Consider the following 144,179-nt stretch of genomic DNA (forward strand, 5'->3'; position numbering starts at 1 on the left):
TGAATGTGTCCTGTTTAATACACAGATGAGCTCTTGGCTGTGCTGCATGTTAGCAGCCTGGGGAGTAGAATCTGGGAACAGGCTGCTTTGAAAAGACTAATATCTCCTGAGGTGCTTTGCACACTGTGAGAACCATGTGGCTAGTCACAGAGGTGTCTTGAAGGATGTCTTGGGATTCCTTGGGATATTCTGGCTACTAGCATGTGGGTAAGACTTTTCTGTGCACCTGCCTTTATAGAACAGCTTGTCCCAGGCTTTGAGAGGTGTCCCTCGGGGCATGGCCTGTGAAGTGCTCTGGTGCCAAGCTGTCACTGTCCTTTCGGTACACAGTCTTTTCTCCCAGCATATGGTTTTTGTACTCTCATCAGACATGAGAGGCCCCATAAGGTACATGACTTCCAAATCGGCATGACTGAGACAATCAAACTAGTTGCATCAGGTTGTTTAGAGAATTCTTCATTAACCTCAAGTATCCCTTGGTAATGAATGCTGTGGATAAGAAAGCTTTTGAAGGCAAATAGCAAGCAGAACTTTGAGACTGATGGGCTGTATTTAGAATCAGTGCGTGTGAAGGGAAAACAAGAGCCAGGCTGAAGAGACAAGCAGATGCTTGAGACAGGCATCTGAGAATGCCCACAAAATGCAGAGGTCAAAGGAAGGAACAAGTTCAAGAGCAAGCTCTTGTCCGCTCGTGCTTGCTCCATCACCAATGGGTCTAAGTGTTGTCATACTGGAGTTCATTTTCTGATTTTAACTTTTTTTCTTCCCCTTATTGTGACCCTTATAAGGTGTGGCCATAACCACTCTGTGGATATGGAATGTGATTTCAGCAAATAAAGGTGGGGTCCTATTATTTGAAGTTTGATAAGGCTCAAGTGACCTTGCATGTACTAACATAAAAATTAATGGCATGAGATGCGCCTTTCACTGTCAGAAGTCCCAATACCCTTGCGGATCCTGCCCCAACTAGACAAGGATGTATAGGAGAGCAATTCTAATCCCTTCCAAAAGGGGATTTTAAAAACTTTCTAGGTCTCAGTGGTGTTAGCATACCCTGGCCTGAAAGCTCTGAGTTAGGAAAGCAGCTGCATTTCAGATGTAGATGCAAGCATGTCTGGCCATCCAGCCTGATGGTGCCCATAAAGCTGCTCAGGGTCTGGCTCTAGCAGAGGAAAGCACTGCAGGAGGCATGAGAGATGATTATCCTCATCATGAGAAAATGAGAAATGATCTTACTAATAAAATACATGCATTATATAAATAAAGAGAATTCTTATGCAATTTATTCTCTTCATGGACATGTTTGATTCTGTCATGCAGGGTGTGTGTATGTGCATTCATATTAGGCAGAATAATGGCCTTTCTGAAAAGATATTGGTGGATTATTTTACTCTTGCTGCAGGTGGCATTAAGATGAGAGGCCTTGGCTATTGTGCTGTCAATTTGTTTAATGATTATTAGAGGAGCAGGTGATTTCTATTAAAGGGAAGTGACAGACTGTCCATTAGATATAGATGCATGTTTATTAAATTGGAAGCCTGGAGCAAGCAGCCTGGCTCATTTGCTTCCAAATTCCAGACCAATCTGTTTTATTTTGCACCTGGAAGGTTCAGGGCACAGTAAAAGTGGGAACTATTTACCAAGCAGGGGTAAGAGGACTGTTGCATTCATGCACATATATTCACTTCCAACCCAAATGGAGATTGCAGTGGGAAGGAGGCTGGGAGAATGCAGGCTGTAATACATGTTTCTCAGTTTAATTTCTTAGCCTTCTTACCTAGATAGGCTTGGAAGTAGAGAGAGATGACATCAGGTTTTAATCTTTAAGTGCAAACACTCTGTCTCTTCCATCTGTGTGTATGTGTGTGTGTCTCCACATAATAGAAAGATGGGCGATTTCCTCTAGACCCATTTATCCCAGTGTTCTGGGTCTGCTGGTAGCCAGCTGCTTCAGTGGGAGATGTAAGCTCTCTCCACAGTGAACAATTACAGAAGAATCCACCCAAAGGAGACATTTACTTGTAGTCCCCACCAGCTATTGGTTTATGCTCTGAAGCAGCAGAACTTATCTTTCTCTTTAATCCAGTCTAATGTGACCGTGGATGTTCTCATTACCCAGACAGAAGTTTAATCCTTTCAGGAAATGTCTCCCCAGTTCAATGCCTCTGTTATCCTTCTTTCCTCTCAGTCAAACTGCTGCACTTTAAAAAAATCTTTTTTTTCACAGATCTAATATAATAAGCTTACCACTCCATCCACCCCCATTAGCCAGATCTTCACTGGGATAGCGATTCGGGGTCTGGTGTCTGCAGATCAAAGAGGATGCTGAAAAATTGGAAGGGTTCATAAAAGAGCCGTATAAATGATTCAGAGTCTGGGAAACATCTTTCTAGTGGAAGATATAAGGAGCTTGATCCATTAGGCTATCAAAGAGGAGACTCCATCGCAATGTGCAAGCACAAATACAGGGAAGATGACTTCTTATAATAGATGGCTGTGCTAGCCAGCAGAAAAATATACAGTGAAATTTGGTTGGAAGGTCAGGATTCAGCTTTCATTGGAAGCTGGAGCTAGCACAAGAGTTGGGAAAAAAGTATGTGAGTTTTCAGGGTAAGATAATAGTCATTGGAAGAATTCACCATCAGAGTAACAAATTAGGAAAATCCAGAACATGAGCCTAATTTAGGACATCTGTAATGCTCTCTGAAAAGCATTATTTTATTCTACTGATTAGAGACTAAGTTAAATGATGTGTCACAGTGGGCACTGAACGTTCCTCTTGGAGACAGCAGCTGAGCATCTTGCTGCCATGTTGCAGCAGTATGGCTGCAGAAGGGAAGCAGCTTAAAACACAGGCTTCTATGCCAGAAAATTATGAAATCAGGCTCCTGGTATCCTGCTGAATTCCTCTGGGGCCTTAATTTTTCTCATTCAGTTTTCCTGCCTGTAAATATTGATAGCACTGAGCTATTTCCTGTCAGGAGACAGGTGTGGATGTCCTCACGTTCATAAAGCACTCTGAATATCAGTAATGCTGGTTTTGCACCAGAAATGAGCAGTACGTGATGCCTCTTCATGGATTTCCACTCTGTATTTAATTCACAATATGTTCATCAGCGTAGCCTAAACTACAATTTAGTCAAATTAAAGAAAATAAAACAAAAGTCTGCTCTCCGTTGCGTGCTCCCTTTCCTGCTTTATGTATCTGTCACTGCAAAGACAGGGCAGTGTGCTACTGCATGCTAATAAATCACTTTCTTTTTGCAGCTCTGTACTCCTGCTGGGTGGCTGTGATTTGTGAATGACCTGTTTCTGCTCTGGGGACAGCTGGGCTGAGAAATCAACTGGAGTTAACAGTGAGCTGATTCGATTCCGGTCCTGGCTCAGCCACAACGAATGGGCAAAGGCTGCCATCTTCAGTCAAAACCTCCCTACAGCAGTGGAGGGGAGGAATTCAGAGAGGAGCTTGCACTACGGGAAGATATGAGACAGAGCAGGGACCAGGTGGAAGAAATGTGCTAAGGAAGCACTAGATGTGGAGCAAAAGTTGCACTGACTGGCATCACATCACTTTGTCATCTGGGTGAATTCCTGTCCCCGGGCTACAGTCCTGCAGGTAAACATTTCATTACTGGGTGGGGGAGATATTACTGCTGTCCTTAGTTCACAGGGAGAGTGAATCTTCTTTGCTCCACCCCACCCTCCCACCCCTTCTCCCTTTGGGAACTTACTTAAAATTCTTTCTGTCCTTGGCTCAGGCATTCTGGAGCCTCAGGTGAGCTGACTGCAATGTGGACATAGTAGTCTCCATGAAAACACAAGTAATGACTCTTGTCAGCTGACAGGCTGTCCCTGGGACCACCCTCACCATTCAAAACACCCTACTGGTTCCAATCACTCATAGTCCCCTCTGCTCAGCAAGGGAGGAACGGGGAGGGCAGACATTAAATATTGCTGTATTTAAAGGCTACGATAGCATATTCTTTGCCTCCCGCCAACTATTTGCTGGGCTGTTATTTCCCTATTCTTTTTCTGGGTTTTGGGTTTGTTGTGTTTTTTTTTTTTTTTTTTTCTTGGGCACGTGTTTTTCCCAGTTCAGGCAAAATCACTACTTCCATACTCAGCTGTCGTGATTGCATGAAGAAGAGTCTGATTGCATTATACATCTGCAGTGCTCATAAAAGACTTCAAAACTCTTGACTAGACCTAAAGCTTTTGATGACATTCTCTTTCTATAGAAAAGGGGAAAGATACTGCGTGAACTGGTGGCATCTGATCGCATTGCTACCCCACCAGCTGTGGATGGCACAGCTAGGCCTGCATGGTACAAGACGAACTGTTGCTTTTACTGAGCATTTTCTGGGAGATGGCTTGCTGTGCTGTTCTGCTTTGTTTTTCTCTTCGTCCAAGGCTGCAGTGACGCTGGGAGGCACATTGGTTTTACATACGGGTATGCAAAGGTAGCCTAACTCCAAGGAAATGCTGCCACCTGTGGGCATGAGAGCACACGTATCCCAGCTTGGTTATTTTCATATCATTAGAAACTCTGACTTAGCTTGTTAAAATTCTTCTGATTAAAAAGCTTATTAAAGTAGAAAAAGAAAGAGGGTAGTCCAGTGAAATGAAGACAGCAGTGGAAAGGTCGTGCTGTACTTCACTGACAACTGGGCAATTACAGAGACAAAATACCAGGCTAAGTGCATCTTTGGTCTGACTCATCTGACCAGTCTTATTTTGGTTATTCTGTTCTATTGCTATTGCAGCTCTTATCGCATCTACTCTTTCAGTGCCAGGGCATCTTGCTTGTCTTTGGTTTTGAGCAGTAGAAGGACTCAATCCAAAAGTTGAGTGGAGATGCCCAAGGGAGTACTGCAGCATGTACGTGTTCCAGCTCTTGAAAGGAAGCATGAAATGGGGTCTGAATGGATGAGTCTTGAGTGCTGTGTGTGAGACTTCACAGGTCTTTATTAAGCAGCTTATGTTTATACAGTGACTCTGTATACGGTGAGAGCCAGCTTTATAAACTGAGCTATTCCAGAGAGAAAGTACCTTGGTACTGTCACTAAAAAGATACATTTCTAAATTAGAGCCCCCATTCAAATCCTTCCATTGCAGAGAGAGAGTCCCTCTCAGTATCCCAGTCTGTCAGTCTGACCAGTGCTGACATGATGCACAGCACTGGTACTGAGGTCACTGCAATGTCACAAGAGCAATAAGCATTCTAGAAGGTCAGGACCAAGCAATTAAGGAAGCTGAGAAGGAAGAAGGCAGAACAAAATGATTCCTAATATGGCAGGGAAATGTAACCTCACCTGTGCGCTGTATGTTCAGTTGGCTTTTATTATACCATCTTTGTTTGTTTTCTTGGGAGGCCTGTTTACCATACTGGTTTTCAGGTTGGCTAGGTATGCTTATGGATTCAGCATAGAGAAGATCTGGATGAAAAAGGTAAGGGCAAAATCTTTTTGAAATGGCTCATATTTTGCATGTTGATGTGAGAATGCAAGACTTGCACTTGGTATGGAGGGAATGCTAGCTTAGAAAGTATCTTCTGTTATAGTGCACTGAACATAGCATGTTCAGGGAAGGTTTGGTTTACTTTTATCTTCGAGTTGATTACTTTAACAGGTTAGTGCTTTTTGATGTTACTGTCTTTCCCTTTTTAAGAGGAGGGGACAAGGTATTTTTCACCAATGTAGATATTGCTAGCTGCACAAACATACATACAGAAACCTCAGCACCTACATATGCAGGTAGATAAACACAGGTGCACATGAGCACTATAATGCTTGCCTTTTCAATCCACATCTGCATACAACCTCTGATTCTTAAACACACAAGCTAATATGTGCAAACACATGGTATCTCCTACACGTAGCTATTTAAAGACCAAGGCAGAGTTCATAACAGAAATGAGGAATACACGTACATGATCAAGCTGTCTCTCAAGACTGTAACTCCCCACTCTGTATACTGCAACTATTGGAAAAATTGTCTTAAGTTGTTTTTCAGTATTTTAGAATAGCCTTTTTCACATGGTCTGAACAGACTGGACAAGGATGGGATTAAGTGTGCTGAAAACAAATCCACCACCAAAAGATGTATGATCTTTTGACACTGGTCCTCCCTGTGTGCACTGTGGAATTTTTCAGAAGGTGTTAGTAGCTCCCAAGGATATCACCAGGGTAGTTCATATGACATATCCAGGTCACTTATGTACCTGGTTACAATGTGATTTCCAGCACTGAAGAGCTCTTTCCTTGTGTCGCTTCACGTTGCCTCCAACAACTGTCACAGGCCGTTTCACTTCATCACTTCCAAGGGAGGGCTTGACATTCTCATCAGCTCACCTGGATTGTGTGGGCAGAAAATGAAGGAAACACCTGTGCTGCTGTCAAACTGTAGGCACCTCTGTTTGCTAAAATGTTAAATTAATCTGATTCTCTGCTGTTCTTTTGGCTGCTGAGCAGAGGTGGGGTTTAGTTAAGTGTTAAGTCTTTACAGATTCTGGTGCCTGGCAAACTGAGTGTAAAAGCAGAGAGACCAGCACAGTATCTCAAGTATTACAAGTGGCATTGGTCCCTTTTTTTTTTTCTGGTAGGTGTTTACAGGTTTTCTGTCATCGAATAATCTGTGTTAGTTCTTTGTTACAGTTATTAACAGCTGTATCTGTAAGAAGGACAGAATCTACCTCATAGCAAAAGCTAATCAGAATTAGCTGAAGCTATACAGTAAATCCAAGTCTTACCTGGGGCTGTTACTGGCATACATTAAAAGAGGTAACAGGCCACGTTAAAACAGAACATTGGAACTGAGATATTCCAGGGTATATGCTAGGGAAATGTTTTACATGGTCAAAACTAAGAAAATGAATTCACACCTGGCATAAGATGGGAACGGGTGGGGAGACTAGTAGGGAGGTGTTATTAGCAACAGGCACACTCTTTCTTTCAGACTCAGTTTGAGGCGATCACTTAAGGCAATGAGAATCAATGTTCATTGGTGCAGCCAGTAGAGAAGAAATGAGACTGCATCTGTATATCACAGTATGTGTCTGCACAGCGTGCCCTTGGCGAATTCCAGGAAGGATAAGGCCTTCTGAAGCTTTTAGTAGCTTAGCTGAAGGAAAATATATTCCACCCCCCTATTACTTTCAGTCCCTTTTCAGATTTGGTGGTGGCTGGATGTGTTGGCTTTAGCCATCTTGGGAAACAGTGTCTGGCAAAGCCAAGGTTAACAATCTGTTTGCTTCTCTGTTAGGACAAAGATGTCTGGTGGCCTCACAAAAGAAAACCAAGTTCCATTTACTGGATAAGAGTCTTCTCTACACAGGTAGAAATGATGCTATCAGCCCAAACATCTATGGGATGTGTACTGGTAAGTAGATTGGTTAGCACAGGTTTTCCCTTCTAATGCAGGTGGTGAGTCATATCTGTTCTTATGAGGATATCAAGTGAAAACACAAGTATATGTCAAGCTTTGCAGTTCACATGCTCTAGGTCACACTTTTGCCTAATACAAATGTGTTTGGCCTGGGAAGATGATTTGGAAAGTTCCTAAGCAGAAAAAGTTATATAAAATTACTGAAACTCACCATCTGATGTCTCCCTAGATCTGGCCGTAGGCAGACTGCTGGGTCTGGCTACACAATCTCTATCTTCTGGGTAATTGAATCACTTCTGAGTGATTCAGCCCTGATGGCTTGCTTGGTGGCTTACTCTTTCGATGGGAAATGATTGGTGTAACAGTATTGCTGGTAATAATTTTTGTTATTTTAAATGCGTTTCCAAAGGATTGGGAGTGCTTTCTTTATCCACCAAAAAAGGATATGCCAATGTCATATCTCAATGGAACTAAATCGCCTTTTTTTAATCTGAGCATCCTTTTGTATATTAGATTTTGGTGGCTGCAAGTGGATGAGCAACTAGTCACGTGGGTTTGGTTCCCTGGCCTTTCACAATGACAACCAGGGAACTGGAATTATGTGGTCAGCTGCACCCAGCCCTCAACAGTAGCAAATTAACACAAGTGTTGACTTACACTGGTTGAGATTTTGGTTCATTGTGCATATGCCTAACTAAAATCTCTATCTTGGGATTGCTGCAGAGTGTAGGTAACTCAATTCTGCTCCTTCTGCCTCTCCTGTAAGTCACAGAAAAACAGAAAAAGTGGTGTTTAGATGTGTGCTTGTTTTAGATGGAAGCTGTGTTACTACCAGAGTAAGCATCATAACATCCTCTTTGATTGCCTGTGTTTTCAGGTGATACTGGTGTTTCTTCTGAATATTGGCGCTCTCATCATTTATTTTGTCAATCTTGCTGAGTAAGTAGATTACTGACGTTTATCCAAAAAGCTTGTTTAAACAAACTGTAGAAACAAACTGCCAAGCTGATGTGTTTTCTAAGAGCTGTTTTGTGGCCACAGATATGAGCCAGAGGAGCCTATGGGCACTGATATGTGGCAGGCTCCTTTGAGCTCCATGGGTTGTCAGGTACATATTCCCCCCTTCCTTTAAGATGCCAATACTTTACAGGGATTACGGATGCCAGAAAAGCATAACTTGGGCATAACTGCATGATAGCAGCAGCCTGAGTAGTGCATGGAACTATACAATGCAGGCAGAAAGGAAAAATTGTTTTGTATCTTTGTTACAGCTGTCGAGGTTTCACTGTATGTAGGTTTTTTGTGTGTATACCTTCAACGCTGGATTTTCCAAAGAACTGAGGGACAGATGTCCAAATCCTACAGCTTTTGAAAAGGGTCCGGCACCCATTTTGGTACAGACGTTTTCAAAAGCATTCAAAGCCCGGCTGTTGCTACTGCAATGTTTAGAGAATGCTAGATTTCTAATAAAGCTCACCACCCGCTACCCAAAGCTCTTTTGAAAGTCTGGCCATTTATTTTTGGTATCTAAATGGGAATGGAGCTCTTCTATAAAATCCAGCCTTCAGTAAACAATTTGATGGGAATAAAATAACGAGACTGAATAGGAGGAAAGCACACTGTAGCCTTTACCAGTCTTCACCTGAATACGTATATTTTGTAGAATGTGCTCAGGGCTAAAAAGATATATTAATATGCAAACCCCTTTGATTGATTTAATATGCCAGAGCATCATTCTCAGGTCTTTGCTTGGACTGGTGCACAACACTGGAAAAATAAAATGGAATCATAAAATGAAATAAATAAAATATAAAAGCTGTGGAGCACTCTGAACTAAATTCAATCAGCAGGGGTAAACCTGAGAAGCAGAATTATACATCAAGAGCAATCCAATATTGTGTTTAATCCCAAGACATTATAAATCTGACAAACATCTAGGAATAGCTTCAGAAGGGAAAGAGTTGTTTCTTTAAGGAATAAACAGGCAGTTAATCCTATTTACACAGAGTTTTTTCCATGAATAGCATTAGACCTGTAGGTGAGAGTAGATGTTCACCTGGGCTGACCTATGGGGCTAGTTTACTTTTGTTTCTGCTTTCAAAATATCCCCTGCATGGGTGGAGGAAGAGGTGCCTCAGATGGCTCATAATTGACGTACCTAGCTTGCTGTCAGCCTGGTATAGGCAATATGTCAGCAAGCGAGTGTGAGAACGTGGCCTGTAATCTCTTCAGGCACTGTCAAACATCTGTTGTTGGACCAGGTGGTGCCAGTGGGAAAAACTTATTCCCACAGCTTTCTACTACCAGATTTTACCACTTGCATCAGTCTGCACTGTTAAACTTTGTTTGAACACTCTGTAAGCCTATTTCATGCAAGGTCAGTGAGGTTGGCCTAGAAAATTTAAATTGGTGTTGTAAGCTAACCTGGCAGACTTTGATGGAAACTACTCAGTGCTTCAACTACTCCCTTGGCAGTTAGAAGGCCATGTTCAGAAGGGGTTCAGTGAGAAATAGCTACAGGAGCTCTCTCTTCTGCTGGCTAAGCTGGATACAGAAGAGTATACTGGTCCACAGGAGAAGGGTGAAACCGTTTTCCTGAAGAAGTCAACAGAAGGATTTGCATAAGCACTCTCTAAATGTATGAAACCCAATCTTTCCAGTATATTTGCGTGATAGATAAATAATGTCATATTGCTAATGAAAACCTGCTATTAACAGTCATTTATTCTGCCTAACTCACTGAGGAAGTAGAGATTTAAGTTACACAAAGTTGTGAATACATTTAAATTTTGGTTTAGTGATTATTTCACAGTAAAAAAACAAACCAATTGTCACTTTATAGCTACTCTATTGTTTGTTTTTTGTTTTCTTTTTTTGCCCTTCCCTCCACTGGCTATGATGTCAGTAGAGCAGAGGAATTCAAGATCTCCTTTCCAGACAACATCCTTTATGTAGATACAGGCTTCAATACTTTCTTCCTCCTTTACTTTGGATTGCGGGTAAGGGCACTTTATGGGAAAGTTGAGTTAAAAATGAACTATATTTGGGAGCAGTTTACCTGTGTGGATAGCAGGTGCTCTGTAGTATAATGTTTGATCGTCTTAGCTTAGCTCAGAGCCACTCTGGTTTTTCACCTTTTCTTGTAGTTACTTATTTTCTCCCTTTGGAATCTGGTTATTTCCAGCATTTCTGCAACATTTCCCAGCTCACACGTTAGCCTTATCTGTCTTTCTCCATGTCTTTAAACCACTGAATGAATTAGTCACGTCTCTTCAGCTTCTCTTGAACAAACTGTATAGCTGTGTGCCATCTGTTGTTAAAATGACATTAGTTGCACTGGTGTGAAATACATTTTGATTGTAGCTTTTGCCATTAGAATTTTTGTATAAGTCATTAGAAAGCAGGATATTCCCTGTTATAGATTGATGTAATGAGGATGAGGTCTTGCCTGCCCTTTGGTTTTATAATTCATTGTTACTGATACTGCAGTACAACAGAGAAAGACACCCTAGAAAAAAGATGAGAGGCACATGAGAAAGAGGGAGCGAGAGCATCATTATACCTTTGGGTCCAACCCATTTTGTGTTCTTGGGGCTCCACTGCAAGCCTTTCTGAAACAAAACAGGAATGTTAAGGGGGTGTCCACAGAAGCCAAAACAATAGAGAAGGAAGCAGACTGCAAAAATGGGTCTCCTCAGAGAGCTACGTTCTTGCTCTGAGACCCATGATCACACAGCACTGATGCTTTTTGATGTTATTCATCTTTAGTTTGTGGCAGCAGATGACAAGCTGAGGTTCTGGCTTGAGCTGAATTCTCTTGTGGATTTCTTCACGATCCCTCCAGTTTTTGTTTCCTATTATTTAAAGAGGAATTGGCTTGGTAAGTAAACTTGGAGATCCTGCTTTCCATCCGTGTTGTTCTGCATCTTACAGCAAGACTCCCTTCAAGTTTATTTTGATTTGGGGAGGCTTTGACCATCAGTGTGAAATTGTTCTTTGGGAGCAAAATTATGCCTTGTTGGCAAAAACTCCTTTAATTTTGAGGGGCTTGTAATTTACCCAAGCCTGTCTCCATTCTGTTTATCTGTCTGCCTGGCTTTTAGTATCTCAGTAATCGCTGTACCTGACCAACTGGATGAGGAGTTACCCACCAGGGAAGCAAAGATACTACCCATATTTTTGTGAATGGTTTCCTTGCATGCTCTGGGTTCTATAGTCTAGTGGACCTCTATGTCACTTAAGCCTTCAGGTTACAGCTCAAAGGAACTGCAATTCTTAATTTTTCTCATAATTCAAGGCCTCCTTTGAGGACATAGGTGGAAATCCAGTGACATAAAGGCTGTGAATATTGAGCAATGTTATCCTCTCTTGCCAGGTTTGAGGTAGGATCCACTATAAATATGTGGAAAACAAAGCATGCATATTTAAACATATCTGAATATGTGGAAACATTCCACTTCTAGACAGATTTTTTTCTTCTCCTCTGACTTTCTCACTTTTTTCTGCAGGTTTGCGTTTTTTGAGAGCACTTAGGTTGTTAGAACTTCCACGAATACTACAGTTCCTCAGGATCACAAAGAACAAGTAAGTTAAAGCCTTGCCAAGTACACTTGGAAGCCTAACATTCTCCCTGATGTGTGTATTTTGGCTGACTCAGGTAATAAAGGAAAACACTAGTGTTGCATATTGCATATGGAAAAAAATGACTATCAATCATGTTGCACTGGAAATTGCAAAAAAATTTTATAACCATCAGCTCAGTGAGACTCTGGTGGTGGGGAAATGAGTGGAAATCATAAATGCAAGAAGTCTTAAAGGTTTTAGAGATTGATAATTGTCAAAAATGGGATTATTTGACATGTTGCCTATGATAGAAAGGGATAGATGTAGGAAGATTTTCTTATCCTAAATCCTTCATATGTAATCTTACACTCACTAGAAAAAAGTTTTGTGGAGTGGGTCATGTAGGAAATTTTAACTCTGGCAAAGACTATGTTACATTTTAAATGTCCTGGGATTTTTCCCTTTCTATTTCCAGTTATTCAATCAAGCTCTCCAAGCTCTTTGCTGTATTTATCAGCACCTGGCTCACAGCTGCAGGATTTATTCACCTGGTATGTATAATCAGCTACACATCCTTCCTTGTCACCTTAAATCAGTATTGTCATGTGAGCTTTGGGTATATGTTTTTTTCCTAAGAAATGCAGCATTCTCTTAGGAGAGAACAAATTTGTTGCACCAGGACAAAGCATGACTCAAGCCAGTGTAGTTTACTTGCATATGTTATCAGATGTGGTACCATTGATGCAATATCCCCCTGTACCCCCCCAGTAATGAATCACTTCTGCAATAACTAAAATAGTGCTAATTTTTTAATGAAATAATTGTGAATTGGAGGTGGACTGAAACCAAAACCAATTTAAACTTCTCTCTTTTCTCTTTTCCCACCCCCGGCCAGGTAGAAAACAATGGAGATCCTTGGGTTCAGCCTGCAAATTCCCAGTCCCTCAGCTATTTCAAAAGCATGTACCTAGTAATGATGACTATGTCCACTGTTGGTTATGGTGATGTTGTGGTTCAAACAACGTTGGGTCGAACCTTTGTTATTTTCTTCATTATTGGTGGTTTGGTAAGAAACCTATATTTCTATTCTGAAAGTGGCAGCTGGGGACAGACAGTGAACAGCAGTGTCACCAAAAATTTGATCTTAGCAGGGTTGCAGTAGGGATTAGACATCTATGAGCAAAGAGAGTTTTGACATTAAGTATTTACTGGCATGGCTCTAGAGTAATTTTCTCATCTAAGAGCTAGCAGGGCTTCTAGTATTTCTTTCTGCGGCTGCAAATACTGGCAAGAGCCAAAATACTGGACAAAATTAATCCAAGGTATCAATGGCATAAATCCATTATCGCTACATCATACATTTGTACATCCCTGCCAGTGATTTTAGGAATTTGAAATAAATTTCTCATCGTTGTTCCACATAATTTAAACTCTCACAAATTAATTTATCGTGGTTAGGAGAGACAGAATTGACTCTAAGAAAGATGATTTTTTTTTTTTCCTTGATGTCTTAGGTACTATTTGCAAACTTTATCCCTGAAGTTGTGGAAATTGTTGAAAGCCATAAAAATTACAAATCCTCCTATGAAGTGGTGAGTGGGAAAAAGTAAGTATGGTTGCTATTTGTCTTTGGAAAATAAAAATCAGGTCAGTGACTAGTCTGGGAACCAGCTCAGAAGAAATAAGAAGCTAAATAAAACTTCCTGCAGTAACTTAAATGAAATCCTGAAACTTACTCTTGGTTGATCCTTACCTTAAGACTGTCTGAATAAACCTTGTCAACAGCACTATTCAGCATGGGCTTTATTTTCAAAGGAAGAGAAGCTAGCTGACATGATAGCTGAACTTAGGGACTGAAGAGACCTATTTCATTGATGGCGGTGTGGTTTTTTCAGTGTAGGTGTGGTTTGATTTTGTTGGGAGTCTCGGGGGGTTTTTTGGCCACTGACAGGACTGGGCAGGTACAGCTGTAACCAGGTCTTATAAAGTTCCTTCTATGACTCTCTGGTTTTGGAATGTCTACCATTCACTTCTAGCACTTACAGTTCCTCTTCCTTTCCAAAATAACTCCTGAAGTACATAGTTATGATGGACGAAATTTCCATCAAACCAAAAACACAAACTGTCTTCTGTATTACTGGGATTAATATACTACAAGCAGGTGTGTAGTTTCATACAGCGTCAGCTTTGCAACAGCCATTCTACTTTTTTCAAAGTGACAAATCTTGCTTGATCTCTTCCTGTAGCTATATTGTTGTCTGTGGTAATATAACTCTGGAGAGTGTCACTACATTCCTACGAGACTTTTTGCTTCAGGACAAGAAAAAGGTTTGCACAGAAATCCTTTTTCTGGGAGAGTAAGTATCCTTATTTCTTTGAGATTTCACTTTGATTCCCTGAACACTTAGGGGAAATGTAGGAGATCTGAAAGTAAAGGAAAGCAATGCTGTATAACTAATTAATGGGAGTTAGAAACCAAATTGTAGCAATGAAGCTTTCATGCCGGAATGTTCATGATAAAATGTTTTCTGTTGTGATCAATTTTATAAAAATTGTTTCCCTGTAAATCGTGTAGTAAGCAGCTTTGCCAGATATACCAACTTTAAATCTTGCCAAGTCTGGCTATCAAATAATTGTCAGCTGTCTCAATCTCTTATACATTTTTTTTCATCCTGGGGAGAAAATTTATAACTTCCACTTGGTCATGCTAGCATATGGCAAAGGGAGGAAAGTGAAGCCACTTTTCTGTGCCAAAAATATCAGGCATTTCAACTGTCCTGTCAGATCCCCTTCTTCTGCCTAGCTGAAGCTATTACGCGTGTTTGTGAAAGCAGAAGCTTCAGAGGGAGGTGATTGCTAGGAGCACAAACAGGATTTTACCTTGGAATGCAGTAGAGGTGGGGCAAGAGGTGAGCAGAATATTATAGGCATCCCTTTTGAAATACCATGACATTTTGAGAGAGCTGTTGAATTGAGGATGTATGGAAATGAGGTACAGGAATGGTTCAAAGACAGGAAAAAGTGCTTTAAAGGAAGAGATGTAGAGTTCAGTCTGTTTAGCGTAACAGGAAGAGGATGGGGAGTTTGTCTCAATCAAAGTGTCTAAGTAGCTTCACAACCAGTATAAAAATATTCTTTAATCTGGAAAAGATAGGCATAACAAAAGCTAATAACTAGAGTTCAAAGTCGAGTTCAAACTCAAGTAAGAAGCAAGGCATGCATTTTTGAAAGTGAGAAGTGATTAATAATCACTGAAACAAACTGCTCAGAGAATGGGTGGACTTTCCAATTCCTGTCTTTAAATCAAGATTGGATACCTTTCTACAGGGCATGCTTCATTACTGGGATCAATGTAGGAATATCTTGATATTGTATTGTACAGCTCATGTAGAAGAGAATGTTACAGAAGTTCCTGGATGAGATACAGTTTGCATAAATTGAATAGGAAAATATCACTTGAGTTGGAGAGAAAGTTGAAGTTCAGCAGTTTCATTCGAAAAGAGAATGCAGAATCAAGCCCTAGGAAGTGTCATTTCCTGACTCTTGTGGGGTAACAGTGAGCTGTAAAATTAGAGTTGCATGGATGGCTGTGGAATGATACTCATGAAAAATTAATGACAATAGCAGAAGACAGGAAAAATCCAGGAAACATTTCCATGACTGTTAAGTTTTATAAAAGCTTGTTTTCATTAAAATCTAAACTATGTACTTTAACTGAGCTGCCAAAATCCCTGTAGCTTTTTTAAACAGCAAGTAGTTATGGCAAATAGCTTCTCTGAGAAATGGAGACTTGCAGAGAATGTAATTATGAGAGATTGATGGATTCCCCCCCCCCCCGCCCCGTTGTTGTTTGTATTGAATAGGTCTCTTCCTAGTCTGGAGCTGGAAGCTGTGTTCAAATGCTATTCAGCCTACGCGACTTTCTTTTACGGCTCTGCACTAAAATCTGAAGATCTGAAGAGAGTTGGAGTAAGAACTTCATTTGCCCTTTCTTGTATATAAGCCAACCTTGTGAAAATCTTGTCCCTTATGAAAGGATGCTTGAGCTGCATTTACTCAATTCATGTTGAGACTTACACTTCAAGCAGCTCTGCTTCTTTTAGTGGTACCTTTTGCATACCAACATATCACTCATGGGAACTGAGAATGCAAAAGTCAGGCATAACAGACTTTTCAGGCTATAAATTTTTCAATCACTGAAACAGCAAAAATAAAGGGGAAAGCCAAACTGATCATCTGGTTTTGAAAGAGGAATATTATGGAATGCAGCATTTCTGGAAATTATATTTAAATAATTGGAATAGCCCTTATTTAGCTCATCTTTAGAGTGCACATCATATTTGAGTCTCATTCATAGATGTCCAGAAAAGAAGAGACCTCATGTTTTGAAATACTGAAGACTCATTAAAATATTCCAGTAGAAGCAGAAGGAATGGACCTGGTTAAAGAAAAAAAAAAACCCTAAACCAACACTACCAACAAATAAAAAAACCCCACCACTGGCTTTCACTATAGTGTGGTTTCTATTTGTTAGTATCCTATTTGAAATACAGTGGTAGATCTCCACCTAGTTCCCAGCAGATTATGAAACCTGCACCATAAATGAAACTTTTCGTTGTTGTTGTTGTTAACTTCATTACACAGCCCTAGTACTGATTAGATGACTGAGACAGAGGTCTTCTGACCTGCCCAGACATTGACCCTTGAAGTGCTTCAGGTGGACTTTGCTGGGGAAGAATATAGCAAAGCTGCCTATTTTGTAGCTTCTAGGAAAGTCTTAGCGCTAGAAACTTAAAAATTTCACGTGTTCCAGCACTTTAAAAATAGAAATATGCATTACATACTGTATATTTGACTGGAGCTGCATCACTGTTGAAATGTTCGGGCATGTGTACAACTCCAAGTAATAGGATCGTGATGATCTTACCCAAGTTTTTAACCAAAGATATGTGCCACTAAATCAGATTGCTCTTGGAGATTGTTGTACTTCATATGGGGTTAAATCCTGATTTAACTTTTCTGTCCTGGCATACAGATGGAATCTGCGAACGCTTGTCTCATTCTAGCAGATGTTCATTCTCCACAGCCTTATACTGAAGATACTTCCAACATCATGAGGTAGGATGAGATACTCCAGTGCTTTCATTCTCTATCTGATTGATATTAACAGTGACACAGATAGTGCTGCTGGCAGGGGAACATATTTGTCCTGTCACGTTTTTTTTTTTCTGCCTGGAGAACTCTTAAAGCCAACTGACTGCTTTCTGCTATGATTTTATCAGATGTGTTGAAGGATTGAGACAGGTAGCAGCTGTGCTGCCTTGCAACCCCATACAGAATATAATGTTACTAAATATGGTGTAATTACCTTCTTCAATATCCTGAATATTAGCAGTTGAGGAGTCTGGCTCCTTTACACTGGAGAGTTGCACACTAATGTCTGGTGCAGCTCTGTTGTCAGGTCTGATAATTCTACACATCTTCGTACTGGGCAGACTTGAATTGGGGTCTCCCTTAGTACCGCTGGATTGTGTGAATCTGATGGCATAATTAGCATAAGCCCAAACAGTCCAGAAGTCCAAGTTCCAAATTCGGTTATCTTTATTTTCTATTTGTAGCGCATCTACTGAAGTGGAGATATTAGTTTATGAATGAAATTTACAGGTGGAATTGGTGAAGCAAATACTATTCATTATTGTTGCTTCTCTTAGCTCTAGACTTTTAGTGGGATACAGGTATGATCTTCCCCCTGTGTTCAAGCCACATGCCTTTTTCTTAAGATCTTTTGATGGTGATTGCCTTCCTCTCCAGATAGTGGACTTGGATATGCTTAAAGTGTAGAGGTCCCTGATATGGGCACTGGGTCATATGCTGTTCTTTGTCACTACTCTCCAATTGCTATCTGCCAGCATAAACTAGTCTGACTTGAAAAATGAGAGACCCTAGCCAGAACCGAGCATATTAATCAGAAATTATATCTTTTGTACAGAGTGCTGTCTATCAAGAATCGCTGTCCGAACACAAGAGTAATTTTACAGATAATTCAGTCTCGTAACAAGGTATCACAATTGCCTGTCTGTCATGTGGGTTGTCACGTTGAAATTCTGGCCTTTATGGAATCAAAAAATCTCTGCCTTTTATAAAAACAGGACCTTTATCCTGTGTCTCTTACTCATCCAGTTACAAGCTATCCTAGAATACGTTTTAACATTACTAAAAATAAAGAATAACTTTTTGTTTGTTGTTTTTGTCAAAGTTGTCAGCAAATGCACATTTAATGTTTCAAAAAAAAAAACCCCTAAAAAACCAAACCCACCCAAAGAACCTCAGAAGTCCACTTAGCTATCTGTTAGCATATTCCAGCACAGATTTAAAAAAAAAAAAAAAAATTATGAAGGCAAGAAAGACAAGAATCATCATTTTACAGGAACATTGTGGCCTTGCCTATCTCTATGCTGATGTGTAATCACTTTCCTACTCTGCAACAGGTATACCTGCCGAACATCCCCAACTGGGACTGGAGGACAGGAGACAGCATCATCTGTTTCGCTGAACTGAAGCTAGGCTTCATAGCACAAAGCTGCCTTGTTCCTGGTTTGTCTACTCTCCTAACCAATTTGTTCATTGTGAAAGAGGATACTGAGGTACATCCTTCACTTGTCTAAATAATGTGAATACAGCCCAGTGGGATCTTCTCTGAAAGATGTGCCTGACTTCTGAGTAGAAACTGCAGCCAGGTCTTTTGAAGCTTATCTTGATCGTGCTGGGATTAAGCTTGACGCAGAAGGCAAGAAAGCCTAACAGACTATTTCTAATTTAATACTTGAATTCAGTGCAAGAGGTGAAAAGAGTGCTCTTACAGCATGCTGAAGCAAAAGAACCTAAGGATGCATTTTACAGTAGTGTGCAAGGAGGTGCTAAAGCAAAAGATGGCCCATAGCAAGCCATGCTGCTGCGTTTAGCTGATATGTGGAAACACCTTGTCTATTGCTATAGGTTCAAAAGCAATAATGTGATGCTAGTGCTCCACCGCCTCTGAGAGAACACAGTAAATCAATTTTGGTTACTGCACAGTATGGACCCTGTTTAGCTTCTCTTCATCTGTGCTTGATTCCATTCTGTCTGGCACTCATTATTTGAATCTGTGCTTAAAGCAGTACAGCAGAACCACTCCTGCTTGACACCCCCAAAAATGGGCTGAAAATCAGTCCAATGCACCCTTTCCAGTTAAGAGCATGCTTTTCTTCAGTATCCTTTTAGGCTTATTTATTTCTTTGGTTGGATCTTAAGGGGTAATTTACACAAGAACAGTGACAATTAGAACTCCTGTCATCTCTCTGCGAGGAAGGTGATCAAATTTATCCTCCTTTTATCTGTCTTTCCTCATCAGTACCTGCTACAATGCGAAACTGATAAACTACATATTAACATCATGGTACACAAGTTGCTCAGGTATTTCCAAATCAGCACCAGAAGACTTAATAGAAACATTAAGACAGAACTATTGGGTGTGAAGTTGCCTTAACGAGTCTCAGGTTTGCTAGTCCTGCAGTGGACATGCTTTTGCTATCACCTAGTGGCTATATGTGATACTTCACATTAATTTCCTGCAGGAAAGAACTTGACTGCTATTTCTCTCTTCAGGGACTTTTTGTTCACAAAATTAATTTAGACAAACTAAATAGATATCAGGCGAAATAAATACAGAGTTTATCAATGCAGAAGTTGTATGTGCTTGTTAGTGTTTTTTCATTGACGTGTGCTGTTTCATTCAAGTCCAAATATTTCACAGACATGGCAAAGCTAGCAAAACTGGTATTTTAAGGTTTTTTTTTAAGCATACTATGAAAACTCAGCAAACTTGTTAAATTGAAAAAAGCCTTGTATGTCAAAATCCATTAAATAATTTTTATTTGGAAAGCAACGCTTTTTTTACACATTTTTAGTAGCATATTAAGTTTTATGTGGAAGGCATTCATATGCCAAGAGAATAGCAGATACTGTGACACAATGAGTGGCAGTCTAAAACCTGAAGGAGCTGTAAGCAATAGAATGTTTTGCTGCTTTCGCTACCTAGGTATGAACAACCCTTCCCTAGTTGCACAACTACCAAAGAAAAAAAAATAGTGCTTATAATGGAGTAGATTATCACAGTTCAGCAATAAATTACACCTCTAATAACTGTATTTATGATTGGTAAAACTTAACATGAGACCAGTCCTCATCTGAATAACTAAGGAGGCAGGTTAATCTTATTGCCAAGTAAGGTGTAACTTTCCTCAAATAATGGGCTCCCAGTACTTTGCAGTCATGAAATTTCCCTGTGACTTTATTTGTATGCAGTAATAACACCTGTTCTTTGATGATAATATGAATTGGAAGTGTCTACAAGGGTTGAGACTTTGCCCGGTCTGTTGTTTATTAACTCTGATATTGTCTCTGACAACATAAAGCTGATGTCATTCTACTTCCAGTAACTAAGGGCCTTTCATCTGATATTGTGTGGTGTTAGAGTATTGGCCCAGTGTTAGATGACATATTCTACTTGCCTTGCCTTTCAATAAATACATTATCTTTATGGTTGATTCTTTTAGACAAAGAGAAAATATTTGAAGGAAAAAATGCTTCTGGAAGACAAAGACTACAAAGTAGTGACTTTTCAGCTCTCCAATGATTTTGCAGGCATGACTTTTGTAGAGGTTTGTCGGTATGTGGTACAGATGATGTTGTTTTTTCTGTTATTTCTTTCTAGATGTGTCTTTTCACAGTACAGAGATATTATGACTAACTGTGACTTGCTGTCTTTCCCCAGGTTGTGCTTTGTAAAACTGAACCTTATCCTCTTGGGAATTGAACTCAAATTTGGCAGTCAAGGGGAGAGGTAATTGAGAGACTTCTCTTCTAGTAAGAAGTCAACTAATTCCAAACTAACAATTTCATAAGAACTCAGAAGAAACATGCCCCAGGGTCTGTGCAGGTTTTATACACCTCTTATCTTCCTAATGCACCGTATTTAGGAGACAGGATCAAGATGTTGTTCCTGGTTACTTAAGTGCTGGGGTGAATTTTACTATATACAACAGTCTCTTCTGCCTCCTCTTTTCTCACAGATAATCAGGCGAGAGATGGGAGAAGAAACACCATTCTTACCTTCTATTCCACATGCAAAACAGCATAGGTCTCACTTTGATTTGGGGTGACTCAAGTATATATTTATTTTCATTGGTAAAGGAAATGTCTCCTCATTTTATTTTTTGTTTTAGCCACATGAGTTTACAGAGGCTTCTAAATGCTGCAAAGCATTGTCATAAAGGGATAATTTGTCAATGCTGGCAGCAGAGCTTTTGCTCTCTGAAGCTGATCTGGTCCTGGGCCAGATAACACTCTGTCTGTTCTAATGATGAGATACAAGACGTCCTAATGGGGAAGCTGGAACTAGTTCAGAAAGGGGAATAAATAAGTGCTATAGATCTTTTAAAAGCTTGAGAAATCACCCAGAAAATGCAGACTATTGAGTGCAATTATTTCTCTTTCCACTTTTATAAAGGAAATGGCTGTTTTGACGAAACTGTAGAATAGAAACTCTGAAAACAGAGGGTTGTAGGGAAACACTGCTGTGAGAAATACATTGGGGCTCTCTTCCAGAAGTGTTGAATGAACTCTACACTGAAAGAAGTCAGTATATGTAGTTGCTTAGCACTAATGGAAAACAGGCCACAACTCAATCTATTCTTCCTTGAGTTCATACATTGTCTGGCTGAAAACAGAATTATGAAAAGAGAAAGAAAGAGGGAAGAGGAAGCTGCATGCTCTTTGAGAGATAGAGGCTATATTTTTGCTTTTTTTACACAACAGTTGGCACAGAAGAGATCCCGCTTTTAGAAGAGGTACCTCTAGATGTTGCTACAATATCTGTAGTAATAATTAGTCATTCATATTTTGTTTGTCCTCTGAGCCATGAATCTGGAGGAGCTGAGTACAGGCCTTCTCTTGTGTGGAAGGAACATGTTAACAACCTTGTCATCTTTCCCTATGCCATTCACACTACCAATATTCATTAAAACTGGGTTGAAGCAATAGGAATTTGAACTGAGCTGGTACCTTGAGTGGTCTTTGTAGGGGAAACTGGTGTAAATATAATGATGTTGCAGGGGATTCAACATAGATGTGCTTAAAGCAGCCCGGCAGGGATACTCACCCTGGATGTAGAAGGGGAAACCTTAGAAAATAAGGTTTCCTCCCCTTGTTTTACCTGGTATGTTCAGCATTAGAGCAGATACCTCAAACCCTGCACATCCTTAGTATCTTCAGTTGCACAGAACTTGTATTTTAAGTGTAAGTATTCAGGGTTTTCAGTGACCCCATGGAGAAATGGCCCATCCAGGCTGCAGTAAACTATGATTGATTTTATTACTTTAAACATGTGCAAAAATAATGTTTCCCATGAAGTTTACAATTTAGCAAATTAATTACAAAAAAGCTGCCAAATCCTCAGGAGCCTCAGAGTTGAATAAACTGCAGAAATCCTAACAAAAGCTGATTTGCACAAGTCCATGTTCTTCCACAGCTCCCCCAGGTTTCTGTGAACAGTAAATTCCCTTTATGCCACTGAAAAAGCATGTTAACTTTTTCATGTCTCATGTGTCTCCCAAGTCAGAGAAGCTATAACAAAGAGGATTAATGTAAGATTGTGAGGTGAGAGGAAACTGTTCTGATCATATAGTCTGAATTCTCACAACAGAGGTGAAAAATGTCACCAGATGACAAACTGTGATTAGTCTTTTCATTGTTTCTCAATACAGTGCTATCCTGATCAATCCATCTGCGCAGATAAAGATTCATCGGAATACAATGGGCTTTTTTATTGCTCATTCCCTGGCAGAAGTCAAAAAGTAAGATTCCCTATTACTGTTTTGTTGAAAAAAGGTCTAGAATAGACAAACTTTCAGGAGCGGACGAGTGCATTTATTCTCTCATCAGTTAAACATAATTCAGTTCTGCCTAATTCGCTTCTGTTTTCTAGGGCACAGTTCTATTGTAAAGCCTGTCACAGTGATATACAGGATCCAGAGCAGATTAAAAAATGTCAGTGTAAAAGCAGACTCTGCTCAAAACCTTTCTCAGGTAATTTTTTAAAATCTCTTTCTCATTTTACAAAAAAAGATGGCTGAATGAATATTTGTTAATTGTATTTTTAACTGTTTCTCTAGAAGGATAGGTTGGAATACACAGCCCTTTACTTACCTGATAAAATAGGGAGTTTTCTGATTATACTAGTAAGTCTTATAGATTATGATTATACTTTAAATGCTTCGAATTTATGCTTTCCTTTAGGAGTCAAAGCTTCTTGGCTAAAAAGAGTAGGAAAGAATATACCTTGTTCAAGACTTTCACTCGTTAACAGGTTTATCACAGAATACTGTTCTTTAACTGCAGAGACTGAAGCAAATGTATCTTATTACTATAGCATGTGTATAATTGAAGCAAAAGCTACAGCTGGATAAAAACAGAATTTTGTGTCCAGTTTGTGTACTAGATTCTTGGTCAGGATTCCCTGAGGAAGTGTCTAGATCTTTGTCATCTTGAGAATATAAAACTTTAAACATGAAATCAGATAAATGTTTTTGAAGTTGTACAAGTTGTATAGCAACACTTAAGGTGTTTGCTCTGAGGACTGCAAATCTTAGCTGGATGGAAAGAACAGATTAATCATGGCAACATCTAACCCTAAGCAGAGCAACTTATTTCTTCACCTCAAACTCCGTTTTGAAGATGTGGGGTTTTGTTAGGTGTTAGTTGCCTATGGAAGTAGAGAACAACCTCTCAGATCTATGTGTAGCTACACCAAATTGAAGCTTGCTGCATTTTCATTAAGTGTTTAAGGCCAAAATGCACACCTCTCCTAGGCTTCTGTAAACTTCTCTGCTAGTGTCTCCCCTCCATGGAGATGGTGCTTTGCTTTAAAGAGAAGACAAGGAGCTTTCCATTAAATGTGGATGTACACATGCATGCCTACTTGTATTTCAAACACTTGCAAATCCTCTAAGCAGCAGATGGCAGCCAAGCCCCATTACAAAACATGCCTCTGAACTGCAGATGGTTGAGCTAAAGGCAAAACTCATTCACACTGTGCTCAGCCAGACTGAGTGAACAAGCACAAACATGCTGACACCTGGAGGACACCATGTAGTAATGTCATGTAGAAAGAGAAGCTGGAGCCCATTTTCAGTCCAACACACTTATCAGCATAGATGTAACTAAGGTCCCTGAAAGCCAGCTACCTTCCAGAACAAAGACTTCCATAAACTGCAAAGACATCTTAATAAAAGTCAATGGCAAATGAATAGAAAGACGTTGACACTGTAGGAGCTCTCCACCTGGTTGGTTTTCTTCTTGTTTCCTAGGCAATCTTAGATTTTAAAAGGACAAGATGACATTTCAGTATAAATGTGTATTAATAAAAAGCAGTTGTTTGCAAACCTGCAGTTCTGCACCAGTTATAAGATAGAGTGGTTGCCTGAGGTGGATCAGGAGCTTTGCCAGGCATAAGACACTGCCATTGGTTTCCCCTAGGATTCTGGATGTATCAGAGCAAAACAGAGCTTAATTATAAGCACTTTGGTTCATTCCTCCACTCTCCATATAATGTCGTTTAAGTGGTACATGGTGTTCTGGATTCCTCCAAACTCATTGTGAGGGAAGTAGGGGGAAGGTTAGATGGAAGAGACCCCAACTAGTGTAGATGAGTGTGCCTCCAGTACCTGCAATAGGGAGATTTACCTGGCAAAAAGCAAGTTCATTGTCATGAATCTAAAAACTTAATACAGGAACCTCACAGATTGTGTGCTTTAGTCAAAGGAGCTACTATTGTCATCTTAACAGGAGTGCAAATGGCGTACCAGAGTGCAGTCAGAAGAGAAAACAAAGGCTATTTTTTCCTTTATCATCCAGACTTAATCAAAAGCTGTTACTGGATTATTTTTTTAATCATCAGATATGTATTAAGAGACAAAGGGGCTTCTTGAGACGATGACAGCCTGCCACCCTTTGGGGACCTGGTCAGGCAATAGAAGTAAATGAGAGCTTTTCTCCCTGTTCTGCATCTCTGCAGCACCTCAGAGCTGCCCTAGGCAGTCAGGCCCTGCACAGCTTGTTCACAGTAACCCAGGCAGTCTGTGATAAAGGCTGGGACTGAGCCCATCTCTGTGGAGTTGGCCAAGTATCTTGGTTTAGAAGACTATAAGAGAGCTCTCTCAGATACTTATTTGTGCCTGTGTAAGATACGCTGTTCTGAATTTTCTTTCTCTGACTTGACTTATGATACTTCCATTAAGCTTGACCTAGAGGAGTCAAGTGGCATGTAGCATCCTCAGAGAGTTCTCTCGCTACCCATCCAACTCCCACCTCATTGAACACTGGCCTGTAGAAAGAAGTATCCTGTTAGCAAGGCTAAATGCACCTGCTTTTTGCACACCTGTGTAGCACAATTACAGCTTAAGTTTGACAAATCACCTATTCAGAGAGATGTCCCTTTTTTTGCCAGGGGTATGTTTGGAATTGCTAGCTGTTTCATCTGGGTTGGTATGGTTTCACAATAGTTACAACATCACGAGAAAGTTAAGGGTGTGTGAGAGGGTTCATCTGTCAGTTTGAGATAAAGATAGGTGTGTCTGAGTGTTCCTCCAGTCCAACCTTTCTTTTCCCATCTGTATGCATTGGACATGTTTAGACACATGTGACATGGAGAGCTTTGCTGTGCCTCCTGTCAAATGCTGATGAGGGGAGGAATGCAGATTAGCAACCAAGATATAGACCAGGGGAGCGTGAGGAGTAACATCATGCATCCTGAACTAGCTACATCACTGTGAAAAGCAGGAGGTATAGGTAGGCTCTGGTGCTCTTAAAAAATCTCAGGGGGTGCTGCTGTACATGCTCAAATCACTGCCTGGTGTTATAACGCTGGGCTTAATGGCCCGTGACCTCAGATTACGGCCCAGAAAGGACTAGATCAAATGTCAGAGAAAAGATGTTCCAGCTGTTAAATAGCTACTTTAGGATTTGGGAAACTTGAGCTCACTTTCTTGATCTGCTTCCTCAGATTCAATCTGGTACTTTAGGCCACTTAGCCTTTCTGAATTTTTATTTCCTGATGGGAAATTGAGGAAGTTAAAAATGGTTTGACTTGCAGAGAATAGTGTTGTAAATAATTGCAAGTCACTTATGACAAGTATGAGGACGGTACAAGTACAGAGTATGAACTCTTCCTACCTTCTGGCTTTTTTTTTCTTGTATGGAGGACCATGTTTTCGTGGAGCACTTAGAGCACGCCTTCTCCCCTGCAGGACCAGGATCCTCCTCCTCCTCCACGCTTTTAAGGACAGGCCCAGCCCCAGCACCCCTATACACCTTGGACTTCCCCCTCCCTACAGGACCAGCCCAGAAACCTGCTCACCCCATTCAGGACTAGCCCTGGGATCCCCTCCTTTTCAAATGTAAGCTGTGATTCTCTCTAGTTGAGAGCACGTTTTGTTCTTCCCCATGCAAAATGACAGAATAAAGGTCTTGAAGGTCACAGGAGTGTGTGTTAGCTATGTGTTGAGGGTATGCTTCCTTTATCCATGCCTCCACCTGTAGAAGTGACAAAGCTTTCCTTCACTTTGGGGGAAAAACTCAGCAGTTCTGAGTGAGTTTTAGCTTCTGGATTGCAACACAAGAACCTCACAAAGAAAAGGAGCTCCCTTTGGAATGAAATCATGTGTGAAGTATGTAGTGCTCACCATATTTAAGACTGTTTTATGCATACTAGATGGAATTACTATCTTATAATGCTGTGCTGTATTTCTGAGCAGTTGGTATGAATAACCAAGTACTCAGAGCTCCTTTGTCTAGCATTTCTGAAGCCCCCACAGAATCTTCAAATGCCATGGTAGCCATTTTGCAGACACAATCTAAATGCAACTGAAGGCTATACAAAAGGAACCCAATTCTGTTTCATTGCCTTTGTTTCAGAGAAACTGAAATTCTGTAGAGAATCACATGTTTCAGATGGAGAGCCTGCAAAGTCAAGGTCCCTTGGTGGTCTTCTACCTTGGAGTTTTGTTAATGGGTAAGAAACGTAAAGCTGTGTGTATGCTGAGCAGGCATTTCCTGGACTGACATACTGAGAATTTGTGTGGAAAGTGGGAACAGCAGGGTGCACCTCTTTGCTAACTCTTCTGTTGTTGGTGGTGGTTATGGTTGGTTTATGGCTTCTCCCTATCTTGATTAATTGAAGAGCATAGAAAATGCAACTTATGCATATGTATCCAAATCCTTAGCCTCATACTCTCCTGCAAGCTCAAAGCCTGTGCTGTGAACTCCTGATAGCACTGTGGAAGAACAAGGGGAAGCAGAAGGAAGGGATTGGTACACGTCCTGAAAGTGCTCACTGCCTTCCAGGCAGAAGCCCAATGATACCATCACTGAACAGCTGAGTCATGAGCACATTTTATTTGGCTCCTTCTGAGAGAGCAGAGTGGAGGCAGGAGTGGCTAGGGGTAGGAACATAAATGCCAACACCAAGATTTGCTCTTTGCTCAGATGTTTAATTACAGTGTGACACTGGCAGCAACCTGGAAGACTAGCTAACTCTGGTATACTCTAAAAGAAGTTTGTTCTAAAGGCAAATAGAGATCAAGAGAAATGACACCCTACAGCCTTTCTGTCTAGCATCAGTAATGCATGCTAGAGGAGTACTTCTAGGCCATCTAAATTCTTCCTAGGCAGAGGAATCTGATTTCCCAGCAGGGTTTACAAACTGGTGTCAGAGCATAGTCGTCTTCTGTCTAATGCAAGGTGTGAACTGCAGTATTCTTATCTACAGTGTACTTAGTTTGCCAGTCCAGTTGACTTGCACTGGGACTCCTTGTAACCTGAGCTGCTACATTCAGCATAAGGAAGGGTATCATGGTCTGATACTGAGCTGTCAGTAATAGCAAGCTGTTATGCTCTTCCAAAGCATCCACTAGAGAGGGTGACAGGACATATTGGCAAACAGTGTCATACCAGAATTTGCAGGGAATAAACAGGAACCTAGTAGGGGAAGAGAGATGCACAAACTAGTACTTCTTGCCTTGTTTCTGCTTGTGAGCAATTTGCAGCTGCTGTAGAACTGAAGAGGCTTAATAAATAATGTCTCTCCTCCCTCCCAAACCCTATCTTGTGCTTCACCAGCAAAGGCAACTGTCAGTATGGCAAGGACTCTAAGGTGTCCTCTGGAGAGCTTTGCATCTTAGCAGCTGTCCCCAGCACATACATGGTATTGGGACAATAAAATGTTATGTGGTGCTGCTGTCCTACAACTGATTAGGTCAGCTGTAAATATTGGAACTGCATGGTAAATACATATGTGCATACTACCAGATTGTGCTGACTTGTTAAATATAAATGAAAACATAATTAGATTTATAATGTGTCCCTCCCCCTCCTCATGCCCAATAACATAATTTACCGTGGGGGGAGAAGAACAAGCCCTCACAACCTGCTGAAATATCATTATTAACATGCACATGAAAAGTCAATTATGCCAGAGGGAGGTATTTAAGTGAAGTGAGTTTCCATACTCTGGGATTACACCTTGGGGATTATATATTTCTTATTTATTTATTTTCTCTGAGATCTCTGCTGCTGCTTAGCAGTGAGGAACAAAAATGTTACTAAGAGACATTTTGAAATCCCCTAAAGAAATAGCCAAATATGCAGATAAATAACTGTTCCCATCCCCATCAAGATTCTCCCTCATCACCATACCATAAAGACTCTATAGTCTATCCAGTCAGTGCAGGTATGTTTTCTGGTGTTTAGTTTTAAATGACACCAGGGACTGGTCTTCCAGCACTTCCCTGGGGAGGACATTTTACCATACTGTTGTTATTAGTTGCAGTATTTATTATTTGTATTATAGCGGTGCCTTGAGGCTTCTACTGGGACTGGGATCCTGTTAAGCTGGATGCTGTATATGTGCACGGTAAAAGGCAGTTTCTGCCTTAAAGAGCTCTCAGTCTAAATAGAGCAAAGAGTGGGAAGGCAAAGGAAAGTAGGAAAGGGTAAAATGAGGTATTAAAAGTCAGAGAGGAAACCTTATAATGCAAAATACAGCTCTTTGGGGCTGACTCTTCATAACATTAAAGTTCTCAAATTAATTCCAAATCATTTTTATTATTATTTAAACCAACAATAGAATTGGATCTAATTGCCCATTTTCAGACTAAGGTGAGGTTTTCTACCTGGGGTGTTCTGCTAATAGAAAAGCTAACGCTGACCGTTTGCTTCTAAATCAGCATAGTTAGGACAGTGACCAAGGGGAGCTCCAGGTTCAAATCTCTGCTCCATTTGATTTAGGATGGTTAACTGCAATCTGATCCAGGGAAAGTAGACATTTTAAGGCAAGTCTCACTTCCAGGGTTCTCTGGATATACAATAGGGATTACTTCACTGTGTCCAGCAGGCAGTGCTTTTAAAAATTACTTGGATACTTACCCTCTTGCTCCTTTATGGGGTCCTTTGAAAAGATCTTTGTGTGTTGGGACAAACATTTAGCCAGCTAAATACTTGAATTCCAATTATTTTTTCAAGCAGAAATTTGCATCTGAGATTGAGACAAGATTTGCATGTGGGCTAATCAATGAAAAATGTAATCAAACCATAATTCAGGGAAATTCAATAAAGTATAGTGGGAAAGAATTAGGTGTGGCCTATTATAAGACTCAAAACACATACTTGATTCAGATCTTGCCAATAGTGCTGGTGTCCTAGACTATTTTAATGAAAGATATCTTCTGTTGTATTGCACGTATTAAGTCTTGTACATTTCTTTCTTTCTCTTTTTGTTTCCCCCACTGAAAATAAGCAGATCTTTATATCTAGGGGAAGAACTTAATTAGTGTCATTAAAAAAAAAAAAGTAATCACAAACCAATACCAAAAAACCCAAAGACCTATAAAGCTCATCCAGAAGTGAATACATAAAGACCTGTTAGGATTCCTCGAGCACTTCTGAGCCCCTGCATCGATACACTTGCTTTACTAGTCATGGTTTTTCCACACATTCTTGCCTAAGGCATGACAAATTTAATGGTGTATGTTTTGCTGAATTGTTGACTCTTGTTTTTCATTCCTGCTAAGTTTCTAGTGAGGCATGAAAGAATGTTTGTGAGCAAGGCTCCATGTGTACACAACTCTGCAATGTCTCCTTCCCTTTTGCCCTGGTGTAGAGTCACTTCAGCCAAGCAATGGATTAGTAGAAACTGAATTAGATTAAAAGGGAAACCAGGTTAAAGAACCAAGTTTTAGCTCCCTGTTAATTGTAACTTATCTAGGGCCTGGATAATTGCTTGTAAATACCTGCTGAGTTGCCAAGCCTATGTTAAGGCTTGTCAGTCTTTAATAAATCTTAAAGACTTAAGATCCTACTCTTTGATGCTACCCATCACTTCCCAGTCCAAAGGCAGGGCAAAACAAGGCAGTAATGCTGAGCACTCCAGCTCAGCTAGTCTGGCAGAATGCATCACAATCTCTATAAATGTGTGAGAAGGGCTGTACAAGAGCTCCTGAAAAGGTCATTGGTATTTTTGGAGCGATAAATCATGGAGGGAAAGATTTGCATTTTGGCTGTATAAAATCCAAGGCTGGATTAGAGAGAGCATACTTTGCAGTAGTATTTCTCTCCTGACTTGTTTTATTAGCTTCCTTTAAACATGTTACATTATTGCTTATAGAATTTCATTTACTTGGATTGGCAGCTTGATAAATATGTCTATTGGCGATGATTTGGATTGCTCTGGGCATTAATATTATTAAAACCTGTCACAAGGAAATGTCTGAAAGATGACTTACTGTAAAGATTACAGCATGAAATAAATCATACAATGGTATTTGTTACCGTTTATGGCCTCTTGGAGCCGAGTCAATCCCTTTTTATGTTGCATTATTTTTCAAGTTTTTATAGCCTTACATTATATATCGCTGTCAGAAATGAACAGATGGGGTGTCAAACACGAGCCTTCTGAATAATTCCCACCCTCGGGTTATTTGTATGAAGGACAAGTGTAAAACTGTGTTCTCAAGAAAAAGGAGATAGATAGAGGTGGAGAAAGTGTTGTTACAGTGAGCAAGATCCCTTTTGTCAGCAGGCACATTGTGCTTTTGATCACTACCTGGTATTTACACTACAGGGTGGAGGCTCTGTGGAAAATTTAGCAGTCTGTTGGCATAGCAGAAACCCTCACAAGTTAGACAAGTTCCATGTTCCTTCAGCTTTACTTTTATTGCTAGAATGGGAGAAAGATGTGGAAGGGGTGTTTCAGTGATAGCCAAACCTCAGAGGGTTTGTAGAAACGTGGAAAAGTGTGGATGCCTATAGGTACCTCTCAAACACTTCAGGGGTGGGATTCTAAAAAGACTGCCTCCTGAACTACACAAATGGCATTTCTGGAGTTTGGGATGCATAAGAAAGATGATGAACGGATATTTTGGACACTGGAAGTTTATGAACCCATGTTAGGCAGGGAGCTCCTCTAGGAAGAGGTGACAATATTTTGCATTCCACTTTTTGTTGTGTTGGGAAGTCCCATTTTTCTTGCTGTGTATTTTTGAGGACTACTTGTCAGAGTCAGGGTGACAGGTTGGATGGAGTGATAGTTAAGCTGATAAATACACATGCAGTTAATTAGGTTTATCTGAGTTAAAAAAATTCAAGTGGGAGACATAGTCCATGTGTACTTTCCCCCAGGCTTTCTCTCCTCACATCTCCAACCCCCAGAATCTTGTACAGGTACACAGAATATAAATCAGCATTATTTTTGGAACGTGACTCTTCTTGGTATAAATGGATCTTTAAGCACCCCAATAAATTGTTCTGTTGATGCAGGCTGGCTGAATCTCGCTCATGGAACACTGAGGTCTTATCTTCACTGAAACTTGCACAGCCAACAAGACTGACAAATCATTGTGATGGAGCAGATATTTTAGTGGATTTCTGACACAGAAAACCTAGCTTCCATGGTGTGCAAAATCTGCCAAAACTTGTTTTGTACAGACAGCATTGTCTCTTTGCATGAAAACCAAGTCTGCATACTGGCATTGAAAAAAGGGGTTTCACTTTTTTTTTTTAAACCCCATAATAAGCAAAAGCATACTCTATTTGGGCTTTAAGTCGCTAGAGATGTTACTGGTAACTCTAACAGGACTCTTCCATCGGTGATTTACTTCTTGATTCAATTTTGGTTGAATTTTGTATATAGGCCTCCAGTTTTGTGTGGTTTGTTTTGTTTTTTTTTTCCCTTCTGGAGAGTAAAAATTTCGGAATACTGGAAAGAAAAAGTCTCAGCCCTTGCCCGCCCTTATACATAGAATTTTTTCTTAACTTCAGTTTGTATTCACACTCACTGTATTTGGCCCCTAAACTCCCTGTGATTTTAGCCAGCCGCCATTCCTTATGAATTTAGCCAGCTAATCCAAAGTTTATTCCAGCTTCTTTCTGAAGCTCTCTTCCCTTGTGTTCACATGCCTCTCTTCTCTGAGACTTACCATTATAGATCAGAGAGCCTTATACTTTGCAGCCTCTCCCTGTATTCCTCAGTCTTTTTTTTTTTTTTCCTATATTTCATATGAAAATACACCACCTCTCTCTTCCCCAGGCCCTTGTGCTACATCTATCATCAAGCTTGCATAAGTTCTAGGGATTCACGTTCACCATCCAAAGTACTGTTGTACTGCACATTGTAACTGAAGCTGCACCCACCTGTACATACTAATCCAATTCCATGTTATACAATAGTATAATCACTTAAAGAATTTGCATGACTGATGGTGTGAGTTCTGAGTGCATAAGGATAAGTTTCATAATTAGCTTTCCCTGTGAACTTGTGCAAACCAGTCTATAATTTGGTCAGCTCCTGATTTTTAATGAGGGTGCTGAGAGTGACTGAAGCCTCTGGCAGCATGCATTTCATATTTTAATTACCCACAGTAATTCTGACAATTACACCAATGTTATAAATCACATCATAATGACCCATTAAAAAAAACACCCATATTTAATGATTGGATGGGGATTTAAATTAAACAGATATGCAATGGCTTAACAAGAAGCCAAAGGCTCCATGAAGTTTCAAAGTCTTCCAAATCTTTTCATTGAGCTATGGCTCTGGAAGGCAAAGAAACTTCAGGCAAAGTCCTGATTTCTTCAACCGGGGATTGTTTTTCATGGGAGGAAATCCATTCCTGTGTGCCAGTCTAGAACTGGACTGCTACATGATTTGAGTCTTGGTAGCTAATTGGCCATTCTGGACTCTGTTTTGAGTCTAGGAGAATTTAGGATGTCACTTACTCTTGGCAATGCTGATATGGTAGTCGCAAGCATCCCTGGATGTCATGCGAGCATAATGGCATTGGTTTTTGGCCAGTTAACTTGAGTTTTAGTAGGGATCGCATAGAGGTACAGCTCAACATTTCTGTTCTGGCAGATAGCTTTTGTTATGCTGTCCATGGTTCAATGAAGTGTGAATTTATCTATCTTATATGTGGTGCTTAAAGCCCTTCTTACCATTAACCCTTGTTGAGGAGGGCAATTAACAAGGGATGGTCAACATCACATTGCTTACATAGCATTTTCTCCTCTCGTTATTTCTTGGGTGCTGTCACCATGCGCCACCTCTTACACAGACCTGAAACAACAGGGCTAGGCTAGGTCTGCAGGTAGGTCCTCTAAGGAACAGAGTCTGCACAAAGTTACCACCAATTCAGCTGAAAATAAGGCTGTGCTATTCAGCATAGTCTATTATTCAGCTGGGTCCTGGCTCCCTGGTTTTGGCCCTTAGTGAAAATCACTTCTATTATCTAAGATCTTGAGTAAGCCAAGTTCTGCTCTTTAGATTATTTTGCTATTAATAACGTAACAATAAGTGGGTGGAAGTAGCTGATGGCTCTAAGCCACAAATGATCCCAAATGTTCCCAGTCTCTACTCTCCTGTAAACCTTGACAGATTGGGAGTGCTTAGTAAAATATTGTAACACTCAACACGCATTTACAAGACAGCGATCTGTCCCATGACGGCTTCCAGATGTGTGAGTGTGTGCAATTTCATAATTCAAGAACAGATTCTATTGCCTGCTGCAGATCCCCCATCAGGCTCTTCATAAATGCTGCTTATAATTAAATTAACCCACTAACTAGCCATGCAAATTTTGATAAGCAGTGACCAAAAAAATAAAAACGGGGAACTGTTAAGATGCTCTCAAAAAATGACAAGGTTGTCATCAGAGATTATTTATCATTATGAGAAGATTTGTTTTTTCCCTTCCTGTTTGCCAAATTCTACTTTGTCTCTTTGTACATGACGACTGTTTCAAGGTTTTAATTTAATAATTAGGAGCTGAATTTTGCCATCCTTACTCAAGCTGCCTGCTGTCTTACTCTCTGAGCAGCCTTTCTGGAATCAAAGCAAGCTTCTATTCTGTGTGTGGGTAGCAGGATCAGGCTTTAGTTTTTAAAATACAACCTGCGCCCAGTCCAAGTAGCAGTGGAAGAACAAAAATATGCACATACGCTTGTCCATGTCAAGGAGAAGAAGTTGCATTTTATCTAGCCCTCCTGTGACCTCAGAAAGGGAGAAGGGAGACTTTGGCAAAGATTTCACAAGGGATATTATGCATAATGAGCTGTTGTTTTCTGTCAGAAACGATGCCCGTAGCTGACCCATGAGATCTGCCTGCAGAAGTTGTATCCAGCTCCTCCACAATAACTGTGCTATATTAATTTGCAAAAGTGTTGGAGTTATTACACCTGGTTTGTGTCTATGGCTGAACAGCATGTCCTTATATAGTAAAATGTTAGCTGAGGGAGGTGATTTGGATGGAGGCTGATGCAGAAATGGAGAGCAGATAACAAAAGCAGGAGATGTCTTTTGTTATATGTCACTCTGAGGTTTCTTTAGTGAAGAAGTAGGCCCTAATGCATCTAGATCAATGTTCAGACAGTTCAGTCCAGTTATCCTTACACATTCTGAATTTCTATAGTGCTGCCAACTCTTCAGACTCTGCCACACAGGTATCAGGAGTTCATCTTAAGGCATCATCACCTGGAGTCCTGTTATTAGAGAATCTTGGCTCTGTTTTAAAATACGGTGTCAGACAGCGCCTATTAGACTAGGATTCAGCCTTTCTATTTGTGTGTTGTGTAAGTCCCAATGCTACATGTCTTTCCATGCTGTTTTCTCAGTTCAAGTTAGTTTACCTTTATTGTTCATGTTTACAACTCTAAATAAAGCAGGAGTCCCTAAACTTAGTGGGGGACTGTAAGTATTACTGCAATATAGATGATAACTACAGACTATTTTTATTTTAGTGTATTCTGTACAACCACACTGACTTCACTGGGATTACATGTGCATTGCTTAGGGGCAGATTTGGTTCAGTGGATGTAATTAAGAAAAATATAACTACTCATTTTTAAGATTGGTTTTACTTGTTGCCTGATGTATTTGTTAATTATTGGATGGAATACTCTAAATTGTAATATTTTGCAATGACACGTAATACCTCTGTGTCAATTAATTAAGCCTTGTAGTTCCTTGTGAGGTAGGGAAAGCACTTTGCATTATGATTGGAGTGATATAATCCATGACGATGAATAAGCCAAGTCCAGACAAGCACCGTATTCTCACAGTGTGGGCCTGGGAGTGAGAAAAGGGGCTTTGTAGCAGCCTTCACAGGCGCAGGCAATTTTCATTGTGTGTGTGAAACTCCACTCCTCCCTAAAGGAAAAGGTTAACATATGTGCGGATCTGGGAGCGATTCAAAAAACAATAAGAGGATTCCCAAATGGGATGTGAACCGAACAGCCCACATGCCAAGTGTTAAATCATCCCCAAGGCTGTGGTACAGAGGCAGGGGAAGGACGTCAGGGCATTTGTGCTCGTGGGCTGAGGCTTTCCAGATCCAGCTGCTGGAGCAACCTGCCTGCATCATGCAGGTACCCACGGGTGTTTTCTTTCTGGAGACTTTTGTGCACAGATTTCTCACGTGTGTAGGTTTCCGGGGACCAACGGTGCAACTCTTCCAGGCCTTGCTTGTCCTGAGGTGCTTTGTGAGCATAGGCTTCTACCTCTTTGTCTCTCTCTGGGCAAAATTTAGGACACAGAAATAAGCTCCGATTCCTGCGGATTTGCTGCTATTCTGTACTTAGAGCACAGAAGGCAAACCACATGAGCACAGACCTCGATGCATACACATGACATTAAGACTCATTGTAGCCACATTTTCCCACGACAAGGAGTGGAAGAGCTGATGTCGGAAGACTGCAGGCGAGGGATTCAACAAAGCTTTAGGGCTTTGCAAAGGCATTATGAAGAATTTAAAGATAGCTTGTCAGCGGGAAGTTGTTGGCAGCTAAGAATTTGATAAAAGGACTTCCACTCCCTGCCTTCTAATGCTATAGACAACTGTTACTCACTTATGTTAGTCCTCAAATGAAGTTTGAAGCATCTTGGATGTGTCTGACCATCTTTTAGAGTAGCTAAGAGCTATGTTATCTACTTTGATTCATGCAAACATGAGTGACTGGTTTATATTGGGTCATGGCTGTGGAAACAGGCAAAAAAGAAATGTTTTAACATGTTGTAGCACTCTCAGTTCGACTCTGGTACACTGGACCGAACTGCCATTTTGGATTATATATAAAGTATTGAACTGGGGTTACTTGCAGTATAAAACCAAATTTTTCTCTGAGTTCTGGTGGGCTATTGTTGTAATAGACTTAGTTCATCTGTGGGTTGGGCACAGACTGATTATGCCAGTGGCTTATGCACTTGACACTGTGGAACGGTATTTTCAAGTGTTCAGCCACTGAGACCACATGTTCAGAAATGCCCACAGTCCACAGTACCTAGTGCTTTTGTAAGTCAGCTCCACTTGTACGGTCTTTGGTAACTTGGTCTTGTGCTTTTTTGATATTCTGTTCAGTGCAATGTAAGTGGTAAGGACATCAAATGAGAATGTGATAGAGAAAGAAAGGTAACACAGACATGGCAATGCACAGCTTCACGTGAATGCAACTGTTTTCTTTCCAGACTCATGCAGAGCTGACGCGGATAACTGCGCACCCACAGCACAGTCAATTTGTGACCCAGATAACCTGCTAATGGCTGTAGTGAGTGACTGTAGCTCAATCAGAGACTATTTCTCTCTCTCTCTGTCAGATACTACAGCATGTCAGTTCCAGTGCCCTCATCCTCAAGCTCCTCAGAGTCCAGTGCAGGATGATTTACGAGTCTCTCAGGAAAATCAGATTTCCGTAAGAATCATGTAATTTGCAGAGTATATGGCAGAAGGAACCCTTAACTAAAGAATGGCTTGTTAAATCAGAATATGCTTGGCTTTGGCAAGGTGGATGCCGTTATGATGAAGTGGGTTTCCTGCTGTCTTTTCCTGCTCTCTCCCACTGTAGGGATCCAACAGGTGTTTCCTCCAAGGCATATATGTTTCCCATAATATTAGAATGAGGAGTTGTCATTTCTGACAGGTTGTGTATATAGATGATAGCTTTATTATGATAGAGATATATGCATTGTTTGATTGGTAAATCTGAGTCAAGTAAGGGAGCTTATGAGAAGATAGTCTCTAACTTGCCAAAATACCATTTAATCACTGGCCTAAGGATTCGTTATCTGAGGAGGAGACGTGTGGCTAATAGATGCAATTGCTTGCAGTTAGCACGGGGCTGCGTAGAGACACTGCAGAGATTTAAAGGGGTACACAATCCCCTTTCCGTCCAGTTTTGTACTAGCTTGGTGAATTCAGGAGAGCCAGTTTGAAGCCTCTCTCTGCCCCTTGTCAGAGATGCAAGATGACCTTTAATTTTGCTGAAGGATGGGTAATTCAGAGCTGATTAAAAAAAAAAATGCTTCATGCAACATGCTGTTTGCCTCTGCAACTTCTTGCTGCAAATGCTGCTGAGAGGAAGAACTGTGCAAGCAGCAGAAGAGAGCAACAGGGATAGGTAGTGTGGTGGCTTTGGCTATGCTTTGTGAACTTCTGGAGATCGATGGACTTCAGCTAAAGGGCCTGGACAAAGATTGGAAGCTTCATGGCTTGGTACTGCCAGTCTGTAAGAGGAAACTATGTGCTCCAGAGCCATTTGGCACCTGGAGCACATTGCTTTCTGTTTGCTCTTCCTTTCTTTTTCGCTAGGCTACTTCCAGCTGCCGGTCCCTCTGCTCTTGCCTCCTCTTGAGCAGCAGTAGTGCAGGAGCCAGTGCACACAGATCTGTTTCTACCTCTTTGGTGCCTTTCTTGCCTGAAGGAAAGATTTTTTTTTTTAATTTTTTTTTTTTAAATGCTTTCCTCCGTAAGGCATAGCTTGCACCTTGCTTTGCATTATCTGCTACTTGTCCACTTTAAAGGTTAGATGGTGTTTGAGTTGGATCTGCTGTAGGCAATCCCTTTCTCTCATCCTGCGGTAGCATGGAGGGAACAGAGGTAGGAGGCACTGCAGAGCTGGAAAGGACCGGTCTCCAGATTTGGGATTACAATCAAACCCAGCAAGTCGTAAGCATGTTGCAGAGGAGACTGGACAGCAGCTAGGCAAAAGCTGGTCATTACAGTTTATGTCCATGCCATTAGTAGACCCTTTGTGGCTTTTATATCTTGTGCTGGTTTTAGGATAAGTAAGCATTTATAAAACTTGGAAATATATTAATTTAGAAGAACAAGGTAACCTTTTCTAATATGATTAGTCCCAGGGTTTGTTATTAGTCCCTTAGCTTAAGACCTGGGGAGCTAGCAGAAACTGCAAAGAAGTTCCAGCTTGCTCTTCGAATTCTCATATGGATTGGGAAAGACTCTATTGCTATGCTGTGGTTATTGAAATGACTGTGACTTTTAGATAGTTATCCTGGGTATGGGTGAATTGTATAGCTATGGCATCATGGAGTCTGGCACAAGCTGCAAACCCGCCAGCCCCGTTTGCAAAAAGGGGGCAAATTCTCAGGTTCCTTAATGCTGTGCTAAGAAGAGCTAAACCCAGTACCAGCATAAGTTGGTCTGTACAGGGCACAGCTAGATCCACCTTGCAGGCCTCATAATGAATGACACTTTCCCCTAGCAAAATCCCCCCTCTCCTTTCTGTTAATCTCACCTCACTCAATACTGCATCGACAAGATAAGGACAAATTGGACATGAAAAAGAATGTCAGGACCAAACACTTGTCTGGTCATACAGGTCTACTAAGGCTGATGTGTTCAGTATGTATTGTAATCCTAGGTGGCGAGTTTTGGTTATCATTGTGATTTCAGTTACAGAGTGATTAAATAAACATTGCTCTTGAGCCAACTGTTCAAGGCTCACTCTACCTATAGTAAAACTAGAGAGATGGTGCTGAGCAAATGGTTTACCCAACAGATTCTAGGTCTTTTTCTGTCCATGCCTGGGCCATGAGGAGACATGTGAACAACCCGTTGTTGTTCGACATGACTTCCCGAACAATTGTGTTCTGTAGCAGTCCTTTGAAACAGTTTGATGTTCAGAGCAGCATCTGATTGAATGGCTTTTGTTTCACGTGGTCTTGCTGCTTCTGAACTAACACAATGCTCACAAACACAGCTATGTATCTGAAACTTGCCTCTAAGAATATCCTGCAATATGGGCATAATTTAAAGTCCCCGAAGACAAGGGGAAAATTCCTGCTGACTTCTTTTTCTCTTAATCAAGACCATGTTTATATAAATGTTGCTTCAATGAATGTCCATACTGAAGAACTCCTTATTTAAAATAATCCTAGGGATCAAGTCCAAACAGCTATAAACATCACAACTAATACAATAATTCAAGGCAACGCTTTGCAGTATGTTTTTCCTTATGTTGGTCTCACTCAGCTGACATTGACAAAGGAATTCCTCCACCACACAACCCTTTTCCCCCATACTGTCATGGTTAATATGCGACTCATACATCCTAATTTTTCCTTGCTACTGTGAGACACGAAAGCTATGATGTAGATAAAAAGGGCATCTCAGCAGCAGCTGGAGATGTAATCTCAACTTGAGTAAACTGTAGCTGCCACTGCTGAGAGGTTGTTCTGTAGCTAAGAAGTTCCTCACTCTGTTTTAGGGGTTTTGATGGCCAAGGAGAGGAGAACAGCAAAGTCATCCTAGATTCAACAGGAATGTTCCACTGGTGTGATGCTGTTCCACTGCAGGAGGCTCTTCTGGTAGGTGTGGGGTATTTGCTTTTGGGATCCTCACGTGTCTTCTTCCTTGTTCTCCTAGGAATAACCTGGAGCTTCAGTGCGTTGATCTGGGTGGAGAGCACAGCACTCTCTAGTTTACTGCTGTTTATTTAGCAATGTTATCTTACGCAATTTCTAGCTTTGATTTCATATGCAAAGGTAAGAGACAGACCCTGCCCTGGAAGGGAGAGCCTGAGGGTTTACCATTACCCCCTTTTTCAGGAGTAAGCTGCAGATAAAGTATCTTGACCAGGGTCGCATAGAGACTCTGTTGCAGTGGTGGGAGCTGAAGGCTCATTCCACAGCCATGTTCCCTTGTAATTTAGGTGGTAACCTGGGAACAGAGAAAGATTTCCAAGATAACAAGGGATCAGTAATGCCTTCCAAGTTAATCTAAAGCAGGACAGGCACCCTGTCTCAAGAGAGGATCTCAGCAGATAGACAAAGGAAAGTCTGATTGTAATCTCTTTTATTTGAAAATTTTTTATGTTGTGTTTCCAGGCCCCTGTGTCCGTGACATTATTGATCTGGATATCTTTAAGATATTTTGGTTTATTTATTTAATGTGTCTAATCTGTAAAAGAACAAATCCCATCTAGAAATGGCAGGTTGTGCTCAGAGCTGCCAGAGAGCTGAGAGTAGGCAACCAAATCTTGCAATGAGGTGATCAAAGATTTCATCAAAAATACAGAATGTTCAAGCTGTTCTGCCAGCTGGGAGACTTGTAGCAGGCTGGAATTCATGCTGCTTGAAATGCTGCAGCTTCCTTCCAAGCAAATAAAAGGACCCTATTGCCCAGCAACCTCCAAAATAGGATTAGTCATTACAAATGGGCAAATATCCCAATAGGACTGGAAGCTCAGCTCTGTGAATTGAAGAGTGATGTTTTGAAAAGATCTTGCAGGCGGGCTTACATGAGGAAAAGGCTTACAACGGCTAGTGTGTCCTAACTCCCCATGTGCCACTTCTGTTTTGTACTGTTTTTCTGTAGCTAAGCTAGACTGTGCAAGGGGCTCTTTATGAGGATTAAGAATGTCCACAAAGGAAATTAGTGCATAATAGCTATTGCACTTCATGTTCATGCAGTATCTTCCTTTGCAACCATGTTTCTGGGACAGGCAAGCCCTCATGGGCCTGGGAGTCTAAGATGCATTTTTGGGAGTGAGCTGGGTGCTTGACAAAGTCCCAGACTGTGCTTTGGGTTTTTAAAAGCTATGTTTTTAAAGTTGTTTAGGTGCTTAAAGGTGCAAGTATACTCCCATGGGATTTGTCATAACACTACAGCATTTCATTCTGTTTGGAAACCATGGACAGCTAGATGGATATAGTTTACAGAAATTCCTTCTTGATGTCCGTGCAAAACACAGGGCATCTAGACACAGATCAAAATGCGGTCCTCTGACTTTTACATAAGGTATACATTACTAAATAATTTAAATGATTTTTGGAAATTTTAACCATCACTCTAATATGGCATAGATGTTTGAGAATTAATGTAACTTTTTTTTCCTTGACCTCAGTAATAAAGTAACAAATGCCGAATATGGCCAGCTTCTTGGCCCCAGGTTGGAAGGAAGGCCTAAGTCCTTCCATAGTGTCTTCAGAAGGGCTCACCTGTCCCTGCTGCTCATGCACTACACTGACTGCTCCTGTTCGTCTTGTAATTGTGCATTTCCTCTGCAGATTTCAGCAGTAATAGTTTTTCCAATTGTTCCTATAAAATAAGCTATAAAATAGATTGTGTTTTTAATTGTTTAGCTTCATTCAGCAGACTAATCGTTGGACTTCAGGCATGTTACATTAAATACAGCTAAAGGTTTCATTATTCAATTTAAACTAATCTAATTAGTTAGAGACAATCATTTAATTTGGTTATGATTCTAATCTCTCATCAGGAAACTTCTCCCTGACAAAGTCCCTTGTTTCTCTTTGGAAAAAAGCTGCCCAGCAGTGAATATTGCAGGGATGTACTGATCCCACAGTTCCTGGTTGGTTAATGTGAACGTTAATGCAGTGGCTCTGACAAGCCTGGTTGGCCAACTTGGCCATACTACCTACCAACTGTGAGGCACCACACTAAGCAACACCCACTCCCTGGTACGTTTTCCCAGACTAATTAGCTCATTTGGGAAACATGATCAATTAGCCAGGAGAAAAACACCAGGCTAAAGTCGTTATTAAGCTCCTGGCATTAAACTGGTATTGTTGCCTTGTTCTACATTTTTGATGTTTTATGCCAACATATGTAATTTTTCACTGCTGTAGGATACACTTGGAATCCAAATACTTAAGGGGAGATACTTCTTTTTATATATAGTCTCATTCTACCCATAGATGTTACACAGCTAAGAAATGGTTTAAGTCTTTCTAACTGAAGAGAAAAATCTAAAATAAACCTAGTAGCTGGTTTAGCAGAATTCTGTTTTAAATTTAGAATTGCAAGGACCAAGTAGCACCGAACCTGCACGATCACATTTTGGTCTGCGTCTTTGGCGATGCGAACTCACCGCTGATTGGGCTGCAGGACTTCGTGATGCCCTTAAGAGCTAGTAACTTCATTTACCATGAGTTGAAAGACATTGTTTTTCTCGGGTCCTTGGAATATCTGCAAAGAGAATGGAAAGTTATTCAGAACTTCCCAAAGCTGTGGTTATTCTCAGTAAGAATTTTTGCATATTCTCTTTCCCTCTTCCATTCTTTCTCTAGCTCTCATGCACGTTTATAAATACATTTTAAAACCACTTGATAATAGCACAATTCAGGTTCAAAAAGGACCAAAATTATCTCAGGCTCTAGACTTGAGCTTGAATCCAAGATGTTGAAAAACTTTCCTTTCTTAAATATTTATTTTCTTTTGAGGGAGTCTTGGTACTCTCTGCCTTCTCAGTGCTTCTGCAGGAAACTAATCCTGATGGGTATAGACTTGCAATTTATTGGACACTTCCCTGTTTCCAAAGTTTCTCAAACTTTGGAGATGTTTCCAAAACGCATTTGTGCCAGCTGAGTTTGAAACAAATTTAATGTTCACCTTTCACACCCTTAAAGGTCCTTAATGTTCAACTTTCTCAGATTTTCCCTTATCACTGTTTCTTTGGTTTCATCAGGGTAGTGCTCTCTCCTGTGCAGATCTGAGGGCAGTTAATGTCCAGGATTGTGCTGCATGTGCCATTCTGTCTTCCAACACCACTGCTTCAAGCAATCCTTCCCTGGTGGACACGGAAAGCATCCTAGCTACTCTGAACATCCGATCCATGCAGGGTAAGTTCAGCTTGGCCCTGCTAGGTAAGCATGCTTCCTTTTGCCTGTGAGTGTGCGGATGCGACAAAAATGGAAGCTAAAGGAGGGAAGAATGAAAGGGTCCTTTGTCACTAGTCTGAGCCACAGCCTGTCTCTCCCAAATATAAATATGTAAGTTAAAAGGGCCAGAAGTCTGTTTTAGCATAGCCAACTGTACAGCCTAGTCCAGTGTCTGTAGCTACAGGTACACGAAGGAAAGATTGAAAAGCTAGCATTACTCCAGGAAATATGCCAGTTCCTCCTGCAAATTCTGAGTGAAGCTTCAAGGTTTCCAGTAAAGAGACCACAGCTGGAGGGTAAATGATAACCAGTGTTGGTAACTGCTGTATTATTTGCAAAAGCATGTGTGAGTGGAGGCCCCTTCCATCCTTCAAAAAGACGAAAAACAATACCTTTCCCTTGAGGCTTGATTGGGTGGGTGCTCTGTTCCCACACAAACAGAGCTTGTAGCTCAGAACTGCAAAGGAAGCAAAAACGACTTCAGCTTGGTAGAATATTTATTGTGTCTCTTCCTCCCTTAATTTGGCAAAGGAGCTAAGATTTGTCCTCCTCTTGAGAATGTGGAGTATTAATTAACTGAAGACGGGCTGAGAAATGGATGGCTCTCTTAAGTGTTTTCCCTATACTTTATTATCATTCTAGGCTTTTAAAACAATGGCTGTGCCAAAGAAAAGATTAGAGCAAGGCAGAGACGTTTTTTTTTAATAATAACTAGACAAAATAATATCAATATACAGTGTATACAATCAGAACAGAAGACAAATTATTTATAAGGTATATTTGAGTAAGAGGTAATTGTGACTTGAATAGATTATTTTTATCTAACGTATTGCTACATAAATATAAAGATGTATGGAACTCTTTATTGATTGTATTTAGAGAGGAAGTAAATAGTATATACTTTTATATATATATAATTTATGTATCTCCATCTATAGTGACAGATATAGATACTGTACCTACTGCATCTTTATACCTAGATATGGAAAAGACTCGGAGCAAAAAGGATATTTCATCCTATCAATCACTGTCCTACTCCCCTCCAGCATTTTTTCTTTTATCACTCAAAACTGTAGTACATGGAGTGCAGAACTATGAAATACAATGTGCGCATGGAAAATAGAGATGTGAGCATCTGTTCATCAAAACGTTACGCAGCTGCCTTGCGGAGTTCATACTGACTTGTTTCTCTTTGAGGTGGTAGCTTTTGGCTTGCCTTGTCTCCTTCCAGCAGAAGACCTCAGGGACCTAATGCTGACATAGATGTGATGAGTTGGGTAAGCTGAGGCATGGCTGGTTAGGCAATTTACCAGGCATATCATTGTCAGAGCCATCAGCACCTGCATACTCAAAGTCTTTTTTTTTTTTTTTTTTTTTTTTTGTTTAATCCACAAGCATATATTTTTCCCTCATTTCCCTTGGGAAGATGGGCATGTGATGAGTAGCATCAGAAAAATGGATCTTGCAGATTTAAATCTGTTCAGCATCCTTGCTATCATGAGAGAGAGGATAAAACTTTATTCAATCATACTGGAAAAAACAAAGTTCTGTAGTTACAAGGTCCCTGAGAACAGTATCAAAAGGATTTCTGCTTGTGCAGAAAGAGGCTAGTAGTCAGAACAGTTAGAGCACACACATGCGGGCACAAGGTTATTTGTGTATTACAGCTAACACTGTTTCAGCACATCAGAACCAGATCAAATACATAACACCTTCTTTCAGGTGTGAGCAGAAATCAAGATTGCTTGGTCCTCTGTCAGGAACCTGGGTAAAGTATGGTCTAGACATTAGAGGAATGGAAGTCAGTGCTTCTGGGTTTCTTTTCTGGCTTTGAGAAGGGGCAGGATCATGGTGTCAAAGCTGCTTCTATTTCTGTTACTCCTTTGCTGTGCATCCCTGGCAGCTACTAGAGGCATGCTGTACCTCAGCATAGAGCCCCATAACAGTATTTATTTCCCAGGCTTGTTTAAAGCCAGATAAATTCAAGCTCACCATGTAGCAATACACAAATGCAAATTATTCTTGTTATTACCCATGACTGTGATCAGTTATTTCTGAAAGATTGATTCAAACTAGAGAGGATAGATTCTATCACCATTTACTACAACAGCATTGTCTTACTCTACTTGACAAAATACTGTGTTTCTAAACCCACCCTGGTTTATCCATTTTAGGTATTTCACTTGGCATATTTATAAGGCACCTGTAAGCTCAGACGTTAGTGAATTGTCGCTCCATAAGCTGACTACAATTCCAGTCTAATAAATCTTTGGCTACTCAGTTAAGGCTATTCCTCAGATTTACAGTGTTTTCTGCAGACAGAAAAGCAGTGTTCAGTTACAGGATATCATCATCAATGAATAAAGATATTTGCAAAATAAGGCTAAGACACAAGTTTCGCTTCTTCCTCAAGTCAGCCATTAAATCTGCTAGTGTAAAAATAAGCGCTCTCTCCTTATAGCATCATTAGATGAGTTGCTAAAAAACCCAGCCCATTTTCTTCTTTGCTGCCATAGTTATTTATAATTATAGGACCAAAATCTTAGGTTAGGATTCTCATACCAGAAGCTCCTTTAGATTCAACTGCAGGATTAAGGCTATGTCTTATGTTCTTTAAGGTCTTTGCCTCTGAAGGTCTCCAGACGCATTACAGATGTGTGCTCCTGTAGGATAGTAAATTACTCATAGGTTGTTGCCACCAAGTTTTGGATCAAGGTGCCCAGAGTGGAAACAAAATGTACATGTCCCCACTCCCACTGTTTCAGTCTCTACTCTCCCTCCAGTCCTTGTTATTTTATAGGAATTAATCTCTGAGAAGACACAATTTTTGCTGACAAAATCAGCTCACCTTAGCTGGTCCCAATGGACTGGGTGGCCTCCAGGTGAAATAGTGCATGGGGGTCAGAAAACGAGGAAAATTTGAGGGAAAAGAGAGATACAAGGTGGGAAAGGATGGCTTTTATCAGAATTTAATTTTTTTCTTTGTGGGGAGAAGGAGTGAGAGTAGGGCCACTGGCCTTATATAAGAGCACTGAAGACAAATACAGCTAGAAAAGAACCAACAGTACAGAGAATATCAAGAAATTTTCCAGACTTGGTGGCCGTCAAGTTAGCTAGGAAGCAATAAGAACAACAAATACTAGTAATGTAGCCAGGTTGTGCCCGTGCCGATCAGAACTTGGTATTGGTTCACCTCTGCAGTAGTTAATTAGAGTGTACTGGTGAAATCTGCATATTCCACCACTGTAGTACATGTACCAGTAGGTGCTTTCAGCTGCAGAGCTCCAAAATCAGCAGGTTTAGGAAAATCCTTTCTATTTATAGGAGAAACTTCTAGAAGTTGTGCAGAAAAGGAGATGGGCAGCAGAAACTAATGCATATAGGGGAGACCCAAAAAGTATGGCAGCCCTCTGGGTCATGACCTAATTTTTTGAAGGAGAAGGGTAAAGTTACATTCAAAACTTGGATCCAAGAAGCCTACCCTCAATTAATGTTTGTAGCCAGGAGAGGAAGCAGGTAGGAAAAGGTAGAGGAGTAGTTGGGAGAGCTTTCTAAAGCAAGGTGATTATGCAACTATTATCTGATTTAAAAAGAAAAGACAGAGGCTGATGCTTCTCTTTTGGTAGTTGCCATTGCTGAGGAGACAGCAGATGACTTGTCTGGATATCCAGCTACCCTACCCATCCAAATCCTTTCTTATCCCCAGCTTTGATGCTGTAGACAAAGCAATAGCATTGTGCATCCTAACCATAGTGGAAAGTAGTTATTTGGATGGAAGGCCCAGAGTTCCCTTAACAGTTCAGGTGCTTTGGTAAGCATTGCAGCAGGCATAGTCTCAGTTTGGAGATTGTAACAAAGCCCAAATCAATTGCATTTCCTGTGGTTTTAGATTTTGCTGTGAGCATTTCACACCCAACAAACCCAGGCCTGTTCTGCACATTACCTCTCTCATGGGGCAGAGAATTAGACAGGTCTTAGAGAACCAGACCCACATGGAGGTAAACATTACTTACACTTGCAAGAATGAGCATTTACTAAGGTCAGTCCTGATGCCAAGGACTTCTAGTCTTTCCCATGGAAAAATTTAGGTTTTCCAGTAATGCTGTAATTATCACCCTGTCATGTCACAAAGCAAACAGGTTGGCAAACCTAGGTACCGAACTAAATAATCTGTGGCATAATCTAAACATATAATGGTAATTAAATCTGACAACTTAATAAGATACTGAAATTCAAATGTACAGTAGTAATCTACAATTAAGTAATCTTTTGTAATAGCACCCTGCCAGTTTGTAAAATTTCAGGTAGAGCACTGTGTACTGTTTCATTGCAAAAATATTGACATAAGGAAAAGGTATCCAGGCAATGATCAGACACACATTCAAATCAACCAGTACAGTAGATGGAAGGGTACAATAAAGGCAGTGATTCATTTCAGGCATGCAGTTGCTGCCACTAGCATGCATTCAGAGATGCCTTGCTATACCTGGGAAGGACTTTTGGGGGGATTGTGTTTTGGGGGGGATTGTGACGCCTGACATCTCTAATGAAGTTTTTGGCAGTCCATTGCCTAACCTCAGAGATCGTTGATTAGAGCAACGGTCCATCTAGGACCCCGTTAGGGTGTCTGATCTCCAATGTTCATGTGCTCCTCCAAGCACAGATGATCCGTTATACAGTATCTGAACTGGAAGAAGTTCCATTTCTAGCAAAATCTTTAGTGGAGTTTAGATTCCATCATTTTGACTTTGATACTATCTTGTGCAATAAGTAGTATTATTAATACCTAATTACCCAGATGCTGTCCTAAGTAGCAAAGGAAAAATTTAGACATAATGGTAACGGAGACAAGATTGGATGTGATCAAAACACAGAAAGAAGACTTCAGATTGGGACTGATTCTACTAAATCAGCTAGCTGCTGAGAACTGGGAGGAAATAAGGACACATGCTTCTAGGAACTTCTGGATTTCTCTTAAGTCTTTTTGGTTGCCGGGCTTTAAAAAAATTATGGTATATGCTTTTACCTTCATTCCTACAGCACGTCCCATCTATTTATGTACAGCCTTCTTGAAGGGGAAGGAAAAAACACAACCCCCTCCCTCAAAAGCCCTCTGAGTACAAATTGGCTTAGTGGGGGCTTTGCGCCAAACAACACTGTAACCAGCACTGTTGCTCCACAGAGGGTAATTATATTTTAGTTATGATGTCAATAAGCAGCTCCCAGGAGAGCTTTTCTTTTTTAATCCTTTGAAGCTCTGAGTGAATAAAGTGAGCCTGGGAAAAGCAAACCAAAGCAAGAAGAAACTTTCTAAATATAGGAAACGCTTTGGGATTTTTGCATGACAATGACATTTTAGGCATAAGTAAGAAATTTCCTGCATTTGTCAGTCTGAACCATTGCGCCTTGGTTTCTTTCCTTTTTTTTTTCTTTTTTTTATTCCTTTCTGCTTCTGCTAACTTCCCTTTCTCCTCATGTTGTTATTGACTGTTTCTACAGATGCTGTTTTCAGAGCAAGAGCATTGGGGAATCAATCACAGCCATGTTATAAAAGGATCCCCATCACTACAGAGCTGAGTAAGTTATTCTTTAGGAACAAATTTCACAGAAGCAATATGCATGCTGCATTATTTATTTACCCCAGGCCCTTTTTAGAATTCACAGGCAGAAAGCGACAAGCACTACACGTCCAAGGAACATTAAAAGGTTTGACTTAGATGTTAATTCACTGGCTTTGAAGGAGTCAGGATGGTTTATCAGGAGAATAAATATAACAAAGTGTTACAAAGGTCTCAGTGTGTAGCAAAACTCCGAAGCATCCATTTAGGAGAAAGATAATGTCCTTGGGTTTTTTTCTACTGGACTGGATCTCAGGAGATCTGAGTTCTGGTCACATCACCTGCATTCATCCCACCTATCCTAACATACTTCACTAAGGTAGATAAATCAGAAGCATATTTGCCTGGTTTACCCTTATTTTCAGTGGACAAAGAAGCACCACCAAAGGCAATTCTGCCCGGATGAAATCTAACTTGCCCTTCGGCCATGCTTTCCTCTCTGATGATTTTAAAAAGCACTGAGAGACTGTATGCCCAGTTTTCATCCCACAACAAAATGGGGTGAATCAAGGCCTAATTCTCTCTGTTCCAGCCCTCCCCTTTCTGAAACACTGGTGATGGTTCCCTCCTCCTTTCTGGATTATGGGGGTAGCTTCAGGCTTCCTCATTTGTACAAGTGGCTGTGAAAGAACAGAACCCATTCCAAACAGTCCACAGTCTGCATTGTGCAGTGACTGCTTGGGGTGCAGTACTTGGATGGGTCCGTGCACGTATGAAGGTGGACAGAGTGCAGGCATTTTACTCCAGAGCCCAAACACCTTTGTCCTTATTCCACAAGGCTCAGCCTCTCTAGCCTGTATTCGTAACTGAAGTAACCCATGGAGTTCTTTCATGCTACTCTTGGCTATCTTTGTCTTCATCTTCTGATGGTTACAAACTAGATCTGTTAATTAGGAACATGTGCACCAATTAACTGATTACTAGTAACATAGCAGTCAGTGTCACAGCAGAGTGGTGTGGCTGGGCTGCCAGTCCTGAGGGACATGGATGTTTAGCTCCATTTAAAGTGCTGATGTAAGAACGTACCCATCAAATTAGCACAGCATGTTGCTAGGCATAATGACTGGCCCCTGACTCACTCAGGCTTTTTTTTTCTTTCTTTTTGATGCAATGCTTGTAAATGCTGTGTGGATTCAGCACATGTGGAGTCCTTGCTTTCCAGTCCTCACCAGGTTTGCAGCTGGAACAGGGTTAGTGAGCAGCCTTGGCCTGTAGCAGGCACTAGCAATATTTTATTTATATGAAGCTCTGGTGTACTGCTTAGTCAAAACTTGCACCTGATGAGCTGTGTCACAGAAGCAGTTAAGCACCTCAATGGGCTATTCAGTCCTGTGTGCTCCTTAGACTGAAACACTGAGGAGCTACTGCAAAAAAAAGAAAAAAAAAAAAGGCACAAAATAATAAGATAATGATGATGTCTCCTGAGTAATTTCAGAACTCTTGAATTTCCCAGAGAGATATTTGGATATCTTGTGCTGTGGTTCAGGCTTTTATTTCTGCTGTGTCCAAAAGTCTCAAATGTTTTGAGCTGGCTACTGAGGCCCAGCTCCTCTGAGAAGATATTGTGCAAACTAACATCTTCAGACAGGCATTGCACCCCTGTGATTTCCCTCCAGGATGTAGTGTGTCAGTGGAGGGGAAAACATCTGCAATCCGTTGACATGACTTGGATTTTAGTCATGTCAGATCTTTGACAAAATAATGAATCGAGCCCAGTCCCTTAGCACATGGATGCCTGCCCCTGCTGTAGTCTTGAACAGCATAGAAATATGTTCAGAGTTACAGGGATGGGCTAGGATGCAAAATAAACCCAAGAATTTAAAACCTGGAGCACAAAACAGCTAAACAAAAACAGCTGGAGCTTTCTTGTGATTGAATAAGCTTCCTGTAAGTCCCTCTGTGCTAGACCTTGATCTAGATAAATGCTCACTTTTGTGCCTATCTCTAGAAACAAGCTGAGAGGGGTAATGCTCATGTGCCTTAAGTTGTAAGGGCTTTGCTCATTCCAGGCAATTTCTTATTTCATAGCACACTGAGTGTGGACCAAGGGTCATCTGTATCACTTGGTGTGTCTGACACCAAAGCCAGCAACACGTTACATATTGCTAGTACTGTTGCTGCTCAAAACCTGCCATAAGAGAAGCTAAGACCCTTTGTACCTTCAGTTGAAATCCTATCACTACTGAAATCAGTAGGAGTTTTGCAATTAATCTTGACGGGCGCAGGAAGCAATGTGGTATCTCAGTAGAGCCAGAACTGCCAAGCTTGACTTGCTCCTGCCACAGTTTCTTTGTGACCAGGACGGCATGCCAGAGCCCCCTGAGTCCCAGAGGTGTGCTGTCCTCCAGCACCTACTGAGCTAAGGACATGTAGTCAGGGACAGAGTTGACAGAATTAGCTGAGGGCCTGCACTCTTCTGAAGGGGGCCGGATATGAATTTTGCCTTGAGGAGCAGGAGAGTTGTGTGTTGTCATCATGCTCTGACATGCTGCTGCTGCTTCTCCTTGCCCAATGGTGAGAAGCACAGAAAAATAAGAAATGCTAAACTGGCCACTTTGCATCAGGCTGATGCAAGGCCCATTAAATGGCAAGCTTTGCATGGGGTTTCTGCGGGCCCAGATCCACCAAGCTGAGCACAGTTCCATGTGGTGAGCATCTTCTGGATGTGTGAGTTGGTCAGTGGGCTCAGAGGCATGTTATAAATGGTTATTCCTCAGAAACAATGGATTCTAGAAACCGTTGCTGTAAGGAGACAGAGATCTGGGAGAGAAATAGCAAAGTGATCTGTAAAGAAATAAGAATCTTGCAAATATGTAAAGGAGAAAGAGAATGGTCTGGAGAAATAAAGTGGATCCCTTATTGTGGCTGCGAGGCCATGCTTTTCATACCCAGACTGTGTAAGCTAGTCAGTGGAGTCATACTGATTAATGCCAGATGCAGGGCCAACTCTAAAATCCAGGGTGGGTGAAATATCTGTATTGAGAATAAATGGCTGAAGGATGACACCAACACTGCAAGACAACAGGAGACATTAATAGTATTGTGAATCTGGCTAGTTTTAGTCATCTTTAAAAATGATGCACTCAAATGCTTCCTGACCTAAGGGGACATAATAGAAATCAGTCATTACTCACATAGAGTTAGTTGTGCTCGCTCTCTATTTTTTAATGGGAAGATATGGGTTCTTGATCTCAATTCCTCTCCGTCTCCTGCTGTGCTGCTGTCATTCATCAGCATTCTTACTGGTAGTGCTAGAGTGCCAGGACATACCTAGCGTGTTCAGTAGCACAGCAGGGGCCTTCTGCCTGGGTGTACTTAAACAGTTCCCTGAAAATAGAAAAGAAAGTTAAGGAGGAATCACTTTCAGAGTAGGGAGAATTCTGCAAGACTATCTCAGCCAGCGATAATAAGGTTGAGAAGCTAGTGAAGGTCCCTGTAACAGTAGGACAGCTGTGAAAGGGACTCTGTAACCCCAGTTTAAGCCAATAGAAATAGTAATTGTATTTCTGTTAAGTCAGGAAAATGGGAAGAAATTAGATTATTCCTTTCTTTTTCAAAGCAGGTAAATTAATTTTGATCTGATATCTTTATACTTAGTTTTAGGATTCTGTGTCTTTCGTCTGCCATTGCACAGTCAGCTAGCAGCACTGAATATTTTGTTCCTCTTTTCTTTACTAATGCTGCATGCTGTGGCTAGTGCTGGACACAGAATGGCAAACTGGATTTATTTAGTTAGTTTCTGATTCTAGATGGCTTCTCTCTGTTGCTAAGATGTTTCCTCTTTCTTCCTTGCTTTTCCAATAGAGTCTTCACCAAATGTTCAGTTCATTAGTCAGGCTCCCAGCAGCAATTCTGAGATTCCAGAGCAAGATCAGGTTTTCACCACTGGTGCCCCTGCAGGAGCTATCTTCTCAGATAGCTTCTTGAATTCTCTTTTGTCTATGGTAAGTAGATGTATCATGTCCTGTCATATTTAGGGGCCTCAGTGGGTAACAAAGTGATTACCAGCCAGGGTAAACCCACTTAATCTAGCCTTAACAATGGTCAAGGCCATGTGTGTCAGAGAAAGGCACAAGAAACGTTGCAGAGATTGGTGATGTGATTAATTACACGGTGCCCTGAGAATTATACATGTCTATTCCTATTTAAGCAATTTGCTAATCAGTGGGCCTCTGTGACTCCTTGGGGTAGTGGGTTCCATACACTAAAAGGCAGCTATCAGCTCCAAAAGACCTGTCTCTCAGTATGTGCTATTAGCAGCAACTGCCCCTGCTGTTGATATACACATAGAATTATTTGAAGAAACTTTTGGAGTGTTTTCATACATTCTTCCCATTCCCAGCTCGAAAATATTGACAGGCTACAAGAGGTATTTTAAAGCCAGCCTGGTGTATTTACTTTTTGACACCATGATGTTACAATCAGTCCCTCTAAGAACTGCAGTCACTGAGGCTGAAATTGCATTTGACACCAGCTGGCCCCTTGGTGGAAGCTCCAGCATTGATGTCAAAGGCTGAGAAGATTATGGGGACTCTGAATTCTTACCTCTTCATGTAGACAGGAGTTTTACAAGCCTGGCTGGAGGTGCATTGGTGAGCTAGGGAACAGGGAGCTTGCACTACCACCACTTCACCATAGCAGGCATGGGGATAAATGGAACATTTAACTCTTCTCATCTGTCCATCTAGCATCTAGGCAGAAATTCACTGGAAGTTTGGAAGTAAAATCTATTGAACTCAATGGGAATCTCCCAATGGCTGTTTTCTGAAAAAGTATAAAACAAATTCCACACATACGGGCCACTGCTGAGCCACAAGACCATGTCAGATTTTAGAAGTAGTGCATATTTTGATTCTCTGTAAATTCCTGGCAATGTATTCTTTTAAAAACATTTGCATCACGAGGGTTGGATACATTGCACCAAAACTGCAAGAACGGAGGGAATGTGGTGATCCCACCCTGGTGACATAATCATTTTAAGTTGCTGTCAAAACCGAGTGATACTGTCAGTGGTGACGCACATGTGGGTCACGCTTTGGTGGAGTCAAGCCAGGATTTTGGCAGCGAAACAGCAGTTCAGCTCATAAGCTGGCATTTCCAAAACTGCCTTCTCTTTTTTTCTGAAAGCCCCTTTCTTCTCTTCACCCCAATTTCCCATGCTGCAGTCAAGTTCCACATGCCTTGCTCTGAGCTCATGTCCAAGAGGATAGTGCTTGGGTGGCAGTTTTACAGAAACTGAATAAATACAAAACAAATCTCTCCAAGGGATAAGCAGTCCAAAATAAGTGTGTCAAGTCCAGTTACGCTTTTCTGAGAAGGCTTCAGTGTTAGGGAAAGTATTATATTGCTGCTACTCACTGATATGTCAATCAGCCAGATGGTAATTAATGACTGCTAGTGTCAAGTGTAAAAGTAACTCAAGACATAGCATGACCTGTCTTAAAGGATAAAATTTCACTCAAGCGTAAGATTCCAAGTCTGTCCAGGAACGATCAGCACTCAACTGTGCTTTAAAGTAGAGGGGCACCTTAGGTTGGATTCAGTCATTCCACAAATACAGTGATGACAGAGAAATATGATATTTCTTAGCAATTGCAGTATCAGGGAAAAGATGTGTGAACTGAAGAAAAAAGAGAAGGAAGGGAGCCTTCAGTAGTCCGATATCACCTCCTTTTGCTATCACTGTGAATATCTGTTGAAATTTCTCAAGACACTCAGAGCAGGAGTGCTGTTTTCTTTGAGCTTGAAAGGAGACTGGCAGAAGGACCTGAATGGCAGAATGTGGTCTGTAAAGTGAAATGTTACCCCTTGGAAGCCTGAAGCAGAACTGGCATTTGCTTCAATGTGACTCTTGGGGTCTCAATAGGCAGAAAACAATTCAATGAGCATGATCATTATGGCTCAGGTACTCTAATGAGCCCTGAATTCCCTTCCTGATCCAGCTGTGGGCTCCTAAGCTATGCAGGACCAGTTTTAAAAGCTTAGTAGCAACACGGAGTCAGTGGGACTAGGCAACTGCTTGGTGATGGGAGAAGGTTTCTAGCGTTGCCTTTGTGGGCAGAGGTGTTCCCAGGAAATCTGCTTGTCTGAAGCTGTAACCAAACAACAGCTGGCAAAGACGGTAATATCTCGTGGGCACATTACAGAAATGTTGCTCCTTTAAAGTCAGCTTTAAGATCCATTCTAAATGCAGTGTGTTATTTCCTGAGTACACACACCTCTATAGTTTCCCCGCCTTTCAAATTCCTGCAGTGTAACTCAGCAAAGAAAGTACAGAATGAGGGTGACATGCAAATCCTATTAATTCATCCAAGTATGGAAATGCAATCCTTTTGATGTCAAAAAGTACAGCAATGATATGTTAAAGAGCTCAGCACGCTTCTGTTAAATATGTAAAGTGCAGATTCCCCCGAAGCTGTATCACTCCTGGATAACGCTGGACTATAGCTCCTTGCTTTAAAAGACTGAGAATTACTCTAACAGCATTATACCCATTTGCCCGACAATATGGTCAGATGTTCTTAAGCGGATTTGAGTTCAGTGTGGATTTAGTAACACCATTCCTTCTCTGCAGCTTGTTTAGTTTCTTTACTCAGGCAAATGCAGGTGACAGATTCCACAAAGTGGCTCTATGTAGGAAATGAGCTTTTGAGAAAGGGTGGAAAATAAGTTATTTGATGCACTGCAGGCAGAGGAAACATTTAGATTAAAAAAAATGACTCTAGGCCTTTTTTTGCCTCAGATCTGAATTTGAACCATGGTAACTTTTTTTTCCAAAAAATACTGACAGATAAGTCAGATAAGGGTACAGAGAGAGGTTTTCAAAACAATATGGCAACTACAAGGACAGAGTTTCCTGCTGCACCTGGACCTTATAGGGCTGGGCAGGGCAGTTGCACTCCTCAGCCTGACCTGCAGTGTGCTCCTACTCAGGTGACATCAGAGCTGCTGCCCAGTTTTTCTTACATGCACACGCATGCACACACACACCCACTCCCATTGTGCCTTTGAAAATATCCCGTTCAGACACAGTTCAGTGCATTCTATTATAAGAGCAGAGGTGGGATCTTCTGACTGCTCGTTGAAGCTGAAATGGGCTAAGCAGGTGGTGATCCATAAATATTGTCAGAAAACTTTAAACATAATTAAGGACTACTTTAAGTATACAAAAAACTCCAAAGTGTCTGTCTTGATCACTTTCTCTACGTTTTCACTGGAAAACTTTGTTTTCCTTTCCAAGGCATACTCTTTTGTCTTTGACTTTTCGTTGTCTCTTCCTTTCCAGACATACTACAACCATCACATCTTGGCTCTGCTGCAGACTTTGGTGACAAGTGGGACAAGCCCAGCATTGGGGGAACAGCTGTTGGAAGAGGGCAGCAGACTGCGCAGGAGTCCTGACAACATGATCCACAATGCCTCCCAAGTCAGATGCAAACTAGCGCTCCTGCCGCTGTCCAAGAGGTTGTTAACAGGTGTCATGGTGAGCTACATCACCGAGTGGTGCTTCATGGGCTAGGCTTTCATCCTTGCTGCTAGTACTTTTGGATTGCCATTACCTGAAGTTTAGTTTCATTCAGTTGAATCTTGCTGTGTAGCATGAACCATATTTTGAAGAGGCAAAGACATCAGATAGCCTTATTTTATACTAGATTCTAATCTTATGGGGGACCAGTAATTTTACTTCCTTTCTTTCTTGCCAAATCCTATGATACTAGAAGTAGTAAATAGAGATGATAGTTGGCTAAATAAGTGATTTAGTATCGGGCTGAATTGTCCACTTTGGTTCCTTTGAGATAAGAGTGGTTTTGCTTCTTTTATAGCAGGAGAACTCCTTTGGAGACATTTACTGCAGAGCTTTAGACTTGTTTGGCATACTCTGCTTTGGGCTCTACCGCCTGATGGAAGAGCCCAATCCATACAAGAATAGGCAAGTATACTTTATCTTAAATTGTACCATAAGTCAAAAGATAGTAGTTGTGACTTTGAAGTTAGGCATCTGTATAGGCAACCTGAATTCCTTATTTTTGTCTTGGATTAGACATTCTAGTAGGTAACTAAGGCCATTTGAGGCAAGCTGGTGTGTGGTCTGAACATGGTGCTTACTGGCACTTGTATGAGATTCCCTTACGTTCACTTAAGATGTGATTTATCTTTTACAAGTGAGCCTTCTGCATTAGAGAGCTGCTGGAGCATGAAGTTAGTAATGCTGCTGAGGGCAGGGATTTCAGAGAGTTTGCAGGCAGAGAGAACCTGTTCATCTAACCTGTTCTACTCGCTGATTCTTTCAATTTCAAGATTTCAGTGATTGCTAGAGCTTCAGATCTCCTAGAGACATTTAGTCTTGATTTAAAGATTTTGAGCAATCAAAAAATTTATTGCATCTTTCAGCAGCTGTTCCAGAGACTAATTAGCTTCATTTAAAATATACGTATCCCATTCCCAGGTAAAATTAAACCCTCTGTATATTGTCTCATCATTCCAAAGAATTCTGCACATGCAATCAGTCATTGCAAAAAAACCCTACCGCTTTCTTGCTGTCCCAGACACTCAGTTCAAAGGCCTCACAAAGCAGCCTGAATCTCATGTGCTACTGCTTTTTCAGGTTTGTGATTGCTCGGCCTGCCAGTGATTTGAAGATGCTGCCTACGGATCTGCTGTTCTGTGTTGTTCCATTCAACATTGCAACAACTGATGACCTGTGACGTGGGATGGAAGTCAGTTACCAAGCAAGAAAACAGGTAGTACAGACACCTTCATGCCAGTGTTATGAGAGACTGTGAAACGCCCTGCAAATAAAAAAATTGTACAAGTTAAGACCCCCACATTAAATTGTCTGTGTTCTTATTTCTTAGGGGTGGCAGTTTGACTTTGGCTAAACATTAACATGAGGTTATTACTGAAAACAGTGTTGTTAAGCTTTAACAACAAACACATCAGAGAGTAAAATGCTCTCTCTGCGAGGAAAAGGGCAAAAACTTGAGTTTCTGCTGAGCACTGCACTGAACAGACCCAACAATATACAAACACTCCATTGAGTTTAGAGATTCTCTGCTGAACTTCTCAAAGTTCCGACTCCAGCATGCTAAAATTCAGTTTTCTTGCAGCTAGAACTGAAGATGCTGGATTGATATGCATGAAAAGAAACACAAAACCAAGCAAAAAATCGCCATGAACTTGTACCATAAATCAGGTCCTGCCTGTACCTTATAAAGTCAGCTGAGGGAAGGAGGAGAGTGTTGTTGTTTGGGTTTTTTTTCCCCTCTCTCTCTCTCTTTCTCTTTCCCCTAACACTAATTAGGTTTGAAAGACTGCAGCTTGAGTCCAGATACCACATGCCGAGAAGAAAGGAACCCAAACAGCTGACGCAGAGTTCAGACTAAACTAACTGCAAGCTCCCCAGGGACATCACAAGGTAAACCTGATAGTCTCTGTCATTTACAATCATTATCAGGCAGCTGAGTCTCTGTAATTTTACTAGGGAGCCAATTAACAGATCCCTGAAGCTCAAGAATAAGGTCTTGGTCCTTTTTCTATTTTAGACAGGAAAAGGGGGAAAGTAAGTCTTTGTTTCAAATAGATACTCCAGGAGCTTTCCTGCCCAGGGGAATGGTCAGATCTGGGCTTGCACTTTTCCTCTTGAGGAATAAGATAAAGCACTGAGCTTAAGAGTCAAGCAACTGACTTTAGTACCCAGCTCTGCAACAAGCTGGCTGTGTAACCTTCGGTGAGTTAGTTAACTGTATCCTAATGCTGCTTGCTGCATACAGGGAATATAATAACATACTTGTTAATTTAGATAATGAGAGCTTTGGGGAAAGGACTGTCTCTTGTGATTTGTTTGGCCTTAACATAAATAGGTACTGATTTAGGATGGGACATTTAGGAACTCCGCTCAAAAACATGAGTAGGAAGCAAGACAAAAGCTTGGACCAAAACTTGAGATGCAAACTTATCTGCGCTTGGGGAAGTCTGGAGTTTGGATTCAGGTCTGAGCCGTAATACGTTGGAGTCATCTTTCCTGGAACAAAGTAATCATACATTTTCAATTCAGGACAGATTGCAAGTAGGAATCAGTGAACCAAGCTTAGAGCAAATAAAATACATAGGAAGCATGCTTCCCCTTAGCAGACCTGAACTTGAGCTAAGAGAGTCAGCCGATCTCTTGGTAGGAGTGTTTTGGCCTAAAATCACCCACTGTATATACAAACTTAGATAAGAATTTGTGCATGCGATTCTGTTTACCCTCTGGCAGTTACAGTATCTCAGTTCATTCCCTAGCATGCATTATTTTAAACAGACAAGACAGTTAAAAGGTGGAAGGAAGAGCCTGGGCAGGCTTTGCAGTCCTTTGACTACAACGGATACCTCATACTAAGATTCTGCAAAGCTTTCTATATTGTCATCATCTGAACCTTTTTTATTTTCAGCTGTAATTCAGTCTAAGCAGGGCACAGAGGAAGTAACATCCCTTTTTCTTCCTTATTGTTCTATTGCTTTTAAATAACTACACGTCTGGACCTCTGTGTTCTGATATTAAGCAGGTCTTGTGCAATGTTAAGGCATTGTTATTAAGAAAACTGCAATAAACACCAAAATCTGTTTACTCATAACTTCCCTGAGTGGGTGAGGAACTCGGACTATCTTGCCAGCAAACTTTTCTATCTGCTATCATCTGCTTTTCCTAGAAAATGGAGGCAAGTGTTCAAAGTGCTCCCTTCATGATTGAGATCCAGGACATATTAGTTCCAGCTTTAAGGCACCAAACATTGGATATACTAGTGTGTTACTCCAGAGCTATGCTACTTGGTATAAAACTGCTGGTGTGAGTATCTTTTTTCTTTCCATTAGAAAGAGAGGTTTGCAGCAAGTGCATTTTTTTAAAATGTTCCTTCTCTCCAAGGTGTCTTAGGTGCAGGACTGCTGGTGATGACACATGCTGTGCTTTCCCATCCTTTGTTCGCAGTATCTCTGTGATGGGGGAATATGTCCATCTCCAGTCATACAGCTTTTCCAGTACAGCATATTTCCAGTTGCTTAACCTGCAACTGCTAGAGCCTGTAATTTAGTGGGGTAAGGTGGAGTGGGGAGAGATGACAGGTGAAGGGACCTCTTCCGCTTTGCTTATTCCATCTTTTTGTTTGGTTGCTATATCTGAGCAAGCAGTTCTGCTTCTCATGAAAGAAGGAAGAGGGAGAGAAATCCTAAGACAGGTAAAAGCATTAATGGGTCAAGGCCTCCTTTGCATAATTCTATTATCACCAGGAAGATTCTGCAATAATCATGTTAGGCATGTGCTCTGGAGCATCAAAGTGACTTGTCTTACCTTACTTTTTGATGTTAGACAGGTTTAAATGCTTTGTACAGATGAGGCACCTCAGACAGCTGATCAAGAAAGCCTGTGCTGTTCAAGCAAAGCAAAGGCCTGTTTTGCTTTTTTTTTTTAATGTCAACAATGCCACATTCTTCCAGCAAGGAATAATCTCTGTTGTCACAAACTGTGAAAAGCAAAGGTATAGGAGAGAATCTGTGTGTGGGTGCATGCAAACATGCTTTCTGAAGCTACCACCTTTGAATCTTCAGCAACAGTATCTTCTTGTGTATTGTTTGTGTCGTATGTTTATATGCCTATTGTATAAATAAATTCAGCTCCTGCAGTGAAAACCACAGTGTGGTACCCAAAGCTGTTACAGGATCTCTGCACTGTAGTTCGCTAATCTGCACCCATTCTAAGCTGTAAAGGTCGCCTTAGTGTGTGGGTGGTGATTAATATTAGTAGGTTTTACTTTTCAGCAGTGTTACCAGAGTCTCTGATTGAGTTCTGAAACTTGTGTCAGATACAATCAGAAGTAGTCCCTGACCCTAGTGAGCTTAGGTGGTATATACAAAAAAAGAGTTGTAATGAAAGCAGAGGAGTTGTAGTTTGCTCAAAAGCATATATCAGATTGGTGGAAAAGGTAGAAACAGAACTCAGATCTACTGATTTCTAGGCTAGCAGCTTTCCCACTAAGCCATTTTGCATTTCCGCTCTCAGATCTCAGCTCCTGCGAACATGATCATTTCCTTGCCAGTCTGTCTAGGGATGTAAGTCTCTTCCAGAGGGGGCTCAAATAGTCTTCATGAAACACTACCTGATGAATTATTTTACCATTTGTTATAAGATGGTCAGCCTCTTTACAGAAGCAGACAAGTATCATCACACTTTCAAACAGGAAAGTAAGTTACTTGACCCAGTAGGTCAGCTGTCTTGCAGTTATGTGTCTTGTCAGCTGGGCCACGCTGCTGTTTCAGGCTGGTACGTGACAAATGGAGCCAGAAACCTCTCCAAAGATGCATGCAGGGATATGTAGACTCTGCAGAGGCTCAACCATGCTAAAGCATTTATCGTAACACCTGCATCCACCTGGATCTGAGCACTAATAAGGACATATACACAGAGACAAACACAGGCCTCTGCAAAGAGCACCTGCCCATAAGGAGATGAATATATACATCCAGGCCAGGGTTGTTTTCTCCCTCCTCTTCCTCCTCCTTCCTGTAGTCAGATACAATCCAGCAGAATGAGCAGTGAAGGATGTCACTGCTGTGAGCTGGGCTGGGTTTTGCAGTACAGCGTGCTGCAGGTGGCGACTGACACATAGTCGATGAGATCTGAGGAGAATCCAGACTCTATAAATGTTAGATGAGGCAGGCTGGGCTTTGACAAAAACAAGAGGTGGCTGCAAACACCAAGTGTCATTATTCTCTGAGCAGGGATGGTGAGAGGCCTAGGAACTTCCCATGGAGATTAACTACTTCACAGCAGGATGAGGAGCTGTCTGCTGATGTGAAGGGACATCCTGTTGTCCTGAGAACACTTGGGAGGAAGGATGCATGACAGCAGGAGTAGCTTTTGAGAGCATACACACGGTTTCCTGCAAAGCACGTATCTTGTCTGAAAGATGATTTTACTCTGCTGAGAGAAACTCCAAACTCCTAATGGTTTAAATTAATGCCAGAACAGAAGGAGGTCTCTCTTAGTCATTAATTGGCAGTGGGTTCTCTAGCCTCTTCCTACTGAAGGAAGGGCTCTTTGCTGCTTTCCCATCCATCTACTTCAGCTTACTCTCTTGACCTGCCACCAATGTACCATAAAGCCATAGTCTTATTCCCCACTGGCTCTCTAGTGCCCAGTTATAAAGGGACTAGAGCTGTTTAACTGCTGATTGCTTCTCTACTTGCAGCAGGAGGCCATGCAGAGTGAATTAGGTAAGCTAACTGTATTAAGCAATCTGGAAGTGCATCATTAATGCTTCTGACACTTTTTCTGTAGTACACATATGCCAACTAATAAGCATTAGTGCCTGAAGTTTCTCCGTTTCCCAGAAAACAGATGTAGCTAGAGCTACAGTGAAAGTATAGACACAGCCCACTGGGCTCTCTCTCTCCACAAGTTGAGATGCTTTTCCAAACAAACCCCTCTATTGTGCACATGGGTGTGAGTTGCATGGGGATAATGATTAGAGTTGGCTGATGTTTCTAACTTCTGCTAAAGCTTTAATGGAGAACTTCTGGTTTTGGGGGGGGGTTGGCTTTTTTTTTTTGGTGACACAGCAGGATTTTTGTTTCCAGCTAGAAGGAGGAGCCAGATCAGTCATGTGACTTGGAATTTGGTTCTCTTGTAAGGTTTTCCGCTAAAAAAAAAAATGCAATCCCACTGAGATTCATTCTTTCCCCTTTGGGGCAAAGGGAAAGGAATATTAGTTTTTTGTGAATAGAAATGCATTGGTTTAAGTCTGTCTTCTTTTACAGAAGGTTTCCAGGGTTGAGGTTAAAGGTTTAGTTCTGTTTTCCTCTCATTTTCATTCTTGAATAAGCCCATACCTTAAAGAAAGCTTTAAAGAAAAGAAGTACTGCTGTGACTCGATATTGTGACTCTGGAAAATAGAATCTGAGTAGTAGGCACTTCTTTCTCCCTTTCTCTCATCTTAGTCCTGTTGAATACTCTGCCAGCAGTGGAGAAGCAAATGTACCCAGTTCCTTCACTCTTCTATGAGAGCAAGGATTGGTGCTTGCCAGCAATGAGCCTTTTGTTTCCACCAGTGTGGCTGGTCTTATGTACTTGCTTATCCAGGCAACTACCAGAAAGAAGCAGAAGTCCTAAATGCCAGACTAATGCATCAATCATAATTCCTGAGCTGCCAGCAGCCATGTAACTGCTTAAAGACCTCAACAGCCCTCTGGCACTTAAAGAAAAAAATCATCTAATTAATCACAGGTGAAACAGCTTGGACCTGCTCCAAAAGCCCCTGAATTTACTGCCAAGCTTTGATGCTAATTTTCCTTCTAAGTAACCCCCTAAAGAAATTTACGATTAGGTAATTAAAGTGATGAATAAAGAGATACTTAGAAGAAGGAGGGAGAAGGAGAAGGGGGGGGGGAATCAACCTTGAGTCAAAAGCCTTAAATCTCCTCCCCTCCTCAAAGAGAAATGTTAGTCATTTTTGCACATGTATTGTCTCTGAAAATTGGGTTGGATTCCCACAGGAGGCTTTAGAAATATTCCTTAAATTAATGTTTGCACAACCAAATAAAACACAAAAGAAGGAACTCCTGAACAGATTGTAATGTCAAGATGGTTGAGGCAAAAGAAGGGACTTGTGGCTTCTCTCTGAGAATCACATACTGTACAACTTTTGTCAGAAACTGCTTCATGCCTTTTCCCCCTAGGTACCTGAGGTGCGGGTTTTTTTTTTAAAGGTAATTGGATACATAGGAATGCCATCTAATTAAAAAATGTAGTGATATCTAATTAAGAACTTCAGAGCATCTGAACAACTTTTAAAAATCTGACCATAAGTTCTTAATAGGTCACAAGTCCTGTACAATGCTTTTCAATGTCCTCTTGCATTCTTTCCCGCATTTTTTTCGGCAGCGAAGGAACTAAGTAGCCTTTGATTTGCATTTTTTTCTTCAGCCAAACATACCCCACCAAATTCAATGTAAGGAGTGTGAGTTTAAACACAGGGACATGGGGTGCAAAATTTTGATGGTGCCTAGGTTGTTTCCACAGAAGGTGCAGATGTGACCCCAAAATGGAGAAAAAAATCAGGATCTAGTTTCAGTTCCAGGCTGCTTTTTTTAATTTTAAAAAACAAAAGAAAAGAAACAATCCACAAAACAAGCATGTCACTATCCAGGGGTTTGCAGGGCTTTTTGGCACAGTCTTGGCTAATTCTTTCCTTGTGGCTAAAAGTGAGTCTTAGAATCCAGGAAACTTCCTTACTGGCCCATAAAATGAAAAGTAATGGGGGGTTGTAAGGTTCATTTGTGGTGGTGGGAATATTTTCCCTCCAGGACTACATCTCACTTTGCTTTCTTCTACATTTTGATCCCAGGCCTTGAAGTGGCAGAAAGCTGCCATGCACTCACCTTTGCTCTGTTCTGGGAGTGTGCCCAAGACTCTGCTTCACACTACATGATACACCTGACCTTTCTCTGTTAATAAATGCCTGCTGACCCCATCACATGGCCCCATTCTGCTCTGCCTGGCACTGAGGGAAGAGTTGCTGAATGATTTTTGAGGGAACCAGAGAGGATAAAAAATGAGAAAATGGCAGATTAGATCTGAGGTGACAGAGATGAGAAATAAAAGCCATTAGAGCCCATTTGCAATGTGCCCTCATTGAGTCAAGTTTCAAGGTGTTTTTCCAGATTATTAATAGCCTGACAGCAGTTTTTGTACAGGAATCTGATACAGGAAATAACACTCATGTATACACACTGCAGTGGAGAGGGGAAAGTAGAGTCCCCTCATTTATTTACTTGAAGAGATTTGAAATACAGCAAACCAGCCAGCTGCGTTACAGACAAAATAAACATTCTCCATTATAATCGTGGCATCTTCAGACACACATCTCTATAATAATGCGATGGTATGAAAGGAGCTCTCATCAACCCCTGCAACCAGCCTTTGCTGTCTGTATGGTCTGGGCTGCATTCAGAGTGGCTCTGCTGAAGCCATAGCATTCTTTGGTGTAGAGTGCATTGCTCAAAGTCATTTCAGTCCTTGGTTAACATCTCTGAACCTGGGTCCTGTGGGCCATTTTGGACACTTAAAATCTCCCAGGGATCTAATTTACTCAATGTGGCAGGCTTCTTTTAAAACTTGGTCAAGCACCAATCCTAAACAGATCTTTCCTGTCTCATCCCCCACTTACCTGAATTATCTCAGTCTTCTCAGTGTGACACCCAGTGAATTGAAAGCTAGAAAGAGAGGGAGGGAAGAATAAGAATACTTAGGTGTGTGGGAAATAAAGGTTAAAAAATTCCCAAAGTTATACATTGTAGTTGCATGCTTGTAAAAAAGAAATACCAGGTGGGTAGTGCTTTGAACTTCACAAGGCTTTGTGGGACTGAGTTGTCAAATATGAGTAATTGTAGCTTTCTTCATAAACAAGGGGTGGCACAGAAAATTTGACTGATACAGTTCATAATGCCTACAGGCCAAACAGGCATTCAGCTGAAAGAGAGAAGCTCTTCAACCATCATTAGATGGTGATGTCTGCTTGTCTGTGTTGCTTTCTATTAAACTTCAGGTTTTACTTCCTCATTTCATGCTGCAACCTAACTCTGCTTGTGAGCATTACTGGGCAGAAATAATCAAGTCTTGATCTATATTGCATAACACGTTGTAGAGGTAGCCAAGCTAATTACCAGTGAAACTGGACAACGAACAGTAGAGACTAATTTTACCCATTTTTTTCCTGCTCCTTTCTGAACAGCCTCTAGCATGCAGCATTGTCTGGGAGGATGTGCTACCATGCAAACAAGCAACATTCCCTACAGATAAATAATTTTCTAGTGGTGGTTGCATAGCCTTAACCAAAACAAAAGGAGCCAGTCCCTTCCCTTATTTTCATGGTCTCACAATTTATAATTTAACCATAATTGTAGTTTGCATGCTGGCAGTCTTAGTTCTGGGTGCACTTACAAGCCTCTGCCTAGCAGAAGACAGAAATGAACTTAAAACACTCAGTTGCTTTCTAATGAAGCGATATCCCTGCCAGGAGGTCTTTTCCAGGAGACAGATGAGACAGCCTGAAAAGCCCCTTCTGCATTAAGGGTCGATTACCTCTCAGTAGATCCACGTCACCTAAGATGCAATTGAGCATGTGCAATTACTGCTCAATCTGGTAAACCTAGTGGATGTACAAGTATTTCCAAATTATATATCAATGTGGAAGAAAGCAATGCCTTGACAAAGAGGCAAGGCAGAGAACAACAGTCTCCCACCAGCTCTTGCTTTCATACCCTTACAAGTGCTGTATAACTCATAGGAAGTGTTGAGAAGCATTTGTAATTCCTTGCTCAGCAGTTCTTGACTTTTTGGACTTGACACGTACGCTGCGAGTTGCTTTGGGAGCCAACAAGTTCTATAGCATCTTACTTTCTTGATCCAAATACTGGTGTGAAGTAACTCAGATTCCCTACAATTGCACTTTCAGTTTCCAGTAGCACTAACTCAGCGCTTTATGTTTTCCAGTGAGTTGAGTTAGGGATCAAGCACTTTGCTCTGTAGGTTTCCCTTTGAATAAGCTGTTAAGACCTGGGGTTTTGTCTCTGCAGAGAATTGACACCATGTTGAATCAGTCTGAGGAGTTTTCTGTCAGGGGCTTAACCAATATTATCCTTGTCTTTGCATTTTGTACAGTGTCTTATGCTATTGGCCTCCCCCTTTTTATCCTCGATGCTGCTGCTTATAAATTCAACTTGTCTGAGTTCTCACAGGACACCCAGTGTTACTGCATCTGACCAGCTCATACTGCTGACCATAAACTGCTACCTATGATGTAAAGAATTTGTTTTTCATTATTTAATTAAAAGGTGTCTCTCACCTTTTACTGTAACTAGTTGTTTTTATTTTCAAATGACAATAACATTTCTCTCTGAAAAAAAATGCTTTCCTTCTAAAACATATATAAAAAGTGAACTTTTTCAAATGTTAATTTTTCATGCAATTTTTCAGTAATGTTTTTCATTGACAGTATTCTCCAAACTGTAGTTTCTTAATCAGCTTAAGACTGAAGTGGTAAATGATATTTCAGCCCTGTGAGACAAAACATAATACCAACTCCAGTGTTGAGATCTCCAGCTTGTAAACTACTATCCTTCAGGATGAAAGGTGCCCATATAACAATAAGGCATTATTACACTTCCTTTATTACTTCGTACACGTATAATTTACTGACTGCTAAAAAACCCCTGGTGGAATGCCTCTTTGATGTCATCTGTCTTGCCTAAGTAGTGGTTGCTGCTTGCTTCTTTCCTACCCGACTAGTTGCGATGCTGCCTATGGCAATTTCAGTGGCTAAATTCCTTCCTCCAGTAAAATCTTAACTAGTTGAACTGAATCTTCAAACAGGTCCACGTCTCCCTCAATAAATATCAAAAGGGAAATCCAGCTTAATATAAACAGAGAATAGCAAAATGGTGCTATTTATATGGTTCAATTTCCCTTCAGTTAAACCACTAATGGCACATAGAACTCTCATAATTAAAAGCCACATCTGATAGAACAAAGTCATCTGTGCAAGCAAAGAAAGGGGAAGATGAAAGCGCCACCAATACAAAACAACAGTCCAGCTATAGGTCTGTACATGTCTCTCTTCCCTCTTCTGAGAATCAGCCAGAGCCTGAAGCCTCTTTTGACAAGTAGCTCCTCTGATGACAGATGCTCCCCGCAGCCTCCACAGGCTGCAAACAGATGCATTGTTCTTGCTGTCAACTCCCCATTGAAAGGTGATTCCAGTAAGCAGCAATTGGCCTGATTTGTTAGCATTAGTCAGCAAGTGCATGGATCAGATTTGCTACCAAGGAAAAGGAAAAGCAGGTCTGAGACTGAAAAATCAACGCTCATAATCAAGAGCTTGTCAGGGTGTGAGTCTTGCTCTTTGGGATGTGAGGGACACGTTGCTAGTCTTGACTTCAACTCCTCCACACTTTTGAACAGGACTCATTTTGCCAGAGTGGTTTGGATAAAGTGATCACGTCCCTCTTCAGGATCATCACCCAGACAGCCTGCAGACTTCACTGCTGTGGCAAGACTTGGTGGCTCTAGCAAAAGTCTGATGTGGAAAGGGAATGAATTACTGGAAAAAATTGACCCTTGAGCCAGAGTAGGACTGCTGATCAGAATAGGGTGACGGGTGAGGAGGGGGAGGCTCTGGACTAGAATTTTCATAATTTAGAAAGGAGACAGAAAAGCAGATGTCACAATGATGGTCCTGTTTCAGAAGGATTTTACAGTACTGAGTGGCCAGACAATAAAACGACAGTGAAAATTCAGTGCTAGTAAAGTCACATGGTTAAAAAAAATCCCCAAAATATTTGCTAAAAAGTGCCTCTTAATTCATTAATACCTTGAAGGAGAGAGATGTCAGTGCTATGTGTATAGTTCTGTGAGGGTATCAGCTCTGTGAGAAACTTCTAAAGAAGAAATAGAGAGCATATTGCTCTTTATATCCATAGTATACCTGCATGCGTTTCTGGTCGCTCCCATGAAACTCCTTCCCTGCTCCATTAGACCTACCGTAAAGTAGCTTCGATTATTGTGTTATCTCTTTAGCTGCAGCTGGAACAAGAAAATGGAGAGCCTGCCTACTGCTTCTTAAAGAGCAGTGGGCAGTAGGGAACAAACACCTATCATTTTCCACCCAAGTCGTCCTACCAACTTCAGTACATCTGACTGAGGTCAGTTTGATATAGCAGTGTTTGACTCATGTCCTTGCCACAAACTTTTGCTTGGAAAAATTTAAATAACTAGGTAATTTATGACTCTCTCTCCCCGGCTTTCCTCAGGCAGCTACAGACCCTAAAGAAATTACAGGTTCTCCCTGCCCTGGGCAGCAGGTAGGGAGAAACCCCACTAATATGGTGCTAGCTATAGATTCTGTACTTTGCTTTTTACAGAGCACCAAAATTGCTCACAGTGCAAAAGTGTAGAGCAGATATAAGCCACAGAAATGGAGCAAATGATTAACACCAAGCATGGAGGCTGGAGCTGCAATTGCACCTGATTTTTATTTTGGGGATTTTTTTTCAGTACATCTCAGCACTTTTTCCCCAGCCCTTCCCTTTCTCTCTCCCCCAACACAGCCAGAAGTAGTCCATTAGTGTGAATGATGCGTGTCACTGCATGCTGATCTAGGACAGAGCTCAGGCTGGTTTTCAGAGCAAGTGCCTAGAAGCATTATTATACACCAGCCAAGATTCTCGGTGGTGATTTTAAATGGGTTTTGATTTTAAAGGTACATCTTAAAAGCACCTGGTTTTCTAAAAATGTAAAAGCTACTCAGTTCTCACTATCTGCAAATCAGAAGCTCTCAAATTAGGCACGTAAAAATAGAAGCATCCCATAGTATTAGTCTCTTCTGGAAATATTGTTAACACAGCCTGATTTCCTTCTAGTCTGCCATTTGTGCTTGCTGCTCACTGTGTGAAGCACCCAAGTGTAAATGACTACTGATGGGAGAACCAGGCCCCTAGGATTCGAGCAGGTTGTGTTCACATTACTCTTTGCCTGTGAACTTCACTCACAACCTGCACCGTGTCAGCATTTGGAGGAGGTGCTTTCCGCAGCCCTGCTCTGCCAAGCACCATAGCCTTGACTAGAACTGCTCCTCTCTTGCAGTTCTTGGTCTGGAGACCCGGGGCTGCTATTGCACATTAATCTGAACTCAGTTCCACTCTCTGCGAGTGGCTGCGTTCCCGACTATCCTCCATGTATCTCTGCCCCTGGGCAGTCCTGTTTAAGTTTTCAGATATCCCTGACTGATTCTGCATTGTCATGTCTCTGGTCTTGACCAATTCTCTTAGCCCAGCTCTACTCTGAAGCTTTTAGATGGCTCAGCAAATGACAGGGCTGTTAGATACTCGAGCTGCTTTAGTTGCTCGATTCTTCTCTGAGCCTCATGACCGTCACTTTCATTGCGGAGTTCTTTGCAGGAAGGCTGTTAACAATGTAGACTCTTCAGCTGGTCCATACATGACAAGACTGGAAATATTAAGCGTACTTTTTGCCTGAGCATTCAGTCATTAAAGTCGTCTCTCTAAAGCTTGTAATGGCTACTGGTTGTTACAGGGGGAAGGAAATTTATTTATCTGGGATAAAAGCCTTAGAAATACTAACCTGAGCAAAGTTACAGCTGCTCAGGATCTTTCAGCATTTGCCCCTTTTCCTTTTTATTAATGCAATTCAATAAGTTAAGCCTGAGCAACTGTGTCTGACCCCATGGCTAGAGTAACATCTGTGACTGTACTCTGTCATTTGCAAAATGGAACGCCTGTAATCTCTTGAGCACACTGCTCTGCAGTGACATTTCCAGGACATCCGCACTCCAAAAGGCATGCAGTAGCCTTGGATTAGAGTTTAAAATAGAAACATGTTTGCCTTTGTGTACAGCATGGGATTGCTAAGGAGAAATAGCAATGGGAGCATGTAGTTGGATTGCATGACCCACAGTAGTTGCATGGTTCAGAGGCTTTCATGCCGTGGGACCTGGTCTGCTTTTCACATTACAGTGATACTCTGAGCAATTTATCCAGCTTAGTCAGGGAAAGCTGTTACCTGCTCCTCCTAAGAAACTCTATTCACCTCAGTAGAGACAGCGCTAATTAACACAGGTCTAAATTAGAGCAGAACTGTGGCTAATGCTTTAAAAAACTGGATGAACTAAGGTACTTCCAATATAACATAAAATCAGAAGAATGCTGCGTGGTTCCCACTGAGCAGCCTGTGACGTTGTAGGAAACGTGCTGTCATTTCCCTTGCTGCAGCCTCCAACCTGCTGAACACGTCTGTACCAAGCAGTGGGGGGCAACTGAGGGAAGCCAGTCTGTTTTGGAAGCAGTGTGCCACGTTAGTGTCGCGCCGAGTCGTGTCTCAGCTACGGAGCCTTGCCTTTAAGCTGATATGACAATACACCTCCTGGTTGTTTTGCAGGCTCAGCTGGTAGCAGCTCAGGTCCTTTCTACCCTTCTCTGCAATGCAAAGTAAAAATCATTTAACTTGTGTTTCTAAAGGTGCTTTTCATAACTGTAAGCCTGTTAACTCTGGTTTCCTAACAAACAACAGCTGAAATTCTTTTGTTTGTTTGTTTTAGGTATGGTATTTTATAAACACTCACAGCAAGCTGTTGTTGTTCGTCTGCATGTTAGTGGAGAGTAGCTGCTGCCTTTCACCTTGAGAGAGGCAGAATTTGAGCAAGCAGTAAACTGCCTGGGTAGACCAGGCACAGAGCTCCAGGGTGCGGGAGAGTAGACACAGGGCATCTGTCCAAAAGGCAGCTTGTTTCCTAAAGCCTGCTGATTTTCACCCTGAGCTGGGTGCATAAGCATCGGTTCACGCCTCTGGAAACCTCCTTTGGAGCTGTTGCTCCTCTAACAGTGATTTCGAGGTAGGGATTCTGGAGGTTTCTGTCTGGCACAGGGAAGCGGGACCTGTGAGAGGTGGGTGCACAGCAGGCTTTTTCCTCTGCCCTTCCTCCTTCCCCTCTCCCTCCTCCCTCCTTCCAGCAGCCCAGTGCAACTCACTGGAGCCTGCTGGTGCCCAGCACAGCCTTGTGTACTCTCTCATTCTGTTCTGCAGTGGCAGTTTTCTACTGGTTTGTAGAGAGCATCCAACTGATTTATTGCTCCCAACGTCTCTTAGTTTGTAATAAAGTTTTCAGCAGCTCTGTCGAGCCTGCTCCCCGCCCCCGCGCACGCACACATCCCCGCGCTTGCTTTGTTCTTCTCACACATAATGTCAACTCATAAACCTTTCATCAAGTCAACCAGGTGGAAAAACCCATTACTGAAAGAAGTGTTCATTCAGGTTCGGGGGGTGGGAAATGGAGGGGAAGGCAGAGGAGAAAGTTCCCCAATGGAAAAAAAAAGGGGGAAGAAAAAAAAAAAGGAAAAAAAGCTGTGTGTGCTCTTAGCTGAAAAGCCGGCTTTGCTGCACGCCCCAGGTGCCAGGCCCCGGAGGAGCCTGGCAGATCTGTCATCCCGGTGACAGGAGATGGAAAGCGCTGTGTACATATTCAAAGAGGCAGCGATTTGGGCCTAATACCCACTGATGAAAGGGAGCTTCAACACAGCCAGCCTCTGCCAGCTTGAACAAAACCACTTGTGCTTTTGTATGGCAGAGAGAACCCCCCCTGCAAACACACACACACACACTGGTGGTGGAGGCTTCCCTCCTGCTTCCCCCCCGCCCTGAATCGATGTGTTTAAGCCATATTGGCTGAGGCTCATGTGCTGAAAGACGCTGCTGGCCACACAATGGAGGAGCTGACAGGGGTGTGTCAGCAGGAGACATGCTGTGTGGAGAAGGCGCTGAAAAATGGAAGTGAGGAGGCATGTGTGAAGTGCAGAGATCAGGGAGCAGCCCGGGATCTCATTACGGCAGCGTACAACCAAGGCAGCCCTGGGGATGGTGCGCTCAGAGCCTGGGTGGCTGCGCCAGCAGTGCCCTGGCAGAGAGCTGTTCCTGCTCTCAGGGAGACGCCGGCACCTTGCTGGACGGGCGCCCTTGCGAACGCGACCCTGGAGCGGGAGCAAGGAATGTCTCATGGGCAGGGGTCTCGGGGGATCTGGGCAGAGTGACCCTGGGCAAGGCGCCTTTATGTCTGTGCCTCAGCCTCCAGGTAGGGCAGATGATAACGTTCCTGTCTCCCACTCGCTCTCAGCTACTCAGGATGCAAACTCTGTGGAAGGCACTGTTGCTTGCATAGTTCATCGATCGGCATGGCCAGTAAAATTTTATTAATTTTGGATGGAATTTCAAAAAGGGCTGTAGGTGGAGTTCACTGAAAAATGCAATCTCCTTTATCCCAGCATCTTTCTGTTTCAGGCACACACTTTTGGGTTTGATGATTTCTCTTTACACACAGACTTTGAGAAAGTTCTGCACAAAATTTATTTAAATAAGTTTTTAAGCAATGTAGTCCAGGGTTACTGCTCTGGAGAAGGGACACAAGGGCACTAGGGGATGGAGAAATGATGGGAAGCAACAAAGGAATGCAGGCAGTGACATCTGTCGCTAGTATTTTATAAGTTAAAAATTCAGCATAATCTACTGCCACCCTGTCCGCTATACTGAGTTCCAACAGTAACAGAATTGTCATGATTTCTACATGAATTAATTCAAATCTCTTTTTGCATGATATGGCGTAAGAAAGGGGCCATCTGGTTTATGTTCTAGGTGTCAGAACCACTCATACCAGCACACTTTCATAGTGCAAGATGTAAGTTGACTGCACATATTAATGTCTCCTTACCCTCTGCCTCCCTGAGACCTGATGCTGTTGTCCCATTATGGTGCTGCCATTTATACTGTCAATAGCAATAATAATAATAATGCAATGTTTGGCATGCACATAGTACCTCCAGTTACAACTGTGGCTGAGTGTTACTTACCATTACAAACATTTGTACTGGTTTCTTCACATGTATGCGGCTTAGGGACATTAAGTAGGATCATGCTGTGATTAAGTTAGGAGTGGCCAAGTGCACAGTAAAAGATTGTCCAGCTTCCACAAAATTAGTATCTAACTAGTGACCTAGTTCATATACAGAGGTTATTGGCTTCCCCCAGACTACAGAAATAATCATTAGCAGTGGAGTTGGGAAAAAGAATCGAGGTATGTGGAAACCTGCCCATTCCATTGGAGAATGACAGCTGGCAGTCAGGTGTCTTCTCATTACGGTAAATATTTAAATACTGGCTATCAGACTTAGGAGCCTGTGATGATAACTATAATAGTAACTAGATAATAGTAACTAAATAACTAGATAATAGTAAAAATATAATTAGGATGTCTGTAGGTGATAACATTGTACAGATTTACACCGTGTGATTTTTCAGAGGTGTAAGCAAACCTGAATGTATTAGTCCTCATAACACCCTAAACCAGTGCAGTACTTGCAATTCCTGAGTATCTGCAGGGAAAAAAAAGGATCAAGAAAATGGGTCTGACTTTTTGGGCTGTAAACAAGTGCACCAGATTTCAATTAATTATTACAGCAATATTTTTTTTGTTTGCATTACAGCTTGGTGACAAACTGGTTCACTGTGATTTTTCCAGAAGTTAGTTGAACATCCAAAATCCAAGTAGAATTGCTTTGCTAAGACTAGTCACCAAAGCCACAACTTCTGTTCCCTTTGCTAGATGAAAGAGGCTCAGAAGAGTGGGAAAAAAGTCCTGAAGCAGAAAAGCCTCATCTACTACAGATTAGCTCTGTTTATATTGCAAAGGCTCTGGCTCAAGTGAGGGTTTTTTTGCTTAGAAATATTGTTTTAGCATGAATTTATCTTGAAATGAACTTTGTAGTAAATAGAATTTAAGCATGAGCTTAAATTTAAGGTCTTATTTAAGTGCTTTTCTACTTCACTTGCCAGCTAAGGATCTGGCCTAGCCTCTGAACATCTTTAGGGCAAAGAAACAGATTAATGAGATTAGAACATTTTAAACCACTTTTGTACTTCCCTGGGCTGCATGATCTTTATAATACCTTGTCTCTATAGACTCTATAAAGTGTATTGGCTGGATGCTAATAGGCAGGGATGATGAAAATAAGGCTTGCTTGTGCATCCTTTCAGATTTGGGGAACATATTCAATGGCCTATGGGTATGTTCAGTTTCATACGCCAATGTGCATTTAATCTCTTTGTCTGCTGTATGAAATCCAGCATTTGAGTGCTTAACTCTCCACCTTATGGGCCTAATTTCCTTGCTGAGGTTTGCACTAGATATTTTACAATCAGCTCAGTAAAATGGAAAGTGTGGTCATGGAAGATGGTAAGGGGTAACCTGGGAACAGACAGGCCTTCACCCAGAACATTAAAACTACAGCAGGATCTGAGCTGGTACCTTTTGGCAATGCCTACTAGCATAGCCACACTCACCCCTACAACTATATAGGCAAAAAGCAAATCTATGATATTAAACTTTGCAATTTTTTCTTCCTAATTCAGAAATAAGCCACTTCTACAGTAGTGCAGTCAGAGAATCAGTGGCCTGGTGAGCTCATATTTCACCCTGTGACACTTGGTGGTTTCCATTTACACGGTGATGCAATGTAAAGCGACCCCTTTGAGAGCAGTACAGTGTAATGTGGATTGTCGGCCTTAGGGGGTGAAGAGGCTTGTCAAAGGGAAGTTGAGCAATTGCAACAGACTGGAGTTTCCTGCAGCTGAAGTTCTTCAGCGAACAAAGTTAATCTGTTCCTCAAAGGCTTTATTTGGAGGAAAGTAGCAAGAAGACCAAATCCCACAAAATATCAAAAGCCCTAGGATTTTTCTGTCCAGAGAATTTCATCAAGGCGGGTTTCCCTGAGAGTTTAATTGCATGTTCATCTCTTGCAGCCCCTGGCAGTTCAGGCTCTGAAAAGCCACATGGGAAGAAGTAGGAGAAAAGTTTGGAGTATTCTGAATTCTGCTTGCTGGTTACTCCTCATCACCATCAGCTGGTCCCCCGATGGGTCCTCCCTCAGCCAGGAGGAGAGAGGCAACAGTATGGAGAGCTGGGAGTACATGTAGGTAGATGGGATGTCAAGAGGGGAGGGCAAAAGCAGCAAAACAAAGCAAGTCTTCTTTATAACAATCATATGCATAGAGTAGAGCATATATGTAATGCAGCATTGTCCAAAAATGCAGCCAGAGTAAATGACTATTGTACAGAGCTTACACCTTGTAAGCAGGTCTTGCATGGGGCCAGGACAAACTCAGCAGGGAATGCAAACCTTAGTTACAGCTCAGTTCCCTGCATTGAAATAGTGATTATAATTAAAAATAAACCACCATTGCTTTTAGCTTGATGAAATTACCACTTATATTAAGGGCAGCTTGAGCTGACTCTAAATTATTTTCTGCAGAATGTCACTTTGGGATTTAAAATATTTGATTGGTTAAAGAATATGTTGTGCTGCATTTGGGAAAGAAAAGAGTAAAACATGAATCACACATGGGTGAATGCAAGATGTTCTTATACTCTCGGATGCCTGGAGTCTATAAGAAATGAAATTAGCCCTTCTGAAAAAGGGTTGATTAATCCAAAGATGCTCCCAACTACTCAATTCATCTGCCTTAATCGGATGTGGGAGTCAGTTTTGACTTACTGGCCAAAAGGATGATAAGAAAAAGTATATGCTGCAAAAAACAACTTGGGATTCCTTACTAAAAGGCAATTTGATTCCCTGTTTGTTATTGATGAAGGCATTTAAATACTCATTCAAGAGATGACCTTTGAACAGAGACTTTAGAGAATGTATATAAAGTAGAAGAAAACAAGAAGCAGCACAACTCTACCAAGTAATCTACAAAGCTGAAGCACCTCAGTGACTGAGAAGCAAAGCGATCTGAGGCACAGGAACTGAGAGTCACAATCTTTCCCCCCACCCAAAAGACAGCTCAAGTTGCTCCTAGCTGGTTATACTGAGCCTGAGACTGCTACAAAGATCTCAGTCTTTTCAAATGTGAAAAACAGTCTTCTTACTTTAGGGATTTTATTGCAAGTTTTATACAGTATTGAGTATTTTTTCTAAAAATCTCATCTCCCAAAGACATGAACTTAGACGACAGCCATAGCTTTCATTCTTTTTTGCTTCTTTTACTTTGTTAAAGCTAGGCTCCTATCCAGAGTTATTGGAATTAGAAGTTCAAAACTAAGACTTTTCTTTTCAAAAAAGCATTTTCTGAATTTGCATTCTGCATTGCAGTTATGGTAGCTTAGGGGAAATGAGAGCTTGAACTCATGAATTTTGAAAGCATGGGGTTTACGATGCTGCAGAAAGACTATTTGTTGAGTACAAGGCCTGATCTGGAAATGCATTTAAGACATGCATGACTTTGAGCATATAAATAGTTGCACAGAAGTCAATGGGACATAAATTTATGAATTTGCCTAAGTGCTTTGCTGGATCTTTGCCTAAGGAACCACTTACCATGAGTTTCAATAACAGAATCATAGCCTTGTTAATGAGCAAACCTCTGGACCAAGAGCGTCAGTGAAATGTGAAATCCAGCTTCGTGCTGTATCTATGCTACTCAGCTTGATTTCATCTCTACGTAAACTCACTCTGCTGTGCTTACCTTTATGTCCCTTGCCTTTTCCAGAAAGTGATTTACAAGTTCCATTTTACACTTGTGAGTGCAGCAGGACAGTGCAAGATGTAAAGCAGCATCCACACCAATCTGAGGGTGGTGCAAATCAGAACTCAGTTCTAGAGGGCAGGCACTGGAGCAGCTTTTTTCCTAGAAAAAGGCAGTTCCAGAACTTCATCAGTGAATTGTGGCTTTCACCTTCCACTTTTCTCTTTTAAATTTTTTTTGGCAGCAGAGGAGGCTGACCAGGAAAGAGAAACATGAATGACTAAGACCAGTCAATATTGTCATGTCTCTGCACGCTTCATTAGTGCTGTCAGGCAAGAGAAATGCAGATTTCACCAGGCAAAAGATCATAAATCACTTTGGAAAATGGAAGCTGGGATGGGGATACTGGGAAAGGAAGAGAGGGACAGTTCATACGCTACAGTACCAGGTCGGTGAAGATAGAGCTGTTCAGATGGACCAGCATAAGGCCTGTGCCACCACACAGGGGTGGCCCCACAACTTCATGCAGCCTGTTTATTTCCTGGAATCTCAGATAAGACCATCTATCCCACTTTGGTACGCAGGCCTCGCGATGGCTGTCTGCACAGGACGAGTTGTGTCTGCTAGGGCAGCTAATTACTTTGACTGCCCAGCGCCTCTGGGAATAATCACAGCACCTGTTTTAAACTGCTCTGCTAACTATTATGGTTATTAGCTTAGGCAGCGCAGGTAGCAACTAGAGGCCAGGTCAGGTCTCTACTGAGCGAGGCACAATACAAAACCAGAACAAAAATAGGGTCTCTGCCTTCAGGATATTACAGTGTAAATAAAAACAGGAGTATGGCAATGGGACAGGGCTGTAATACCTTTGATCTGCTCCTGCAGGCAATTTTCACATTGGGGTTTCTTTTAAAGCAGAAAGTAGCAGCACCCCTTGGGAGATCGTGGAACAAACAAGGAGCGCGACGCAGAACGTTAATTTGCTGAGTATGACTTTCAGCTATTCAGCAGATTCGGGTATATTCAATAAATCCGTGTCAGAATTCTTGCACTTAGAAAGAAAAGTGTTGTTAAAACTTAAAGTATTTTTATCTGCTGTTCTGCACAGACATTATTTTCAATCAAATAAGAAATGCTACCAAGTCATAATGAAACTTTCCCAAAATCTCTTTGTGTGACCCAGAACTAGCCACTGCTACTTGCCTGAGAGGACTACACCCTCTAATTTTTCTCTTACGTGTCCACGAGGTGTTTTCTGGACTTCAACTAGTAAAAAGCATTAAAAGGGAAGAAGAGCTGCCTTTACGCTGCGAGTGTGGCAGTCCCTCCATTCCCAGAGGCCCCGGGTGTGTGCTCAGCTGCAGAGCATGGTGGAATGGGAGCTGAGGGCTCAACCAGTGGCTCAACCAGAGTGCATCCCCAGCTGAAGCAGTAGCAGGAATGCTGAGCAGACCCTATAGGGACACATGGCATATACTGAATCAATATGTTAACCTAAGAATGTCAAGAAAGCAAATGCTTGGAAGGTTTAATTTATGGAGATTAGCATGTCAGATGTATTTTGTGGAAACTTTGGGATTGTTTTCCAGAAGTAAACCCCAAAACTTTTCCAGGATTCCCAGATACTTTGTAGGTTAAAGGACCTTCAGTCCTTCCTATTCTCACAGCATCCTCTGCTGTGGTTCACACACAACTGTGTTAACATGAGTCTGGAATATCTCAGCACATAATTATTTATCCTTCAATAAAACAAAGAAAACCATGTCTAAATCTGACTAATATCCCCTCCTCAGCCTGCCAAGTGGGGCCTTGTGTTTTCAGTATTGAAAACCAAGCCTGACTTGCTGCATATTTTGTGTTACCATGGTTTATGTCCAAATGCAAGGATTTAATTTTGTCCGTCATCAAACCATGGTTTCCATATGACACCAATACATTCCTTCCCTCTGCCTGCTGTTCTGACAGACGACAGAATAGAATTAAACATTCCAACTACCACGCTTAAAACACAAGAGCTTATGTTCCTTTGGCTTTGGAGATCAAGGGGCAGATCTTTAGCGGGTATAAATTGTCTTCACTGGAGCTATGAAAATTTACACCATTTACCCCAGCTGAGGTGCAATCTTGGATGTCTTTATTTCACAGTACAAGTCCAAGAAGATAGATACAGTAGAGCTGACAAACAAGATAGATAGACTCTTCTTTTCTTCTGTGCCTAGCTATTATGAGTGATTATTATTGTGTTTCCTTCTGGAGCAGTTACTGACCAGCCCGACTTATGCCTCTGAAAGCCAGTGAAGAGAAACCCCTCCACATATTTCTCCACTAACTGCAGCCTGCCCTACATCCCAGCCAATTTCAATTTAATGGTATCAACATTTTAAAAAAGCCAATCCACAGTCTCTACCATACTGAGACTGGGAGTAGAAAAATGACCAGTTCCTTCTCAAAACACCGGCTGGGGTTTCAGAGGAACCTGAGGAAATTACGCACACCTCTTACTTTGAAATGTAAGCTCTGGATCTTGAAAGAATAGGTTTATTCCACAACTTCACACCCTGAAGGGACAGCTCATTGCCTGGGATTGCTGTGATGTCATCCCTTTAGGGAACTTTCTCAGATTAAGTCAGTGCACAGTCCTAGGCCTTCTTGTGACCTCCATCTCGATCAGAACACCAGTGGTGTGATCCTGGCCTGGTGGGTTTTCAAATGCTCATGAGTAACAGCAGTTCCCTGTCTGTCTATCCATAGTGCTCAGTCAATATGCTGGAAATACGGTGTTACTTCTGAGTGTTGTAATGAGGCCGAGCTGAAAAATCACTGTGGATAAGGAGAGGAGATACACTGTCCTCAGGCAGGAAAAAAGAGTGCAAGAGGATGATAGTAACAGTCCAGCTGGGCCTGCAAGTCAACACCATTCCTGGATTTAGCCAAGAACTCTGGCAGTTTTTGAAGTGCTTGGGATTTTGCCCTGGATCTGTAGTCTCAAGAGTGCTTGTTGTCAAGATTTGCTAGGTGTGGTAGGGTGACTGCTGCTGATGCCAATAGTCTAGGAGAGGGGAAGTGAAACCTGCTGAGACTTGGGAATGAAACAAATTTGTATTAATTAGAAGCAAATGCTGTATGTTGGCTAATGGTTTCCAAAGCAGATGTTTGTCAAAATAGCCAAGAGATGGGTCATCTGAAAGCAAAAGTTATAAATAATAGGAACTATGTTTCTTGTTATTTCATGTTTTCTCAGGTCAAAACCATGTGTCATTCAGTGTTGGAAATACCATAGAGTGAAACATCTTGTGTTGTTATGCTATAGGGAACTATATGCCATCATTTCCGTGTATCTGACCCATAAGCCCAAACCACTGTGCAGTTAGAAACCTGTGCATAGCATTACAGGGGCAGCCACAGCCTGACAAACAGACATTTACAGTAAGGGAACATTTTGCAGGCAGAGACTGATAGCCTCGCTCCACCTATGACCAAATCGCTCTCTTCAACTTTATACCCACACAGATGCATGTGTGTGAATGGCGCTAGCACCTCTGCGAGTCTCCATCCTTCACTGGAGCCAGCACAACAGAGTACAGGCAGTTCTCTCTGTTCGGTCCCAGGATATATCAGAAGGGGATGAAGAAAGAGTTGTGCATCCATCTGTGATCCAAACTTTTTGAATAAGTTCAGTTTTTCCAGGTAAGATTCCTGCTTTTAATTTATGTTGACACCTAAATTTGGGGTGCCTTATTCATGTAATGTCCTTTAATAATTTAACTACGGTCTTCAGATCAGGTAATTCTTCAGTGTTCACTCTGAATGCGGAACAGCAGGTCCTGGGAGGCTCTTCCTATCATCAGGACTGCAGAAACATAAATCCGTGTAGAGCCAAATTCACTGCTGGCATAAATACACATAATCAACAATTTTCAGAAAGATGTACTTGTTGAAGTGAATATGGCCTGCTTATTTCCTCTTGTACCACTATGTATAATATCCCCACACAAACATACTTTGACTGTGTTCTAGTATTTATATACAGCGTGGTATATGCTGTATAAATACCTGTGGGTTCAATTGCCAGCACATAAATCAGCGCAGTTAAACAAAGATACGGATATACACTCCTTGCGATTCTGACTTTATAAATGGGTCAGTATGAGACAGCTCCCCAGCCTGGCACTTCACGTGCAATTACCAGCCTTTTCTACAGGCAGGAGATGGTACAAATGGAAGTGTGGGCTTCTAAATCTTCATACCAGGGTTTCTGCATTCAACAGTCAGCTAGCCTGTGTGTGGATAAATATTAAAAAAAAGACATAAAACTAGACTAACAGTCAAACTTCACTCTCCAGATGAAGTGAAATGCAATTTTTTCCCCAAAACTTTGAACAAGTAAAGATACTTTAGATTTAAAGAATATTGTCCTTTGTTTGTACTTAAATTTGCTTACCAATAGTGTAGTAAGTAAACATTTTTTAAAAGGAAGAAATTAAAAATATGGAGGTATTGTTCATCTTAGGATGTATCCACATGACTGTCTTCATTTGTGTGTAGATACTTATGTGTTTTGTATCTTGGAGATCAGTATGCTAGAACAAAAAGCCTATATTTAAAATTAATTTGTGTAAATACACATGTGCACATAAAGACACCCTGTTATAGACACACATTTAGTCACATATATCTGTGCGTATATAATAATGTTTGTATACACAAACACACAGAAATTATGTACAGAAAATTAAGCATATGTCCGTCTCACCCTGAAATGATGCATCCCTCCAAGGAACATCAAACCTATTTGTGTCAACAAACAGACCTCTCCAGCCCAGGAAGACACTAATATAGATACAGAGTGAAAAATATAAATGTGTATACCTCTAAGGGCAATTACTTATTTATGCATCATTTCTACACCTCTTCCAGTTACTCCCTCCCACTGTAATCTCTGTCCCTCCCAGGCAACACTCCCTAGCCAGAATCCTATGATCTTTGCCCTCTTTTCCTTCAAATTAAATTTCAACTTTTTTCAAATCTCTGGTAGAGTGACAAGCCAGTGCCAGAACTGTCTTTTAATACACAAAAGCATAAATAATGCCATCCATCAGAGCTGTCACTCAGAAAGATAGATTGCTACTTGTCCAGACACTGGAATGACACAAAAGTGAAAGTTAGAAACTGTCTCTTTTCTTTGCTTGCTTTCTTTTTCTTCTTCTTCTCTCTCCCTTTTATTTTTTTATTTGCCGGACTGCTTGATTCTGATTAATGGTGCTGTCAGGGAGGGATTCCGCTTGCCCGGATAATGAGTCAGGAATGTATTCCCTGTCACAAACACAGCAGATGTCAGGGGCAGAAGGGCCCGGGAATGCCAGAAACAATATACAGTTTCTTCCTAGTCCCCTGACAGGCCAATATGCTGCACAAGGTCTAATTTATGTAGACAAAATGCAGGCAAGGGGCTGTAGCAGCAGAGAAACTGTGCTGGGAAGTCTGAACTACAATGCAGCAGGGGAGAGAGCTGAAGGGAGGTAATGAACGCTAGCAGTGGGACTCAATAGCACTGCATCAAATGGCCTTAACAAGAATGGCCCAGGACCACTTTGACTCCATTAAAGTGCACTTTACATCATTATAGAGAGAAATCAAACAGGGCAGAGGGCTTCTGTTTCTTTTAATGGCTCGATTAGGTTATTCACTCATCGGGGTTTGCAGCTGTCATAGTAATGCAGCAACTGCCAGGAGAGGTACAATAGCACTCGTGGCAATGTGGGGCCCACGTCCCCTCTCAAAGTGGAGTGCATTGACTGGTTCTGCAAATTCCCCACGTGTACCCAACGACTAATGCACAGGCAGATTTAGAGGGGATTTGCCAGTCCTAGTGAAAGAATTTCAAAGTGATTTGTCTCGAGATGCCTTCACTTTTGGGGCTGGCCACCTGGAAGCACTGGAAAGGGGCCAGGTCTTTGCTGAAAGCTGAGCACCTGCCTTTTGCTATCTGGGGCCCTGGCTTGGCCTGCCAACAAGAGGAACCCACATTCCCTTCAGAGAATGCTGACCTTCCCTATACTGGAAAGAAACCCATAGCTTTTCAGCTACAAAATGCTGATATCATAAAACTAACTCACATATTGGGAAAATAAATTAGCATTTTGAAGTGCATGCAACTGCACTGGTCTGTTGCACTTTCTGTTCAGCACTCTGGGGCAATTTGGTTTGCCAGCGCTTGTTCAGCACTTGGAGTAATGAGGTCCTGGTCCAGGAGGACTAACACTCAGGGCCCTGTGATGGTGTGTTTCAGCCCCACGAAGCTTCCCTGAAGGTGTTGCCAGGCCGCCTGTACCTATCACAGAATAACTAGTGAAAATATTTACAACAGAAGCATGGCTTAGGGAAATAAAAGAAAAGGGTTTGATTCAAAGTCCTGTGATGTCTGCCAAAGTTTTTGTATTGACATCAGAGTCATGCAGCAAACTCCTAAGCACTTGGGAAACACCCCTTTCTTGAAGATGTCACATCAACTGTCTAGCATCTGCTTAATGAAATCATGTTATACTGCAAAATTTTGAGTGAGAAAAAGACTTTGAAACTGGTTGTGCTGGAGGCAGTTTTTTAAGGCCACGGCTAGCAGCAAGTTTCAGAACCGCATGTGGATTTCCAGCCCTTTGGGATAACAGCCTTTTCTTCTTCCACATTGGGCTGTGGTCTGTGGAAGAGCTTCTTCCCACTCTGATAATAATAATATAATAATAGCTATTACCAGAACAGAGCTAGTCACTTGAAAGGGATCAATTCCTGTTCTGAGGTAAGTGTACTCTTCACCCTAAATCTGCTTCTAGAACTTTTTACTGTGATCAGTCTTTTCAGTCTTAAAAAGCACACCTTAAGGTATATATAAAGTCTCATCATTGAGCATTTAGTCTTAGTCCTAATACAGCCATTTCACTCTCTGTCTTTAACCGAGGTAAAAATAATGAATAAAAATAAAACCACGTAAGGCATTTTGGTGCATTCAAAACACTTTCTGCTGGCTTCAGCACACTTTTAAGTCAAGCCACTTGTATTGCAGTACAGCAGCCGTCCATGAACTCTTCCACAAGAGTCTGCTCCGGCTTTTATCTCCCTGCCTCTTTAACTTAATCTGAACCCTGACCCATGAAGGTCCCAGTAACTCCTTCCTGAGGAGCAGAAGCTCAGCTCTGACATGGTTTTGGCACTGAATGGTGAAGGACCTTGAGGTCATAGGGTCTGCGGGGGTAGGAGGAGAGCGCACATATCCAAAGAGGTAAAAATCAAGAATGACAGACAGATGAAAATAAAGATAAGGTTCTGCTTCCCAGAGTCACCAGAGTAGGCAGGAGCTACTTTGAAGGGGAAAGTGCAGTCAGGATGCTGGGGTTGGCAGATTTCATGCCCAAATTGAATAGGATTAAATGGTTGGTCCTGAGTTTTCCCCAACCCTACCATAAAATCCTGTGCAGTATCATGAAGGCCTGTGTATGCAGCATGTATTTCCTCCTATGTATTACATCTAGGCAGGTTGTTTAAAAGTGGCACTGTTCTACTGAAGTCTATTTACACTGGTCAGGGAGCTGTGCTAGCTGGATCAGGTTTGCCAGACCCATGCTCTGAAGACATGATGATGTTTTTAGTTAGATCGGTGTAAATCCAGCCACTGGGCCATATTTGGTTTCATTTACAGCAGCAGCAGTCCAAAGCAGCTCTACTGCAAACACCAGCCTGTTTGTTCAGCAGCACAGATTAGCGTAACTGTATCAGCCTCAGTGAATTAGGTGGCTGTAGAGCTGTCCCAATGCAGCAACTTCAGCTTTACCAAGGTATGAAGTACATACTCAGTTGCACTCTATTGAAATCAAGCTAGTGACTTCATATTTACCCAAGTGAAGTCTAAGTGAAAGCTCATTTTGGTTTTGTGAGGCTCAGGAGTAGGTAAGAAGGTATCTCTGAATGTGCTCCTGAAACTGCATTTCCTGAAAATGCTTGGAGCCCTTGTCCTCTTGAATCCGGTGGTAAAGTCCATTCGCTCTACCCGCAAATAATGTCCTTCTGATCTCTAAACCGTAAAAGCAATGTGACTAACAAGAAAGGTTGCTTCCCAAGCCGCCTGGCTTAACAGAGCCTTGTCCACAACACTGGTTTAAAAGACATTTCCTCTAAATTGATAAGGTTGTGCTTTTTTTCCCCCTGAAGCTCAACATGTTTTTTATTTAAAATAGCTTTATTCCTGCTCAGAATGTCCCTAATCAGAACCAGCACCTAAAATCCTGAAAATAAAGGAAATAAAATTAAAGATTGGAATTGCTTTGGTTTTATAAGCCTGAGGCCTGGTAAGGCTTGCTTCAGGAGAGGGGAGGGGAGGTAAGGGGCTTGTTTTTGTTAGTTTTGCTTGTATTACACTGATCAAAGCAGCATATTGTTAAGTAAGCACAAGTGTGGATTTAGAAAGTTAGCACATTAAAATAGCTGTGATTGACATCAGATTGCGAGAGTCAGTGCTTGAAGGGAGTGCAGAGCAGGGAGATGGGACAAGTCAGGTCTTCAGGGGTGCCAGGAAGAGCTGAGCAGGGCAGGGTGCAGAGACGGAATGAAGGGGCTTCTTTGATGCTGCAGGTTAGGTATGAAGCAGGACAGGAATGCAGGAAAACACTAAGCAGCAAAGCAAAAGTGAATTTACTTAATGTAGCTGGTGCAAAAGTCTATTCCCAGCAATAGGAATGACCCCTTTGCTTTCATTTCTCTTCTGTACCCTTTGGTGAACCCCCAGTTAGCTGAAACAATGTGAACCTTCACTCTCTCTCCTGCTCTCTTTGTAATTCAAAGAGAGAGCTGGGTCTTGCATCCTGCCGGGGGAAAACAGGCTGGGGCCGAGCTCCTGGCACCTTCTGCACACTATGATCCCTGGGTGTAATGGAAATCCTATGGAAGCAGTTATGACATGGACATTAATAACAATACCAGAAGCACTCCTCAGGCTGAGCTGTGTTATGTATTACCAGTGGTGCTGAGAAGAATGAGCACTGTTTAACAGCACAGCCTTGACTGTGTATTGTTGCATATCCTGTGTTGTGGGGAAGGGAGCATGCACGTGGTGAAAGAGGTAGAGATAAGGCTGTTACAGCATTTATCTTTTTCTGCCTTCCATTGTAATGAAACTGCTCTCATGTGGACCAGAGTCTGCAGTGATGTCTGTGAAAGGGAGTCAGTGACACAGGCAAAGCTATGCCTGTTTGCAGCAGCATCAGTGCAAAGTAACTCCATTAGATTGAGGCCAATGAAAAGCAAGTCCTAACTCAGCTGATGCTGGAGCCAGGAGGGGCTGCAAGGATTCGGGAAGTCATGCTGTAGGATGTGTAATCAGCTGAAGCCTCACAGACCACAAAAGGCTGCTGTACCAAGACTACCTGCTGTACCTGGATGGAGAGCCAGAACACACTGTTGGGAATGGACAACCGCCAGGGCGGTGGTGGCAGTGGGGAAGGTGGACTTCCCAGGCCACCCTCCAGCCTGTTTTGCCCCTCTGTGTGTCAGCATTAGTATGCAGCAGCTGAGCATCGAGTTATTTAAGCTGTCACCTGCTGAACTTTGCAAAAGTTGCAGCCCAAAAGATTTATGCTTATCAGAGCCAGCACGGCGTTTTGTGTAACCTGAGTCCTTGTAGGACCAGGTCAAAACCTGGTCAGTGTTCAGGCATCTCCCTGACTTCCCGTCCCCACAGCCCCACAAGAGGGGATTGGATTTCAAACGCGCTCTGTGTGTCGTCCTTGAAAGACATAATACAAATAAGTGACACCCCAGGACCAGGCGTCTGTATCGGGGGCAAAGGGAAGGGAGAAAAGCACGTCTGATCAAAGATGCCCCCAGCCGCTTCGCTGAGGCATGTCCCTCAGGAGGGAGGCTGAAAAGACCAATTTTCACAGATCTCAGCACCAGGAAATAGGCATTTCATCATGAGTTGAGTCATGGAAAGGAGGATTCGGCCAGGCTGCTGCTGCTAAGGCAGAGACAAATGTAATTTATTACCCTGAGGCCTGCTGAGGCTTGGGGAACTCAGGAGGAACATGCAGCATTAAGGAGGCCTGGCCCCCTAGGAGGCTTTTTGGAGAGTGACTAATTGAGATGGGATATTCTCATCTGTCTGAGCACATTCAGTCCTTTCACACATTTGTATCGTAAAATAAACAGCGTGTAGGTACTGGGAGAATGGGCGGCCTTGTAGTTAAAGTGCTGACCTGAAATTCAGGACACCTGGGTTCACTCACAACTCTTGTAGGTGGCTTATACAATTCACCAAGTCATTTAATCTTTTCCTCTATCAATTCCCCATCTGCAAGAGCTGATGATAGTAGCACAGTGCACCCGGGTGCTAGGAAATACATGTGTTCCTGTATGCATTGTCCTGGTGAGTAGGAGGGAGGCCGGGCAGGGTGCTGCCAGTTATGCCCATGGGCACTCTCATGTCAGCTGGGGCCAGAAGTGGAGTACGATCAGCTCCCTGCTGTCTGCAGTGGACCAGCTTGGAGGCTGCTGCATCAACAGCACTCTTAGTATAGGCACAGATGATCAAGAGGTGACACTACAGGTATTTCATGGCACTAAAAGTCCCTCACAGGGATTTTTCACTGCAGGTCTCTGCTGCTTGTTGAGGTGAGGGTGTGACCCACCCTCCCTCAGCCTTCCCCTGTAGAGGTGGCTCGGCTGATTTCAATCCTGGGTGCACTTGGCTGAATGCCTCAGGTAACTGATAAGTAGTCGGGGTTGGTGTGGGCAGCTGCTGTGACCCAAGGGTGGGATGAAGTGCTGTCCTCTACTATGCCTCAGCTCTTGTGTCTGTGGTAGCTTTCCTGGGGACTCTGCACATTCTTACATGTCATTGTTCAGCCGGGTATGTATTTTGGATGAACAGGGTAATGAGGTTATGCTAAGGGAAGACTATGTGACCTTGCAGGAGTAATTTCACATCTATGTACCATAGTTAAGCCAGCACTATAGTTGAGTCTCCTGTGCCTGCACTGCAGGGGAGGAGGGCTGGGGAGTCATTAATATTTCTGAAATGTATTGAGAATTTTCAGGTGAACAGGGGTCTTTTATAGCTGTGCAAGGTATTGGGTGTTTTTCACGTGTGTGGTGATTAACTGATAGTATTAAATGCTGAAGCCCACCACTTCCCATATGTGCAAGCGTGTGTGTGTGTGTAGCAAGGCCAGGCAAATGACTAATGCAAACCTGAAGAGAGACAGCAGAGCATATTGTAAAGATCAACCCTATTTCAGCTTATGTTCAAATCGGAAATGCCAGAGATTGTTTCATAGTCTTCTGCAATGTTCATTATAAAAGTCCCCAGATGGCAGATGGCTATTAGCTCACTGTGACCTATATAAATGTCAAACGTAAAGCTATTGCCCCAGTGAAAATCTCAAAATAAATAACAACAGGAGGGATGCTGTTCTGCTGCCACCAGGATTTATGGATTATGAATTCATGCTAATTCATCCCAAAGCTGGCAAAGGAATGAATCTTGTCCTTTTGGAGGAATTCACTTAACACCTGCTTGCAGATGAATTCGAGTCCCCCATGCCTGATTCTTCACTGATCTCATCTCAGCTGTGTCCCCCTCCAGTGATACGCAGCTTCCCCGGAGGGACAGCTGGTTCCTGGGAAGAACAGGGTATGGGCGGGGTGGTATTGATTAACATGAGACAATACCAGTGTCACTCACGACTGACAGTGGAGACTCCTTTGTTTGCCAAAATTGTGTAACAACAACTTGAACAGTGATTTCAAATTGTTTTCTTTGCCCTTATTGATCACTGTGGCACCTGTCAATCAGAAAAGGTGTGATTTCTCCCTAGGTTTTTAGGTAGTGGTTGTATGTTTGTAAAAGCCAACTTGTGCTCATAAGCACAGTCCGCTTGCTTACATTGGCTTGTTTGGAGGAGAAAGGGTAGAGGAAGGGGGGCTTTGTTTGCTCAGTTGTTCTGTTATTATGTTCTCATAAATAATCAAAAGATGAATAACACACACCATGAGTAATTGCAGTTTCTGTAGCAAAACTTTCCCTGTCCTACTTGCTACTATCAGAAAAGAGCATGATGGAACAGATGCACTTTGTAGAAAGCCCAGAAAATTAGCTGTTATACCTCACTCCAGTCTCCCTTGCAGCACCCTCCGTCTGCGGTAGCTGTGTCACTGGAGCTGCTCTGAAACAGAGAGGAACAGACCGAGGTCCTGCCGCAGCAGCAGAAAGGGTCAGTTGGATCCCACATGCCCATCTTGAGACTGATGAATACAGGGCACTGACCTGGGCATCTCGGGTGCCTTGAGCAGCTCCCAGTGAACTGGAGTGGTACGTAAACAACTCGGTTGTATAGCAACAACTCATGCAACCCATGAGCTCCGAAGTATGCTTGGGGCCTGTCTATATGGGGAGCCATGAGGAGTAACTAATTGTATGAGATTACAAACAGAAGTTCAAGGCTATTAAACCCCCATGTGGTTGCTCTGCTTCAGAATAACATGTCTGTAGTTTGCTGCAGTTTCATCTAACCACAGAGCTTTGATGTATGCACATTAACTTCATACTTTGCCTTCATTTGTCTCAACTTTCCTCAATGTATCCTGTAGACAAGACCTTTGAAAGGAAAAGAATTGCATTCATGAGTTTCAAGGAATTTGTCCTAAATAGCCATATCAGGGTGATGGGCTAGACAACTTGGCAATCACCATTTAGTATGTTCATTTACATTTATGTTTCTACAGTGTTCAGATGCCTCAGATGGCATCAAGGACACATAGTGTTCAGCAATGAGCAAACACAGAAGCAGGTTGTTTAAAAAAAAAAAAAAATGTGGAATTTGAAAGAGTTGCCTTTTTTTCCCCTCAAAAACAGTTTTCACAAAACAAGTTGTTGCTGCTGTCAAAATTCTTTAAGTTTCACCAACACAAATTATGTTTTGTTTTTTTAATATATTGCTTGGTGAAAAACATAAATAAGCAGATTTTAGAAATATTTCATCTCCATAAAAGGCATTTTTGGTAAACAAATACAAGTGAATATTTTATTAATGTTTTTGATGAACATGTACTGATATCATGCAGTGAATGAATCGGCTTATTAAAAAATTAAGAGGAAAGTAGGAATGTGGGTCGCTTTTATGCATGCAGGAACAACTTCAACTGTATTTTTCTCACAAATATGAGATTTCATTTTTGAACTCTCACAATAATAAACATTTTCAAGAAGCATAAACTTGCTTTCATTTCTTAGCACGCTGATTTATATTGGCTGAAAGCTTGCAGGCCTCTGAAGCTGAGAATCTCTCTTTAAAAATAAACCCCGTGTCACAACTAGAGGACACTGCTGTTCCCTGGTGATATCAAAATTGAGGAATGGGGTATATGTCATATATACAGAGTATATGTTGTATGTGAGGCAACACTGATTAGACTGCTGCAACAGCCTCCAAAAGCCAAGTGAGGCCTTGGAGCACTGTGTAGTACATCCAGGGCTCAAATCTATCGTGTAGTTAATGACCAGAGCTCTAAAAATGTGTATTAAGCATGACATTAAAGTGCCAGTGCTAAGTACTTCACATACTAAGTGCAGCTCTGCCCGATATAAATTAGGAGTAATTAAATCTGTCAAAAAATACAACTGTACAGTAGTTGTGACCAAACTCTGCACTGTAGTTAACATACGTGTGGCCAAAAGGGACGGTCTAATTTATGATGTGGGTTAGTCAGAAGTCAGGACTGGAAATAGCTGTATTTACTGTTCTTATTCTGTAGTACAGCAAGGAACGCAGCCATGCTCAGGGCTTCATTGCCACCATCAGCAGTGGATGGGTTTGCTGGACTTGCAAGGAAAAATACTCTCTGGATATGTTGGTGACAAATGCTATCATTTTTATGGTAATCCTAGTAACTTAATCCTGGTGACTTTTTGCTGCTTTAACCCTCCTGTTCCAAGTTGCCTTGCCTCAGAACAGAGGGTCATGTTACCTTTGGGTATAAAATGAGATTACTCCTCCTAAGTCCATGAAACTATATTTATTTACATGAGCTGACAATCCAGCTTAGCACAGGAGAAAGTTCCAAAGAAGGTAAAATTTCTTACATGCATTTTTATTTTGTAGTGGACTGCAGCTTTGCTGTGAAAAGCACACAGTAAGGTAACATACGGGTCCGCTTCCCGTTTGAGCCATTCCCACTGCTCCACAGCAGGCTCAACAGGCTACCGAAATTGCACTTGAAAATTAATTTCCCACAAAGCTTTTGCCAACAGCTGACAGGTGACAGATTGCTGCATTGGTTGTATATATATTGTTTGTGCCCTAACGTGAAATGGAGGTCTTTGAACAATGCCTTTTTGTTTTTCTTGTCTTTCATTAAGCCTACAATTCCACTGTGACAAAAATTACAGCCACTGGCTAGCACCATGCAAAGACACCAAAGTAATGTTGAGGCCACAACTCCAGAATCAGCGTAATTGTGCCCAAGCTAATCAACTGGGCAAGAAGGGCTGATGAGCTCAGGATCCTCACCATGTATCTATAGCGATCTTGGGATCGAGGCTAGTATCTCTGACTGGCATTGCACAGTAACAGAGCAGCTTACTGGATCATTGCTGGAAAGTGAGATTAGTTATGCTGAAAGGATGGACAGAGAGATTCTGTTCAGTCCTCCTCTTATGTCACACTGAACTTTCACATCAGAAAAAAAATAGGAGAAAGGATAGCAACAATAAGGAACAAACTCCTTATTTTGTGCTTGTGCAGTTTTCACCGCAGTGGTTAGTTTGCTGCCTGGAGGGTCTGTGCTGGCACTGCTGGGACTCAGGAGGCTCCCCAAGGGATGCAGAACTGGTAGGAATAATGGCGGAACGAGGCCTGTTGTTGTGCCAGGCCTGCAGAGAGAGAAAAAGACAGCTTGGCTGAAAGCAGATCTCTTCTCAGAGGCCCAGCTCCAGCTGCCCATGGAAGCCAAGTAAATCTGTGCACGATGATGGTATTTGAGGAATTGCCATAGCAAAAGATGAGGGTGTGCGGTTGAAACACCAGCATCCCTTGTTGTGTTGCAGCACGGCAGGGTTAGAGTTAACGTGACCTAGAAGTAGAAACAAAGAAGGCTTTCCTTTTTCATTCTTTGGCATGCCTCTCTGAGTATTTGCATGACCATAAATTCAGAGCTCTGGAGGATATTTTCAGCCAAAGACTACATGTGCAGGATACCATAATGTAAACTGCATATGTTGTGAGAAGTTGTTAAATGGAACCAGCAGATGATAATGTGCCCAGCGTTGCTGCTAACATCACTTGATTTCCTCCCACCATAGGTAAAATAAGACCTCTTCCCAATCAATTCTAACTTTCTGACAGGCCTGTACATTAAAATAAAGAAAATGTTTTTTGGCTACCAGACCTCCACTAGAGACCCAGGAGCTGGCCCCCATTTCTGAGAGTGGCCCTGGTTCTGAGAAAGCTTAGGCATGTTTAAGCACAAATGGGTTTCACTTGCCGTTTCCTGTTTCTGCACTCTGCCTTGCAGACAATGAGACATGTTGAAAAAGTCTGGCACAGCCCGGTACATCTGCCACCTTTCCCAGTCTCTTTCCCACTGCTTTCCCATTGCAAATAGCTGTTCCCCCTGTCTGTGTGAATTTAGGGATAATGGGAGCTGCAATGTTTCCTCCTTGCTTGAGGATGTGCAGCTGTTAAAGCCACGTGGTGAATACAGCAAACCCATTTTGAGGAACTCTCTCAATCAGCTTCAACAAGAATTGGGACTGAAGTGGACAGAAAACTGGCACCTCTCCCTGTCAAAATATTTGGAGGTGGTTATATATCAGGAAAATAATCTGGATGCTTCTCTTGCAGTGAAATCCTAGTGGAGACTGTTACACACTCTCAGTTAAAATCTGAAGTTGAGGGAAGAGAAAAGGGTTAACTTTTACCATATTGACAATTTTAAATGTATTGTGCTGTTAATATTACCAGGTCCTGTTTTGGGTGTTTGAAAGTCTGATGATGTACCTGAAGTAGGCAAAGATTACTAGGAGATTTTCTTAGGAAGCAACCGTGCAATATGATAACACTCTTGGCAAATACCTTTTGATATAGAGGGAGCAAAAGGCTCCTGCACAGAGGGAAAAACATCTTCAGTATTTCTTCCTGCTATCAGCACCAACACAGAATCTCAACCTGAAAAAAATCAGACTTTCTTTCTGAAAGCCCTTAACCCAAATTTTAGCATTGGCGTGCTTCAGTGTCAATGAAATTCACTTCTGGACAATGATTTCAGAGTTAGCCAGTTATTTCCTTCCTCAACCCTTAGCCAGGAAGTTTGTTTGTTTGTTTTTATGCACATGAATCAAAGGGAGATTGTATATTTATCTAAATAATGTTTATATGTAGAGCTATAACACTAAACAGTAATCAAACATGTATGAAAGAATGCTAAAGCATATGTTTCAGGGTTTGCATTTGTTTATAACTTAAGTGGTCAGGAAGAGATGGCCATGTGGGTTGTGTGATTCTTGCGTTTGCAGAGTTCCTTTTGTTTCTTGAACACCCTGCTATGAAGTTTCTTGAATTCTTTTGCCGAGGCATTTGATGCACGTCACTGTCAAAGGCAGGATATAAGGCCAGATGATGCATGTGATCCACCCTGGAAATTGCTTCCTTTCTCCAATTTAGAAAGGAGCTAATTTTTAAAATTGTTTATAAGTGCAAATTACAAAAATGCATTTTTGTTTTGGAGCTCAGCTGCTGGCACTCTATTTGCCCGTTATTTACTTGACAAGTCTCTTGTCAAATTGAGAATTTTTCCCTGCAAGATTCCGGAGTATTGCAGGCACCTCAAGCAGCACAAGCTGAAGGAAAAAGCTCTGCTTGAGGTGTCTGAGATGTCACCAACTGTTGCTGAGAAAAGACAGAACCCTAAACTCAAGACTAGCAAAGTAAAGCAGACAGAGTATTTGGCTTTCCATGTAGTTTCAGCATGCATTCAGTTTGCCTTGATGTTAATTTTGTTTCATTTCCTTTGCCATTTCTGGCTTTAAAAGTTGATCTATATACTTATTATTTTGTTATCGTTTGTCACAAAAGCTTCTGAATTACTCTTTAATTGGGTCAAATGTTTTCTGGGGAGCTGAAAGAATTTCCAGTCCCAATCGTGGCAAGACAATTGCATCAAATCCCTGGTGTGAGGAATGCTCTTGCTGTGATCTGTATCTGTGCAATTGCAAGAGTTCAGAGTCTAGCCAAGGTGATAAATCAGCAATGCATTTTACACTGGGGGCCTAAAATGTAGCTTTTGCCATTAAAAGAGTTCTTTACCCAGAGGTATGAGGTCTTACTTGGGGGCTGCCATTTGGGATTGAGTAGTACTAGCACTGGGAGCAACTGCATAGCTGCAGAGGCGTCTTAGGGAGTCTGCTCTTCTCTCTGCTGTGTCTGGGGGTTAATGCACCTCTGAAGGAGTGCGGAAAGCTTTGTGCTCTGGCTTAGGGAAAAGTGGAACTGTAGCCTTTGAGGACAGAAAAAGAGAAATATTCAGGTTACTGCTCTGCAGAGTAAAAGGGTCCTCAGCATTACCAGAGATGATATAATCTATGCTGAGTGTAGTGTCCTGAGTGCTTTGTTAGCTCAGAACCTGAGGCCTCCATTAAATAGATGGGACAGATCCTTAATTTATGAACTATAGGAAGTGCAAGGAGAGTGTGCTAGATCTGCTTGTGGCCCCGCTGCCTGCAGAGTTTGGACGCTCTTGGATGCAGGACTGAGGGCCTAAAGAATGCAGTTCTGGAGTTGCAGGTAGGGGGGGAGCATTGTAATTTGTAGAAGTATCTTTATAAGCCTATGGAGCTGACCAAAGAAAATAAGAAAAGAAAAAAATAACTCCAAACCAACACCTTCAGTATACATGGCATGCAATGTAGGAGCACCTTTTGCAGGAAGGTGCAAAAACTTTAGAGAACAGTTATCCTAATAAGGAGAGGATTATTTAAGAGGCTTTTTCTATTAAGTCCTGAAGGGCAGGTATTAAACAGCCTGATGGGTTGCGAGCATGCTCTGTCCTCCTGAAACCAAATTCGTTACCTGATAAAAACTGGAAGGAGGAACTCTTGGAAATGCAGCATGATTTACATCCTGTCCTTTCCCAAGGGAAGTTGGGTGCCTGTTTCTGAGATGACGAGCACCGGGGCTCTCACAGGGTAAGAAATCCTCTTGCTTTCTTTCTTCCTTGCTGGAGTGGGCCCTTTTCATTCCACACTGCCAGTTCCCTGTGATTGAAATTTGAAAGCATGTAGCTGTTAATCTGGGAGTGATTAAAGAGCCTCATTTCTTGGAAGAGTCAGTACTCATCATCTGCCGTGCTGAATGAGCCTCTAACATCCCCTGATCCCATTATATTGTGATTAATTGTGCCAGTTTAAGTCAATAATTCATTTGTTAAAAATAGGCCTGCAAAGTATCATTTGTCTCAGGGGAGATATCAGAATAAAAAAAAAAATTCATTTGATACTTCTCATTAAATTAGTGTTGGGAGTTCTATTGAAGGGTTCTGTTCATGAAACATTTATTGCAGGCTTATTTGATAAGAAGTTGTATTTGTCTAAAATTATGTCTGCTAACAGATGTAACGACCTGCATTTTTCCATTGTTAATGAAAGTATAAAGAGTCTAAATAAGTGCGTGACTGGGGAGAGAAGTCTGTGATGACAATAAGGGAGATTTCAGAACATGTGTTTTACAAAACAGGCAGAAATAATGTCCTCATCTTTCATTACAAAGTGGGGTCCTCTTCTCCCCACTCATCTTCAGTGTGACAGTGCGGTAATGGGAGGTTATGTGCCTGCAATGAAAGATGGATGTGCCCCAAAGTCTCATATGTGTAAATGGTTATAAATGTTGCATTCATATTCATCGAGCCATTAAAAATGTTTCAGCTGTAAACGGTTCTAAAAGGAATATATAGGGAATAGTAGCTAGTCTGCTAATGATAATGGCCATAACTGACAAAGACACATGCTCAATATCTTCATCTCTCTAGTCAGTCATACTTTGTATCACGGTAATATTCCTGGAGATGTGTGGAAGGATGTATAGATTATGAGAGCTCATGAAAGCTGCACAAAACATCCCTTCAGGAGACAGTCTAGGTGGCTAATGGGGTGTGCAGCCTTTGATTGCTAGGTCACTGATTTAAATCCAGGCCAGGTCACTAAGGGCCAAAAATCCTTACTAGCTAATGGATGTTCAGTGGCCTGTGCGACTGAAGCCAAAGGTGGTTTCAATTGCTCTGACCTATCCCTGTCTTCTTTACTAGAACATAAACTGAGCGGTGCAGGGCTCTCTCTTGGTGCCAGAGGAGGCATGCAGAAGGAGGAGAAATGGGTTACGCTTTGTCCTTTAAAGGTGTGCGGCAAATCCCAGCCTGACATGACTGCTGAGGTCCAGGCGCTAAAGCTTGCCAGCACTCTCCCTGGCACAAGGCAGCGCCGTGCTTGTTTCCTGCACTTCTGTGTATTGAAGCAAGATCCAACCCCCGCAACAGTAGGATAATTTTTGTAGAGGCTTGACATCCCTGTAGGAATTTCTTGCAGTGCCCTGAGTGCCGCTGGCCCAGCCACAGCAGCGCATGCTGCCCAGGCACTCCCCACCACAGCCGCGAGAGTTACTGGCCTTTTTGGAGGCTCTGGAAGAAATAAAAGCCTTTGGGGTCACTTGCCTGGCTAGTTGCTAGATTGAGTTGGGGTTACAGTCACGTGCATGGTTCTTTCTCCTTCTCTCCTTTCTCCTTATAATATTTCTTTATATTTGTTAGCTTCCTAGTGATTTATATAAAAGACTCGTCACAATTACTAAGCTCCAACCCCAAGTTCTCATTAATCATCACCTAGAGCACGGAAGGCCTCTATTGGGAAAGGTCTCTGGGGCACATCCCCACGGACAACTGGTTCAGGTGTGTGCCCTGCACTTGCCCTGCCTCTGCTGCAAAGTGCTAGTTCTCACAGAAGCTGTCCGTTACTCCTTCTGGGGCTCAACCACAACATGAATAGTGTCATGCAAAGCAGAGCCTTTTTTGTTTTATGGTGAAAAGTCCTAGTGAGCAGCAGACTCTTACTGTGAAGGTTACAGTGCAACATGGTGTGTTTTAAATACTTTCACTAATTCTATGAGGCCAGCTGAACTTGGCCCATAATTTGTTTCAAGTACTGAAATGAAGGATGGGGAGTATGTGCTAGGGAAGGAGGCACTAGAGAAGACAAGGAAACACTGCACCGCTTAAGGAAATGTGCATGTTAAACTAAAGCTAGGTTTGGAAACCCAATTAAGTCCGATGCCAGGGTCTGTTCCAAAATTTATGCCCCAAAAAAAAAGAAAATCTCTACAAACCGCAAGTCTCTCTTCAAAACTAGGCTCTGTGTTTTTTGCTTGTGTCTTTGAGATATTTTATAGCTCTTGCATCACATTACCTGGTGATCTGCCCATCAGCCGTGCCGCACAGTGTACAATCCTTCCATTGTTTGAAAGCCTTCTGGTTTGACAGCAAGTTCTATTAATGTGATGTGCTTGGCCAAAAATGTGTCACCGCTGAGAAAGGGTGAGTGAAAAGCGCCTTTGATGTCTGAGTGACAAGTTTCATATGTCTGTGTGGGGTAGAGAGAATATGAGCTGGAGCAGCAATCAGCAGGGAGGGGGGAACAGGGATGCTGATAGTCTAACAGCTGTAGGTGCAGGCTCTGCTGTGTTGTTCCGTGCCTGTGGACACTGCGTAGTGCTCTTTGGCAGAAGGATATCTATATTGCCCTATTTCTAACATAATTATGGGTTTACAACCTCGGCCTTTTAATGCACTCATGCTACTTCTGGTGGTGTCCATAGAGAAACAGGATGGATCTTGTTTATGCTTAGCATAGCTCAGCTCAATTAAGTCAATGAAGCTAAATCAAGGACAATTTCTATTCGATGAAGCTGCAAGTAAGTCTCTCTGTAAAAACAGTGCAGGTTTTATCTATCTCTGACAGATGGCTCAAGGAAGGTAGGGGTGTGCTGTCATTTTCTCACACCTTGGCAACATTTTGTGTAGCTTCTTCTGTCAATAAAATCTCATTTGAATTGACCTGAATTGACAGATATCTATTGACTTGAACAAGAGATGGATCCAGTCAATAAGCTCTCATGCCTCAGGGCATACGCCAGTCACTAACTCAGGGAAGGTTAGAAGGAAATATTCCTGATGTGTTGATTATTCCATAAAATTGTCCACTAGGAGGATTTATGGACATTTGGTTGCTCACAAATACAACATACAAGACTGTAGGGACCATTAACCTGTTCTGGTCCAACAGTTCTGAGGTTCTGCAGCTCTGAGTCTCTTTACAAGAAGTGTAGTAGAAAGATTGAGTATTGGTGGTGTTTAAAAGCATGGAAAGAAGAATTATTTTGTTGTTGAATCTTAATCTGGATACCAGAACCTGAGAGATGCTTTCCCTATTTCCCCTATCCTCCTTATAGGATCCTTTATCTGTATTTGCAAACAGCACTCTTACAGTGCTTCTCATGTTTTCTGTTCAGGACATGCAAGCTTTTGTTTCTTTTTAATGGCTAATCTGCTCGTGCTATCTCTGTATCTTCAGCAGCTGGGACTTTGTGCATTAGCTCTAAGGGTAGAACATGGCTGCAGTGGTTTATGTAGTTCATTCTCTTTGTTTTAAGTAAGGATGCATTAATTAAAAACAACAGCAATACTAATACAACGCTTTCATCTTCTTGGCCTTAATAACTTCCTAATTTGGCTAATGAATATCAATCACAATCCTATAGGGTGAATAAGCATTATTATAGCTGGGGAATGACCATGGCACAGAAAGGTTTGATCAGTTCCCAGAAGCAACACTCAAAGCTCCAGTTCAAGGCCAGAAATCCTTTACTTTCATGTTTCTCAGCTTTAAGAGCAAAGCATAACTAGGGGTTTTGTCATGGTAGAAAGGGACTTTGTGGGTTAACTCTTCATGTTAACATGGTCACAAACTAAATAGTATCAAAAATCCAAAGAACCTGTAAGAAGAGTTCCTAGTTTACAGAGTAAACAGGACACTGTCTCCTGTCACATTAGGCATGAAAGAGAAGAAGCGGGTACCTGCTGCAGGACCAGCGAGTTTTCGAAGTTCCCATGCATTGCATGCTAAAGAAATGACCACAAAGGCTAACACTGCAGTTTCACATCAGTGTGGGATTGCTCTGAAATGAAAGCCAGTTGAAAGGGCCCTGGTTCTGATCTACCTACCCTGCTGTAAATCCAGAATTACTCTGGCTATGTCAGCAGAATAACACCGGTATCAAAATAGCATAAAGGGAGAATGGGACTTTTGGAGGTTACAGACTAAAATTTGGGCCTACATTTTGCTGAAGAGCTACTTCCACTTTACTCTGAGGGCTTTAGTAAAACTTGAGCCACATGGTGGGTTTTTGCTGGCTCTCTGTACTAATGGAGAGCAGAGAGTTTTACAGCATGCAGAGCTGCAGAGCCAGATTTCCCCGAAGATCTCAAAGCATTGCATGCCTGTTAGATGCTGTGCTTTGTTAAAGGCTGTCCCGTACTTAACTGGCAGTGAGTTGAGGACTCGTGAAACTCTTGCCAGGACTGTGTATCCTACATGCTTTGAAATCCAGTCCTGTGGCATGTGGGATGGGAAAAAACCCCTTTGTCTTGGTTTTACTGTTATTTTCTGATTCCAAGCTCAAATAGGAGAGGGAAAGGTCACAGTTTTCATTCATCAGCAGTTTATATAAAAGTGTTTGGTTTTTCATTTAAATAACAGGGGAAGGTGTGTCGCAGCTGGGCCAAGAATAAAAGTTGTATGGCTCACAGCAGTGCCACGGCCCCCTACACTAGCACACCAGCAAACCCAGACAAAGCCTGTCCTGGCTTTGCTATTGTCACTGTAGTCATCCCACTTGGAAAGCTTTCACTGGTTGAATTAAAAATAAGAGCTAAGTTTTGTGACTCCTCCTTGTGTTTTGCACCCTGAAGCACCTGAAGTTAGGAGGAAGAAACTGCTTCATTTCAACAGGTAGTGGCTGCAAAACATGCTTGGATTTGTGCTCCCACCTGTGTGCTACGTTTGCTCTCTGGAAGGGTAATTAGGGCTGTTTGGGAGTCCTGCGCTGGCACCTTGGGACTTGAGAATTCAATTGCATGGGAAGAAGTCTTCAGCAGAAAGAACAGGCTTCAGCTGGGGATGTCATTATCAAACTTATGCCTAAAACATCCCTAGGATCTGAAATACGGAAACTCCCCGATCAAACGAGTACCTCAGACTGCCTGCAAACCCATCAGAAAGAGGGCTACGGGTGTGTGAACCAAAGAAGAGGTGGTCTTTCAAAGACTGCACTGAAAGAGGCCCTTGGTGAGAAGTGAAATTTGTCCGGCTGGTCGGCAACCTCTTTTGTGAGCCTTCAGGAAAAGCTGGTTTTGATGATATTTTGTGAATGCTTGTGTGCGAGGTGTGGGGATAACCTCACTCATTCCCCACAGCCATCAGTTAAGAACAACTTTTACTTGCAGTTGTGGGTTGGATTTGAGCGGGTATGCTAGAGGTCAGAAGCTGTCACTGCTATCCCTTTAAGTCATCCTCTGTTCCCAGCCGTAGTGAGGCTGCCTGTCAGCAGGGAGCATAAAACAGATTGTGACACAGGGCAGTGATTTTTTTTAACAATCCTATTATGAAAGACAGAGTGCTCCCATTTCCTTTGCAGCTTTTATCAAGACTTAAATTGCTGCCAAGGGAGAAGGGGGGAAAAAAACCCCTCACTGCTTTTATTTTATTTTTAATTTTTTTAAGAAAAGATTTTGCTTAGTTACTAAATTCCTCCCTAAGTCTCCTCCAAGCAGAGATCCAACAGTATCCCTATTAAATTATATAGAGCGAGTCCAGTCCTTGGCTGTCAGCGGGACCCATCAGTCCTAATTTATCGCCCCAGGAAACACAGTACAATTATGGTAATAAATAATAATAGGATTCAGTACATGACAACATGAATGATGGAGCCTCTCAGAACTCATTTACATTGCTTTGTGTTGCAATCACCCTGCTTCTAATGTAATGCCAAGCAAATGAGCCTTTTTGAATATTGTGCAATCTATTGCAAGTCAACTGGCACAAAACTCACTCAATAAATCATGTTCAAACACATGCCTCTAATGACAGGTAAATCAACAATGAAGTAATTGCATTTAATGTATTGAAATACTGGACAAAAACAGTGACCTCAAAGTGACTTTTTGTAGAAGGTTTGATATAGTTGCAATGGCAAATGGGTCTTTTTTTATCAGGCACTTCTTGCTCAGATGCACATGTGAGAATTAATGGTACTATTTCCTTCGCACACCTTGATTTACTGGCTGCTTTCTATACCAGCCCTACGCCTGATGCTAGCAGCACTGGCTGCTGGGAGTTTGCTGGTGCAACCATTGCGTTGCAGGTCCTGGGGACTAAATCCTGGGCTCGGTTACATACTCTCTGAGGATCAATATACTTGGTAATCAGTGACGCACTTGGCTCTCTGATGCTGCAGAGTGGTGTGACTCCATCAAAGGTGATTCAGCTCTACCAGTGTGTAGTGGTGGGGTTCTGGTCTGTTGCTTTCAATTGACTTTGTTCAGTTTCCCCAGTTTCCGTGTTCCATTTATTTCAATAGAAAAGGAAAAAGACAGGTTGGGCTGTGGAGCAGAGGCTTCTGTGGTACCTCCTATCAGCCCCTCATGGTTTCATATGTGGTGGGGGGTTTTTTTGTTTGTTTTTTTTTTTCCTGGGTGGCTGGAGGATGGAGGAATATGCGTATTCAGGTTCTGCTTAAACCAGAAGATTGCTTTTGCTTTGGTGGCAAGGGCAACATTAGACTTACATTTCTGATCCTTAATGGGATGTTTCAGGAGAGAATTTAGACCTGATTCCCCAATGCCTCGTGTAGACATTTACACCTCTGCAGACCTTGTTGGGACCATTTTCTACCATGCTGCAGAGGGAAACGTGAGGGTATTTCCTGCTTCTTTGCAAGGTTGTTACTGACTGTAAGGGTCATGTCAAAGATCAGTCAGGCTCAAAGGGTATTCTACATGTGCAACTAGAAAGAAGTACTCTGATGAAATAATGTTGTCTCAGAGGGCGTTGCTGCAGAAAAACATCAGTGCTCTAGCAGAGGTGTTTCTATTTTTGCTGCCATTCCCACGCCATGTTGCCTGCTCCCATCCCAGCAGCTGACCTGGCGGGTTGCAACAGATCCTGAACTTCCACACGCTTGGTTCTTCAGCAGCCATCTGTGAACAAGCTGAGGGGCCAGATGGCCAGGCTAGACTACAGGTGACTAGTGTGCAAGGAACAGAGCCCACAGTGTGAAAAGAAGTGGTCTTAGCAAAACAGTTCCTCAATTGTTGTTGCCCCATGAAAACATGGTATCATCAGAGGAAAGTTTTAAGATATCATAGAGTCACAGACTGGTTTGGGTTGGAAGGGACCTTAAAGATCATCGAGTTCCACCCCCCCTGCCATGGGCAGGGACACCTTCCACTAGACCAGGTTGCTCAGAGCCCCATCCAACCTGGCCTTGAGCACTTCCAGGGATGGGGCATCCACAACTTCTCTGGGCAACCTGTTCCAATGCCTCACTGCTCTCATAGTGAAAAATTTCTTCCTTATATCTAATCTAAATCTTACCCTCTTTCAGTTTAAAGCCATTACCCCTTGTCCTATCACTACATGTCCTTGTCAAAAGTCCCTCTCCAGCTTTCCAGTAGGCCCCCTTCAGGTACTGGAAGGCTGCTATAAGGTCTCCCCAGAGCCTTCTCTTCTCCAGGCTGAACAACCCCAGCTCTCTCAGCCTGTCTTCATAGGAGAGGTGCTCCAGCCCTCTGATCATCTTGGTGGCCCTCCTCTGGACTCCCTCCAACAGGTCCAGGTCCTTCTTATGTTGGGGGCCCCAGAGCTGGACACAGTACTGCAGGTAGGGTCTCACGAGAGCGAAATAGAGGGGGAGAATCGCCTCCCTTGACCTGCTGGTCACGCTTCTTTTGGTGCAGCCCAGGATACAGTTGGCTTTCTGGGCTGCAAGTGCACATTGCTGGGTCATGTTGAGCTTCTCATCAACCAACACCCCCAAGTCCTTCTCCTCAGGCCTGCTTTCAATCCATTCTCTGCCCAGCCTGTATTTGTGCTTGGGATTGCCCCGACCCATGTGCGCTTGACCTTATTGAACTTCATGATGTTTGCACAGGCCCACCTCTCAAGCCTGTCAAGGTCCCTCTGGATGGTATCCCTTCCCTCCAGTGTGTTGACTGCACCACACAGCTTGGTGCTGTCAGCAAACTTGCTGAGGGTGCACTCAATCCCACTGCCCATGTCACCGACAAAGATGTTAAACAGTGCTGGTCCCAATACCCCAACCCCTGAGGAACGCCACTCATCACTGGTCTCCACTTGGACATCAAGCTGTTGACCGCAACTCTTTGAGTGTGACCATCCAGCCAATTCCTTATCCACCGAGGGGTCCATCCGTCGAATCCACATCTCTCCAATTTAGAGACAAGGATGTTGTGTGGGACAGTGTCAAATGCTTTGTGCAAGTCCAGGTAGATTATGTCAGTTGCTCTTCTCTTATCCACCAGCGCTGTAATCCTGTCATAGAAGGCCACCAAATTTGTCAGGCATGATTTGCCCTTAGTGAAGCCATGTTGGCTGTCACCAATCACCTGCTTATTTTCCATGTGCCTTAGCATAGTTTCCAGGAGGATCTGCTCCATGATCTTGCTGGGCACAGAGGTGAGACTATCTGGCCTGTAGTTCCTCAGGTTTTCCTTTTTTCATTTTTTAAAAATGGAGGTTATGTTTCCCCTTTCCCAGTCAGTGGGAACTTCGCTGGACTGCCACGACTTCTCAAATATGATGGATAGTGGCTTAGCAACTTCATCCGCCAGTTCCCTCAGGACCCGTGGATGCATCTCATCAGGTCCCACGGACTTGTGCACCTTCAGGTTCTTTAGATGGTCTTGAACCTGATGTTCTCCTACAGTGGGCGGTTATTCATTCTCCCAGTCCCTGCCTTTGCCTTCTGCAACTTGAGCAGTGTGGCTTGAGCACTTGCAGGTGAAGACTGAGGCAAAAAAGTCGTTGAGTACCTCAGCCTTCTCCATATCCCGGGTAACCAGGTCTCCCATTTCCTTCGGGAGAGGGCCCACATTTTCCCTAGTCTTCCTTTTATCACCAACATATTTGAAGGCTAATGAAGCAACGACTTTGCAGATTTTGGCTCTGACTTTATTCCCTTACCCTTCCCTTGCAAGGGAATTTGGCGAGTGTCAAAGGTCTCCTTGGATTCTTCAGGCAATGGAAAGGTTTTATATATCCCCAGGCTTAACTGTCTCTGCTGATAGCTCCCATATGATATAAACTGATTAGCAAAATGTCTAGAGTCAGGACAAAAGAACTATTAACTAAGAAAAAAAGAAAAGAACAAGAATTTTCTGCAATTTTAGAAAATTGTTACCAGTTGTACTTACCATCCAGTTTGTTCCTCAGCAGTGGAATGTCAGGATGCAATCACCCAGTTTTCCTACACACAAGGACTCTAGGATCTCAGTTATAAATACTTCCAGTGTTGATATTATGGTAGTTGTGTGGCGCTTTGTTTTGTTTTTCCTAGCTGTTAGGATGGATTCCTGTCATCCCTAGAAGCATGGCAGGTATTTGGCAACAAGGCTTTCTGCAGCCACAGGTCGTAGCTGAGAGAGGTAAACCTCTCACCCTGGTAGTCTTAAGTCAAAATGGGTATGGTGGTAGTTATTTCATTTGGGGTTTTCTTAGATTGGGCTACAGTCTGGGAATCTGGGCTAAAGTTGTAGTGTAAACTTTTGTAAGTGTTGACCTAATTTTCTTGCTGTTTTTAAGGGCTACCACTGAAAAAACCTGAGCTTTTTAGATGTAGTAGTGTGAATATCAGCCTAGATAAAGCAAGCGGCTGCAGACCGGATCTGGACCTCTGAAGAATGGAGGATCAAGAGTTGGATCCCAGTTTTGGTCCAAGATTTTGCCTAGTATTTTGTAAAACCATATTTTTCTCCAAACTGTTACACTCCGCTACATAGGAGAGTTAGCGCGCACGTGAACGCATCTGTGCCGTTACACGTCTGTTCACACACATGCACACAGCAGCTGAGTAGCGGCATGCAGATCCCGCAGTGTTTACTTGCACAGATAGATTCTCTTTTCCTGCTCTCCCCCTCCCGCTGCCTTCCCCAAGCCCCCCAGTGTGAATTAATGTCAGCAGTTTGGCGGCAGGAAATAGACTCACTCCCCTTGTCATTTTATTACGCAGCTCCCAAGAGCCAATAATCAGGCTCTGGCTGTGAAAAGGCCCCGGCTTAGGCAGCTTGATTAATGACTGGGGGTCACTGCGCACCACCTTTCCCACTGGATCTCTGAAGCACACATACAGCCCAGCTGGAAATGAACAAGAGTCTGAAAGTGAGGCATAAAGAGTCTGAACAATCAGGAACTGAAAACAGCCCCAGCCAAGACAAAAGGGAGGAAATGCTGCTTTTGCAGGCATCCTTCGTCCAAGAGTTGGGTTTTTTGGTTGGGTTATTTTTTTTTCTTCCCTGCAGTGAATTCAGTGGAGTTGCTGCATTAACTGCTCTGGAGATGGGGAAGGGTGCAGCCCGTGAGGATTTGGGAAATTTGGGATTTTGGCATAGGATTTGGGAAATGTGAATGCTCCTTTTCCTTTACTGTCCCTCTACCATCCATCCTGTCTGTACCCGCCTGCTAAAAAGGACTGTGTGCAGCCAGCAAACTGAAATGAAGTCCAGTGTTTATGAAACAGTGGGAAATGGTGAGGACTGAAATGGGAAGTGAAACTTGAAAGGGAATGAATGCTGTGAGCAGTTGTCTCTTCTGCATCTCCAGACTCAGGCCCAGCCCACGCTGCCTTCCCTGGCTCCTGGGAAAGGGCAGGGTGGGAGGCTTGGATCCACACCTTGTTTTCCAGGAGCAGAGAGGCATTGCAGAACCTATTCTTCCTAGGTCCCACTGTCACTTTTGAGAAAGGCTTCCCCCTGCAGTGCTTTCATAGCAGTGGCTGCTTCAAGCCAAGTTTGTCAGGTAGTTAAAGCTCCCCTCCCTGCTTCATGCCAGCACCAGTCAGGAGGGAGGCAGGATGTCCAGCCCCATGTTATTAATTCCTCTCTCCTCGAGCGATGAAGTAACAAGCAAGCGAGTACTGTTCAGGGGTGATGTCACTGGTCTTCACAAGAGGCTCAGTGAGATGTTCTGCCTTGAGACTTATTAATCCCCAAGCTTTTCACTTCACTTGGTCAATAATTACTCTCTGCTTTCTTCCCATGCATGGCTCTGCCTTGAAACCCAGCCGTGGGGCTCAGTACCGACTCCTTTCTCGTAAATAACCTTTAGGGGTGGACCTAAGGTTGGGGCTATTTACTCTCTTGCTTTTACAAACTTCAACCTCCAAGCCTCCAACCTGAAGCCACAGGCCAGAAACATCGTATCAGGCAGCGTGGTTCTCTCACCCCCTGTGCTCAGGTGCAGCCCACAGAGAAGTGCGTGCTGCAGTAAGCCTGCCCTGCAGAGGCAGTGAGGGAGTGAAGAACAGAGGTTATCTGCAAAATCCAGAGGCAGTTCAGCATCCTCCAAAGTGTAAAATACTATTTTTGTCCTATGAGTGCAAATTTGGAGCAGTTCCATAGAGATTAATTAAGTTCTTGGTGTTCCTGGAGTACTACACATGCACCAGGACACCTGCAAGCAATGGCTTGGACTCAAAGATCCTTTCTCTTACAATATATGCATGCTTTTGTTCACCTCTAGGGCCTTGTCTGTGCCCAGAAGTTTTGTCTTTTTAGGAACAGTGGTCTCGAAACCACTTTAAATGCAGTAAACCATTGTGTGAACGTGAGGTTCAGTTTCAGGCTATTTTAAGCTGAATTAAGAGATTAAGAGCACCACCACAGCCTTTGTACTGGTTTACTAAATCAGTTAAAAATTATCTATTGACATGTCAGATGCATCGTCATCTTACTGTGACTTCAGCAGTTGCCCTTCTCCATATGCACAAATGCAAGTTAACGTGCTTGAACTAGAACATTTTTCGTTGAGATTTAACTTAACACAACTTTTGTTTGCTCTAATGACTTACAGTGGCTTGACTCACAGCGAGGGTGTCGCTTGCACTGCATTTAAGTCTTTGCAAAAGAGATGTGAAATGTTGTTGTTGCCCTACTTTGCAGAATGAGGAGATACAGTGGAAGTGGGAGAAACCAGTCCAATAGCACTCAAGAAACTGGCAATAAAGAAGGCATGTCAGTCACTTGTAGGAACAGAGGGAGATTTTGGATTTAATTCACCTCAAATTTCAGTTGATTCTGCACAAGTGAGTAGTGATTTTTTTTTATTCACTGCAGACAAGAAAAAATGCTGATTTTGCTGGCTGAGTCAGCTCTAAGAATCTGATTTGGGTATGGAAAGTTTTATTCTTTTGTTGTTAAAACAAAATAAATAACAAAAACATGTTCATCAGAAGAAAAGGTGAAATTTTGCCTTTGACTGAACTGATCTTTCTATTTTGTGAGTATGTAATTTCCCACTGTGAGAGGCTCTTCTATGTAAAACAAGCTGGGTTTGAGATGGCACGGGAGAGGAAAGGAGAATTGAATTGATGTAGTTAAAGTTTCCAAGACCTTATGGACTAGTAATAGAAAATCTACTTCTATGAGGTCACCTTGTTCACACTCACTCTCCTAGCCCAAATGCCTGCCTTTCCCAGTACTCTGTAAGCAGTGCTTTGTCCAGCCAGTTTTGAATGACTCAGGCAATGTGGTGTGCATTGCTTCCCTTGAGAGAGTATTGTGCAGTCTAACAGAGCTCACCAGTAGGAAAGATTTCCTGGTAATCAGTCTAAATTTTCCTTTGCTCGCTTTCATCCCGTTGCTAATTAGCTATAACCCATTGGCCCATTTCTCCTCAGTGAAATGGCTTTAGAAACCCACTTCCAGCATCTCACAGTTTCGCATTTCCTCACCATTTACCCATCCCTCTCTCTCCCCATCACTCACCATTTCCCTGGACAAGCTGGGCCCGTGTGTTCTTGGTGTTATCCAACTGGGACAAAAAGCACCCTCGTTTCCAAAGCCAGCACCCACAGAGCAGGGAGGTCAGTCTCAGAATTCGCTGGAGCTTCAGAGAACTCGGGTCAAGATCCAGCAAACTCAATACCCGAGGAAATTAGGTTGCTAGGATCCCAAGATTGTTTATTATGCTCTCAACTTTAATTAGCTGTAAGTAACATCATGTCAGTGTTCTGCCACAAATGCTAAAGCTGTCAAGGCAATTTTACCGAGTCTGGCAGCTTAAATCAGAAACAAGAAAGTCAACATGTCAATAATGGATCTAGACATGATGGATATATTAAAGGGGAAACCTAAAAGTTCTGGACTTCATTATACTGACTTCAGCTCTGAAAATGTATGCCAGAGAAATCTGCACCTCGTTGGAAAAGCCCCTTGGAGATATTGTTCTCAATTATGGGGCTCTTCTCTTCACCTTCGTGCAGTTGGTTTTTGCAGTATATACCTTACAAAATAAATTAAGGAAAAGGGCAGGGGTGGAAATAACCCGTTCAGGTTCAATTTCTACAAATAATATATCTATAGAAGTAGAGAGGGCATGGTGAATTTAAGGATGGGACTGTTACTCCCCTTTAGGAATGAACTTTAAAACCCCCAAGGAAAATGCAGTCATCCTTAACATCAGGCAGTTTTTTCACTGAGAGTTTCTGAGAGTGAAGTGCGAAGGACTGTTACTGTGCTGGGAAGCTGAGAGGTGGTGTTTTGCTGGAAGATACTGAAGTAGAGACTAGCAGTGTCTCCCCCAGGGAGAAATGTGCTCTATGGTAAGTTGGAAGGATAGGATTTGGGAAACACAAACCACGCATGTTCCCAGTCTGAAAGGACCTGCCTTCTCCCCACCTTGAAGCAGCACGTCCCACCTCAGGGGGCCTTTTGAAGGTAAATGTGCTGCCAGCTGAGCGGTGCTGGATTCGGCACTGCCAGGAGGCACGTAAGCAACATAGAGATAGTGGCTGGCACAACCAGGCCGTCTCCATGCTGGGATTGTAGCAGTCACACACGATGCTTGGAAAGAATTGCGTGTGATTTTTTGCAATAGAATTTGAAAACTTGTTCTGTGGCACGTTCAGAGAAAGGAGATGTTGGTCCTGGTGCTCAAAGCCCCTTTCCCCTGTTCTAGCATGGGAAAGGGGCTTTAAAGTGAACCTAGGTCCCAGTGCCCCCCGTTTAAGCTTTTGTATCATAACTAGCACAAACAGCGCAACTGAGAATCAGCCCTTTTAACGCCTCCTCCAGCCCGTGCGTCCGAAGTGGTGCTCTGTTGTCTCTGAGCCAGAACTGTTCTGTAAGTGTTTTGGTGAGGCTGGTTTTTCACATGAATGTCGTGCTTTTTTTAAAGCTTCCATAGAAAGGGACTGGCGTCTTGACCATTAGAGCAGTGCTACTCTGATGCTGAAAGCACAAACGCAGGCAGAGGCCTCGCCTTTTCGCCGTGCTCCCGCCCATGCTATGTCAGCAGGCTTAGAAGAGGCGTCTTTATTTTTCTGTAGGAGCTCTTGGGTGTGAGGCTGCAGCGGGGAGTCACGGGGAGGAGATGACTGAACTGTGACTGCAGGGGATGTGTGTGGGAGAGAGAGAAAGTGCAAGAACTCACTTCCTTTATATTTCATTAGTTAATAGTTGTTTATTTTCTGACATGTCCCGTTTTAAGTGTATTTTGGCTTGTGTATTATACATATGTCTATTAAAATTAAGCAGATTTGCCACGGTCTGACAATGTTAATACTGCTCTGAAAATATAAACAGATGTTTTACGAGCTCTCAGGTTGTGGGTTAACCACAGCTGGCGTGCCTGCATGTCGGGGAGCCTGTGCTCTCCAGTACCTGGTGGGAAAGTGTCCATGTGTCCTTAGGTGGGGCTGTCAACAGAGAAGCAGAGAATGTCTTATTTTACACTAGCAGTGGTAATGGTTGATTCAATGTTTGTTTTAAAATCTGGAAGTGTGTAGGTTCTATAGAGTGAAAGGACTAAAGAAATCCAAAGCTTTTAGTAAAGCCGAACCGGCCTCTCAGTTCAGCAAAATATGTGTGCACCTGCCAAATTTTGAGTAGCCGGATACCCTGTTTGCTCAAATAAGGATCGCGGCTCCCCTTCACACCCATGTGCTGGTGTCAGGCACAAAGCATGGCGCTTTCAGAGCAGACCAGTGCAGTGTGTCTGCAGGTACCTTGGGCAGAGCAACAAATGAAAGACCCAAACTGGTTGTAGAAGCAGGAGCGGCAGTGTAAGTAACCAGTGATGCTGCTCCCATGCTGACACACGTCTCACAGAGGCCCACTGATGCTTTAAATACTCTGTTCACAATTCCTCTTTCCATGCAAGTGTAAACCAGCTTGCACACATATGTTTGTTACCTATCACAGACTCACTTGCTTTCAATCAGCCTTCTGTGAACTGTTGGTTTATTTTGTTCCAGTTCCAAACTGGTAACCACACTTCATTAAGCTTTCTGGACCTAGTTACAGAGCTGTCTATTATACCTTCCCATCGCTAGAGATCTGGTCATTTTGCAAACGTTTTAAATTTTGAAAATCTATTTTGCTTTTTATTCTTCCATTGAAATACTTTGCTATTATTTCTCCGATGGTTTTCTGTTCTTACTCACTGCATTTGGTTTGGGGTTTGGTCTGAACTTTCTTCTCTTTCTATTGCCTGTTTTCCATCAGTTGATTTACAGCACGGTAATGTCGTGTAGCCGCAGTGCTGCAGGAACCTGCTGGCCAGCTTGGCTGTATGCGCATGGGGCCATTTAGTGCTGTGTGGGGAAACTGGTCTGGGCCCTCTGTGCGACACAGCTCCAGTCTGTCTTTAACAGGCACCATTTTTTGAGGCTCAACATTGGGCTCGTACAACTCCAGTGCTTCTAGTTTTAGGGCTGTCACTTGCTCCACCTTATACTCCATGTGTGGTACAGGATTGCTTCTTGTTGGGTAACTCCCCCTTGCTCCGTTGGCCACTGCACTGCTGGACCCTTCTTTCTGCTGTCTTACAGAGGCTGCCCAGACTGACTTTGCAGCTGCTTCTCCTGAAATTTAGCAGTACGCTAAGGCCATCATGGAATTAAAAATTTGGCCCCTTTGCTCAAGCTTTCTTTCTCTTCCACATTTGGCTCTCCCAGATGTTTTTGGTCATTTCCGGGTTGTAATTAATAATAATAAATCAATGGAGTCCGTCAGGGCTGGCTATTTCCTGCCACCCCACTTGGATTAGAGGACTCTGGTTTTTTCCAGATTTTCCAACTGTTGGTCAAGGGAAGCTGTCATATGGGGACTGTTGCTTAATAATAAACCCCACCGCATTTCCTCCCTGGGAAAGTAACATCTTCACATCTGCTTTTGGGTGGAAACATCTGTTCTATCCAAGCCTTGTCTGTCTTGAGAAGAGACAGGCATTCTGGGAAAGCGTTCCAGCTGGGTGGGTTTTTCTTCCCCCCCACCCCCAAAATCTTTCTGACATTGATATGTGCCAAGCAGCCAGCAGTATCCGAACATTTGCCAGGCATTTGTCTCTTACACAAAACTGTATGAGCAACCCAGGGAAAATCATGAAAGATGCAGTAAGATTAAAAAAAAAAAGGCTGCTTCTTAAGGATGCAAATATTTAAGCAAGGTGTTATCAACACTATGAATACACAGGAGCAAAGCAATCAGAGCTAATGGAGGCTTATCCTTAGCCTCTAACAACGAGTAATAATGAGCGAGTCCTGTTCTGTAACTGAGTTTCTATTAACATAGCAGCAAAATTAGGTAGGGAAGGGAAAACTACACAATGCTTCTGAGCTAACCCTACTTCAGTAAATAAATGACTATCAGATTATAGTGGCAGACATTACTGAGCTGGGTATGCACATTCAGGTGACCACAGCAAATATTTTGCTTTATCTTAATGGAGAAGCCAATGACTTTCTCATTGCAACATCCCTGGGACAGCTGCAGAGCATGTTGTGCATTGCAAGCAAGGAGGAGTGATGCTCCGTCTAAGCTGGGTTGCTGTACCACCTCTGTTTCAAGACACTAGCAACCCGTTTATTTGAAATGCATAAATCTGATTTAATTCTCTCTACTTCAGTGGGTTGATCCCATACCCTACAGTAGTAACAACAGTATTTGGCTCTGAGACATCTAACCAAAGAATAAAAATTTCCATTGCCAATGTTTGCAACCTGCTGTGGGCTTCAGTTTCTTCAGGAAAAGGAATGTATCTTGCATTGTGGTTGTAGAGTATCCACTGTAGTGGAGTCTCCAGCATAATTGAATCTCTGTGTGCCACGCCAATGCAAGCAGGCTAAGTTTGACAGCGATATTGCCACAGCTGCATCTTGAGTCTTTATCTTCTCAGTCCATAAACAGCACCTCTAGTGAGATGAGACAGGAGAGCTAACAGCTTGCTGGAGCACAGCTCATGCTGCCTGTCAGATCTTGCTTCACTGGTGCTTCCACTTCTGGTTTCACTTCACAACCACTTCTACTTCCAAGCTCCACTTTTACAACTCAGGTTGAAAATATCACTTGCATGTGCTACTATCCTATTTGAGGGGCTTTCAGGTCATGACTAGAGCTATCAGGACCATGCAGAGCTCCTCCCTGCTGCTAGATGCTCTGCCCACTTCTTGCACTCCTTGTCACCCTTGGAGGCCCTTGGGTTGTCAGCAGCAAAGCCTGTCTGTCCTTTCTCTCAGCTGGTGTCAGTGCGAGCCAGGGTGATGGTGGAGGAGAGGAACCTTTGGTGAGCCAAGACACTGTCCCTGGCTGCTGCTTCCTGGTCCTCTTACCCTGCTTGGAGTGGGAAGATAGCCAGTGGTGAAAGCAAGCAGCCACAGATGTCTTCGGTAAGTCTTAGGCTCTCCTTCCTCACCCCATGGGCGCTTTCTGTGTTGCATGAACATTTGTTCCTTGTCGCTTGAGGGGAAGAGCACAGTGTGTATCAAAGCCAACAGTGCTCCGGCAGTGAAAATGTGAGGAGAGATGCTAAACAGCTCAGGAAAGGATTGCAAGCCTCAGAGCGATGAAACAGAGAACAGCAGCAGTGTAGCTGCAGAGGATCTAGGCCAATTATTTATTTTCTTGTGGTCACTGTCACTCCTAAAAAAGCCAGCTGCAGGCTTGTCCGTGCCCCCAGTGTCACCCTGACTGGCTGGTGCGATCCTGAGTATGTGTCAAGCTCTGTGTTTGCTGGGAGAAATGTCACTGGGAGCTCCATGCCCTGAGGCCCAGTGCAAAGTGTGGGAAGTCAGCAGAAGCCCTGCCAGGCGATTGCCTGACTTTTTATTTTCTTTCATCGCCCATTTTTTTTTTCCTGTTTGGATTGCAAAGGAATCTGGGTGACAGATTTTGTGCAAAGAAGGAAGAGCATAAATCGGGCAAGACTGGCAGTGTACGCCACCACCCCTTGTGCACATAATTGCTGGATCTGGCCCAGCTGAAGCTGGTCAAAAAGTCCTGCCAGGACAGCTCCATGTTCAGAGCAGAGATGCTGTTGTACACATAATTACCAAGGGCTGGACATAATGGGGAAGGAGAGCAGGGAGTAGCTGCTGCGCTAGGTTAGCTATGCAACACCAGCAGAGCAAGCAATTGCCTAGGGCAGCAAAATAGCGAAGCAGCGGCTGACTCATGGTAGATATTTTCGTTTGTACAATGCTTCACTTGAGCTGGGAGCCTGTGCTTCTGTTAGGATATAAGATGCAAAAGTAACCAGCACAGGCAAAGATAATCACTTACCCAGAGTGGAAGGGAGGGGAAGGAGGGATGTAGAGGATTTTAAGAAATGAATCCTGGAAGCCGTGGGGGAGAAAAACCTTCAGTGCATCTCTGCAAGGCTTATCTTGTTAACACAGTATATAATTCTCTCACCTTTTCCTCTGGGTGTCCCAGGATGCTTCCCAACCCTGACAGATTAAACTTCATGCAGTGGCAAACTGCCGCATTGGTACAATCACCTGCACTGCAAACCAAGGGAAACCGAGGCACATTGAGATGGTCTGCTTTGTCGCAGCCATCCTGCGCATCAAAGGCTATGCTGGAGGAGCAGAGCTTGAACACCTTTCACCCTGTTCCTCTTCCTTCATCCCCAGCCCAAGCCATCACGTTGGTGCTGTGAAAAGACTTACAGACCATTGCTATTTGTGGGGTTGTCTTTGACACCACAAAAAGGTCATAGATTGTGACAATGTTTTATCCATAACACCAATGTAAAGTCCTTTCTGGGAGCTCTGGAAGGCCAGTCTGAACCTTGCAGGTTTCGTACATCCTTTCTTTGAAATTTTTACAACCATGTGAATTGTTCTCCTTCCAGCATGAAGCTCTGTGATTCAGTTTGTAGCTAACACCTCTGGTGGAACCCACCACCGCTCAGTGGAGGCAAGTGAGGCTGTGGTAGCTGACACCTGGGCTGGCCTGGCTCGCCTGCTGCATTGCAGGAAGCGGAGGTGGACAGCAGAACTGCTCCCTTGAGCTCCGCCTGTCCAGCGAATGGTTTCTTCCTAATGCTTGCGTGCCAGCAGCTATGGACCTTGCTATTTACTGCCTCCACTGAGGTAGCCCAGCAGGGGCCAGGCAGGGTGGCTCAGCTGTGCCGCTCTGCAGACTCTTCCCTGCTCACGGCTCTCTGTGGCGCGGTCAGAGGGGTCTTGCGGACCCCAGCCTGGCAGTGGGAGATGCAGCTGGACTGGTGCCGGGGCAGGGAGCACTGCCCCAGCCCACAGCTGCCTCTGCTGCTTCTGACAGGGCTGCAAACCTTCTTGCGAGGTGGAAGACTGAGGAAGTGGTTTTGCCAGCTGGATAGGGATTTATGACTGCAGCGGCACTTTCCTCCTGCACTCTCCCATCCTGTGCTCAGGCAAAATTAGTCAAGCCACGCGCACCCACTGCCAGGCCTTGTATGGATGAATTCACACATTAGAGAAAGATTTGTCTCCCTCCGCTCCCCCTCCGGCATCCTGCCACCTCCAGCCGCCCCTGTTATTGTTTACAAAGGAGTACAGCCCTGCGACTGAAGCCTGCCGTGGTCTCCTGCTCTCTCCAGCCATGTGTTGTACCCCATGAGCTGGCTTGTGGCATTTATTAGCAGGAGCAGAAAAGTGCTTGCCTCATCACAGAGAGCAGCTGGAGACAGAAAGGTTTTCAAAGGCATGTGACTGACCTCTACCTCGGCTGCCGGGGGCCTGGGTATTGCCGACTCAGTGGAATTTTTTTCTTCTTCTCTCCATCTCTCTCTCCCTCTCTCGTTCCTTTCCGCAGTGTCCTGACCTTGTGAGGCCTTGGTCTCCCCCCATCCATCTCCCAGCGTTCAGTCTCTCCTGTGAACTCATGCTGGGAGATTAATTGCCACTATCGCCCCTAATCCATCACACTTCCCAAAGATTGTTTTGACATCTAGTTAATTTTTGGCTGATGATTTATCAAATTCTTATTACCGTGCTCTGAAGGGGCTCATTTATTGTGTTGATTCATGGTAATGATAAAGGGGAACCTTTTTGAATTTTAACTACATTCCCTCATGTTCTTCCCAGCACAGCTAAAGAGGAAAAAGGGAAAAAATATAGCCAGGGACTCTTAATTCAGAGAGTAAAAGGGGAGGGGGGTGAAAAAACCCCTCTCTATCCTCCATTATTTGTTTGAGAGCCAAAAGTCCTAAAAGAGGTTAATATATATTAAGACATATTTTTAGAGTTCTGGTCTGGACTGTGTTTCAAGAGCATCCCCCCAAGGCTCTTTAAAACATTTATTGCCCTGTAATATTACCTAAATGTCTACTACCATTTTATTCAAATAGAAGTTAATGCTAAATGATGTCAGTCATGTACCAGTGGAAATGTAAAACATGTCTCTGCCAGTCCATATGGCAATTCCAGCTTTTAAAAGTACACAGAGAATTTTCTGCAACCCTTTATGTCATTCCCCCATCTTTGTTCCCACCTATTTTTAATTTGCTGCGCAGTTTTTAATAAGCCCAGATGGTAAAGGAAACACAGTAAATGGCCATTCTCTCTTTCTCTTTCCAGGCAGCTCAGGGAGTTAGAGCCCTTACATGGAGGGGAAGAAACGTAGCAGGGAGTATATGTGGATTTGTACATGGTTTTGGGGAAGGGCGATGCACAGCTGTTGTAGTGGGCAGTGAGACAGTGTTAAAGGAGCTGCAGGGATCCTAGAAGGGTGTGTGCTATATGGGATTCATGCCGTTTAGGGCTGAGGACAGACACAGGAAGTCACTTGAAAGACGCTCCAAGGACCTAACAAACAGCCATTTCTGTCTGCCCATACAGTAACCTCCTGCATGGCCCAGTGTCAGTGCTGGCTATTCGGAAGAGGAAGGATGCTCTTGTGTTTAAAGCCCCAAGAGCCTGAGGCTTAGCTCCTGGTTCTGCTCTGGCCTTTCCCTTGTGACTGCAAGCAGTGATGTATGTTCTATGTGCTTTAGTTTCCTACTTCTGAACAGCAATAATAATCTTGCCTTTTATCCATCTGTCTTCACTATTAAGCTTGCAAGTTCTTTGGGGCGGAGACTGTCTCTCCTCTGTACAGACACACTGGCTGACAACAGTCCTGGGCACTAATCCAGGATAACTGAAACAATGAATGAGAGAGAAGGAAAGTAGAATCAAAAGAGTAGGGAGAAAGCAAACGGTTCCTTTTTATCAATTCAGTTTTCAACTTTAGCAGATCATTTTATTTAACCTTTAGGGACCCTGTAGGATTCATTACCAAAGCACAGAATTTGTCACAGCAGGAGCCGTGAGCATCCAGCTAAGGGCTGAAGGAAGGGAGATGGCTGATATATTCTCTGCTGTAGTCAGGTTTAGCTGCAGGCCAAGGTTATGCTGCGTGTGGCAGAGCAGCCTTGCCGGGCTCCGCACTGGGTTCTGCCATCAATTTCCCGAGACAAATCAGTTTAGAGCTCTTGGGTATGTTGTTGTATCAGTCTGGGTATCTTTCTTACCAACAAATGAATATAGTAGTTCCCATCAAAAAGTGGTAGTGTTAGATGTGAAAATATGACAAAATGCCATAAAAATACCTGGGTTTCTGTTTTCCTTAAAGAAATTCCTGAAAGCTTAAAAAAAAAAAAAACAAAACCAAAGACACACCCCCCCATTCTTCTGATGATCCATGCAGGGTTCTTCTGGAAGCCAGGTCCCAGTGGTCAGTGTGGAGCACCTGAATGGCCGGGTCCTGCCACTGCCAGTCATCTCCCAAGCTAATAAGATGTACTGGGGCTCCGAGTAAAATTCCTCCAGGTTAGGCACGCTGATGTGGCTGCAGTAACCTTTCTAAACAGCCAGGGGCCTCAGACCAGTGTTTTAACAGTCCTTCCCAATCGTCCTCAGAGAAAGCAAAATGTTGTTCCAGCTCTGCCGAGAGTCACATTTTCCTTCCCTCCTCCTCCTCCGTCCTGGAGTGCACTGAGCAAAACCCACCCCTTTTCTGTGCAGGTCAGCAGGTGCTCTGGCTTCCGTCAGTCCTTGGGAGCTCTGCCCGGTGGCTGTGCCGTATCCGTAACGTGTTTGACAGCACTGTGTGCTGTGTTTTGTGGCTAAGTTTGAATGCTGCGCTTAAAACCAAATCTGATCCATTTTAAAAATTCATGGTGGGGTTCTGTTTTAATTTGTTTAATTGGGGGGGGGGCTACTACCATTTATTAATTTTGATCCCACTTACATATTTTACGTTTATTGTACATTTGGGATTTTTCAGGTGTTCCACATTGCTTGCTCAGTTTCCCCTGCCTCTGCCTGGAAGAGGAGGTTGGTGGCTGAGTGTCAGATAGAGGGAAGAACAGATGGAGGGAGAGATGCTGAAGAGGAGAGGGGGATTCCAATACAAAGGTGGGGGGCCTTAATAAGGGGACTAGACACCCACTGCTGAGTCTGTTTATCACTTGTTATCATGTAACAAGGAACCAGGCCTGGCACAAGAGTGAATATGGTACTAGTTTGGGGTTATTTTGTTGCCCTAGGCTGAAAACCGCTGAGGGCCAGGAGCTCTTTCACAGCCATTCCTAGCTCTGGGGACACTTTCTGGCAGAGAGCCCAGACGGGTACCTTGCAGCAATAACCACTGCACCCATAACTTACCAGATCGCAGGAGGTATGCGGGTGCTGCGTGGCCAGCGCTGGAGCCAGGAGTGACACACCACATCACAAGAAGCAGGATCTGCTGGCCCAGTTCCGCGAGCTCTGGGAGCCTGAGCAAGGCTGAGACTGGCACCACAGGAGCCTTACTGTGCTCTCAGTAGCACTTGTGTATATCGGGAGTAATCCTGTCCAAATAGGAGCAGAATCAGTCCCGTAACAACCAGTGCCACTGCAGTGCTGGAGTGAGCCTGAAGCAGGGTAGAAGCTCATGAGAGATTGTTCATTTACATCATGCCCTCTCCTTATCTTTTATTTTTCTTATTCTCTCTTCTTCTCCTCCCCTCTCTCCCCCTTCTTCCCTCCCCCTCGTACTCTGCGCCTCTCATTTTCCATCCCTTTAAATGAGGTCACCCTGACTGAATGAAGGACGCAGGGAGCGGGAGAGGTCACGCATTAGCACTGCTATAACTGCGCTGCTACTGAAACTAGGCAAGTCATCCATCACGGCCTCCACTACTCCATTAGGCCCCGCATGAAATATGCCCTGCTCCGAATCGCACGGCCATACATCTCCCAGTCTAGACACCTTCCTGTTGTGTGAAGATCAATGCCGCGCGGTCATGCATCATGTGTCATCCAGTAGCCCTCACTCTAATAATCGTGTCTATTCTCTAGTCTGCAGTATAAATTATGGGTACTGTGAAAGTACTATATTATTCAGCAACCTTGGTCACTAATGGATTATTGGTTTATTGGCTGATAATGTGAGCTCCTTTTTTGGCTGGATCCTACCCTTATTTATTTATCTTTTTTTCATGATTATTATTCTGAGTGATGACTGATTTGGGTTCTTCTCCACAGGCTTTCACCCTTGCAAAGCAATTATAATAATAAAGCCCTTTGACCATGGGCCTATTGCCCTGGCTCTCGCTTAATAGAGATGGCTTTTGCTAAAATAGAAGTCAAATATCTGTCTCTCTTTACCAGCTCGGCCTCCCTTTCCTATCTTGTTTTAGCTACTGAGCCCTTTTCCTGGGATAGGGCATCAAGCCAGGGATTAGAAGTAAAGACTCCAGGATCTTTACGGGTGATACTGCAAGAAAATGATTTCTGGTAGAGATCTAATGCAAAGAACCTTCTCTGCCAGACTGCCGCAATCCTTCCTGCCAGGGTGAGACACATTACCATTTGGAGAATAAAAGCAATCCCACAGGGTGAAGCTGAGGGTCCCACCAGCTCAGCATCCTGTCTCTGATAGCAGCCTATACTGGATGCTCAGGGAAGTCATAACAAAACACGCAGCCTACCCTGCCAGCTCCTTGCAGTTGGCAGCAGCAATATCGAGCTCATTTTTCCCAGTTCTACCAGCAGCTGCTTGTGTTGCACCTGACCATACCCTGTATCACACCCAGTTGCCGACAGGGCGCTCAGGTGGCAGAGGAGGAAGAAACCCCATGAGGAAAAGGCAGATGGAGAGTGGCCAGTAAGGCCACGGGGCTGGGGCAGGGACCGCGGGGACCCGGCTGGCATGTGAGCCGTCAGCACAGGCAGCCTTAATTGCCTGTAAAGACTGCTGCGTGTTGCTGTGCCATGGCTTCCTCACGTGTCAGCTGCTAATTTGTTGCTGTTTGTTTGTACATGACAGTAATGTGTTTACCTCATTAGGGGATGTCAAAGTTCCCCAAATCTGTAGCTGGGAGATTACGGATTTCCTTTGCTGACACACGGAGGAAGCGCAGCAGACGAACGAGCAGGGTTTTTGGCAGTGGGACTAAAGGCAAGCAAAGCGGAAGGATGCGTTAACCCTTAGAGCACTCGGTCCATCAGAAAAAGCACACCCTTCCCTGAGAAGGGTTCACTGCTATTTGTTCCCAAACTCAGAGCCTATGCATCAAACTGTGGCAGTTAAATACCCTTGGATACCATAGCAAGGACCATGATGTAAAACCTGCAAAACCTCTTAAAGCAAGGACATGAGAAAGAATGGGCATATAAAGAGATGGGATTAGAAAACAGCCACTATACATCACACTCGGCTGCTCAAGCTGCAACCAGGCCCGCATGCAGCTACTCATTGAGCAGTGTCTTCCCATTAATTATGATTAAACTACCCTACAGTTAGTTGTTCCTTCATTTGTAAGATGCTCCTATTTTCCAACCAGTTCTAATCTTGGCTGTAATTATCCTGATGGTAGAGGAATCACTCCAGAGAGCCTTTTCTTCTCTCTCTGATGTATTTGAATCTAAACAGGATTTGTAGCTCTGTAGCTGCGTGCTATAGTTCCTGCCACTGAAAGGAGGTACAGCTGGGCTTGACCACATCCAGCACTCCGTTGCTGGGGGGGCTCTGGTGTTGGGACCAGCTGAGGCCCTGGGTCTCGGTGACCTCGGCCTTCCCCTTTTCAATGGCATTCATACCTATCTAATTTACAGGATGGCTCTCAGAATTAATTAGTTAAATTTTTGCAGATTATTCTGAAAGTACTAGAGGCTACTGCTGCCTATGTTTTCTGCCAACGCATCACATTTACCACCTTCCATGTGAGTGAATTCCTAGGATGCTGTCCAAACTGACAAGAGGAGCAGGAAATGCCTCCTGCGAGGGCAGAAGGAAGGTGTTAGGAAATTAAAGGAGCAATTCAAGAGCTGCAGCTTTTTCTTTCACTGTAAGACAAAGCAATAGTCATGTCCCCCTCCCACATCTTCTACTCACCAAGATAAGCCAGGCCATGTTTTCTCAGGCCCTGACATGCTACAAAGCCCAGCGTGCGCATCAGTGCCAACGAGGCTGTCCCCCTTTCCGCAGCGTGGCTGCAGCCCACAGGAGGAGGCTGGAGGGAGGGAGAGGAGCCTGAGGGATGGGGACGGGGAAGGGTCTGCGTTAGCTCGGTTGGGGTCACTTGCAGCACATGCTGGGAATTCCTCAGCAGCTGGTATCTCTGACAGACAGAAGGAGTATCTCAGGGAAGATCTCGGCAATCAGTTTGACGGGGGCGGCTGGTTCCACTTCCTATGAGACATAACTCCGGCACCACATTTGACTCTGCTGATCAGATAGGAGCTGCATTACAAGGCAATATTGTGGTTTCCCTTAATGTCCTGCCAAACTACATTTATCTTCTCATTCCTTCCCCACCCTCCCTGAGAAACCCTGCTCAGGTCACAGTGCGGAGAGAAAGCCTTCCTTGTGAGGAGGAGGATGGAGCCCTAATGCAGAATCTGGGTTGATAAGCATGTTTTATATTAGTCAGGAATGAGGCAGAATAACTTAATTAGAGGTACTCTAACTGGTTCACTGTACAGAGGTCTTGACCTACAAGGGTGCATGTAGGAACACTAGAAGGCTGAAGCAGTGGTTGTAAAATCCTGGAAGGCTTCTGACTACTATTTCCAAAAACATCAAAAATTTGGCTAAAAAAAGGTAGTCTTTTGAATATGTGAGTCCGTAGCGAGGAGCAAGGCAGTGCGATTGAGTTGGCTGAGTGCTGTGTTCAAGTGTTGGAACGACATTTTAATTCCAGCTCTGCTGACAGGGTTGTCCAGCAGCTCACGACTGGGGAGTTGGGATAGCTGAGTACTGTAAGACAGAGCAAAAAACTCTTAGGCTCAACCTTGCTGGTGAAATGTGGAAGGAGGGCTTCCATCAGCTTGTGGACTAGAGGAATGGTTATGCTTGGGACTTGCGAAAGGCATTGCAAGGAACAGCCCTGTGCAGGCAAAGGACGTGATAGGAATAGCTGAGTCTGCCTTTTTTATCTCTTAAAATCAGTGAGGAATTGCAGCAATTTGTTCATGTGCCTAAGTACTGCTATGAAGGTCTGCTCACAGTCATCCTGAATCATCTCGGTGTAGAGGAGAAACTAAGTAAACAGCAACAGCCACATCAGACCCTCAGCGGCACCAGCCAAAAAATATTGCTGTGGCAGTTCCAAGTGCCATCAAGCATATGGCTAGCGAGGGCACTTTGTCATCTCTGCCTAGCAGGACTGAAATACTGTGCCGTCAGCTTCCATCTGCATCTCTGTCAATGGAGGAAGGCTTCCATCATGCAATCGCTGTAGGTACCAAGGGAAAAAAGGTACCCATTTTCTCTAAAAATTGGTAAAAAAGCTTGATCAAAGCATCAAGCTACAATTAGTAACAGCAGGTTACTAATGCACTTGCAGCCACAAAGTGTTGTGACCACGGAGAGGTAGACTCAGCTCTGAAGGATTACATACAACCTTATGCTGATTTTAATTATACATAAAATCAGGTACGAACACACACATACATCTGGATATGTGGAGGCACAAACACACATACAGTCATCATTAGCACTGGATACCTTTATATAGCTGCATACGTGCCTAATAACTTTCGTCAGGCATATTCGTACGTGTACATCATACCAGTACAGGTGCGTATGGAGAGGAGAGGAAAAAAAGCTGAAAAAGGAAATGTGTTGACACCTCCCAGCTTGCTTCTATCTGCTGCTCCAGAGATCTCTTTCTCTTGAAATTACTTCTTGCCACACTGATATAGAGCTTGCAAGGCTTGTTGGGATCCTCTATCCATCTTCAGGAGGGCACAGTCAGAGAGAGAGAAAAGAAGAGGGGAACCCCAAAATTCCTAAGCGAATTTTTCCATTCACATGATCCATAGCCGAGGCCCTCCACCTGCAGAAATCCTCAACTATCACATTTCTACTGCTCTGGCCGATAACGAAGATAATTGTTTCATCCACTTTGTCAAGCTGAAATGAAAAGAGGGCAAAGCAAAATGATGCCATCATAAATCATCAGGCTGAGACAGCAAAAAAAGGACAAGATAGTGACTTCATTAAGGGTTATGTATTGTGTCATTAAGTTGGCAGGGGTCACCTTTCATGTCACACAGCAGCCCCATGATGCATTGCTGGCTCCTCTTTCCAATAAAATTAAACGTAGATGTAAAACTGATTAGGCCGTGTTTGCTTCAGCCCAAGGCAAGGGAACTGCGCAGGGAATAATTGATACAAGATCGCGACTGATTTGTAATGGCAGCGATTTCTCTTCCTGGTCATTTCTTTGCTGACCTTGCCCATTAAAATAAGCCCAGCTGCCTTGAAAAGAGAGACGCTCATTCCACCCTTTCCCTCCCCCTGCCCGAGCCGCTTGCCTGGAATTCATTTCCTCACTTGCTTTCCTAGGGATTTCTCATTCAGCATTACTGCAGGCTGACGACCACATGCTGCCTCTGGCTCGGTGTAAGAGCGAGGATAGCCCTTCGTATCTTCTTGGTGTCGCTGGTGGCACCATCCTCATGTGTGGGTGACAGCCCCTGTTCCTGGTTTTGCCCTCCTGACTGACAGCGGATCATTACCTGCCTCTAAGGCTCCGCTCCCTTTTCTGTGTCCTGCTGCAGGGCAGGCGATGCTCTCCTGAGACCTTGGTTATAGAAATGTCCCAGTGCACAGGTCTGCAGGGTTTGGGGGGGGGTTTGTGGAAAGATTTCGTTAGGGCTATCAAAACATCTTGCAGACAGGACAGTGTTAGCTTCTGAAGGCCTGAAACGTGAGGCCAAGTATCTCCTGATAGCACCAAACTGCAATTCTGCAGTGCCCTGCAGTCCCTTTTTGCTACCCCCCATGCTCCCGGGTGTGCTATACAGCTCTGAAATAGGGGGCTGTCAGATGGATGAAATAGGAGGGAAAATGTGGGCTGATGTGAATCCCCATTAGAGGTTATTGCAAACCACAGGGCCACTTACCATCTGAGATCGGGGCACTTGAGACACCCTTGTGCTGTGTAGCAAGAGTATGTAAATGTGTCCCCTCTGCACCTTACATGCAGTGTCTCAGAGGTGTTGTCATTCTGGAGAGATGCAGAAACCAGTGCTGGCTCCATCACGCAGCTGTTTGGTCCTCAGATGCCCTTTATTTCTCCTTTCCTTCTCCTGCAGCATCTATCTAATAACATGGGGCCCACAACAGTGCTCTGCATTTCAGAGGAGGCCTCCCTGGTGCACCATATATTACTTTGCCCGAGTAACCTCAGCAGATTTACACTCCTGCTGTTTACAGCACTTTCCCAGGTAAGGTTAGAGAATATGAGATCAGGCTAGGGATGAAAGTGGTGGCAGTCGCTGGGATTTTAACTTCTGCTTGCACTTTCCATCAGGGAGTTTGAAAGAGGAAAAATATGACGCTCACCCAAAACATAGCGCCAGATCTAGAAAAGTGTTCAATGTGGGTGGCTTTCAGAGGGATTATTTATCCACTTAGAGCTAAATATGTGTTTACATGATCTGATGGAGTGGAACTCTTACTTGGAACAACTGTGCCTCATTCTGGATGCCTTTTGGCCAAGACTTTCTTAAGTGGCTACTGGATTTGGGGCACTCCGCTTAAGAGAGGCCCTGAAAGGGCCAGAGTTTCTGAGCACAGTCACTAAACTTTGCTGGAAGACTGAGTGGCTGCTAAGATGCCTCCAGGCAGATGATGAAGGGAGTGGATTCCTCCCTGCGGTCACAGAGTACTCCTGGAAATCCCAGCCCTCATCCAGGATAAATCTTAGCCTGCGAGGCCACGTCCTCAGCTGCGGGATGCTGCAGCTGCTCTGCGTATCGCTCCGTGGAGTGACGCCAGGTGGTTCCAGCTGAGGACCTGACCCACAGCACAAATAAGTGTGTGAGCTTTCAAAGAGCTGGGCCTCTGCAAGCATCTCTGAGGTGAGCCCAGGCAGGGTTTCAAAGCTCTCCCTGCTCCTGTTTCCTTCACACTCAAATAGGTCAGGGAACCTCATAGCTATCAGGCAATTGGATTGATTGAACCGAGCGCTTGCAATAATGGCACTGGAAGAAAGCAGAGTAAATAACAAACATTGGATCCCCTTTGCAATGAAAAACTATTAGAGAGACAGAACCAGTAAAACAAACACAATTCCATGTGTCAATCCAAGACATATGGACTAAAAATACATATAGGGAGAGAGCGAGCATGCACAAGAGAGAGAATGCAAAAGCCTTATAAATGGCGAAGTGAAAAACACTCATTTCCCATGCAATAACTAATATGATGTGGAACAAAGGAGCTGAGACCTTCTCGCCATAAACAACCGATGAAAATATAAACATTTTCTGGGGCGCAGATGGCTGATGCTTTGATTTTATTTTTCTTTTCTATACATTTGACAGCTAAATTCAGTCATTTGTGAACAACGTGGCCATAAAAATGAGTAATAATGATTGGAGGTATCTTACTTTTGTTTTAATGGGCTCTAGAGTGATTCTGAAGAGCTGCTCCAGCCCTTGGAGGGGAGAGGGGGTAAGATGCTATGGCCAGATCCTCAGCTGCTGTTCACAAGCCTCACAACAGCAGAATTACACCAGTTTACGCCAGCTGTGGATTGGGCCCGTAGGTTTGCTGCAATACTGGCTCCAAACTCTAAATTAATGCTGTCCTCAGCTGCACTGTTCAAATTTGATTGCAAAACCCTGTGGCTGACACAGCTAACAGCGTAACATTACCCAGGACAGGCGGAGGGGTGGGCTTTCAGAGATTTTATCAGCTTTTCAACTTTTTTCCCCTCATTAATTATTTCGGCTATGTCAAACTTGAGCAGAGGATTTTTTCAGCAACCAGAAAGAGTTAGGCACTCCTTGCCAACCTTAATTATTTGTATAAGACTCTTACTGAGAGATTTTCAGAGGTGTAAAGCTACATCTGCAGCGAGACACACTGCCAGTAACTGAAGGGGCTCCAGCCATCTCTGCAACAGAGTTTCAGCCTATTTTCATCCACAGACTCACTCTAAAGCCTGGGTGGATCCAACAAATACCTTGTACTTGACTTTACCTTCCTGTAGAAGATACTTACTTTACCTACATGAGCTGCTTTGAGATCCTCAAATTAAGGAAACACAAGGTGATATTGTTTGTTTTCAGAGCTTTTATGCACTGAGCAAAAAGTGTGTGTATGTGTGTACCTCGTTATTGTTAAGGATACTAATTCTGGATATAGAGGAGCTGAGTGGCAACAGCAACATGGAATCTAAATATAGAGAACATATAACAGAAATACAAGCTCCATTCTCAGCAATGTAAATTTTAATGAGACTATGTATAATCCTTCTATTGACACTTCTGCCAGGGTAGCACAAAAGAATGAGGTTTGTCTGTGTCTGCCCCCCCATATAGCTGAGCATTTTGGCCTCACATTTAGGAGTCTCCCCAAAATCACCTCGCCAAAGATTGCTCTGGCTGGAGGAGAGCGGATCCAAGGGATGACTTTGCCTGGTATGGAAGGATTAGTTGGCTTGGAACTTGTTTAGGAACACATCCTAAAATACACAGGCCAGTGTTGCACATCAGCTATTCAATGACGTGATATTAAATGATATTTAAAACTAAAGCTGGCTCTGGCAGTGAGATTTACCAGGCTGGAAAACTGAGTAAAGCACCATGAACAGGAGTTTCAGCTGCTTTGCTGAAGATGGAAATTAACTGCTTTGCAAAAAAGGAAGGGTAAAAAACCAAACATAGAGTGTCAAAAGTCTTATTTTGAGGGCTTGAACTGCTCCCAGGCTCAAGCCAGTCTCTACTAGGATGAATGCTATCCTAATACTGCTAATTGCTACACGCTTTGATTAAGACCTTTGCTTCATTCAACAGGAAAGTCTTGTGCTGAGCCCCAAGACAGGATCTGTACCTTCCCTCTAAGTGTTCAAAAGCACCAAGCACCTAACCCCATGGTTTCCCAGTGGTAAGGCCTTGACCCACACTCCCGCAGTCCTTTCCACTGGCCTCGGTGAGCCATGCCAGGGCTTTGAGTAGTCCTTGCAGAAATCTCTCTCCGCCACTGAATAAGTGCTCCTTCGACTGAGCCAAGCACGCCGATGCACAGAATTATGTTCCAGCCACACCTTTGACCTTCCAGCATTTAGAAAAGACATCTTCATAGATGAATACAAGCCTGGAGGGAGGCCAGGAACGGTGAGAAAGAGCAAAGTACATTCCTGCCACATTCTCACTAGTGTTCTCTTCGCGGTCTCTCCTGCCGGTCATACTCTTTTACTGCCATTTGTAACAGAGCCAGAAGACAAGGAGGAGAAAAAATGGGGGGCTTATTAAGTAGATCAAATGTTAAGGTAACATTATGTGTCACACCACATTCTGCAAGCTGGTGAGGACAAGGTATTATTCAAGCAGTAGCCAGAGATGGCTTTGATGAGTTCAGTCACCGCTTTTTTCCATGGGCCTGTAAGATCTGGGTCTCTGTGGTTCAGGAGAGGTTTGTTGCAACAGGGCTTTTCTACCATCCTTCCCTGAACAGGTGAAAGAAAAGACAAACACTCCACTTCTGAGTCCTGGTAAGACTTGCCCAGCCCAGAAAAGCTGGCAGCTCCTCTTCTCTGCCTCTTTGGGACGTGAGAATCTTCGGGAGCCGTGATGTAATGTGACAGCTTCGCCAGCAGCATATTTCTCTCATTTACTGCCCAGCTGTAACCTAACTGCAGTTAGAAAAACATCTCCAGCAGCCCCAGCTCTCTGACTGGGCTGCACTGCATTTCTTCCCCCGTCTCACTGTACACCTTCTCTAACTGGCCCTTACAGGACGTTTTGAAGTGATGGTCTCTGCTGAAGGTGCCCTTTCTGCAAGCAGCTTGGCCACTTGCTGCAAACTGCTGACAGCAGTTGGCTGGGAGCTGACCAGAGCTGGCGAGTCCCCGCCTTGTGTGCTCAGCACACCCAGGTTGCCTTCCCACCCCATTCCTTTGCGTCTCTTTTTTCCTCACACTCATTGCATCTTGTTTTTCTGCACTGTGTTCTGGGGCTGGGTTGCTGGCTTGCCCTCAGCTCGCTGTTTGTGAGATGGGGCTCGGGCTTAGGCAGTCTCCTCCGTGCCTCTGCTGTATTCCCGGCTAGTGATGCAAAGGGCAAACCTGCGAGCCTGCGCAAGGAGTTGCCTGGGCTTAGCGGTGCGATGCTCGTGCATGGGGGTGTTTTGCCAACAGTTCTTAGAACTTGCAGAGTATTTAATTGTAAAGGTGCCAGGGAGCACTAGGCACCAGCTTATCAAGAGCAGGAGGGGAAGATTAAATGATCCCTGCTCCCCATGTCAGGAAGTAGATACCCCCCCAGAGAGGTCCACTGGATGCCACAACTCCTCCATTTACTTCTCCCCAGTTCATGCCACAGAGTCAGGATGGTGAGCTCTGATCCCGGAGTGATTTTTCTTAATGTCTTTATATAGATGAGTTAACTCAAAACCTTTCCAACATAAGCATGTTTTTCTGTTCCTTCATCCTGACCTTGGCATTTTCTTTCTCCACTCCAAGTTCTCTGCTGTCCTCTGGCCAGCTTTGCCTCTCATTTGTCAATGTTATTATTGAATTTTCAAATGCCAGTAGTGCACATAAATCAATGGCTGGCTTCTCCCCAGTGGCATATCCCTGCCACATGTGGTCATTCATTTTTTTTAATAAGTCCTCCTCTCCTTTCACCCATTTATAAAAATGCATCTTGTTCGCCTGCTGCCGTCCATCATTCGGTGAGTCCAGCTATTTGTTGCCCCTGAGTGCTTATTCATCAACGTTTTCAAAAGCAAAATCACTCTTCGCCTCCTGCTCTTATTGTGCCATCAATCTCGACTGGGGATCAATAAACCTCGCTTTTGCAATTTTTCCCCCCATCATACTGTGCTAGCTTTCCCAAAGTCTATCCTTTGTATTTACATTTTTAACTGATCATCAGAAGTAGGACAATGACAGTGTCGATGAGCAGGATGCTTTCATTTGCTCCCAGTGTGGCAATAACTGGCCCAGCATCACTCATCTCACTTGGGGACCCCGAGAATTGAATACTCATCTCTTTCTCTTTTTGCTTTGGCCCCAGGAGTTGTAAATGGGGAGGAGATGACCCCTGGCCACACAGTTCTTGCAGACATTAGCCCTGGGGACTAGAACTGGGTGAATATTTTTCTTCTAAACATCATTTGAATGAAAAATAGCTTTTCACTGAGAACTGAAATTTCCATTGAAAAGTCTTTTTTGTTGTTGTTTTTCAATAACAACAAACAAAACTAAAAAACTCTTAAAAAAAGTTTCCTCTTTCAAATATACACTTAAAAGGCTGACATTTATTTTTGAAACTGTTTCCAAGAAAACAGACTATTTTATTTTTTGACCAGAAAAGTTTTCCAAAGCTGAATATTTTCATGACTTTTGAAAAAGCTAAATGTTTCAGTTATCAGTTTTATCTTTTCCTTGACATTCTGAAAAAAACCCCTCTCTGAAGCTGAAAAGACTTCCAGCAAAACTAATCAGCTTCTAAAATTTTCCAAGCTATCCTGTGCAAGTAACAGGACTTTCTGATTTGCCGTAATCATAACAGCCCATACCAAGCACATAAGGACTCAGGATTCAGGCTCAGGCACCACAGAATGGTTGAGGTTGGAAGGGGCCTCTGGAGGTCACCTTGTCCAACCCTCCTGCTCAAGAAGGGCCACCTAGAGCCGGTTGCACAGACCCTGTCCAGACGGCTTTTGAATATCACCAAGGAGGGAGACTCCACAACTTCTGTGGGCAACCTGTGCCAGTGCCGTCATGCTCACAGTAAACAAAGTATTTCCTGATGTTCAGACGGTGCCTCCTGTGTTTCGGTTGGTGCCCATTGCCTCTTGTCCTGGCACTGGGCACCACTGCAAAGAGCCTGGCTCTGTCTCCTTTGCACCCTCCCTTCAGATATTTCTTCACGTTAATAAGATCCCCCCAGAGCCTTCTCTTCTCCGGGCTGAACAGTCCCAGCTCTCTCAGCCTTTCCTCATCTGTGAGATGCTCCAGTCCCTTAATCATCTTTGTGGTCCTTTGTTGGACTCTCTCCAGTACATCCATGTCTGTCTCGGAATGGGGGACCCAGAACTGGACGCTACTCCAGGTGTGTCCTCACCAGTGCTGAGCAGACGGGAAGGATCACCTCCCTTGGCCTGCTGGCAGTGCTTTGCCTAATGCAGCCCGGGATACCGTTAGCCACCTTTGTGGCAAGGGCACGTTGCTGGCTCATTGCTGGTTCAGCTCGGTGTCCACCAGGACCCCCAGGTCCTTTCCTGCCAAGCTGCTTTCCCGCTGGGTGGCCGCCAGCATATCCTGGTGCATGGGGTTATTCCTCCCTAGGTGCAGGACTTTGCATTTCCAAACCATTTCTTTCCAGGGCAGGGTAGCCTGGCCTCATTAACCCTTCCCTAATGAGACAGGGGAGGAGCCTGCCCCACAGTTTTCCAGCAGCAGAACCTGAGTACAGGAGAGAGGCAGCAGATGGAAGCATGTGCCAAGGCAATAAATTCAGGCCACAATCACTAACATTTTGTGGTTTGACACTTAATTGATTAACTAATTTGAGGCAACAAGATTTAGTGTAGCTGTAGATTAGTGTCGAAGGGATAATTACAGCTAAGCTCCCATTTCCAAACAGTGTGTCAGCTGCAGTTTCGAGCCGGCAGGACCAGCGTTAAGGCTCTCGCCTTGCAGCTGATAGCAAAGGTTCCTGGAAGAGGTCCTCTATGGCTCAGCACCCGGGGATTGCAACGGAAAGGTCAGGCACTGACTTATCAGCATAGACAAAATCCCTTCCTATAATGTATGTGTTTATTCTCAAATTAAATATATTAATGTATTATTTGTTCTTAAAATGTCATTCAATAGATAGTAGGCTTAGGTTTCCTGGCAGACCTTTGAAGCTTAAAGAGTAATGTAATAATAGTACATTAATCCATAAGCTACACAGTCTTCTCCCAGCAGACCCCAAACTCCAGAACTGGCTCTGAAGCGCTGAATTTGCTGCATCTGTTTCTAGGAATTTCTGTCTAACAATAGTGGACTTGTTGGAGTCTGCTCTGCCAGTTCCAGCATGAAATACTGCTTTTCTCCCACCCATCTGTTCAGCATTAACATTTGGGCACCTGTAGATGGTGTTTCTGGGGGCAAAGGCAGGTGTCCATTCCTCTAATGATGCACATCTCTGTTCTGCTAACACAGGGGTGGGCTAGAGGCACCAAATCCTGTTCTCCGTGTCCCTGCTGAAAGCAGGTCTTCGGAGCCAAAGTTTGGTTTGGGCCAAGCCTCAGTTTAAGCTAGAGGAAATGCTACATTTGGACTTTTCCCCAGGCTGAATTCTTGGCACAAGCAAATCATCTCTTGGAAAAAAAAAAAGTCTTGAAAGAATGTCTCCATCTTTCTCCAAATCATCCATCCATCTATCTGTTTGTCTGTCTAGAGATGATAGCTTGATAGCTATCTAAATGCCAAACCTGATGTTTTGGAGAGCTTGGAATACATCTCTGAACTGCACTGATTTTAATTCTGCAAGTCTTAATACTTGATTGACAAATACAGCTAAACAATCCATCACAGTTGCCTTATCTAAAAAATGTAACCTTTTTTCTGTTTATGGAACATGCACATGTGGAACATGTTTTTCTTTTACTGTCTATTTATTCCAGTTTATTCAGTGCCCTTTTATTTTGTACTGGTTTTGCTGGCTCTTCCCACCTTCACATGACACACCTTTCACCTCTGATTCCTGGAAAATATGGGTTGCTTGCAAACAAGCTGTGACTGTATGTGAAAGCAGGTTTGAGAAAAGAGATCTTGGAAATATCCCAGTTGAAGGAAAGGCTGCACTTTCTGCCCGTATCTCCCTGAACATCAGAGGCTGCACGTGGAGCTAGGCGCTAACCACACTAATGTGTCCTTTGAAGCCTGCATTCAGCCATGGCAGAAGGGATGGAGAAACTGAGCGCTCACTCCAGTGTCCTCAGGAGGGCTTGTAGCATTTTATATTTATGCCAGTGGACAGACTGGGTTTGGTCTGTGACTGGAGCTTCTAGGTGCTGCCAAAGCGACAGTAATAATAATTACGCTCGTCTTCTACCCTTTTAAAATAAATGTGAATCTTCTGTTTTTTCAAGCAACTGTGGTGGGCTGCCAACACTGCAAGAATATCCAACAAAAATTGACATTGAGATATGCTCACCACTGTGGATGTTATCATTAACAGTGTTGGCAATTATTAAATTATAGTTATTGCTATAATGATAGTAAAAGTAATGTTTGTTAATTGCTAAGGCAAATTAACAGCTTTTGCAATTTCACATTTGGGGAGAAGCCTAACAGACTGGCGATGCTGAAAGAGTTAATGGCACCACAGGGAGCTAAGCTGGGAAGGATCCATGCAATTTCACTGTACTGCAACCCTGTTTTCATCCCAACCCCACCCAAAACAACTCCTCTGCTCTTTGGAGGAGAGCTTCAGCTCTGCTTGCAAATGGCAAATATGAAAATAAATAACTGCATAAATGAGTGAGTTTGGCAGGAGGGAAATTCCTTCCCCCTCAGCTTCCCAGAACTTCCTTTTCCTTCCCATCCTTCTGGCGAGGCAGAGCAGACCCGGGGCTCTTCGTGGCAGATGAGTGCCTCCCAAGCTGTTTGCTCCCCGCGAGGGCAGAAGGCGACATGGCACCATTCCCCTCCGAGAGCAGCGGAGGATTTCCTGGTGTAACCCTGGATCACAGAGCCATAAAGGTCACTGAGAGAACATGCTGGGATCCTTCTCTTCAGCTCTTGTAATGGTATTAGCAATGACTGTTTCTTACTCAATCATACTCCCAAAGGATTTTCAATAAACTTTTTATGTGCCATAACTGTTACATTAAATAAAGCTGAAAGTATTGAGTAAACTGACTGTAAATCACTTTAGATGCCTTGGAATTACATTAAGTGTGAGAATTATGGATCTTTTGCTGCTCGCAGAAACAGAGAGACGACAGAGCCAGAAATTTTTATGCTGCCAACCCTTCTGAAGGTTTTTTTAATTATTTTTTTACGCCGTATAACAGGCTTCTCCTCCTGTAAATGGCTTGTTCAGGGACACGTTGGGACCGAGTACCATCCCTGTGGTGTAGGATCCTATGGTGCTGGTGGATATTTTCCTTTCCTATCAAGCTGGGTTGGTTTTCTCAGTCTGGAAATTGTAATTAAATACTGTGGTAGGGTTACTGTTAGCAGAGCTGAACAGGCTGCGAGTTTTATTGCATCAAGAGTGATTTTCTGTTGGTAGCCTGACAGCCGATACTTCATCAATACAAATATATATTTTGATATAAATAAATGCTGAGGAAAGATCTTCTGTCTCTACTCTTTAGGCACCCCAGAGTTAGCTTAAATGTATGTTACATTTAATACCCTACAGAGAGGCACACAATTTAATAAAAGCAGCCACAAGTGCCCTGCACTACAGAATAAATGAACTTCTCTCCTCCTTTTCCCATGTTTCCCCCCTCACACAATGTCCTGCTTACGTTTCGCTGTCAGTGACTAAGACAAGCTTTGGAACATGCACCAGATGCTTTGGAGCAAAGGCGGAGCAGAAAAGGGAGAACGGTCAGCCAGGTCTCAGCAACTTCTCCATGGCCTGACCTGGATCTTTCTTGCTGGGCACGTCCTGCCGTCGAGAGACGCTGGCTGTAGTCTCCAAAGGTGAGAAGACTGGCCCTGACATCCCTCCAGGTCGAGGAGACTTCTCCGCTGCTCTCTTGGTTGGACACCAATGGACATGCGACAAGGACATGTAGGAAAGCAGATCCCTCAGGAGCTTTGCTCTACCAGCCCAGACTGCATCAAGTGTGGCAAACAAAAGGCAGCACATGTGCCCAGAGCAGTGCTTAGCACTGAATGAGTTTGGTGATAGCAGATGCAACTCATCTGGTGATAAACAAAGACAGAAGAAAGCTGAGTGGACAGTGAACTCGGCGGAGGCTGGACCCGAGAACGTGAAACCTCTCAACTTTAATGATACTGCATTTACAGATAGGGACCATGGGAAAGCTCTGGAATTCTGCAGATCTTCCACATTTTAAACCGAGCTTTACTTTCCCCTGCCTACATTTGCACCCATTGCTAGGCCTAATAGTGAGGATGTAAATATGAACCCAGGGGTTCAACCTAGTCCAATAAAATGTGCTTTTCCTAGCTGGGGACCCATGGTACACAACATAAGAGCAGGTTTGTGCTTGAGGTCCTGAATCTGAGATATCCCAGCTCCCCAGAAAAGAGTGGGACTCTCTTGTTGTAACCTCCTCTTCACATCCAGCAATATGGCAGGGGTTTGAGACGTTCTTCTCTCGAGTTCAGAGCAATCAGTCAAGGCTCATACGTCCTCACCCACTCACCCTCTGTCTCCTGAAGTCAGAGGAGGGCTCAGCCCGGCAGTAACAGCGACAGTCCCAGCCTATCCCAAGCAGGCCGGAATGAACGTCCCTTGTTACGTGTGGGAGGTGGGAAGTGGAGGGCAATGGTGCGGGGAGGTTTGTGTTTCTGTGTTATCACCACTGCTGCATTAGGAATCCACCTCTCCAGCTAAAGCAAAGCAAATGGCAGCCTGGCTGGCGGCACGGAGCACCACGGAGTGTGCGAGAGAGAGGGTGAGGGGAGGGATGCATGCCTGGCTGGAAACGCTGCCCCGCACTCCTAGCAGACGCATGGCAAATCAGAGACTCCTGCACGCCAACATCCTGATGAGGAAATAGTTAGAAAAAGGCTCCCAGTGGGAAAACCTTCTGTTTTGCTGATCTTGTAAATCAGCTGAATTCAGCATGTCACAAGCACGTCTTACAATACACAAGACAATGCCCAGATTTTTGTAGTGCAAAAGCATATTAACCTTTGTGTACTCTTGCCGGGTTTCGACAAAAGATGTCTGTTAAGAACTGCAGGGCTCATTGTAATTGCTTGCCATGTGGGTAAATGATCCGGAGCTGTGTGAAGATAAGAAGAAATTGCTAAAGGCAAATCACCTGGGTTTTATTATGCTTGCCCTAAAAATAATTAGCATGGCCTATGAAATCATACTGTGAGGGGGTTTGTTTTAGCAGGAAACTGTAACCTATATATTGTAGCTTTCTTTCTGGAGAGCTGATCTTTGTAGTTGTGTTGATATGTCTTTTTTTCTTTTCTTTATTATTTTCTTTTTTAACTACAGTGAAAGACAAATGAACAAGCTCATACTGCTCTGAATAGCAACAAGGTGACTGGTTGCCAGCCTGTAAAATCTGGTATTGTCCCTCCTGGAGTCAGAGCTTGACCTTAAGAAAATTCCTGCCAGTTTCTCTGAGGGAACGTGTCCCTGTGCTGCTGCAGAAGCCTGTTTGCCACAGGTAATGCTTTTTACTTGGGACTATGGGTTGTGTATTTGCCACCAGGCATAAAAATTCACCACCTCTTCTGAGATGAAACAGCTTTGCATAGGAGCAAAATGGTGGGTTTTTTCCATTTGCTGCATCTATCAGGGACCACAAAAATATCAAGGTCAGAACAGAAAGCATGAAATAAAACAGCAACTGTATATAAAATTATGGGCTTGCTGTTTTAAGGGCTTGCTACCCACGATTTGGTGTGACTTGCAGGTGATCAGAACCTCTGAAAAGCATTTGTGCACATACAGTGTTGGCAACCCCAAGCATCAAAAGCCCTGAGTCAGCTTTCTTCAAGTCATGTGTTTGGACTTAAATAATGAGATGCTACAGAAATAGTAATATGGGGCTGTGTTTGCCTGACGCCTTTAGGGATTTTTCAAGCTTTGTTCTGCCAGTTTCTTCTCTGTGACAGTACTCAGTTTATTTTTACCTGAGTGCATTGGAGATGTCTGTGGCCCAGGCGTCTGACCACAGATGAGAGGCTGCAGAGACCCTTATGCGTCTCTAGTGCTCCCCAGGCTCTCCCTGCAGCCAAAGCAGCGAGAGAGGGTTCTCCACAGGCCGCTGTGGCTTCCTTGCATCATCCTCCAGAAAGAAAACCTCTCCCACCATGGGCAGCATATACTTGAGAAGCAAGTGCCCTAACTTCAGCATCCGAGCTGGGTGGTGAGCATCTCCTAGTGCCATGCATCCACTGCAGAGAGACCTCAAACTACACAAAGCCAGTATAAAACCCTCTGTTTAAGTCCTTTCCAGAGTGGGAAGCGGGGCTGCGAGTGGCTCAGGGATTAGCACCACTCTGTGTGACCACCTATATCTCATCAATACTGATTCCTTATCTTCTTGATCTCGATGCAGTTGCATTTCTCCAGCACAGTTTCATCTCCTAGTATTTGCTGTAATCCTTGCATAATCTTGGGAAGGTGCTTCTTCATGGCTCAGCGGATAATGTATGTAGTCTTGCTATGTGTTTTCTCTATGGAGAAGAAGGGAAGAAGGGCTGCTGCCTTAGAAAAGCTGATTCTGGTATATCCCTTGTTGCAGGCTGAATGTTTAAGTATAGACCTTTTGTGCGGTTAAGCAGCTTTCCCAGCCAAAAAGTAATAATGCTCAGAGCATCTCCCAGATCCTGGGAACTGCAACATTTTATTTCTTTGTGATGACAATGCGTAGATATTAATGCTGGTCTTCTCTTTTGGCAATGCATTTGAAGGCTGGATAGTCCAAATACTGTTCTTCACTTGATTCTTCATAGCATTTAAGGTGAAGGAAATTAAAAACCACATTGACGTGTTCTTTCAGTGGCTCTCCACAAAAGCATTTAGTGGTTTCTGCGCTGGGTGGTTAATACCATTTTTTGCTTTGTTTTATTTACTTTTGTTTAGTTGTAGCAATAAGTACCCAGCTGGCTGTCAAGCAGCATGAACTCCTTGCTGGGGGTAAAGTTCATCCCCATAGCAAAAGCAAACACGAGGCTTAGGTATCTCCTCACTGGTTCTGGAGGGCTCAAGTGAGAGTTGTGTGGTGCCTAAGCCTTGTGTTAATTTTACGCGGTGTAAGTAAGTTTACTCCTGTCTCTAAGGTCTTCAGTACCCCGTTATTAAAGCTCTGGTGCCTCAATGGCAGCTGTAAGTGTCAGCGGCTGCTGCTGCGCTTTTGGGGAGGAACAGACTGGTTCCTGGACTTGCACCAGTGGGGCTGCGGTGGTGGATTGTGACACAGTGGGGATATTCATTGGCATCAGATTGGCTTTGGCGACAATGGAGTCTTGCTTGCAGGCACCTTCAAATACCCTGTGGCTACTTGGCAATATTAATGGCAGGGAAGTGGCTGTGGAGCATAGGGATTCCCTGCTGTTCACTCAGAGCATTCACAGAAAGCTTCTGATTAATGCGGTACACTTGTCTGTTGCCAGCACTCAATGTGAAGGGGTATAACTTCAATGATTTCATCACTTGCTGGGAGCATTTGTATTCTCTCTTATTTATTATCATTGAATTTGGGTGAGCTATGTGCAGTTCCCGGTCTGGGCCTCGTCTGCAGCCAGCAGCAGGCTTTCCAAGGTAAGTGGTACATGTCTGGTGGCTCCTGGCCATTGGAAAATGTTGGTAGGCAGCCTGCAGGCTCAGGAAGGCTGGCCTCCCTTCCCCAGGTGCGGGGACCTTGTCAGAAGGGCAGCACTGGGCTGTGACCACGGGACTCCAAATGGAACGGTTTTAGGCCTTCTTTGCTGAGCCAGGTCAGGGGTTTGTGAGTTCCAGTGCTAGCTGCAGGCTGGTTGCCTAAACAGGCCATTCAGATGTGATACGAACTACTGGGGTTATTGGGTGCTAAGAAGTTCTAAACGTCTGGCCATTTGTAAGCCTTCTGAGTCCTGCTTTAAATGTCAGTTCTGACCCACCCATATTTGTTACTCCCCCCAGACTAACCCTGTATGTGGATCAGTACTGAATGAGTGGGGTTCGTCTGTTGGGCTCTGTTTCCTACTGACAGTACTATAAGGTTTGAGGATGGCTTAAGGAAAGGAAACTGAGTCCATCATCTCTTCTCCAAAACAAAGTCAGACCATATTGATTTGGGTGTTCTTCATTGTATATTTAATTTGTAGTTAAACTGAAGCTACTACTATCAGCCTGCAGCAACCAGTAAACACGCTCTCTTTTGAAACGGCTAGTCCTCCATCTGCCCCCATTGGGGTGTTTCCTATGTAGTGGACATGAGAACCTCTACCTGAGTTTTTTAAAAATCCGTCTCATAGGAAAGGCATCCACTGCAGACAGCTTCTTCCTAGGAATCCTTCTGTTTGCTTTGTCCAGCCGCTTTCTGAGCTTCTTTTTAAAGGTCATAGAGAGTCGTAAAAACCCTTTTCCCCATTATTACACATTTAAAACAATAGATTCCTTTCTGCATTCACTTGGGCTGGGTTTATTAGACTGAGGTGAATTCCTGTAGCAATTAGTCATTACAGCAGTATTCACTAGAAAAACAGAAATATGCTAGTCTATAATTTGGTTTGAATTCAAAATAAAATACAAAAAGCCTACTGAACACGCAGAAAAAAGCAGGCAGCAACCCACAATGCATGAACATAGGCTCTTTTACATTTGCCTAATCCCAGGGTAACCTGAAATAATGCCTCTGCCTGGGTCTAGGGCAGAACATGCTCTTCTCAGCAAATTTTGAGGGGTAGCAGAGACTGCAATAAACACCTGGTATGATGATTTGACCTTAAACCTCCACTTCTTAGTTCTACAAAATCAGGCCAGAATCTCTCAAGGATCCAAACTTTCCTGAAGGTCACTGGTGCATCCTGTGCATTAAAAGATGATTCAAGGAAGATCTCAGTAGTGAGGGCACCTAGCATTCTGGGGTGAGTCTAACCGAACTGCTGCTCACTCAGGCAAATGCTGCTCCCTATAAGTTTCAGAGACTCATTAGGGACCAGCAAACTGCAATAAAAATTGGACTGAATCTAGATCCAAACTCCCCAGCTCAGGTTCATTGCTATAATAATAGGAAAAAGAAAAACAGCAATCTCTTCTGCTGAGCTTTTGACCACCAGTTTTTAGGCTTTTTGCAGTGGAAGCTCAGCATTATTACTCTCTTCCTTGGTGGGATGAAGTAAGGAACTTGCATAACCGAGCATCCCCTTCTCCATCCAGTGCCAGCCCATGTGCCATTTGTGGTTCTGCACAGCTGGATTGCTGGTGAGATGCTGCTAACTTGAGTCAGATGTACTCTAAAGCTGAGAAGTTTTGGAGATGTAACTTTCAAGACGGAGATGGAAAGATTGATTGGGAGCTGGTAGGCTTTCTTTGACATAAGTTCCCCTGCGCTATTCAATGCCTCTCTGAGCTCCAAAGTTTCAGAAACAATGCTAGCCTAGAAACTAGCAGGGGAATCCCTTTCCCTGCTGATTATGGGTTTTTCTGCAGTAAAACATTGTAAGAAAGGCATTGAATTATATAAACCACAACAGTACTTGGTCCTTATAGCCCTCAGTGACTTGGAGGCACTAAAGACAGTGTGATGTAGCAGTATAGTAGTTTCCACACTCTGGATTTGTATTATTAAATACCAGAATAAATACTCATTTCAAACCCACATCATTTGTCAGCTCTTGAGTTATGGCTGCTTTGGTAACTTAGACACCCTCTCCTTCTGCCAAGTTCCCATGCTCTTTGTTTTGAATATGTGTAATTTTATGTGTTTGGACTTAAATAACTTCTGCTGTTTCTCCCAGATTCCTCCTGTGCTAGAACCTGCCAGACCCCTTCTGGGGAGGAACAAAGGCAGAGGCACTTCCAAACAGGATGAAAAGGAAGGGGGGGAGGACTGTTCTTGAGAAACACATTGTTCACTTTTTTTAAGGAATTGGAAAGTCACGCAGAAATTGAATCAACTTTGCTGTTAACTTTGGTCATAGATCTTGAAAATGTCTCTTTCCTATGAAATCCCTCAGCCACTCCAGTGGCTTTCTGGAGTTTAGCACCCACAGGCCATGTTTACAAAGCAGTTGTGGTCGTAAGAGGTGACTGGATGCTAGAGGGCTGTACAAAAACTCCGAAACACATTATGCATCTGATTTCCATTTAAAAACAGTTCATGCTGGGTGCCTCCATCACCTAGATGCTTCTTTAAAATCCCTCTACAAGTCTATAAGCCTCTTTAAGTATTGAATGCCAGTGTCTATCTAGACCGGTTTTGCATGCTTGAGTTTGGCAACATCACTTAAACAAGTTCATTGTATAAATGGATGCAAAAAAAAAGTCCCAAAAGACTTTAGCATTCTGTCAGTGCTCAAGGCAGGTTTCCAGGAGTCTGCTAGATACTGAACTAGCATAAATCAGCATAGTTCAGTGGGCTCTACCTGGAGCTCTGCTGGTTTATACCGGGGGAGACCTAAAATGATGTCTCTTGTGCTCAGAGCAGGGGCTAGAAGGGCTGGATGAGAAGTGATTTCCCTGATGCCTTTTGAGACCGGTGTGGTTTGTCTCACAAGTGGAATGAGTTTGGCATATCTTAACTACCATTCATCAGCTCCTAAACACATGACAGAAAGGTCATGGACATGTGGGGATAACAAGGGACCCCATGAATTAGAAGTAAGAAATAGCAACATTTAGGGCTGGCTGGAGACTTAAATGTTTCAAAATCAGAGTTGGGGAAAAGTAGAAGTGATATTTCCTTTTGACCTTTTAGAAATACTCTGAGAGATTCCAGACCGCACAGAGGCTGGAAGCAAGGGCCTTGGGGGGCTCCTTGTGCTGACAAACCCTGGTCTAGGGTCTCTCTTGCTGAAGAGACCTTGGAGCCAGGCAGCCCAGGCTCCTGGGGCAGCTGAGCCAGGCTGGAGAACTGGCAAGCTCTGCTCGATCCCTGGCCGCTGCTGTGTCAGCATTTCGCTGAAACCAGCCCAGGGAGCACTGCAGCGTGCCAGGCTGGCATTTTCCTACAGAGGAGTGTTGCCTGGGAAAATTTCAAGCTAGTTTCATTGCAGAGCCGCACAGCGAAGGCGGTGATACTAACGGATGGCAGAGCAGCAGGGCAAGGCTGGGATGCCAGGGATGCCTCAAAACTCTGAGGTAACCTGGTCTAGATGAGTTTTGCCTTGGGAGAGCTGGAGAGATGCTTCTCTTGCTGAGAACCTATTTGCAGCATGTCCCAGGCAGTCTGAGCACAGCAGTCATCACTGTACCCTTTAATTTCCTTCTCTGCTCTCTGGGGTTCCCAGCAGGAATTGGGGAGCTGACATATGATGGGTCTGCCCTTGCCGGACCCGAGAAGAAGGCGAGGAGGTTACAGGCACGCACAACAGGAACTTAGAGTGTCAAAAAAAAGGCCAGAAGAGTCTTGCAGGAGATTGAGGTAGTGCCTAGGGTGTGAGCTGCTCCCTTCCTCCAGAGATGCACGTCAGCTGTAGCTTCCTGCGTGCTAGCTGGAGGCTGCTTTGCTCTGCAGCAGAGGTCACTGTACAGCCAGGATAGCAGTGCCATGCAGGGCCGCACAGTGCTCCGGGTACAACCTCACCTTCCCTGGGCAATGGACGAGGCTCAGTCCGGCTCCTGTTCTTCCTCTCATCACCCAGGTGCTGTCCAGGTACATATCCCCAGCAGGATAAGACGGGACAAAGGGAGCCGACTAGGGAGACAAGGTCCACCCGCCCCCTGGGGAAGTGTCAGCAAAAGGGGTAGCTCTGCCAGGGAAAGGGGGGCATTTGACAAGCACTGTCAGCGTGTTTGATAAACTGCCAGGGCTGGGGTGAAAGCACAGGGCGATGCTTGAGGCATTGCAGCAGGGGCTTCTCAGAGCTGTATCGCATATTCAAAACAATGCAGGGTGGAGACGGGGAGCTGGCAAGCCATGCATACTACCCTGTCACCCTGAGAGGCAGGATAAGTCTTCCCCTCTCTCTTCACCTCTGTTTCTTCCTTTGTAAGCTGGACTATAACGTTTGTGTCTGGAGGATCACAGAGTACTTCAGTTTTCTTAAAATGTAAATGTAAGCTCCACTTGGTACCAGTAACCCCACCTGCCACCATCCAAGCAACAAGCCAAGTCAGCCAGCAAAGAGCTTTCCATCACAAGTCCATCCACCTGGAGCCCAGCCTGGGCACAGGAGGTGGGACTGGGTGTTACTTTGCTGCCTCACTTTATTGCAGCCATCCTGGAGTCCTGCTTTTAAGAAACACTTCCAAAACCTGAGTGCTAAATAATAAGGCAGCTGGAGCTAGGTTTATGAAATAACCTAGTCCTTAAAATGAGCTCAGCCTGTGGAGTATGTCTTAGAGATTGAGTGCTTCTCTCTGTCTGGCAGATGTTGAAAGTCCTGGATCCTCTGGAAATCTAATGCTGTCACTCTGGAGCAGCTCACGTGTGAGGGACCACAGTGGACAAAGACAAAGGCCATCTGATAACCACAGGAAGGGCAGTAGAAACCTTTGCCTCTTCTGTGTGAAGAGTGGTCTAAAACAACTAGTTTTCTGGGTACCAGAACTGAAAAAAAAAAAATTGTCTTGTTGACTTTTCTGTTGATAGGGTTTTTTGGATGTTTTTCAAGCTTTATCTGAACCTTTTGCCCTGACTGGGACTCTTCTTGTGCTGAGTCTTTGGTGTCTTTTAATACACAGGCTCTCACTACTACCCTTTCTGCCAGGACATTCATACCTTGTCTTTCTTCTCCTCATCTGTTACTTTTCTTAAAACTTAATGATCTTTGAGGCCTGTAGCTCCACTGGCCCCTTACATTGACACTATTACAGTTAATCCAAACTTCCCAAAAGATGCAAAAGTCCCAACAGGTTTACCCCTCCCTACTCCATGTAAAACCTCCCCTTTTTAGGGAACAAGGGTAGGGGAAGGCTTTTTGGTGCCTAAAATAGGTGCATATGAATGCTGTAATCTAGAAAGCTTGTATAAGCTGAACGCTGAAGGAGGACGAACACGACATGGTCTTCCTCATCCGACACTGTGCTGGTTACAGAGGTGGGAGATGTGCAGCGCACATCTGAGCCCAAGCTGGATGCCAAAGCTAGGCAGCCTTCCACCAGCAGACCTGAAGGGGCTCAGAATAACCTGGCTTTAGTCTCTGCTTGTGGTAAGCAGCACCCTTTAGGCATCCAGAGCTTCCCTTATTTGTTATTATTGTTTATTTGGCTATTTATTGGGAAAACACTGAAGACAGATGGATAATGGAAAGGTTAAGCAGCAAATTGCTGTGCTTCTGCCTGGCCAGAGAACATGGGGCACAGCCTTCCTAACCTGTAATATAAGTCCTAATGGGCAAGGAAAATTATTTTGCCTTCTACTAAAGGGCAATTTTCTGATCAGCTCTCATTTTGAAGCATGCAGAGAAGAGAGAGAGCAAAAGGAGAGAAATATATATTTATATATGTATAAAAAAGGGGAAGAAAGGGAGGAAGAAAGGAAGAAACACTTATGCTTTAATGGAAGCTCATTTTTGTAAAGTACCCTAGTGGCCCCTGTGGGCCCAGAGAATTAAACGCTGTCATTCATAGCTTGAAAGCGGAGCCATCCAGTTTGCAGACACCTGTCATAATTAAACTAATGGCTCTGAAAATGTGCCTTGATATTAAATCTATCTTCCGCCAAGGAGCAGGGCTGATTAAAACCGCTATTTGACAGTTAATGATGAACCTCTCGCTTGCTGAGCTCCGTAACTGGAACAGACCGGTTCATCCCTCCCTCCCCTTGTCGAGCCCTTTCCCGTATTCCTCCCCCCCACCTTCCACCCTGAACTGGGCGGCATCTCCCCAGGTCCTGTCCTACAGGCGGTGGAGATGGAGAGTCCTAAGGCTCTCGGTAAGTTCCCAGGATGGTCGATGTTTGCCACAATCTTGGCTGTGACTCTGGCATGCAGTTAGCGGTAGGAGAGAAGACATCTGCACGAGTACCAAATTTGCAAGGGGTTGGCTTGCCATAGTACTTGTGGTACTGC

At 43.2% G+C, this 144,179-nt stretch overlaps 1 protein-coding gene across 1 annotated transcript; it reads left to right on the plus strand.

Annotated features, from left to right (window-relative positions):
- The first annotated feature begins 5,289 nt into the window (after positions 1-5,289).
- KCNU1 (potassium calcium-activated channel subfamily U member 1) lies at positions 5,290-58,026 on the plus strand. Its single transcript, XM_072845978.1, has 27 exons — positions 5,290-5,454; positions 7,261-7,377; positions 8,261-8,322; positions 10,292-10,382; positions 11,152-11,263; positions 11,892-11,967; positions 12,422-12,497; positions 12,842-13,012; positions 13,461-13,552; positions 14,193-14,303; positions 15,810-15,915; positions 16,982-17,064; positions 17,936-18,005; positions 18,435-18,590; positions 20,541-20,653; positions 20,759-20,827; positions 22,749-22,838; positions 22,970-23,070; positions 26,956-27,052; positions 40,090-40,189; positions 42,642-42,866; positions 43,312-43,489; positions 49,004-49,081; positions 52,927-53,066; positions 56,408-56,605; positions 56,949-57,052; positions 57,728-58,026. Exons 1-27 carry the CDS (start codon positions 5,290-5,292, stop codon positions 57,825-57,827), a joined length of 3,081 nt encoding a protein of 1,026 aa, XP_072702079.1. The 3' UTR covers positions 57,828-58,026.
- The last annotated feature ends 86,153 nt before the right edge of the window (positions 58,027-144,179 follow it).

Source organism: Ciconia boyciana, chromosome 25 (assembly GCF_034638445.1).
Source record: "Ciconia boyciana chromosome 25, ASM3463844v1, whole genome shotgun sequence".
Classification (NCBI taxonomy): Eukaryota; Metazoa; Chordata; class Aves; order Ciconiiformes; family Ciconiidae; genus Ciconia; species Ciconia boyciana.

What these genes read in the sequence shown, in the direction of transcription:
- KCNU1 (XM_072845978.1), top strand. Translation starts at nt 5,290, where the DNA reads ATGGCAGGGAAATGTAACCTCACCTGTGCGCTGTATGTTCAGTTGGCT. An exon ending in GAAGTGGTGAGTGGGAAAAA is followed by an intron (nt 13,553 to 14,192) that starts GTAAGTATGGTT and finishes CTCTTCCTGTAG; the next exon opens with CTATATTGTTGTCTGTGGTA. An exon ending in GAAATCCTTTTTCTGGGAGA is followed by an intron (nt 14,304 to 15,809) that starts GTAAGTATCCTT and finishes TGTATTGAATAG; the next exon opens with GTCTCTTCCTAGTCTGGAGC.